This window comes from Dromiciops gliroides, chromosome 5 (genome assembly GCF_019393635.1).
Source record: "Dromiciops gliroides isolate mDroGli1 chromosome 5, mDroGli1.pri, whole genome shotgun sequence".
NCBI lineage: Eukaryota > Metazoa > Chordata > Mammalia > Microbiotheria > Microbiotheriidae > Dromiciops > Dromiciops gliroides.
Genome location: NC_057865.1, coordinates 38,152,599 through 38,262,060, shown reverse-complemented (window position 1 = coordinate 38,262,060; position 109,462 = coordinate 38,152,599). Strand labels below are relative to the sequence as shown.

General features: G+C 45.7%; 1 protein-coding gene and 1 long non-coding RNA gene across 4 annotated transcripts; one reads left to right on the top strand and one right to left on the bottom strand.

Moving 5' to 3' along the window:
- Positions 1 to 5,283: 5,283 nt before the first annotated feature.
- On the bottom strand, positions 5,284 to 94,843 carry SH3BP5 (SH3 domain binding protein 5). Of its 2 annotated transcripts, none has more exons than XM_043966836.1 (9): positions 94,461 to 94,843; positions 92,041 to 92,103; positions 60,755 to 60,883; positions 28,024 to 28,188; positions 12,413 to 12,543; positions 11,039 to 11,081; positions 10,047 to 10,266; positions 7,788 to 8,186; positions 5,284 to 6,915 (listed from the first exon to the last, which is right to left on the bottom strand). In XM_043966836.1, exons 1-9 carry the CDS (start codon positions 94,629 to 94,631, stop codon positions 6,713 to 6,715), a joined length of 1,524 nt encoding a protein of 507 aa, XP_043822771.1. In that variant the 5' UTR covers positions 94,632 to 94,843; the 3' UTR covers positions 5,284 to 6,712. The 2 variants fall into 2 exon arrangements, with proteins under 2 accessions (XP_043822771.1, XP_043822772.1); XM_043966837.1 differs by having other exon boundaries at positions 7,788 to 8,048.
- Positions 56,572 to 59,572, top strand: LOC122728334. Of its 2 annotated transcripts, none has more exons than XR_006353271.1 (4): positions 56,572 to 56,736; positions 58,146 to 58,253; positions 58,587 to 58,834; positions 59,269 to 59,572. It is a non-coding gene; the product is annotated as an uncharacterized LOC122728334 (long non-coding RNA). The 2 variants fall into 2 exon arrangements; XR_006353272.1 differs by lacking the exon at positions 56,572 to 56,736 and adding an exon at positions 57,626 to 57,673.
- Positions 94,844 to 109,462: the final 14,619 nt, after the last annotated feature.

Below are 109,462 nucleotides of genomic sequence, written 5' to 3'. Positions count from 1 at the left end.
ACCAGCTGCAGTCATTTTCTCATCTTTCTTTTAAGCTCTAATACCAAAAGGATGCTTCTTTTTTGTCATGAGACAGATCGTTCATTCTTTTCACTCATGCTGACTCTCAATGACCCCCAATGCACCATTGTACTCAAGGTGCTTCTGTCCTCCATAATCTCCTAAAGTCTGTCTGCACTCAGGTTTGCTGCTACATCACACCATCTGTCCATCTCATCGACGTCCCTTTTTCCTTTTGCTTTCAGTCTCTCCCAACATCAGGGTCTTTTCCAGTGAGTCCCGGTTTTTTATTATGTGGCCAAAGTATTTTACCTTTCAGTGAATGGCTAGATTAGTTTCTTTCCGAATTGACTGATTTGATTTCCTTGTCCAAGGGACTCTGAAAAGTCTTTTGCAGCACTCAGCTTTCCTCACAGTCCAACTGTCACAATCATACGTTGCTACTGGAAAAACCACTCGTTTGACTATACAGAGACAGATTACACCCACATAAGTAACTGTAGGCAGTGGTAGGCAGCTAGCACAAGATTATTTATTTAAACATTCCCCTTTGTATTTATTGTCCCGTCAAGGATGTTATATTTCTTAATAATTTTTGTAGCATAGTCAGATGCACTAAACTTGCTTTGTTTCTGTAATTCCAGCTTGGGATAGGAATTAAACTTACTTTGCCCATGAGTAAGAAGATAAGAAGAGGAGGTTAGTTGTGGACTGGGGATAGTGGACAGGGAGATTAAGATAATCACTCAACTGGTATGACTTCTTGTGACAGGCAAGAAACAAGTAAATGAAATAATTCCTTTTGGTGACAGTGTTACTGGATGTGTGACCTCCATAGCTAAGAGTTGGACTTTGTCTTTATTAGTAGCTCTAACAAGGAGAAACTTAGCACAATATGTCCTTAATTAGGACCAGCTTACATAGAAGAAAGAAATTGGACTGAAAGTTGATCCGAGTTCTAATTAACTTGTTTTGTGACCTTGGACAAGTCATTCGACTTCTGGCCTCATTTCCTTATCTATAAAATTGTAGGGTTGAGTGAGATGATTAAATATTGCCTCCCAACTCTGCTGTTCTGGGATTCTATGAAATTGCCATGAGAGAGCAGTGTCAGTCCGTGGTTCTCCCATGCAGGGTTATCTGCCTTCACAAGCTGTAGGCTTAAATTTACTCAATGGAGGGTGATCTGACTTTGTTCCCTGCTTGTAATGGTTCTTGGTCACTTACTTAACAAGCTGTTCCCTAATAGTTTATTCCCCAAGAAGTATTACATACTTGCAAACTAAGTACATTGATCTAATCCTGGCTGTATGATTTAACAAGTTGTTGGATTGCTTCCCTACCTATAAAATGAGGATACTCCCACAAAATCTGTATGTGTGCAGCAGTGGGGACCCGGAGAGTCTAGCCTAAGTCTGTCTGCACTTTTAGCTGGTGCCTCTCATCAGCTTACAGGAGCAAAGCTTTAGAGCTGGCAAAGACACAAAGTTTGTCCCTTCCCTGAACCTCAGTTTTCCCTTTTTAAAAACTGCAAGGGGGGGGGCAGCTAGGTGGCACAGTGGATAGAGCACTGGCCCTGGATTCAGGAAGACCTGAGTTCAAATCTGGCCTCAGACACTTCACTTAACTAGCTGTGTGACCTTGGGCAAGTCACTTAACCTCAGTTGCCTCATCCCCCCCAAAAAAAACTGCAGGGGGAAGAGGGAACATTGGACTTTGTGACTTAAAAAGGCTTTCCCAGCTTAAGTCTGTGACCTCATGAGCACTGACAGTCACAAGGCCTGGCTTGGAGCCCCTCCCTTCCCTGGGCCTCAGTTAACATATCTGTCAGATAAAGAGGTTGGACTGAGTGATGTGAGGAGCCCTCCGGATCTAGATCTTCGGTGCCTGTGTCACTATTCCAGTCTGACATTTCCAGTTCTTCTTTCGGGGGTGCAGAAAGGGAATTTATTTTTCTTTAAAGGTCCATTATTTCCACTAAGGCTCAGATCAGTCACAGCGAACAGTGACAAAGGGACCAAATAGAGCTTGGGTAGAGCAGAGGATAGTGGTGAATGGGGTAGGGTTTCATGAGTACCCCGAGGGCTTATGTGGCTGTGTCCCTCATCAGGCAGTTGACCACGGGATGCTTGGAGACAGGCTAACGAGAAATGAAGAAGAGATGCTTTAGGGTCAGAGAAGAGTGAAACAGCCCGAGCTACTTTCCAACCAAAGACTGTTTTTCATGTTTTCTTCTGAAAAAACACAGCCGCGGGGAGTCAGACAACTGGCCAGGGGCCTATTTCTTTGATCTCTGTTTTGACAATGATTCTGACCAATACCGTGGAATGGACTGCTGCCCACTGCTCCCCAGCCCTGCCCCCTCAATAAAGATAGCCCCAAGTCACACAGCTGGGTTTCAAAGCTAAGCTCCTCCAGCCATTTACAAAACATAGATGAAGCACCTAGTGTTGTTATTGAGTCGTTTTAGCTGTGTTTGACTCTTCATGACCCCCTTTGGGGGTTTTCTTGGCAGAGATACTGGAGTTTTTTCTAGTTTGGATGAAGGGTTGAGATATGGGATGAAAGCTTGAGGGACTGCCGGTTCTAGTGAAGGTTTTGAGGGGCAGGGAAGACTTGGGAATGTTTGAAGGAGGTAGCGAAGGAACAAGGAGGGAGAGACGAAACATCCATGATTGAGGGCAACATCTGGTGGAGGAGAAAGGAGGCACTGGAATCCTGGGCAGATGTACAGGGCTTGGAAGGGCCACCTTGTGAGAGATTGGAGGAAAGGAGGAGGGAAGAATGTGAGATGATGTCAGCGGATTCTGAGAGGGCGAGCCCATTTCTGGTGATGTCTGCTCAGTAAGGTGAGAGGCAAGACCCACAGCCGAGGAGGCAGACGCGCTCTAAAATGGGGAAGGGGAATGGCATCAGTAACCAAACAGGGCCAGAATAGAGCCCTCAAATCCCTAGCATTTTTGTGGTACTCAGAGGTTTGCAAAGAACTTTACAATATGTTCCCTTTGCTCCTCACAGTGATCCAGTGAGACAGGTGCTTTTGTTACCCCATTTTACAGATGATGAAACAGGCTGAGGGAGTCCCTTGTCCAGGATGACCAGCTAGGAAGTATCAGGCCAGTCTTCCTGATTCTCTCCTGCAGTACTACTTACTGTGGGGAGAACCTCCTGGAGGCTGGGTGACAGGAATTCATCCTGGGCCCAGTCAGCACAGTTAGGTTGTTTTCAGCTGATGGAGAAGAGAAGGATAATAGAACTATCCCAGGGCTGAAGTTGAGCAAGAGGTGAGCAGTGAGAGGACAGTGCAGAGGTGAGTTTACTAAGGGGAGAAAATGGGGTTTGAGCAAAGAAGAGCCTAAAACTTGGAGGGACTGGAGACAGTGGTGGGAGGGCTGAGGCAGGAGCAGTGATGGGAGGTTAATGCTGCCTCACTTGTGTTATCGGTTTATCCTGTGCATTCGACGGTAAATGGTTCTGAAGAGCGGGCTTCTTCTGTATTTCTTTGTAGCACCAGACTGGCTTTGAATCCCAGGTCTGACACTGAGGAGGGGAGGACCTTAAAGATGATGTCAGCCAGCCTTCCCACTTGGCCCATGAGAACATTCACTAACGTGCTTTCCTAGGATCTCATGACATGACATTCCAGCATGAAGAGGCTGTGAGGGCTTAGATTCAAGTGATCTTGGAAGGCATCTTAGTCTGACCTTGTCGTAGAGATAAAGAAGCTGAGGCTCAGTGAGATGAGGCGATTGCCCTTAGGTCACGGAGCTTTGAGGACTTTAAATCATGATCTAAATGTGAGCCCCGTGGCGCTTGGTGCCTGGCAGGAGCTGTTCAGACTTGAATTACCGCATGCTGGCTTTGAGCTAGAAAGGCCCTCACAGACGGCTCTCCTGTTAAGGGCGGGACGGGGAGGAGGGGCAGGTGTGGAGACCATCCCGCCCCGCGGCTCCTCACACACGGTGTGGACCAGATGACCGTTAGGTCACTTCCAGTTCTAAAGCTGCATCCTAACGGTGCTGCATCACGTGCATCTTGGAGGCGTCCGGCAGGTCCAACCTGAGCTTTATTCTTTTTCTTATTTGTCATTTTGTGATGAATTATACAAATGACTCAGCCCTACTTTGTTTCTAGCTGGGTGTTAAATGAACCAAGGGAGCCACGTGAGATTTGTGCGTGACCCCCTTGTCTTGATTGGCATGCAATTATAATGATTTTTAAAAAGAACATTTCACTAGACCAGGGGAGGAGCACATGGGAACAGTGCATTACTCTGGGATTCCAGTTTGAAGGAAGCAAATGTAGGATTTAAGATCTTAGCTGAAAGCAAGGATAAGGGGGAGTTGTGTTTACGCAGATTATAATGTTGCTTCTTTGGGCAAATGAATCCTCAAAGGGCATAGATAGCCCCAGGGACTTGAAGGTTGGACCCAAAGTCTTTCTCCTAGAGCTGACGGAGGCTGGCAGCACAGCCCTGTCTCATGACTTGGTTGCTTTTCTTTTTAATAAAAGAGGGATCAGAGTGGTGTGTGGAGGGCAGTAGATCATAGATCACTATCTGTTTGTTTTTGCTGGGCAATGGGGGGTTAAGTGACTTGCCCAGGGTCACACAGCTGGTAAGTGTCTGAGGATTTGAAGTCAGGTACTTCTGAATCCACTGTGCCACCCAGCTGCCCCACTATCTGTTTGTGATGTAAAAAGGGAGGAGGAGGGGCAGCTAGGTGGCGCAGTGGATAGAGTACTGGCCTTGGAGTCGAGTACCTGAGTTCAAATCCAGCCTCAGACACTTAACACTTACTAGCTGTGTGACCTTGGGCAAGTCACTTAACCCCAATTGCCTTGCTAAAAAAAAAGGGGGGGGGGCTCACATTTAGATCATGATTTAAAGTCCTCAAAGCTCCGTGACCTAAGGGCAATTGCCTCATCTCACTGAGCCTCAGCTTCTTTATCTGTACAACGAGAAGGTCAGACTTAAGATGCCTTCCAAGATCACTTGAATCTAAGCCCTCACAGCCTCTTCATGCTGGAACGTCATGTCGTGAGATCCTAGGAAAGCACGTTAGTGAATGTTCTCATGGGCCAAGTGGGAAGGCTGGCTGACATCATCTTTAAGGTCCTCCCCTCCTCAGTGTCAGACCTGGGATTCAAAGCCAGTCTGGTGCTACAAAGAAATACAGAAGAAGCCTGCTCTTCGGAACCATTTACCGTCAAAAAGGGGGGAGGAGGAAGAAGAAAGTGTGCCTCGTTAGGTAAGGCTGTGGTTATGGGACATACAAAGTCAGAGGCTTAGCCACTGTTGTCTTGAGATTTTGTTTTTATTACATTCAAGGTATTAAGACAAGTACAAAATAACTTTGAAATCAGGATACCGTATCAGTCCATAAAAATAGGAAAAATGGAAGGTTTACCAGTGTGAAGAAGTTTACAAACATGACTAGATATTCAAGCTAGGGCAGGAACAGCAACAACAAAAAAACGGAGACCTCATCACATGAAATAGAGACTTTCTGGGATCGCTGAGTGTGACGGGTTTCTCCCCTCTTCCCACCCCCCTGACAAACCAAAGAGGGACAGCTACGGTGTTTTATTAATTTGAAACCACCCAAACCTTAAAGAAAAATAATCCTACACTTACCACTATGAGCATAACTACTAGGCTTCACTGCTTCTATGGGTACTGCCTTTGCCAAGACATGCCTAACTCCCTTGTTCTAGCTTGGAAGGAACAGTGTCTGTAATGTATGCTAGAGCGGAATAACCCTTAAATAATGGCTTTTTTAAAAGAGAAGGAAAAAGTTACAACCCACAGATAAATGAACACTTTTGTCAGTCTAGATACCACGAAGGCCAACTGCTCGGGCACATGCATCTCAGGAAGAACAAACCATGGATCTCCCCCCTCCCCCCACCACCCCTTTGGCTGGAAACACAAGGTCTATGCTACACTGCCTGCTCCCAGCCAACACCCCTCTACAGTAAGTTATCGGGACTCAGGCATTGCCCTGAAGCCCAGTCTCCCCCAGCCCACAAAGTGCTGATCTCCAGGGATCTTGCAAAGAAGCCACTGAAAAAGCTTCTAGGTGGGTGCCCCAGGTTGAGCACCATTTACCTTTTCAGCAGGTCACCTTTCTGGCTAATAGGTGATTAATCAGTCTTAGGCTTGCCTCTGTGACCCAGAGATAACGGATTATCGGAAGGTCATTTTTTTAATGCCTTAAAAACTAAAAGTGATGTTTTAATTACTGTATTTTCAGTTTGTTCATTTAGGAGGCCACCAGCCCCAGATTACTAGATTGGATAAGCTTCATCTTTCAAAACACAAAAAAAGAGGTATAGGAAGAAAAAAAGAGCAAAATGCCCGAATCACCAAGGTTGGGCTTGGTTTCCCAGCTGTATTCTGGGAAGTTGTTATTGCTCCTAACAAGGATATTGGGGGGAGATGTATTTTACAAATGCTGGAGGAATGTGAGGACAGCCTGCCCAGCTCACGGCTTCTCCGCTCCCCCGTGCCTAGCCCCCCCAAGACGTTTGGCTGGGCAGAAAACCAAAGCGGAATGCAGCCCTCTGGGTCACAAATGTCCTTAGTGCAGTTCGGAGTAAATGCTTAAGATTTGGCATAGAGGAAAGAAATATTGGCACAACACTCTGTCCGTAGGTTTAGAGTTTCACATATAAATATTCAGATCTTTGGGCACCGGCCTCCTCGGATCCTTCAGCCAATCGGCACCACTTTTCTGTCGCCGACAATCCCGTCTTTTCCCTTTGGATACTGAAGGGAGAGCTGCTGGATGTCACGGTCCAGGCTTCGGTCTGCAGGGGAAGAGCTGCTGCTGTTGGCACTGCTGTTGGTGCTAACGTTTCTGTTGTTGTTGGCTTTGTCACTCATCTTGTTCTCAGCCCCTTCTGCCCTGTCTCCTGAAGGAATACAGTGAGAGAAAAAGGATTAAAATGCCTCGAAGGCAACATGACTGGTCGGCAGATACAGTGAGTCACTCAGGGGGCCGGTGTCTCCACATGTGTCTACCCTGCAGTACATGGGAAAACAGACTCAAAGTCTGAATGGGACCAGCACCTACCATCAACCCCAAGCAGAACTGAAGGTCAAGGAAGGCAAGGACACAGAAAACTCCCACTCCATATTGCCTAGGTCACAGGTGTGACCTGAATCCAAATCTTCCCGGCTTCAAGGCAGATTCTCCCTCTAAGGGAATGTAGGGTTAGAGGGAAAGGGAGTAATCATTTCTATAGCACCTACGATGTGCCAGGCACTGTGCAAAGCACTTTAAAAATACCTCATTGGGTTTTACGCAATCGCACATGGATAACCTCTATCTGATTGCTTACCATCTCAAGGAAAGGGGAGGGAGGGATAGAATTTGGAACTTAAAACTTTAAATGAAAAATATTTTAAAATGGCGGCGGGGGGGGGCGTGTTTTATAAATATTGTGTTAGATCTTCACAACAATTCTGTCAGTTGGGTGCTGTTATAATTCCCATTTTAAGGTTAAGTGACTTGCCCAAGGTCACAGCTCATAAATGTCCGAGGCTGGATTTCAACTTGGGTCTTCCTGACTCCAAATTTTGCACTCTTGGGGCTTGCTTAAAATAAATGCAGTTGTGTGGCACCCGGAAGCAAAAGGAAAAAAAATGATATTTGCAAAAAGTAGTCTCCCCCGCCCCGTTTGAGTCATGTGAACATGGGAAGGGACTTGATCCACCAATGGCTCTTCTAGGACTGCAGCCCACTCAGTGCAAGAGTGAGAAGAGAAAAGGTTTTGCCCCTTACCTCTTTCCACTTCACATTCTGGGGATGAAGCCCCACTGCATTCACTCCGAGGACCCAGCACAGGAAACATGATCCCAAACTCTGAGAGAGACATGGGGCTGGGCAGATCGAGGCTGCCGGGCCTCATGACGAGAGAGAATGGGCTCGGGAGCTCATAAGGACTCGTCGGCCCCGAACTGAAGCTGGACACAGACTGCGTTTCCGAATCCTCTTCCGACACAAAGCTGCTGCAGTTGTCATCCTCAAATGCCTCCGAGGCCACTGCAGCGTTGGAGAGAACACAAGTCTCGCTGGGTCTGCTGCACGACAAGCCGTCTCTTACAGTCCGCTTGGGGGGGCAGGCAGACAGGCTTACAGGAACTAATGCCCCTCGAGGCTGTACTTTCACCCCCTCGCCCCCCTGTGGGTGACAACAGAAGGAGAGGGGAAAGGAAACCCAGGGACAAGGCCCGCACCAGATGTGAACTACTTCTAACGAACAACCTTCTAACCACAAGATGAGAATCGCTGGGGCAGCTTAAATTGTAAGGGTGCAAAATGCCCTTGGTCATCTTTGAAACCCTTGCACAGAAACCAGTGAGCTAGAGTCTCTTTTCCATGTATTAGTGGAGAATGGCAGCTGCTTGAGCCAAATCTGGGCAGCGAGGAGAAGAAATCCAGCTACAAATCCCAAAACAGTCCAAACTCTGCTCTTTGCATGGGGGCCCTAACACAGTAAGTCAGAGCCTGCCCAGGGCCAGTGGCTTTAGATGGGCAAGGGGTTAGGCCTTTTCCTCCCTTCCATGCCTCTAGGTAACAAATCCAGGCCCAAAAACCCAGCATGAAGTCTCGAGGCCACCTCAAGCTTGGGGATACTCCCCTCCCGCCCTCTGGAAACAGCACAAATTAACCAGACTGCATGGGCTCATACAATCCCAGGCAGAGATGGGGGAGGAGGTCATTTCCAAAGCACTGCTGCTTCCCCTATCACAGCCCCTGGGGCCTAATGTCGTGTTGACCATCTCTGCAATGGCACAATGGGAAGAATGCTGACATTGGAGTCAGGGGCTCGAGGTTAGAGCCCACCTCTGTCACGGGCTCGGTCTCAATCTTTAAATAAGGGGGATCCTGAGAGCACAATCTGCAATACCCCTATTTCCCCCAGGAGGGGCCTTTCCCAAACGTTTATTATCTCTGATCAGCCTCAGTCTTTATCCTAAAGGTGGTTAAAGAACAAGCCTTGGAGGGGCAGCTAGGTGGCGCAGTGGATAGAGCACCGGCCCTGGAGTCAGGAGTACCTGAGTTCAAATCCGGCCTCAGACACATAACACTTACTAGCTGTGTGACCCTGGGCAAGTCACTTAACCCCAATTGCCTCACCAAAAAAAAAAAAAAAAAAGAACAAGCCTTGGCAAAAAGTTGACTGGATCTTTTCTTCCCTTCTACCACTCCACTTCTCCCCTTAATTTTAAGCATGAACAAATGAAAAATAACTTCATTTAACAGCTACCCTGAAAAAGAGGCACTGGTTGTCCCGAGCTGAGAAGGTAAAAGCCTAACCAAGAACAAGAAAAGAAATTTGGGAGGGAGACACTAAGATAACTAAGGGATCATGGAAGGAGTGCTGGACATGGAGTTGAGGAGATGGGTTCAGATCTGGTCTCTGACATCTAGTAGCTGTGGGACCAGGAGTAAGTCGCTCAACCATTCAGAGCCTCCATCTGTACTGTCCCTTGTCAGAGAGGTTCAAATCGAGAGGCATAAAATGTTAGCTATAGTTATTTTTTATAAAGCAGAGATTCTTAACCTGGAGTCTAAACTATTTTTTTTATTTAAGTTTTTATATGTTTTTGATAAAGATTTCAATACAATTAGTTTCCTCTGAGATCCAGTATATTTTATGCATTTAAAAATGTTAATCTGGGAAGGGGTCCATGACCCAAAAAAAGGTTGAGAACCCTTGCAGTACAAAGAACTCCTTAATAGGACTTCGCTTGTGTGCTCTATTACTTGGGGCAGGATGATAGAAGAGAGTGAAAAGGCAAGCCAGCTCAGGGACAGCTCCCAAAGGAAGGAGAGGAAAGACTGTCATGGAGCCAGACCCAAGAGCCCTTGTCTCCTAATGGGACAAGCAAGTTTTCCTTTCTTCCTTCCTTTGCCAGATGTTTATTTTGTTACTTCAGTACATGCTGCCCCCCCCCCAGCTGCCTGGGTTGGGATCTCCCCCTTTCTCCACAAAACATAACTTTCCCCCACTTACCCTCTGAGCTGCCCACTCACCTGAAGCTGAGTCAAACTCTGTCTTGTTCCTGGAGAGCTCCTCCGCAGACACACTGTTGCCTTCAGCCCCCACCCCACAGCCCCGGGGACCCATGGCACTGGACCGTCTCCTCTCATGGATCTCATCAGAAATCATCTCCAGGTTCTTGAGCGCTGTCTTGTACTCGCCTTTAGCCAGAGACAGTTTGGCCTGCAGATCATCCACAATCTTCTTCAGTTGCTGAGGAACGGAAGGAGGGAAGGATGCTCACTGAGACAAATGACCACCAACCCAACTCATTGAGAACAGATCGATAAAGCTACTCCTTTGTGCCGTTCTTAGTGCTGAAGACCCCAAAATAGAATCAAGACTAGCCCCTGCCCCATGGGAGCTTATGTTCCACTGGGCTGTGGCTTTCCTTAGGAAAAACTCAGAACACTTTCCTGTCCATCACCTACCTGGAGAGTTGTTTTATAGAGCTTTTCAAACGCAAATCGAGGACCTTGGCCCTGATCCCCAACTTTTCCAGTCTCCTGGCCCTGTGCTGGGAATATGCTCCTCTTCATCTCTGCCTCTTGGATCTCAAGTGCCAGACCCTATAAGACCCCTGTTCTATTTCCTCCCCACCCCAACGCCTCAGTATCTATCCTGTTCAATGTTTTGTATTTGTGTACTGTTTGCTGAATGTATTAGATGTGGAATAAACCATCATCCGACTCTTCATTAGATGACATCAGCCAGAACTCTCCCCCAATACCTACTGAGAGGCTGGCAAAGTACAGCCTTAAACACTAGAGAATTGTGAGGCATGGCAGAAAGGAAGCCCACCCTGGAGCCCCAAGGCACCAGCCTCTAGAGAGACACTAAATAGCATCTTCAGAGAGGTCTCAGAAATTGCCCAGGATCCCCAGAGACTCTCCTGAGCTGCTTTATCCCCCTCCCCTCCCCCAGGACAGCAGACACAACAGAAGCTTGTCACAGCAACAGAGAAAGGATGGCGAGCCACACGTACCTCGAGCTGTACATAGTACTTTGCCTTGAGTTCATAATAAGGTCTGCAGAAAACAGAAGGAAAGGGAGAGTCATTACCATGACCGTAGTAAGGGGCATCACAGGGAGTGATGGCTGAGGCTCGTCAGGCAGCCTTTGGTTCCAGGGCATGAGCCCAGAACCTCTCGATAATCTAGTGAAATCACCTCCCTCCCCTCCACACCCACCTTGGCCCCCCTGACCAAGAGCGAGGCCACACACCCTGTAACCTCAGGTTTACCTTCCTGGCCAGGGTCAGTATTTTTCAAGACACAACCCTGATCCATAGTCAAGAAAGACACCAGAACAAAGACAAACCCCTTTGGGGGGGGGGGGAATTGAACCAGGAGGGCAAACAAGGCCAAAGATGGGGCAGGATGGGGGGTTAAGGTGGTGCGGGATGCACCCCTTTCACATGCTTTCCGTTAGGAAACCAACTGAGTACTTTGGAGCAATGACTGCCAAACCTAGAGTGGGATCTTGGAAAGGAAGCTTCACGTAGAATTCACTGTGCTTCCTTCAGGGACAGACACCAGATACCTTGGCCAACAGCCCACCCAGTGTTGCAGATCTTTTGGGGGAATAGAGCATTTAGAGAAGCAAGCAAAAACCATCACCTGCCTCACCAGGGCTACCATAATGCTATGTGTGTCACCTGGATTCCTGATCAGGCACACAGGACTATCTACCTTAAGAGCTTCAGTCTCCAGCAGTCACCAAGACAAATGTTTTATTCAAGGGTTTTCCTTGTCTTAAAAACCAGGCATCCTTCATGTTCTTGCCTCATAGAAACTGAATGAGAGGTTACTGACTCTCGCTTTGTTTTGTTCTGAAAACTGCAGAACTCAAGGGGAGAGAGAGAAGTGCCTGAAGTGTGTAACAAAAGAGACAGTCCCATCTTGAGAGACGATAGCTTCCACACTGGAGTGATGTGTTTCCATCCCATCCCTGGTTCAAGAGGTTCATTCATGATTCAAACCCTATACATGAACCACCCAAAGGATACCCATGGGCTCACTGTAGATCTCATTAAATACTGATTGAATGAAAAATAAATTCTCCTTTGAGAAATCCATTGCTGCCAGAAAGGAAGTGACATCTGAGCAGCGTGACCTGGGATATGGCAAGGCAGATGACCTCCCAAAGGTATCTGTTCATAATGAAAATGAACTTCATGCCTCTCATGCACCAGAAGTCCTAGTACTGTGGAGAGCATTTGAACTTGGACCCAGAGGCTGCACACACACTGACTAGCAGTGCCTACCTCCCCAGCACTGCTTCCATTTCTGCCTGCTTCACCACACCCCACCTCGGGGGAGACCCCAGGCACTGGCCTCTGCTCCTGGGGCAGACTTACTTGGACTTGTTGATGGCCCTCTTGAGTTTCTTTTCCAGCTGCCTCATGCGACCCATGGCTGCATTGTACTTCGCTGCCGTCTCCTTGTGCACCAGCTCACTTCTTGTCTTGGTCTGCTCAGCCTCCATGACCTTCAGAGGACAGACAGGGTTTCAGTTCCCAAGGCCCTAAGGTTGTCTGCCCAGTTAGAATGCTCTTTTCCACAGCAGTCTAATTCCAGACCAGTGGGCAGATTTTTTTTTAATCTAGCTTCCCCAAAAAAGGGTTTGTTTTTTTTTCTCCTTTCCTCCTTATCAGCCTTTGAAAGTGCCTGGTCAAGATACACTGGAGCATGAAAAAACACCAATAAAGTAGGAACTCCCTTTTAGAGGTAGAGTTGGTTCCGAGGCAGGGACTAGAACAAGAACACATGGGAAACCCTCAGACCTCCTTGGAGCTAAATGTTTTAACCTCTTCTCTCCCCCCTGCCCCAGACATCCTTCTACACACTCAAGCAGGCACACTCTTTATCAGCTGCCTTGGATGGCTTGTCCACTGTCCAGGTAAAGTACTACTATGAACAGTCAAAAGTCCAGCAAGAGGAGAGAATACCTGCATGGTCCAAAACCAACTTCTTCTGAACTTCGTGGAGGGGATGCTGGAGTGGGAGTCAAGAAGACCTGGATTTGAATTACCAGGTTCTAGTTATTTATCCTCTCTCTAAGCCTCAGTTTCCTAATGTGTAAAATGTGTTTGACAACACCTATTGAACATCCACCACATGGGTCTCTTGTGTCATATGAGATAATGTATTTTTAAAGCTTTGAGAATATCAAAGTGTTATACATACCCATCTATTCATGACAGTATCATCACCACAATATAACTTTCCTGATGTCTCTAGCTACTAGTGGCCTCATTTATTTATTTAAAGTTTTGAGTTCCAAATTCTATCCCTCTCTCATTCCTTCCCTCCCACCCCCCAAGGTTGCAAGCAATCCATATAGGTTATACATGTGCAGTTATGTAAGACGTTACCATATTAGTCATTTCTTATTTATTTGTTTAAAATACTAGTGTTCTCAAAACTAAGGCAGCTAAGTGACTCAATGAACAGATCAATGGCCTTGGACTAAGGAAGACCCGAGTTGAAATCTGGCCTCAGACACTAGTTATGTGATCTTGGGAAAACCACTTAGTCTCTGTTTGCCTCCATTTCCTCATGTGTAAAATTCGGATATGTCCCTTGAAGGGTTGTTGTAAGGATACTATGAGATGATATTATTAAAACCCGGTATAAAAACTATTATTACTATGTGTTTGGCATTCTTTCTCTACCTAACATAATATATTCCAAAAGTCTCGGCGCAGTTTTAAGCTTCAATAACTTAAAACATTTGGGACACCCTCTAGATGTGAACCACCTCCCTCCACAAGCAGGTCAGCTCTTTGACAACCAAGGACTATTTCCCTTTTGTCTTTGCATTTCAGTGCCTTGACATTGGGATCTAAGTTGACAAGCCTGTTGATACAAGCTCATCAGCTCACAGTGCAGCCCGCATCGGTCAAGAACCAGGAGTTACAAGTCAGAAAACAGTGTAATTCGATGACCTCAAACTGACCCCTGTAGCTTATTCCTGTCTAGAAAAATATTCAAGGAAGTGTTTTCCCTTTAAAATGCATCCTAGCTTTCTCCTATCCCAATACAGAAAAACTCATCTTTTCCTTTAACCAGGGTCAAAATGTAATTTGTCTCAGACCCCACTGGCAGTGCCTGATGAGGCTTCTGGAGCCCTTCTCAGAATGTTTTCCTATGCACAAAATAAAATACGTAGGATTATAGAGGAATTCAGTTATGTTGAAATAGTTATCAAAAACTTTAAAACAACAATGATGTTAGCTAGCATTTATGTCTGAGGTTTACAAAGCATTTTTTAGATAGCTCATTTTATCCTCACAAGTACCCTTCTCAGAATAACGTTTTATTACTACTGTTATGTTGTTAACCTGAGAGGTGGGTGCTATTATAATGTCTGTTTTACAAATGAGGAAACTAAGGCAGAGGTCGAGTGTCTTGGCTAAAGTCACACGGCTATTAAATATGAGGCAGGATTTGAACTTGGGTCTTGACTGTAGGTCCAGCTAGCACTCTGTCCATTGTGCCGCTCCTATAACAAGGTCCACAGAACCTAGTGCAAGAACCCTTGTAATAAAGCAAGAAAAAACTAACAATTCAACACTTACTAATCTTTGCAAAACCACAGCTTTCCCCCATGTTCCAAAACACATCTCTACCCTCACAAATTGTACTTAAGCACAAAACTACTGAATTTTCCAATCCACAGGTATCCATTAACGTACTTGCAACTTTTTAGCTCTTGCTTATTAGGATGAGACACCTGGCAACAAGCACCATCTATTTGTTCAGAAAATCAGATGTATCCCCATTACCTAGTGCAACCACCAGCATCCCCAACTATGGGTCCTTCAGCATTCATTCCAAATAAAGGAACACTTAGGCTGCCCACCATGAATCCCTCCCCCTTCTCCAGGAAACACATTCCACATTAAGACAGCTCACACTTTTTGGAACGTTTGCCTTTACATAGAACTAAGATCTGCCTTCCCATACCATCCACCTGCTGTCCCTAGGTCTGCCCTCCAGGCCAGGAAAAACAATCCTAATCCCTCTTCCACCTGGCAGTGACCCTTCAGTTACCTGTGGCCAGTTCTCGTGTCCCCCACTCTTACGTCTCTTGTTCTCCAAGCTCAAAGTCACTAGTTCTTTCCAGTGACCCTCAGAAAGCATGTTGTCTCTTTCACGTGGCTGTCGGTTTTATTGAGGGAATTGTGTAGTATTCCAGCGCTCGGTGTGAACAGAAGCATCAATCTAATGCCATATGCTACTGTGTCATCATGGAGGAGTTGGAGCCTGCAGCTCTGATCTGCTGAAAAATCTGGCTGTGGTCTGTGTAAATGTGCTTATGGAAGTGCTCAGAAGAGGAAAAAATGGCCTTGTCCTCACCACATTTGAAATTAAGCTTTTCAGGCTGGTTCTCAAAGGCAAAGGACGCCATGACTGCAGGGTCTTGGCCCCGATCTTTCTGGCTCAGGATTTAGTTTTACCAATGGGGGAAAGGAAGGGAACAAGCTAACAATGAAAACATGGAATGGGCTGCCTCCAGCAGAGGCGAGATGGAATTTGTTTTTCTGTCTTTCTCTCTTGGATTTTGTTAGTAATATGCAGAAAAGCAGAACATTTTTGTAAACATTTAGTTTGCATCTGGTTCCTTTGAGAAAACCATTAATTTCCATTAGTGTTTTTCACTGACTCACTAGGGTTTTCTAGGTAAATCTTCACACATTTCAGTATTCCATGAGTCTGTTCTCAGTGTGGCCTCCCTCCAGCCATGCAAATCGAAACCCAGTCATGTCTGCCTATCCTGTCTCATTCTTGTCAATCAATTAAATGAACTGATTAAGTGCCTGAGCACTGAGTTATGACCATGTCCATTTTCCAATCCACCCAACATGCTGGGAGCCTTCTGGGTCTTTTAATATCATGGATGGACACTCAAGGAGCATGCCAGCTGTCCACCAAGTCATCCATTTTTGTATTGGACAGGCCCACAGCTCTTTTCCCTTTTCCACGTCTTTCACACTTCTCCATTATTTCCCTTCTGCAATGTGCAGCCCTTGTGGGTTTGCTGTTGACTACAGATCATAGTTTGGGCAATGGTCATTCTTCATCCCCTTGGTTTTTCTTGGATGGGGAAGGCGCTGAAATAGCTCCTTTAATCAGTACCATGTAATCTGCAAAGAGAAGCATTTACCACCATCTATATAAGCACTCCTCTTCCATTTTACAAATCCTGCATAACAGTGGTGAACACTGTTGTTGGATATGCAGCATCTCCCTGCATATTACTAATCAGAAGACTGGCATACAAGGGCACCTCTGATGTTACATCTTTCAGGGAATCTTGTATGATTTTGACATATGCAGAAGAAACACCTTGTTGGAAGAAAGTCTTTACAGCTGCATTTGGCTTTTCTTTTTTTAATCGAAGTCAGTAAAAGGCACAATGGGTTCTTGTAGTCTTATGTACCTGTCAATCAATTACGCGACTCCCAAGATGCGGCTGCCACAGGATATATTTATGAAAAACTGCCAGTCCCCTAATCCTAGTTTACTATGTGTCCCCTGTTCATCTGCAAATGGAAGTAATTTTGTCTCCTCTGGATAAAAGAATACTCTCTTCCTTCCTCATCTCAGCTTCTTGGTTCACAGCTCAAATCATACCTTCTTTCTGCAGAAGGCTTTTCCCAGTCTCTCCCCACTGCTGTTGTCTTCCAAAATCACCACCTGTCATTCACACCATATAGATCTTACATACACAAGGTTGTTGCATTATTTCTCCCCCAGTGAAAAGGGAGCTCCTTGAGGGCAGGGACCTGTCTTTACCTTTTTTTTTTTTTTTGGTGGGGCAGTGAGGATTAAATGACTTGCCCAGGGTCACACAAGTAAGTGTCAAGTGTCTGAGGTCAAATTTGAACTCAGGTCCTCCTGAATCCAGGGCCGGTGCTTTACCCACTGCACTGCCTAGCTGCCCCCTTTGCCTTTCTTTGTTTAGCACAGGGCCTGATCAATGTCTACTGCCCTGACTTGACTCCTTTAATTTTTGGTTCTTTTCTTGCCACAGGCACTTCCTGTACTGTGTCAAGTCATAGTAGAGAGAGGGTTCAAGCACTCAGTGTTCCCCCATTACAAATGCTCAAGTAGTGGCTGGCTAGACGACACCAGCAAATATCTATGGAGGGCCATGGGGTACTCTGCTGGGCTTAGAGGGACAAAACCAAATTAGTGCCTGCCCTCAAAGAACTAACATTCACCCAGTGGGAGGTGATGTACTCAGATAAGTGCTATTTGTTGGGGCTATTGCATAAGGGCAAAGTCGCTTCTAACTGAGATTCCGTAACTTAAAGTGAAGCCCATACCTGAAACTCCCTCCTGGTGGATAAACTGAGCTAGCTAGATGGTGTAGTGGATACAATGTCAGACTCAATCAGAAAGGAAAGAAAGGAATAAGCATTCTAAATAGTGCCTACTATTAGCCAGTCACTGCGATAAGGACTTTATAAATAATTATCTCTTAATCCTCACAACAGCCCTGGGAAGTAGGTGCTGTTATCCCCATTTTGCAGTTGAGGAAACTGAGGCAAAGAGGTGAAGTTGCTTGCCCTGGAAGGCCAGGGAGTCCTGAGTTCAAATCCAGCTTCAGACACTTACTAGCTGTGTGACCCTGGGCAAGTCACTTAACCCTCTTTGCCTCTTCTGTAAAACAGGGTACTTTATTAATAGTGTCTACTTCACAAGACTGTTGTTAAGTAATATATGTACAGCACTTCACAAACCTTACAGTACTAACCAAATGCCAGCTATTATTATAAACCAAGAACAGTCATTTATTAGCTCTTTTGTCCTTTCCCTAAAGAAAATGTTCAGAGCAGAAAAGTAAACATGAGTTTAAGACCCCCCAGTTTTTAGCTCTCATTTCTCACTAGACGGAATAAGAAAACATGGGTTCAGATTCAAGTCTGCCACTATTTGTTCTAGGCTATTGAACCTCTCTGGGCCTCCATCTCCTGCTCCGTGTGAGTGACCATGATAAGTGACGTTTACACAAACCCTGAAGTTTATGCTTTATGGAGATTATCTCATTTGGGCATCATAACACTGTGAGGCAGGTTCTGTTACTATTATTCATCCCATTAGTATGGGTGACTAAATCAAGGTTTGGAGCTGTGGAGCCAAAGCTAATAATAACGGAACTCTAAGGCTTAAGGTCAAATCTGGCCTTGACACCTACTGTGTTACCACAGGCAATTCACTTGACCCTGTTTGCCTCAGTTTCCTCATCTGTAAAGTGAACTGGAGAAGGAAATGGCAAAACACTCCAGTATTTCTGCCAAGAAAACACCACATGGGGTCATGGAGAGTTGGACATGACTGAACTATATCTTATTTGATCCTCACAATAACCATATGAGATAGGGGCTCACTTTATCCTATTTTTACAGAGGAGGAAACTGAGGCAGGGAGAGGTTAACCAATTTGCTCAGGGTAATGGCTAGTAACTGCCTGAGGCAGGAGTAGAACTCAGCTATTCCTCACTCCATCCAATTCACCACCTGGCTGCTTTGATAATAAGCATCTGAGACAAGATTTGAACCTAGGTCTTCCTAACTCCACATCTAACACTCTGCCTCTCACAGGAATCGTTGGAAAATTCATTAGATTGTAATGTAATCTAATCTAATCATTCGATTTGGGGCAGGCTATGCTCTGGTTTCACCAAAAGGGTTACACAAAACTTGGCCCATGGAGGAGAAGAAGGGGTTTGACAGATGAGCCAACTCAGAGATTTCTCTGGGGTAGCCAAGAGGAAGTTAGATCATTCTTTAGGAACTCCCTGGGGACAATTTCAGGAAGACACCATTGAAAACCTGTGGGGAAAGAAAGGCTCACTTCCCCCGCAGCTGAGCCGCTTCCCCCTGCTCATGGCTGTAGCTAACCACAGCCCTGCCCCTGCCCCTTCCAATGCAGAGCTATGTGGCCCAGGCCTCTACCAAGTCTCTGACTGGGCCAGTCACGCTGCGAAGGCCCCTGCTCCCGAGACAAGTGCACTTCCTTGCTTTGAGTTCTGTATTGTGCTTATGTGAGCACATCACCTCTCTCAGTCCCTGAGGGCAGCGACTGTTTCATATTTACTGCAGATTCATGTTTCAGTGTTTATTGACTCACTCTGTCTCTACTATCAAGCAATCAACAAACATTTATTAAGCACCTACTACATGCCGGGCACTGTGCTAAACAGGGGATACAAAAGGAGACAGAAGGCAGCCCTTGTCCTCAAGGAGCTTACTGTCCAGTGGAGGAGACACTGTAGACAGCAATGGACAGACAAGCTCCATACAGGATAAATAGGAAATGATGAAGAGCAGGGAGGCGCTAGAATTGAGGGCTTGGGAAAGGCTTCTCATAGAAGGTGGGGTTTTAGTTGGGACTTTAGCACCCAGAAGAGGACAGGCACACAGTAGGTATTTAATAAATGCTTGCTGATTAACTGATTATTCCAAAGTCCACTGAATGAAGTCTAAGGAAGTTGAGTTGGAGAGAGGTTAAGGGACTTGCTCCAGCGGTGTCACAGATGTCTGAGGTAGAACTGGAACAGTCCATGGAAGGTGCCCTGAGGGGAGGGTGTTGGCAGCTAGGGATGCGGGAAAGGTCTCCTGGCATAGATGAGATTCCAACTGAGTCTTGAAGAAAGTCAGAGAAACTAAAGCATGGAGGTGAAGGGGTAGAGGTGAGCACAGAGCTTGGGACAGAGAGACAAACAGTAAGAAAGAGACAGACAAAAACGTGAGGCACCTGGACAGTTACTGTGGTAGAGCACTGGGCCTTAAGTTCAAATCTTGACTCACTTAAGAGCTGTGTGACCTTGAGCAAGTCTTTTAACCGCTGCCTCAGTTTCCCCAAATGAAAAATGGGGATAATAATATCATCTACCTCCCAGGGCTATGAGCTCAAATGAAATAGTCTTTGTAAAGTGCTTAGCACAGTATCTGGCATTATACAAATGTTATTACGGAGAGAAAGAAAAACAGAGAGTCCCTTCCCTTAAGGCACTCAGAATGAGGGTATGCTATAACAAGAGTCTAAGTATGATGCAAAGTAGCCGGTAATGGGGACAGTAAAAGGAGATGTTCTGATAGAAGGCTGTAAGAAAGTGAGGAGGGAAAAATCATTTCCAGGAGGAGGGCCTCAGAGGAAGAAAAGGCTTTCAACAGGGAGAAGGGCATGTGTGTCTCACAGGGAAGGTGGGCTGCACCCATGCACTACGGCAGCACTGGGCAGGCTGAGACTGAGGAACAGCCAGCAGGGTCGCGGATTTAGAACTGGAATGGACCTTAAGAGGTCGTCTAGGTCACTCGCCCCATTCTCCAGAGAACTTGAGTGCTTCGCCTACAGTGACCCAGGGAGTAATGAAAGGGCCCGGTCTCTTGAGACCAAATCAAGCATGGTTTCTACTGTACCACATAGGGTGAAGGAGAAAAAAAAAAATGAAACACCTTAAATGCCAGGGTACAGGCTTCATACTATTTAGTTACATGCGGCAGGGAGGTTACTAACTCTTTTTGTGCTGTTGACCTCTTTGACAGTCAGTCCGGTGAAGCCTAGGGACCCCCCTCTAGAATAACGTTTGGTTTTTAATTATAGTATAAAATACATAGAATCAAAAGGAAACCAATGATGTTGAAATTTTCTTAGCAAAATTTTTTGTGTGTGTGTTTTTTTTTTAGTGAGGCAATTGGGGTTAAGTGACTTGCCCAGGGTCACACAGCTAGTAAGTGTTAAGTGTCTGATGCCGGATTTGAACTCAGGTACTCCTGACTCCAGGGCCGGTGCTCTATCCACTGCACCACCTAGCAAAATATTAAAAAAAAAAAATGTTCATGGGCTCTAAATTTAAAAACCCCTGAATCAGAGGGAGGGGCAAGGAAACTAGTTAGCTTATTACAATAGTTCAGCCCACTGAAGGTTTTAGATCACACCTGGAAAAAGATCTGGTCGTTCCCAATGGACCTTGAGCTAGATGCAATTCAACAGTGAGAAATGGCAGCCCAAAGGACTAATGCAAGGCCTTGCATGGCATCCAGAATAGGAGAGGGGATGGCACTGCTGGTCACTGCCACAGGCACCGACTAGAAGGGCCCTCAGGGCCCTCAAGATCATGCTGTCAGAGGACCCCAAGGAGGAGGAGGGATGCTTAGGCTGAAGAAGGAATGCTTGGGAAGGAGGGACGGGATGGCCAACTTCAAATATCTGAAAAGCTGTCATACGGAAGAGCTCTTGGCCTCAGAAGGTGGAATTAGGAGCCGTGGTTGGACTCAGCAGAGACCCAGAAGGATGCCCTAGCATATGTGCCTGGTACTGAACGGAGGGAAGCCCAGCTCAGGTATGGGATAGACTAAAGGGGATTCCGTAGGAGACAGGGAGGGTCTCACCAAAAAAGATGCAGCATTTGGTTCCAGGCCCTGTGGGGGAAGAGTCTGCTCTCCTTCGTTGCCTTGGTGACATTTCCTAGGCAGCCAAGGAAATCAGCCTGGTGTCAGGAGTGTGAGGTGGGTGGAGGGGTGGGGAGGAGGAGGAAGCCGTGAGCTTGTTCTCCAGAAGGGAAATGGCCAGACTGGGAAGTGGCTCGGGGTCAGGAACAGGGAGCGCTGGGAGGAAGGATGAAGCACAGCGGGCAGAGGAGTGGGTCAGACACAAGGATAATGATGGAGCCTATTAGATTAACCAGCAGGATGGGCAGAGTGGGGGCGGCCTTGTTTTTAGGTCCAGGGGTCAGAAAGGCCTGGGCTCTGAATCCTGCCTTTGGACACTGATTAGCCATGTGCCCCTACCTGTGCCCCTCAGCAACCCCTCTCTCATCTGCCAGCTCCCGGGCTGGCATTTGGAAGAAGATTCTTCCATTTCAGTGCTGGAGAGGACCCCGAAGGTCCTGGAACAATTAGAACAACACCCTCATCTTACGGATGAAGAGACTAAGGGTCAGAGAAAAACATAGGTCCCAAGGGGCAGGGGTGGGCCTCGTGCTCAGGTCTCCTGACCCTAAATCCAGCCATTCCCCACACTGGTAAAAACACAGCTCGTTCCTGCTCATGTCTCAGAAAAGGGATGAGATGGTCAATAGGAAACGAGTCTGGTATTGGTGCTCCAGAATCCCCAGACTTTCACCCCTGCTCCAATGCATCTCCAGAGCTCATGCCCTCCATCCCCCTGCCTCCAGAGGGATCAAGCTATAAACTGACAAGTATTAAGCTCCTACTATGTGCTCTGGCTTCTCAAAAGTCAGCAAGAAGAGGTACAAATGCACAAAAGTGAATGACCTCTGCTTGGAAGTATATGGAAGGGGGACAGTAGAGGGTGATGGAGTGCAAGAGAATAACCTGCCCCCTCTCTTTCCCTCCCCTCACCTCCTCCCCCCAACATCCACAGAAAGCTGAAGGGGGTCCATCCTTCCGGTTCCCTGCAGGCTTGCCGAAAGCCTCCAGCTGTTGTGGCACACAAGCAGGCCACTGGCCACATCTGGGTACCATCAAAGTAAGCAGTCTCCAGATGTCCCTTCCACAAGGTCTCTTCAAGATTCCAACGATATACAGCCAACAACGTCCATTTATGTCGCACCCTCAGGTTTGCAAAACGCTCTCCGCACCATCTTCCTGAGCTTCCCTGTGACACTGGCCAATACCAAGAAGTCCAGTGTGGCCTTCAAAGCCTGTCCCATCCTTTCCCATCCTCATACCAGGCCCCCCTGCCCACTTCACCACTGCTCCAGTCTTCAATCTGGAGGGATTCAGGGCCTCCAGCTCCTTCAACAAGCATTTATTAAGTGCCTGTTGTGGGCAAGGTATCATTCTGGGCACTGGAGACACGGCCAGAAGCCACAGTCTGGATGAGAGCAAGAGTTGGGGCCCCACAGGCCATGCCAGAACCTTTCTGCAGTGAGGGAGGAGACAGCAGCCCAGATCCTCCCTCCGCACTTCGAGGCCCTCGGCTCTTTTACAGGCTCTGCATCCCAGCATCTCTCCTTAAAGGTAACAGGCCATAGCTCCCAGTGAAGCGGGGCTGGCCAGGGCTCAGGGGTCCATCCTTGGATCAGTTCTCTGCATTCCCCCCTCTCCCACCCCTTCCTCCTCCAATAGGGCAGCCCTGTTCCCTCTGATCTCACAAAGGAAAAGGAGAAAAGGCCTTCTCTTTGGGGCCCCTTTTATCAGCTCAGTCAAGGTCTGTCTGAAGAAACCAGAGAATGCTCAGTCTCCCAGGAAACGGGACAGGCCCCACATAAAGGCCCAGAGTCCAAAGCAGCTTGTTCCTCGTTCCTCTGGGAAAACTGAAAACATTTGAGCTCTGATGGCCGGGAGTCCATCCTGGCTCAGCCTCACTGCCTGTGTGACTTCTGGTAAGGAGCCGAGTCTCTCTGGTCCTTGGTTTTCCTTCCCTGCAAATGAGGTGAGCCCAGATGCCTGAGGCCTCTAACTATGAGAAGCAGCAGGAGACGATACACAGCGCTGGACTCAGGGTTCAATTCCCAGCTCTGCTCTTTGGGCCTCAGATTCCCCTACTGTAAAACGAGGGTTCTGGACTAATGACCTCTGAGGACCCTCTTGGTTCTGTATCAGTGACCCTGTGCAGCTCTCTGTCCTGGGGCCTGGCACATAGTAGGTACTTGATAAATGCTTGTTGACCAAGTGACTGGATCACTATGTCAGAGAAGGCTTTCGCTGGGCAAGCAATGCCTGGCTCATCCATGCCGATCTAGGGATGACTTGGCTAATTTCCTCGGTCCCCAGCTAGCTCCCCACACAAGGGGAGGAGAGCCCTTCTCTCCAGCCATTCCCTTCATTTGGGTGTCTCCCGTTGGCTCTCACACCTCCCATTTCCCAATCACCTTTTCCCTTCTGGCCTACATCTTTCAGCAAATGTTGAGAAAGAAGATTGTTTTATCCAAAGAACCCAACCCTGCAGTCTGTAGGGACAGGAAGGAGGGGGAGGAAGGAAGGAAGGAAGGAAGGAAGGACATTTCTAGGCCAATTAAAAACAATTGGAACCAGAACTCATTTCTGAAATCTGGCTCCAAAAAAACTGAGAAGACAACTGTGTTACGGGGCTACACCACTCACAGGTGTCTCCGGTGGGTCAACAAGTGGTAGGGCTGCTAACCGGATGTTCAGTAGCAACTCAGCATCTGGATGCAAGCCACGAATGAATGAATGAATGAATGAATTAGTGAGTGAACGAATGAAGTACCTACTGTGTGCTGAGCACTGTGCTACACATTAGGAAGACAAATGGAAAACAGAGGCAGCCCTAGAGAATCCTTACTTTGTTCTCCTGTTACCCCATCTTACCCCAAGCACTTTGCCTTTCTTTGTATCCTCAGTAATCAGCATAGGGTCTGCTACTTATTATGTTTAATGTTTGTTGACTGACTGACTGATAAGATTCTCTGTCTTCTCAAAGTATCTTACAAATCAGTCCTTTGACTTCTTTGGTCCTCAGGGATCATTGGCCTAACATTAACCATGGAAAATCCAAAGTGCCTGGAAGAAAGAACTTGAATAATGTGGGTGAGAACAGCTAGCATTGTGAAAAGGATGCTGCATTTTGGAGTTGGAGGACCTGGGTTCAGATCCCAACTCTGCCCCTTATTAGCTTTGGAAGCAGCTGGTGGTATGATGGAATACTGGGCCTAGAATCAGGAAGACCTGAATTCAAATCCAGCCTCACACACTTACTAGTTGTGTGACCCTGAGCAAATCACTTAATCTGTGTGCCTCAGTTTCCTCAACTGTAAAATGCACTGGAGAAGGAAATGGCCAGAGAAAACCCTAAATGGGGTCACAAAGAGTCAGACACAACTGAAATGACTGAACACCACCACCACAGTCACAAAAAGTGGGGGGTATTAATGCCAGGTACCTCACAGAGCTGCTGTGAGGATCAAATGAGATATTTGTAAAGCCCTTTGTAAAACCTTTAAGTCCTGTATAAATGCTGGCTATCATTACTACTACTTTACCTCCCTAAGTCTCCATCTCCTCACCTGTAAAGTGAGGCTGGATGATCTCTGGGAGGTCCCTGTCACAGCCTGGTGCTCTCCAGCCAACCTGGCCTTCTTGCTGTTCTTCGAACCCAGCACTCCCACCTCCAAGCCTTTGCACTGGCTGTGCCCCCACCTGGAATGCCCTCCCTCCTCCCCTCTGCTTCTCAGATGCTCTACAGCCTCCCCTTCTAATACTCTGCCCTACCCGACTCCCCCCACTTATGCATGTACTTGTAGACATAGCAGTCAGCAGGCAGAGTGAAAGCTCCTTGCGGGCAGCTTTCATTTTTTGTCTTTGTATGTCCAGCCATTAGTGGCTGTTGTTGGTTGGCTGACTGACCAATCCTATGATAAATAAGCTCCACTTCTGAAAAATAAAATAAAATAAAATCTAATAGCATAAAAAAAAGAACAGATTATAGAACATATCAAAAATAAATAAGCTCCACTTCTGCAGCTGCCCAGTAACCACAACGTGATGATGACCTGTGGGAGGTTGTGGGCCTGGGATGGAGCGGTGCCACCTGCAATGCCAGAGGGAGTACATAGGTGCGCTGCAGGACTGAACATTTGTGGACGGACTTCGAGTTGGCAAAGCCAAGTGTCTCAACTGAGCCTCACACCACCCCCAGGAGACAGGCATGACAGGTGCTATACCTACTTTACAGATGAGGGAGCAGGAGCGGTCACACAACTAGCTGGGAAATGTCTGAGGATTAGAATCCAGGGGACCTTCACTGCTGGTGTAGCCCTGTCTCCAGTCACAATGCCTCCCTATGACCAAGATCCCTTTCCCCCATGGAAAAAAAGCCACTGCCCACCACCGATCCCCAAGAGATGCAGATTTCCTGGAGTTAAAAGACTCCCATCCAGCAGCACTTATCACAGCAAAGCGGGGAGGGGGGCAGGCCGGCCCAGGAGGGCTCCCCTGCCTTTGAAGGACACACAGTCTGGAAGTCTGCTGTCACAGGGACGTCACTGCACAATCCCCACCAGCTGGCAGCCGACACCCACCCATCCCTTTGTCAGACCCTTCCACACACCATGACCCGAGCAAGGTCCATGGCAAAGATCTACAACAGAGACGTGCCTCGCATGGAATCACAGATTTGGGGATGACTAATGGACTGGCTTCCACCACTGGACTCTGCTCAGGTCTAAGCAGGGCATCAGCTGGGAAACAGATGGCACGTGGGGGTGGAGGGAGCAGTTTGGAATCATTTGGAAGCAAATGGACCCAGTGCCCATCAAGCCCCCTTGATGGCTGTTGGATCCCTAGCTTTGCTTGTTCTATACTTCCCAGATGCTCGGGAAACCTCCCCTTTGGGAATCGGCTAAACCAGAAGGGAGAACAGGGCTCCTCCTGGCCTGGGGTTAGCCATGGTGTCACTGGCCAGATATGTCCCTGGCAGCTGTGGGAGCTACCACCAAGGATACCATTCCTGGGGTGGGGGAAGCTGAAGACTGGGGTCATGCCCACCCATCACCCCCATGCAAATAGTAACAGCTAGCACACATACCGCACCTTAAGGTTGGCAAAGCCTCCTCCTTACAGGATGCCTCATTTGGTCCTGTGAGGGAGGCGGCAATCGAGATGCCCATTTTACAGACAACTGACGGCCCAGCACTCTATGTAATGAGCCACCAACGAAGCCTACATTTAACAAAAATGGATGGGCTCATATTGAGGGCAATAAATAAAATCCACATGAGTCTGATTCCTAAACTTATATAGAGATGTCTATTTCTTACACATGCTTATGGCAGCCTCCTTTCCAGGGGCCTACCAGAGCAGCTCACGAGGAAACGGGACAACTGTGGAGATTTGTCTCTGATGATCTTGTCCTTGCTTCTCCATTCACATTGGTCCCACAGTAGCATCCAAGGCAGCTGGCCGGGGGTGGGGGGTGGGGGGGGTGGGTCTGGAGTGAGGAAGACCTGGGTTCAAATCCTGCCTCGGAAACTTACTAGCTATATGACCCTGAGCAAGTCACTTAACCTCTGTCTGCCTCAGTTTCCTCATATGTAAAAGAGGAGTAATACTCCCAGGGTGGTTGTGAGGATCAAATGAGATAATAATTGTGAAGCCCTTAGTACAAATCCGTAGTAAATGCTAAATACATATTAGCTGCTGCTGCTGTTACTACTATTATTTTATAGGATAGACATTGTAGTTGGCCAATGGGACAGAGTGATATGGAAGAACAGATAGAGTCAGGAGGAGCTGGGTTCAAATCTTGATCTGCCACTTACTACCACTTGTGTGACTTTAGATAAGTCAACTGAACTCTCGAGCCCTCTGTTCCTCATCTTTAACTCTGATCTTATGAGCTGTAAACGTGTGCTCCTATGCCACAGATGTTGGGGAAGAGTTTGACTCAACTAAATGTGGAGGAGGAATAGACCAAATAAACAGCACCTGCTGCCCTCCTCCCGGGCTGTATTCTATCTAAGCACCGCCCCCTCCAAAAAAAGATCTATAAAAAGCAAGAGCAGTTCCAGCTCAACCCTGGGAATGCCAGTTCTGAGGGGCCACTCCTGGCTGGCCTTGGGCCCATCCTGGGAATCCACACATGCTCTACCAAGTCTCCATCTAACAAACCCCCTGTAACAAGGCAGGGTGACCTCTCTTGAGTACAGATGAGACCTCCCATCACCACACCCCCCTCCACCACCAGGGTCTGGCAGTGAATCAGATGGGCGTCAGGCAAGGGAGGGGAGGAAGGGAAAATGTCTTTCCCCAAGCCCTTTGAGCATGAATTTAGTTGCTACAGAGACGACAGATGCTTGGTACAAACTAGAGATGCTGCCCCTGTGACAACATTCCCTTGAGGGAATGTGGATCAAGCCAGCAGCAACCTCTGAGCCCCCATCAGAGGCACTCAGGCGAGGTCAGTGAGACAAAAGGAAAGGAGGAAAGGGAGAGAAAGCATGAAAGAAGCAAAGCCTCACGGCTCCTACCCGCTGGGTGGCGTGATTGAGCATTTCTTGCCAGGCAGAGTCAAACTGCCGCTTGTCGTCCTCCAGCAGCCTCTGTTCAGCCAGGGAGATGGTCTCCTTGGCGGCTCGGAGAACCTCGGTCGCCCTCTGGAAGTCTTGAGTTGCCTTCTGAGCTTCGAGCTGGGCCTGGAAGAGAGAGACACCACCAGACTGAGGCAAAGGCAGACACAGGGAGGGCCCCACGTTCGTGATCTAGGGGGGATGGTGGGCTCATCACCTGAAGCACACTCCAGTTAATTCAAAATGAGTGATGAACGTCTAGATAAGCACACAGGACCCCTGAGGAGCAAGTCAGCAACAGACACTTACTGGGTGCAAGGTTACTGGGGGAGAGACAAAGTTCAGGTAAGAACTCAGTCCCTGCCCTCACAGAGCTTACAGTCTAAAAGGGGGTGGAACACATGATATGTGATAGGCTCATAGGATCATGACTGTGAAGCCAGAAGAGACCTGGGAGGTATCTAAGTCCAACCCCTTTGTTTTACAGTCGAGAGAAACAAGGAATAGGAAAGAGCCCCAAGGTCACAGAGATGATGAACATCGGAGGCGATATCTGAACCCAGGGCCTCTCACTGACCAGAGACACCGCACTGACCACTGGGCACATTACTGTGCCTATTTCTGCTTCATGTGACTCCTGGAAAACCTTGTATTTCTTCAGCCACAATGTGACTAATACCACCCTCACCCTTTGTAACACTGGCCAAAAGACTGCCATCAGTTAGGAAATCCCTGATCTAGCTGGGTCAGTGACCCGAGGCCGAACACGGCGGCAAGTCTAAGGGCAACACAAATAATCCGAACACAGCAAAAAGAGACATGGAACAGCTGACTATGTGCGGCCGATTCCTTGGGGTCTAAAGGTCAGTAAGGCCTGAGGGCTCATGCTGCTGCTGGGCCTCTACATCGAGGGTGTGGGGCTTTAGAGGCTCACAGGAAAACAGAATTAAGAGACAGAAGAAGCCTGGGAGGTCATCTGACCCAACCTCTCACTTATGAGGAAAGCGAAGCCCCAAAAGTGAATCGTCCAAGGTCGCCTGTGCAGTGAGACGAAGAACAGGGAGGTGAGCTCATGTCCAGTGATTCCAAATGCAGGGCGCCACAGGCTCATTCCACTGGCTACTCCCTCCAGGGCCAACACTCTGCTGGACTGAAGTGAGGACTTCTGGGCAGCAGGTGCAGCACTCCTAGCTAAGCCACATTATAGCTTAAGGCAACCCCGGGGAGGAGCAGGGCGTTGACACTTCCCAGAAGAGCAGTTATAGACCTCTATATGGTGTGACACGAGGGAGTGTTTACACCCCGCTATTTACTTGTTGAGTTCCAATAGGAGCCAGAAGCCAGAATGGGCCTTAAGGCACCATCATTTTACAGAAGAGGAAACTGAGGCCCAGTGAAACTAAGTGACTTACCCAAGGTCACACAGATGAATCCAGGTCCCAGGACCAACAGTTCTCAAAGTGTGGTCCAGAGATTCCCACCAGTCTCCAAGACCCTTTTCAGGGATTCCTGGGGTCAAAACTATTTTCCCAACAATACTAATGTATTTTAATTTCTCATGAATTAAATATCAATCATTAAAGCCCACATGAACAAAAATTCTCGGGGGAAGAGGACCCTCAATAATTGTTTAGTGTGTAAAAGGGTCCCAAGACCAAAGATGTTGAGAGCCACTACATTATACGATGCTGCCTCCTCAGATAGTTAACTGGGATTGTCAAACATCTACAGAGGACTTCATTTCTCAGCCTCAGGGAATGTGACAGGGTAGTATTTTAGTTGGGGGTGGGGAGGGGTAGGCAGGAGCCTATGACTCAGAGAAGAGATGAAGAAACATCCTACAGGACACACCCATTCTCATATGACTTGGGGGAAGTCCTAGAAACTACTCTGAAGGAGACTGCAGGGATTTCAAGAGGAAAGAAAAATGGACAAATCGGCTCTCTCGCTCTGGTCCTCCAGCTTCCTCAATTTCGGGAGAGAGAGAGAGAGAGAGAGAGAGTGTGAGTGTGTGTGTGTGTGTGTGTGTGTGTGTGTGTGTGTGTGTGTGTGTGTGTGTGTGTGTGTGTGTGTGAGAGAGAGAGAGAGAGAGAGAGAGAGAGAGAGAGAGAGAGAGAGAGGTCAGTAAAGGTTTTGTGGGTGAAAGAATCAAGGAAGGAGAGGGAAAAGCTGGGAACCAGGTCCAGCAACAAGGGAACTGCCCATTGCAGAACCCTGGTCTGCCCACACAACCACATCCAAGAAACTTCAGCCCAAGGGGCACTGACTCACTGTGGTCAAATGGGCCTCCATGAATGCTACATCCTGCACTCAGTTGAGGCCATTCACTACGTGACCTTGAGAAAGCAGGGCAGGGACTGACTCTGACCACGTCCAATTCCACAGCAGTCAAGAGCGGGGTTCACTGGTCCCTTTGGTGCATTTCCAAGCCACAGGAGGTCCTTGAGGACCTTGATGGATGGCCCTCCCCCTCAGTGCCACATTAACGGAGAACTCTTATGAACAGTTCTTTCTGTACCAGATAGCGACAAACTGGCCCACAGATGCTATCCTGGAAAGAGAGAGGCACATTTGTGTCTGCTCCTTCCAAACTTGGACACACATTTTTTAATCACATTAGCGTTTGTTTCAAACCATCTCCAGAAGGTAACATAAATGTTAACAGTTGGATCTGTGACTCTTGACATTTTCCAGGAAGAAAGGGTTATTTTGGGGTGGGTTTTTTTTGGGGGGGGCTTGTAACAGTGTGTATGTGTGAGACTGTATTTGTGTGTGTGTGTGTGTGTGTGTGTGTGTGTGTGTGTGAGAGAGAGAAAGAGAGAGAGAATGAAAATGTTTTTAACTTCTGAAACACCTGAGTGTTTGCTTTTTTCCACCTCGCTCCAGGCCCCTCTGCTTCTAACATGACACCCCCCCCAGGAAGAGGATGATTCTCCAGGCCACAACGACACCCTCCCAAAGGCTGCTGTACAAAGTCTCCACTGTACCCCACACCTTAAAAAAAAGAATAGGGTGTCCCTCGTGAGCTCAAGAGACGAGAATAAGAGAGGAAAGAAAAAAAAAGGAAGTCCTCCCCACCTTGAAACCCCCTCCTCCTTCCCCACCTCAATCCATGCTCTCTGTTGCTACTGGATCCCCCTTTCTTTTACAAGGACCCAGCTCTAATCCTTCACTGAAGTCCACGTTTTAAAACTTGGAATTCAGGTCCCCCTGCCTTCCCTACCCCTCTGCTGCTCAATCATCGATAAGCCCCCAAGAGGTGCCAGGCACCGGACTGTGCACTGGGCCAGCAGAGACCACTCTCCCCCATGTTTTCCCCCATTCTGGCCTTTGGTTTTTGCTTCTTCCTATGCCTAGAGAGTCCCTTCCCACCTGCAAAGATTTTATCTGTTCTTTAAAGGTCAAAGTCATTCCACAAACATTCAGGAAGTGTGTGTGTGGGGGGGGGGACAGGAACTGTGCTAGGCAAAGAAAAAACCAAAAAGCAGCCCAGCCCTTAAGAAGCCCATGACTGCTTCCTCCCCATCTCTAGACCTCTGATCTTGTGGGTCTAGAACCAGAATTCAAACCCCAGGCCTGCCACTTACTCCCTATGTGGCCACAGACTAGGCACTTGAACCCTTCTGGGCCTCGGTTTTTCTTCATCTGTAGACTAAGGGAGCCAAGGCTAGGGCATAAAGATCATAGATTTAGAGCTGGACAGGACCTTTGAGGTCACCAAATCCAACCCCCTCATTTTACATATGAAGAAACTGAGGGAGAGGGAGGTTCCGGTGACTTTCCCATGGTCACATAGCTAGTGGGCATCAGAATCAGGATTTGAACCCAAGACCAGCATGCTTGACAATATGGCAAGCTGTCTATCCAAGGTCCAGCTTGATACCGATCGGTTTGATGTGACCCTGTGGCTTTCAGCTCATTCTCAGCCTCGGGGCAGCTTCTCCTCCAGATCCTTAGCACTCCCAACTTCCAAGGCAGAGTCTGTGGCAAGGCCCCTTGGGAGAAGTACCCTGCACAGGTGAAAGCCACGGGCAAGTTCACCACTGAAACAGCAAGATAAACAATCTCCTACTATTGTCGTCATTCAGTAGTTTCTGACTCTTTCTGACCCCGTTTGGGGTTTTCTTGGCAAAGATACCAGACTGGTTTTGCTATCTCCTCCAGTTCATTTTACAAATGAGAAAACAGAGGCAAACAGGGTGAAGTGACTTGCCCAGGGTCACCTAGCAGGTAAGTGTCTAAGGATGGGTTTGGATTCAGGAAGACGAGTCCCCCTGATTCCAAGCCCAGTGCTCCTTCCTACAATCTCCTGGGGGGTTCCTTTAAACAGCCTTGCAGTCCATTGCTTCTCTGTAGAAAATAGTTCATTAAAATTATGTATGGAGAGAAACAGGGAAGAAGATGGGGTACAGGGTAGGAGTTTCCCCACCAAGTTGGATGGTATCACCCACAAACACAAGAGAACATGAGTGAAGCACCATGCTAGAAATTAGCGGTGATGTGAAAAGACGCCGTCTCTGGCCTCATGGAGCTTAAAGTCTAGTTGGAGGGCTTAGCTGTATTTCTGTTGACTATAGCAAATGTTTAATAAATATTTATGGACAACGCAGTGTCAGGTGCCAGAGACATAAAGGACAGAAACATGATCCTTGCCCTCGCCAGCAAGAAGCCAGTCAGACAACGTCCCATGGCCAGGGGAGAGAGGAGGGGGAGCAGCTGGAAGGGGGAAGGAGACACACCCCTCCCCCAGGTACCGAGGTTTGTACTGTAGCCAAGGCAGGTAGGCCTCGTATAGAAGGTCACAGGCTGTAGGGATCCTGCAGGGGGAGGCTTGGGATGGGGAACACAGGCCAAGGACGCGTCTTCATGCAGGAGAACAGGAACAGCGAGCTAAGCTGGACTCGAGAGCATGTGAGGGGGAATCCCTGGAATAAATCCAGAAAAGTTAGCTGGGGTCTCAAACCCAAGATGGCGACTCCAAAGGCAGCAACGTTCCCACCGCACCGGGCGGTGCTCTTCATATACAGGTATTACCACCCTCCCTCTCGGTCGTCAGCTCCCAGAGCACAGGAACTTTATCGTCTCATGTTGTTGTTTGGCCTTCTTTCTCTAAGAGAACCATGACTTTGAGGTGATGTCATGACTTGCACTGAATTGTATTTAAGTGAGGGACGGCTTTCTTGTTCTCTCCTCCAGAGCCATCTGGGTCCAGTGGCAAGATATACATCAGGATGACTGGAGATGACCCCGGATGTTTAAGGCAATTGGGGTTAAGGGACTTGCCCAGGGTCACACAGTTATTAAGTGTTTGAGGTGAGATTTGAACTCCTCCCAACTTCAGGGCCAATGCTCTACCCACTGCACCACCTGCCTGCCCCATAATCTAAGGACAGAGCCCTGGACATATCTGCCGGCTCTAAGATGGTCGCCAATTTATCTGTATCTTGTTTGTACACCGTTGTTTGTATGTAGTCTTCCCCCTTAGACTGTCAGCCCTTTGAGGGCAAGGGACCATTTTTGCCGTTCTTTGACTCTCCAGCACTTAGCCTGGTTTCTGGCACACAGTAAGTGACTAATAAATGCTCGCACTCCACCCTCCTCTGAGCTCCTTGCTATATCAGTCCTGCTGCTTCACAAGGCAGAATCTGGGCCCTGGTACCAGTAAGTGTAACCAGCTCCCCATCACCAGACCTCCCTCTCACCAAACAGCATGAGACTGGCTCTTCCTTTGGCTCCTACGACATCCAGAAAGGTTAGCACCCCGCCGCCTCCTCCTTCCTTTGCTTCACTGGGACCAGAACAGCAACAGAATTCCAAACAGATGGCTGATTCAGCAGAGCCAGGACAATCCCTCAAGGTTAATTCACAGCTAACATGTCTTGACAGCTAATTCAGGAGCCCCTTGACCCCACTCCCTGGTGGGCATGAAGGACCCATGGGACAATGGGTAGGGAAAATGCATTCAATAATAGCACACCTGAGGAAAACATGCGGCCACCCCACCGCCCTCCTACTCAATCAATTTCCTTCTCTTGTTCATGACAAAATTGCGGCTTGGTGGAAGGACAGAGTGCTGGACTTGGAGCTCAAAGCCCCTTCCTGGCACTGGGGGTAGGAACCTCTTATAAAATCAGAGGGTTGGACCAGGTGACGGGACAGAGCACTGGCTCTCACTACACTTGTCACCTGACATCCCCGGGCCTTAGTTCCCTCATCTGCAAAATGAGGAGGCACTAGAGAGCTTTCTAAGGCTAACTCGGATCTTATGGGGGGGAAAGAAATGTATAGCAGCATTCTCTCATTCAGCAGTGACCACTATAAAATGGCACCCCACAAGTCAGTTGGGGGGGAAAGCGTTTTGTTCTGGCAAAACCTTCCTCCCGGCCGGTTTCTCTTGTACCCCAATAAACCTGTTCTCTTATTCCTGATTAGGTCTTGTGCGAGAGTGTAATTCTTTACAGAGGAATCCTAAGGACCCACGTGCTTTCTCCTATCGGTTTCCCCTTATCAGTTTCCCTCCCCGACACCCTCCCCTTCCCCTGCTCCTAAATAAACTATCACCTTATTCTAACTAAGTTTTGTGTGCAAGAGGGTGTAATTCTTTAAAGAGGAATTCCCAAGAACCCCATCCCCTAACCCAACCCCTACCCCATTTCCCCCCATTACACCAGGTTTTCTAATCCCAATTTCTTATCCCACTACACCAAACTGTACCGTGGGGCTTGTATTTTATTAAATAAAACTTGTCTGTCAAGCTGCTGCTCTTCTAGAGAAAGAGAAAAATATTTGCCTTCCTATTAAAAAAACCCAACAAGAACCCAAGGAGAATTATTGATAACAAGGACAGGTCTCCAGGCTAAAAAGCTTCCCTAGGGCAGGACTTTGGAACTGTTTACATATGCAAAGAATCACAAGATCTAAAGCAGAAAGGAACCTCAAAGGTCACTGAGTTGACCTCCTGGTTTTATGTATGAAAAAAAGAGGTCCCGAGGGGGAAGAACCAATGGCACAAAGGTGGGACCTGAACCAAGGGCCTCCACCTCCGAATCCACCTCTCTTGGGGCAGCTAGGTGGCACAGTGGAAAGAGCACCGGCCCTGGATTCAGGAGTACTTGAGTTCAAATCCGGTCTCAGACACTTAACACTTACTAGCTGTGTGACCCTGGGCAAGTCACTTAACCCCAATTGCCTCACTAAAAAACACACACAAATCCACCTCTTTCTACCGCACTGGACAACAGAGTGATGCTGCAGCACATGTGAATCACTAAATATGTGACCCAGGTGAAAAAAAAAAAATCAAACCAACTGTCCCTTGACCCTAACAGAGACAAAGAAGAAAGAGTGATTTTCCAAAGAGAATCAGATTTAATATTCCATCATACGTTAGGAACAGTGGAGTGGATAAAACACTGGATTTGCCAAGAGAAGACCCAATTTCAAGGCACAATTTGCCCATTTACATGGATGACGAGCCATTTCTCCCAAGGGGTCTCAATCTCCTCCTTAACTGGATGCCATGATCTCCTCTGTCCCTTCCAACTCGAGATTCTATGACCCATTCAGACAACAAGTAACATTTTAAAAATAAGACAATTGGTAATTTAGTAGTAGAAATTCACTAAGTGCCAACTATGGGAGCTGTACTCCAAATAGACACTGGGGGAAAGCCAAACATAAGAGTACAGCATGGCCTGTCTTTGCTAGATTTTTCCTTTTTCCCTTTTTTTTTTTTGGTGAGGCAATTGGGGTTAAGTGACTTGCCTAGGGTCACACAGCTAGTAAGTGATAAGTGTCTGAGGCCAGATATGAACTCAGGTCCTCCTGAATCCAGGGCTGGTGCTCTATCTACTGTGCCACCTAGCTGCCCCTGAACACATTTTAAAGTTTATTCTGCATTAATTAATATTTAATCAATGTTATTTAATTAATATTAATGATATTTTCTTCACTGCTTTCTCAAGTCTAAACAGTTAAAACAACAAACCAAGTCCTCATTTATAGCATTTGCCAATTTCTGAGCATGCTCACTCTGAAAATTTAACCATCATCTCTCTCAACCATGGTGAGCAGGCTCTAGCACACCCTTGGAAGAGACAGAAGCCACCTCACTTGGGTTTGGAAAAGATGGAAGAATTGGCTAGATTTTTCTGAATGTGCTGGAGATGAGGACAGATCCACTCTGGTTTGCAAAATCTCAGCTTCCTGGGTCTTTCACACAGGACTTCCCTTTCTTGCCACAAAGCCTCCAAATTAGTGCCTCTTCCTCCTCCTACAAGCTCATCCTCTTCCTTGGTGGCCCCACTAGACCCTTCTCTTTTGCCTGATGTGGGAATCTGCCTTGAAATCTTCTCCTTTTTACCACCAAGGCCTCTCTATCCTCCCTCAGGAGATACTTTCTGGCCACAAATCAATCCATCAACAAGCAGTTATTAACCACCTAGTTTGTGTTGACCATGGTGTTAGGACTGGAGAGACAAAGTCAAAATCAATTTAGTCTTTGCCTTCAACAAGCCTTCAAGGGAGACATGTACATTAAAAAGTATGGGGGGCGGGGGAGCAGCTAGGTGGCACAGTGGATAGAGCACCAGTCCTGGAGTCAGGAGGACCTGAATTCAAATCCAGCCTCAGACACTTAACACTTACTAGCTGTGTGACCCTGGGCAAGTCACTTAACCCTAATTGCCTCACCCCCCAAAAAAAGTATGGGGACTATAATTCAATAGGATAAGGAGTTCCCAGATGAGAGAACTACCTCTGCTGATGCCTTCCATGACTTAGAGGTTACCCAGTAGACCAAGAAATGGCTTGTTGAAGAGGCAGGATTTAAACCTCGGTCCTCCTGGCTCCGAGGCTGGTGTTCCATCTAATACGCTACACAGACTCTCAGGTACATAGATCTACAGGTAAAAGACAATCAAGGAACACATGTACTCCCAAACCTCCATCGTCCTCATTGTTCAGGGAAAGCTTCTCTTGTGGCAACATTTCCCTGAATCTTAGTCATTTATGGTTTTCTTCTACACTAACCCGAACCAGTCAGTGTTCATCTGCTGCCTCCGTGCCAACCTCCTACTCTTTCTCCTGGGAAACACCAGCTCCCCAGGTCTTGCAGGCATGGTGGTATCAGAGAATGTGGGAGCTGAAAGGGACCTTTCCAGTCATTTCCTTCCTCGGGAGGGGAAATCAAGGTTCAGAGCAGGAAATGATTTGTGCTTCCCAGTGGTGCCCCATTACCTCTAGGTTATAAAGCACAATGTCCTTGGGAACCAGGCAAACTGGTTTTAACCTGCCCTTGCAGCCTTATTTCACATGACTCCCTTCAATACAGGCTACAGTGCAGCCTGGCTTCCCTTTCCAAATATTTACAAGCCATTCCCTTAGCAATTTGTTCTAGAATTTTCACCTAAATTCAACATCAAGTCCTCATGAGCAAATACCTCCCCCTTCTTCCATGTTTATGCAAATCAAGACATTTTCCTGACACTCGTCCCCCAAGAGTTTTGCGTGACTCCTAATAAATTGGAATCAACAGGACCCGAGTTCAAATCTTGACTCAGATCCTTTGTGATCCTAGGCAAGTCTCACAACTTCTAAGCGCTCCCTGTGTCCATTTCCTCACCTGTAAAAGAGGGTAATAGCACCTACTTCAGGGGCAGCTAGGTGGTACAGTGGATAAAGCACCAGCCCTGTATTCAGGAGGATCTGAGCTCAAATCTGACCTCAGATACTTGACACTAGCTGTGTGAGCCTGGGCAAGTCACTTAACCCTCATTGCCCCGCAAAAAACAAACAAACAAATAGCACCTACATTCAGTTTGAGGGAGTTCATGATTGAAGCAGGCTCATGGCAGAGGACTTGAGGAAGAACCTGACAAGGCTGGAAGTCTAGGCTAGATAGGCCTTTTCTTAACTTTCTGAACTCCATGTGAATACATGGTATGCTTTAATAAATACTTAATGCCCAAAGACTGGTGCTAAAGCTTCTAATTTAAGGCGACCACACAATTTAGATTTTAAACATCACAGGTTTGTTATGATCAAAAGATATTATGGGGGCAGCTAGGTGGCGCAGTGGATAGAGCACCGGCCCTGGAGTCAGGAGTACCTGAGTTCAAATCCGGCCTCAGACACTTAACACTGACTAGCTGTGTGACCCTGGGCAAGTCACTTAACCCCAATTGCCTCAGTAAAAAAAAAAAAAAGATATTATGATATGTGTGAAGGACTCTGCAAACCCCAATGCACTATATGAATGTTTGTTGTTATTATTATTAATCATTCCCACAAAATCTCATTAATAAAACAGGCATCTGGGTTTTTCGCCTTCTTCGTACCTTTGTCCCAGTTTCTCCATACGTCTTCTAAAAGGCAAAGCCTACATCTTAGCACTACCCTCCTGCCACTGATGAATGACTAGTCAGCATTCTGTAAATTGATCAATTCACAAAACTACTCAACTATTTCCTGAGGGAGAGCCACATACACACAACATTCCTTCAAAGCCAATTTAGGCTGTTAAGAAATTAAACAAGTGTTCTACAAGGGCACCCAATGTCGTTCAGAAATGAATGCATCAAGTCGGGCATGCCAAACCCTAGTGAAGTTCTCTGCCATCAAGACGGCATCAAGGAAGCCAACAGAGACGGCAGGTGGTGACTCTACAACACACACGTCAAGTTCGACCCTCCCTGGTCTGGGACGTATCGTCCTTCCAGTGTGCCAACTCACCTTGGCCTCTCTCATTTCCATTTAGGGATTGCTTTGTAACAGGATGAAGTAAATTGGTTTAAAGCCATTAACCGTCCTTCCATCTCAGTGACAGGGCAGTCATAAAATACAGCAGAGAAGGGCACTTTGTCAGTCCTTAGCTCCCCAGCCTGGTGTGTGGGGGGGTGTGGTGAGGGGGAGTAGTACACCAGGAAGTTCCTCACACACTTTGTTGTATAGGCTTGGACACTTGCCTGCTATCCCACTCATACATCTGCTTGGCTTTACTTGGGAGAAAAAGAGACAGAGACAGAGGAAGTAAGGAGGAGGCACAGAGACAGAAAGACGGAGGATCTGAAGGAGGGGGTGAGAGAGGGATGACTTAGGAGACAGTGGACCTTAATGGGGTCAACCCAAATAACTCAGTTGAACTACATATAGATATGACAAGAGGAAGGAGGAAGGGACAAGCTGAAATACCCCAAATGACAACTGGCTATTTTTTATTCCTTTTTCATTTCATCTTCTGCTCTTCCACCATCACCTCCGCTCCCAGATGAGGAAGCAGTTCACAAGGGGCAGTCCTTGGTGTCAATGGGACACTATGGAACTTTTGATGACTGCTAAAAGGGAAGCCTGAGGCCAGGTGACCGGCATATGCCTGGGATCCAGGCACCACAACATTTCAGAGTGGGAAGGGAGGGCCTGATCTAACCTATACCTGGGCAAGAAAGAGTTTCCTCTGGGGGACCCCCGCCAAGCGGTCCTCAGGCCTATGTTGAAGAAATTGAGTGGGAGGAAGCTCACCACTTCCCAAGGCGGTCCATTCCCCCTTTTGAAGAGCTCTAATTATTAGGAAAGGTTTCCCTGTCTTGGACCTACCTACATATGCCTCAGTGTCACTTCTACCCACTACTCCTGGTTCTGCTCTCTGAGGCCAAACCAAACATCAGATTCATTTCTTTGTGATAATTATGTCCCCCAAGTCTTCACAGCCCCAGTTCCTCCAACTGACCCTCCTACAGCATAGACTCAGGGCCCTTCAGTGACCAGGTTGTCCTGCTCTGGAAGGTCCCCAAGCATATTAATGACCTTCCTAAGATGGCAGCAAACACCATTCTCTAGATGGTAAAAGACAGATGAGGAGAACATTACCTCCTTATTCCTCATGCCTCTCTTAACGCTGTGTTTTTTGGCTACCAAATCCCGCTGCTGACTCGCTGAGCTGGTCCTCCACTAAAGCCACTGGCTTATTTACAATCCATTTGCTGTCTAACCATACTTCCCCCACCTTAAACTTGTTTTTTGGTTTTGGTTTTGGCTTTGCGGGGCAATGAGGGTTAAGTGACTTGCCCAGGGTCACACAGCTAGTGTCAAGTGTCTGAGGCAGGATTTGAACTCAGGTCCTCCTGAATCCAGGGCTGGTGCTTTATCCACTGCGTCACCTAGCTGTCCCTGACCTTATACTTGTGAAGTCAGTACTAAGTGTGAGGCTTTGCATCTTTCTCTCAATTTCATCTCACTGGATCCAGCCCAATGTCCCAGCCTGCCAACTACTTACCAAACCCCAACTCTGTCATCCACTGTGATGGGGATAACTACTCCCTAGACTTTGTATGTCAAGTCAGTGAGCAAGCAGCTACCATGTGCCAGTCCCTGGTCATCCGAATATCTACTATGTTCACCAAATCACCAAACACGTTCACAAAAATGTCAGCATGGGACCAAGCGTGAATCCTTGGGGCACTCCAGTGCTGACCTCCTCCTGAGCTGACTTAGAATCATTAATGACTTGTCTTTCAACCTGCTCCAATCCGTCTGACTGTACTACCATCCAGCCCACACCTCCCCACCTTTTCTGTAAAGCAGAGCATGAATGCCGTACTGAAATCTGAGTTAAACCATCTCAACAGCATTTCTCTAACCTCCCAGTTGAGTAAACCATGTCAAAAAAGGAAATAAAGCCGGTCTGATCTGACCTGTTCCTGATGAAGCCTTACTGGCTCTTTGTAATGACGGCCTTCTTTTCCAGATCAATCAACAAGGATTCATTAAGTGCCTGTGTGCCAGACACTGTGCTAGGGCTGAATGGTAACAAATCCATCTCTTTAATAATACCTTCTAAAACGCCCTGTAATTATCAGAACCAAGCTCAGCCTTGAAGAAGAAAGGAGGAAATGCACCTTCCTCCTTCCACTGTCAGACTCATTTGACGCACTCCTTAGTTGATTCCTAAGATCTTTGAGGGCAAGAGCTGGCTTTTGTCTCTTTCTGTATCCCAGGCACTTAGCATAGTGTCTGACACATAGTAGGTGCTTAATAAATGTTTACTGAATTGAGCCTCTTTACCCCCATCTCTTTTTCATAAAGGAAAGGCTCTCTGGTATGGGGTTGGTAGTGGGGGGGAGTATTTGGAAATGCAGGTGATATAAGAACAAATTACATTGGGGGCAGCTAGGTGGCACAGTGGATAAAGCACTGGGGCCCTGGATTCAGGAGGACCTGAGTTCAAATCTGGACCTCAGACACTTGACACTTACTAGCTGTGTGACCTTGGGCAAGTCACTTAACACTCACTACCCCTCAAAAAAAAAAGGAACAAATGATATCAATAAAACATTTTTAAGATGCATATATTATAAAAAAGATATATGCATGGATTTTCCTGGTGATAAAGGTCAGGTTCACTGCCCTATCGATAGTTTTCAGGTTCTATCCTCTTCTCTATTTTGAAAATGGGAACAACATTTGCCCTTCCCCTGCTCTCTCCCTAGAGCCAAAATCTGCTGAATATCCCCAACAGCGGCTTAGGAATCACAAGCATTAATTACTCCTCTGAGCACCCCATCTGTGTCAGGTGACTAACCTCATCAAGGTCAACTAGGCGTGCCCTCGCTTCTCTCCTAACTTATCCTGGGCATCAGCTCCCAGTTAGTCATTTCTGTCCTGTCATTTCCAGACAGTGTCATTCTCCTCAGCCAAGAAAACAGAAGCAAAAATGCAGATCCGGCAGCCACACCTTCTCCCAGGCATCAGCGACCCTTGTCTCCTTCACCCCGAGCAGTGTGTGAGCCTTCTCTTTCCCCCAACAGAGCAAAAATCAGAAGGTTTGTCCTTAGCTTTCCTCACTAACCTCAGGTCATCCTGAGTTCTGGTCATCCTGGTGCTGTTCTTACAGTACTTAGGGCTACTCTTTCATACTTGTCTCCTATTAGACTGGAAGCTCCCTGAGATCAGGAGCATTTCATTCTTTGTATTTGTATCCCCAGTGTCTGGAACACAGTAGGTACTTGATATATGCTTGCTGATTGATTGATCCTCTGGAACCTGCCCTTGTTTCCATCACCTTCTGTACATTTTTTTAAAATTACAGTAACTGATTGATAATAATGATGATGATTGATCAATAAACATTTATTAAGTTCCTACTATGTGCCAGGCACTCTGCTAAGTACTAGTGATACCTAGCATTTATATAGCCCTTTAAGCTTTGTGAAACATTTTATATAGATGATCTCATTTGAGCCTTGCAACAAACTTGCGAAAGGTAGGTGCTGTTCTTAGCCTCATTTTCCCCTCTTTTGTAAAACGGGATAAGAGAGTGACTTTGCCCAGGGCCATACAGCTAATGAGTGTATGAAGTAGGATTAGAATTCAGGTCTTCCTGTTCCAAGTCCAGGAATCTACACCACCTGAGTGTCTTGGGTACCCATATACGTCTCTTCAAACAATAGCCCTTTTTTCCTTCTCATTGGAATTCTTTGTGAGTTCAGAATTCCATTCCTGGGAGCTTCCACTTCCTCCTGGAGAATTTTAGCTCGAGAGAGTCTCTCATTCCTCTGAATATGTCACATTCTGCCCACTTTTACCCTCCTTCTCTATGACAAACTCTAAGAGGGAGCAACCACTGCCCCCCTCAAAATATTCATCATTCCCACCCCCAGCAACCAATTCCTCCCTATTGGAGAGAATCAGATCCAGAATAGAATCCTACACCCTGACCCATCCTTTGGATCCTCAACATTTTTCAAGATAAAATTATCATTTAGGCTAGTTCAGAAATTACTAGCTGCCTTACTTTTTAGCAAAGGGAGAATTTATAATGAATAAACATATTAATTTAATTAAGATTAAATGAGTTAAACATATCCATATAGTCAGTCTCCCATCACTAATTGTATGTGGCCTCTCTGCCAGCTTTACAATCTAATTCCCAAATTTCCACCTTATTTCCTCTTTCTGACCAAGGGTCTGTAATATGCTCCCATGACAAAATAATTTCTCATTCAGCCTCCACTGATCTTCACCTAAATAACTTCCACCATGTTTCTTTTTCTTTTTTTTTTTTTAAGTGAGGCAATTAGGGTTAAGTGACTTGCCCAGGGTCACACAGCTAGTAAGTGTTAAGTGTCTGAGGCCAGATTTGAACTCAGGTACTCCTGACTCCAGGGCCAGTGCTCTATCCACTGTGCCACCTAGCTGCCCCCCACCATGTTTCTTTTCTTCTATAATACCTGTTCCGGGATTTCCACAAATGAATGTATATTCATAATATATAGCACTAGCTCTTTTTTCCCAACCCCTAGTCCCCCAATTTTATACCCATCCAGAGCCATATAGGTCAGGAACTGTCTTTTGCCTCTCTTTGTACCCCACCCACCCAGTACCTGACATATAGTAGATGCTTTAAAAAGTTTCATTGGGGCAGCTAGATGGCGAAGTGGATAGAGCACCGGCCCTGGAGTCGGGAAGACCTGAGTTCAAATCCAGCCTCAGACACTTAACACTTACTGGCTGTGTGACCCTGGACAAGTCACTTAACCCCAATTGCCTCACCAAAAAAAAAGTTTCATTGATTAATTCCACTGAGTCTCACTCATAACTCTAAGGTTGAATTTGCCTCCTTGATTATTGCCCATAGTCTGTGCATTTATCCATAGCCATTTGAGGTTGTGGGCTTTACTAAGCACTTTTAAGATTTTCTCTCTTGAGAACTTCTGGGTTTGTCAATTGGTACTGTTCATGCGATGGAACTATTCTCTATAGTATATAACTGATGGATACAGGAAGCAGTTTTCTCCCTTCTTCCTCCTTTGTGTCTGTAGTTCTTTTGATTAGATTTGCAAGACTCCAGACAAATACATCCTCACTAGCCCTCATTGAGTACCCTCCATCACTGGCAAAGAGCTAATTTTATTAGTTTATTTTAGGCCGCCGACAGATCTCCAAATCCCATTCTTGGACACCAAGTAAATATGGATGGAGTATAACCAGTTCCTGCCCAAAACGGATGGCCTATAATACAGATACTTCTAGATCACTCCTCCTCCCAACTCAAGCATTTACTGTTGTAATGAGGGGCTGACCAATGAGATCCCAGTTCTTTTTTTTTTTTTTTTTAGTGAGGCAATTGGGGTTAAGTGACTTGCCCAGGATCACACAGCTAGTAAGTGTTAAGTGTCTGAGGTCAAATTTGAACTCAGGTACTCCTGACTCCAGGGCCGGTACTCTATCCACTGCGCCACCTAGCTGCCCCAAGATCCCAGTTCTTAGAGCATATGAGACAGTCTCTACCTGCTTCCAACTTGTGCTAGACAAGTCTGCCCCTGGAAGCAGATCATGACATCTAATGGAGGGGGGTCCTGTCCTCATTTCAGAGGATTTTCAGGTATTCTCTGTTTCCTGTTCACTAACTATAAAGTGAGAAAAGCCTCTGAATTGGGGGCTGTATGTGCCCGGAAAAGTCTACAAGGGACAGACTTGATCCCTCTCTTTCCTGGTTGTGCCCGAGGCAAGAACTTCTATAAGCCTCAGGGTGGGGAGAAGAGTAGCACCAGCAACCTCTTCATGGAACCCTGACTGAGCACGGCACCCTTGCTTCTTCTCCCCATCTCTTGGCTAAATGAATACTGAGATAGAAACAACCGACTTTAAGTTTGCACTCACTCTTCCCAAGGACTAAGGTGGTTCAGAGGAATGTGTTTATACTTCTGTTCTTGCTCTATCTTCTCAGTAAGTATCCCTTTTACAAAAGGTAATTGATATCAATTAATCATTGGTATTGAGGATATATCAGCTAGATGACACTAAAGAGATAACTAGTTCATTGATAATGTGAAGAATTCGCTGGCTGGGGGCTTGAGATGATAGTGTCAGAATATTCACTGCTCCTCATAGGAACCCTAGAATTCTGAGGGGAGATGGTATAGCAGTTTTGCTCTAGGAACCTGACCAACCAGGAAACGTGGGCTAAGGAAGGTGATCTCAGAGCCCCTATGTGCTACAGAATCCATACTCCTCACTGGGAATAGACAGCCAACCCCTTAATGAGATGTTTATGTGAAATATAAAATATAAAACTATAAATACAAGATAATCTAACCATCATTGCTTATTGCTGTGGATTGTCTTATGTTTCATATGCATACGTGTACACACACACACACACACACACACACACACACATATATATATATTCATTTTTTGTTTTTCCTGTCATTCAGTTTGCATATGGCCATTTAAATTTTCATGTGCATTTGTCTAGTCTTTGTCATCATGTCAAAAAGTGTCATGTAGACCAGGACTGAAACTTAACCATCTTAGATTATCTCACTATCTTCATGCCACACCTCCTCAGTCACCCTGTCCTTCTATCTCTTTCCCTGGGACACAATAACAAAATTAATATTACCATTGTTTACTATATACCAATCAGCTGTCCTGTAAATCAACTTGCCATCTCTGAAACTCACATGATCAAAACTCCCTTCCCTGGTAAAGGTCCTCACCCGCAAATATATGTGCCTTCCCCCATTAGATTCTAAACTCTTTGAGCACAGAGACTGTCTCTCTCTCCCTCTCCTTCTCTGTCTCTCTGTCTATCTCTCTTTCTCCTCTGTATCTACCTCTCTCCCCCTCCCCCTCTCGCCCTCACCCCCTTTCCCTCTCTCCCCGCCTCTCTCTCTATATATACACACATATCTATATGATTGTGTGTGAATATCATATATAGATGGGTAGGTATAACCAGCACTTGCCTTAGTGCCAGTACATGGCAAAAGCTTAATAAAAGTTTCTTCATTCATTCATCTGTATTTTCCACATTGCCCTGCACATAGTAGAGATTATAGTATGTCAAAGTAGAAACTGGACTTAAAGTCAAGAAAATCTGAGTTCAGATCCCACCTCTGACACTTATTAGATAGGTGATTATCAGCAAGTCGCTTCAGTTCTGAGCCTCAGTTTCCTCATGCATAAAATGGGGGTAACACTATAGCACACTTCCCTCAATCAAAGGAGAGAAAATCTGTAATGTGAAGATTAAAGGAAGCAACACAGGTTAAGCGCTTCACAAACCTAAAAATGCCATATAAATGTCGGCTGTTATTTTTAGCAGGCATCATTCAATATATATTTGTTGATTTATTAACTTTCACTTGGAAAGAGGAGCTATTCCAGGCACCAGTCAGAAATAGTTCTTGCTTCCCCCTTCTATCACTTACTCTGATTCCCTGTCCCCAACTTCATTTTCCCAAGCCCGGCCTTCTGTGACATTTGACGCCTTCTGTTCACAGTGAAATGGGGACCTACTTCATTGGACAGCCAAATCTTCCCCCCCAAAGCTGTCTCCTGTCACTGCCACAATGACCTACAGTAACCTAACATATTTATAAAGGTCATCTTTCATTCTCTCTCTCCCTCCTGCTCATACTCACATATACACACACACAATTCAGTGCCAAGCAGCATTAATGGAAATGAGTCCTCAGTAAAAAAGAAAGCTTGCAGAACAAAATATGTCCCCAGTCAGTACTGCATGTTCAAAAGCCTGGGCTTCTGTTGCAATCCGGGGCACAGGCTGCTGTCAGCAGAGATGACTGATTCTGATGGGCTCTGGCCAAGGATGGCTGCCTATGAGGGCAAAAGTACATGGAAAAAATCAACCCAAGGAGGCCATTCTGACCCACCAGAGTCCATCCCACTTTCTACCTGCTCAGGGTAATAAGCGAAGGAGGTCATTCCTACCCTTCTTCACCATTAAGGAAGACACAGAGGCCCCAGAGAGCTGGGAAGGACTTTTTGGCATGAGCAAAACCAATGCAACTAAAATTAAGAGAAGCAGGTAGTGGGGAGGGGGCGATCTTTGCAGTATTTCTCTGATAAAGGTCTCATGACCAAGATTTGTAAGGAACTGATTCAAATTCATGAGAATAGAGCCATTCCTTCAGTTGATAAAAGGATATAAACAAGGGCAAAGGGTACGAACACGCAGTTTTCTAAGAAAGAAAACCAAGCTAGCAACAGCCCTACACAAAAATGCTCCAGACCCCCAGTAATTAGTGAGATTCAAATGAAAGCAAATCTGAGACTCCACCTCACACCTATCATGTTGTCAAAGTGAAGTGAGGGAAAAGGAAAATGACAAATGTTGGGAGGGGCTGTGGGAAAAATACTGCTGGAGATGCTGTGAATTTGGTCCAGCCATTCTGGAAAACAATTTGAAGCCATACCCAAAAAGTCATTAAACTGTGCGTGTCTTTTGACCCAATAATACAAATACTAGGTCTGCAAGAATTTTCGCTGCCAGTCAAGATTTCTAAGACGCTTTTCCTCTCCTTATACCATACCTAGAACAAACTGGGTTTCTCAGGCAATTTCCAAAGCACCTGCTACTCCAGGCTCAGAGAAGAGTACTAGCTAGTGGCAGCAAACACTGGATTATATTACATCCCCACAAGAGAGGTTACAAACTCTGTGAGTGTGGGAGGAATGGAGTGGAGGGGAGCTATGTCTTATAAATTTCTGGATCTCCTACTGGGCCTACCATAGTGAGGGATACATTCAGATCACACATACACACAGACTAGGTATTCAACATTTGCTAAATGAGTGATTAGCATGTCACAGACAAAGTATGCATTCACATTTTCTCTTGCTCCCAGGAGGTAAAAAAAAAAAATAGGAAAACGAAAAGGACAAAGTTTCTCCTTTACATCTCAGGCACCAAAGGTCACCACTTATGCACAGCAGACCTAAGTTCCAATCTAGACGCCAAGTGAGAGGTGAGAAATGCAACAAACACCTCTGGGGACTTTGGGGCTTGGTTTTGAGGCCACATGTCCACCCTAATTATAATGTGCTCATTACTCAAGTTTCCCAACCCACACTCTATTCAATAAACAGCAAGGCCACAATAGATGAAATAACCATTTTATTGCTTATGGCAGCCTTAGGATCACAGAATCATAAATTTGGAGAAAGAAGGGAAGTCAGAAGTCATCTGCTCTAATCTCCTTATTTTAGAGATGAGGAAACTGAGGCTCAGGAAGGAAAAGTCATTTGCCCAAGGTCACAAGGTCAAGTGATCATAGGATCATAGTGTTAGAAGAGATCTTAGATTTCATCTAGAGGTTAAACGGCTCTGGGGCCAGTACTCCGTTCATGACACCATGATAGGATTCGGAGTAGGGCAGTGTTCTCTGTCTCTGTTCTGACAATGACAGACCACAAAGAAGCATGCCTCCATCATCACCCAAGCATTCTCTTTCCAAAAATACAGCCCTAGAGGCATTCCCAAGGGGGGGGGGCGGGGACAGAATTTGAAAAAACCCTTTTCCTGAAACATAAACTAACCTGGCCCTAAAAGAACACCAGGAGATCCAGTGGTGAAAAAGGGGTTTCTTAGTATTTCAAATTTTCTCCTTTTTTAAAGGGAAGAGGTAAAAAGTCTTTGATGTATTCCTGGAAAGGGGGCTTTATAGAATGCATATAGAGCTAGTAGAATAGGTGTAAGAAAACAGGAACACATGAATTCAAATCCAGTCTCAGACACTTACTAGCTGTATGACCCTGGGCAAGATGTATAATCTCTCTCAGCCTCAGTTTCTCCCTCTTCAAATGAAAATAATAGGACCTACCTCTTCCCAGGGTTTTCGTGAGGATTTAATGAGATGTAAAACTCTTTGTAAATCATAAAGCACTACAGAAATACTAGTAGTGTCTCTTTTGAAAGATATTTAAACCCAGATCTTTTCCTAAGTGAACAGTAGAAAATAAATACTCATAACAACTTCAGGAGTGTTCAGTGCTGGATTCCACAATGTAAAAAAGGCAAAGTAAAGAATTGGGCGGTGGTTCATAGAGGAATTTCTCCCAAAGAGAATCACAATACTGAGATTAAAACCAAGGAACTAAGTCCAAGGGAACTAGGCTCATTTAGCCTGATAAAGAGAAGGCTCAGGGGGCAGCTAGGTGGCGCAGTGAATAAAGCACCAGCCCTGGATTCAGGAGTACCCGAGTTCAAATCCGGCCTCAGACACTTAACACTCACTAGCTGTGTGACCCTGGGCAAGTCACTTAACCCCCATTGCCCCGCAAAAAAAAAAAGAGAAGGCTCAGTTTCTTCATCTGTAAAATACAGATAATAGATTTTGAGTCTTACTTTAGGGTTCACTTAATTATAGACTTCAAAGGAATATTGTGGGCTCTCTTACATTTATTGTGATGAAATGGGAAAAGACGCAAGCTTAAGTCCTAGATTAGTCACTTACTAGTTAGCTATGTATCTTCAAACAGGTCTCTCTAGGTCTCTGTATTTCCTCACCCCAAAATGAGAGGTTGAATTAAACTATCTGTAGAGTCTCTTTTAGTTGAAAAAAGTATGAGAATGGACAAGTTGGGGAAAGATTTCTGCATATCAAAGATCGTTCTAGGAATATTAGAACATCTGGATTTCTCTAAAGAAGCTATGGAATGGGGCAGCTAGGTGGCGCAGTGAATAGATCACCATCCCTGGAGTCAGGAGGACATGAGTTCAAATCCAGCCTCAGACACTTAACACTAGCTGTGTGACCCTGGGCAAGTCACTTAACCCCAATTGCCTCACCAAAAAACAAAAAACAAACAAACAAAAAAGAAGATATGGAATGTCATAGCATCAAATACCCAGGATTGGAAGAAGGTTCAGAGGCCATAGAATCCCAATAACCCTCATTTTACAAAGGAGGAAACTGAAGCCCAAGGAATTTCAGCGACTTGCTTAAGGTCACACAGTCAGTGTCAGAGGGAGGACTTTACCCCAGGTTCTTGGACTCCAGACCCAGTGACCTTGTTACTATGCCACATTTTTCTCAAGGATTTTGAGCACAAAATTGAGTCTCATTTGTAGGTGCTGGCTCTGAAGACAGAGGAAGGGCTAGAACATCTCTAATTACCAAGCACTGCTAGAGCACCTGGCTTATACTCTGCAGAATGCCTACCTGCCCTAACCACACCTTACAGCCTTCAACCCTAAAACCCTGGAAAAAGCCAGAGAAAGGAAGAGTCCTGATCAAAGACCTCTAACTCCTTGGTTTTCATGGTCTGACCCCCACCTCGAAATGTCACAGCCGCACCACCTGGTTTAATATTCACCTACTCATTGTTTCCTTGTCTAATAAGACTGAGATTTCATCGTGTAAGGAATTCCCAAGAAAACTTAATTTGTTGTTGGTGTTGTTTTTGTTGAGTCATGTCCAACTCTTTGGGATCCCATTTAGGATTTTCTTGGCAAGGATGCCAAAGTGGTTTGCCATTTCCTTCTCCAGCTCATTTTACACATGAGGAAACTGAGGCAAGCAGGATTCAGTGACTTGCCCAGGGTCACACAGCTAGTAAGTCCCTGAGGTCAGATTTGAACTCGGGTCTTTCTGACATCCCATGAGCACCCACTTTTGAAACTCACTGTCATAGAGTTGCCTACCACCCTCGGAACATACATGACTTGTCCCTAGTCACACAGCCTGTGTCAGAGGGCCCTGAACCTAGCTCTCTAGGCATTAGATCAGACTGACTCTCATTCTATCCATTCATTCTTCAAAATCAAGCCAGGTACTTGAGGACACCCCCAAGGGTGAAACAGTCAGGGAAAGAAAAGGTTATGGGTGCTAAAGGCAAACTCTATTTCAAAATTCTCCCGTGGGCCAGTTCTATTCCAGGATATTTATAACCTGGAAAGAAATTTCTAGGTATTATTTATTTATTATAGATATTTATTACGTGGAACGCCTGGCAAAGAGAGAGGCTGCTAAGATATATAACCTCAACTCTCAATGTTTCCTCACTAAGAAATTAAACGATCCAATCAATTGTATTGGGAGGGGGGAAGAAGGAAAAATCCATTTCGTATTCAATCCTTTAACTGAAAATCAATAGTATTTTTAAAACAGGACAAAAGAGTTGAATCGCTTCATTTGAGAACCGGAATAAAAGCTCACATCCTGTCTGTCCTCCTAATAACTATGATGGGGGAGGGGCGGGCGTGGAGAGATGTCACATCAATCAGTGAACCTGAATCAAACACCTACTCTGAGCCAGGTGCTGGGGATACAGATACAGACAAAAAAGAAAAAGAGAGCAGCTAGGTGGCGCAGTGGATAAAGCACCAGCCCTGGATTCAGGAGGATCTGAGTTCAAATCCGGCCTCAGACACTGGACACTTACTAGCTGTGTGACCCTGGGCAAGTCACTTAACCCTCACTGCCCTGAAAGAGAGAAAGGAGAGGGAGGGAGGAAGGAAGGAAGGGAGGGAGAATCCATGCCCTCAGAAAACTTAATCAAAGGAGATAATGTAGGGGCTAGGTGGCATAGCAGCTAGAACTCAGTGAGGAAGACTTACTAGCTTGTGATCCTGGACAAATCACTTAACCATTGTCTGCCTCATCTGTAAAATGGGGCTAATAATAGCACCCACCTCCCAGAGTGGTTGTGAGGATCGAATGAGATCTTTAGTACATAGTAGGTGCTATAGAAATGTTAGCTATTGTTATTATAACAGCCAAATACATCTGTGAGCTTCACTATTAACTAGACCAGACCCCACCTCACCCCTTGACAGGCAGAGAGAACATATTCAGCCTCACACACACACACATACTCCTGCACAAAGAGCCAACAAGCCTGGACAGACAGCCAATGGGAGACACCGCATCTACAAAATGCTGTCCCTTCACTGCTATCTCCCACCTCCAGAGCAGAAGGTAGTCTTAGGACACCCAGCCAAGAGCCCTGTCCCCTTTCTTAGGTCTTGTCTCTGACAAGCCCAAGCCCCAGGGCATCCCAGAGCAGTGCCACATAAGGGCCCAGAGGGACATCACTCACCTCAAATAATCTCAGAAGGAGGAAGACGGGAAGAAAAACCACTGCAATGGGAGGCCTTCGGTGGCATCAACGAAAAGGATGCTGTACAGAGGGGATCAGTGATGAAGGGAGGACTAAACCTCCAGGAGAGTAAGGAAACACCAAACCTGAGGGGATTCCAAGAGAACCATGGGAAAACTGATCCAGGGGAAGTAAGCAGAATCAGGAAAACAGTCTATACAGTAACATCAACGGAGACCGTGAGAGTATGAAGCAAGAGGCCATATAGCTCTGGGGACTAATGTTGGCCCTGGAGAAACAATGAAGAAATACGCTGCCTTCTTTTCACTGGAGAGGTGGGGGGCTATGGGTGCAAAACTCTGTATATATTGATAAGACATAATCACTAGGCTCATCTGGTATGGGCTAGCTGTCCTTATTTGTGAAAGAGAAGACATACTACATGGTTTGAAGATGGGAGGAGGGTGTCTAAAAACAACACCAATAAAACTTTTTAAAATAATTAGAACATTAAAAATAAATCCCAGAAGATCCGGAACAAAGGCAGCTGTGAAGAAGGAGGATTATTAAGTACTCAGAGTTCTCGGTTCAAAGAAGCCTGTTTTCTATGCTCCAGGGAAACAGGTTGCCCCGACTTCTTCCCGGAGTGCCCACCTCCTCTGTCATGCCATTGCTGGTGCCTCCCATGGTTGGCATTCTCTCTCCACCCCTCAAGTCTCTTTATACAGGATGTCCCAAAAGATTTAATGCTTCATTTGGGGACACCCTGTCTTTTTTACTGTGGATATATTTTTCAGTCAGTTGGTAAGCATTTATTAGGCACCTACTACATACCAGGCACTGTGCTAAGTGCTAGGGATACAAAAAGAAACAAGAGATAGTCTCCTGCCCTCAAGGAGCCCGCACCATTGTATCCTCCCAGCAGAATGTCCACTCCTTGAGGGCTGGGACTGCTTCACTTCCATCTTTGTATGACCCCCCACCCTTACCTGTGCCTATTATATTAGGCAGCTGGGTGTTACAGCTGGGCCCGGGTCAGGAAGACTCTGCCTCAGGCAGTTACTTGCTGTGTGATCTGGGTAAATCAATTCACCTGTCTGCCTCAGTTCTTCAACTGTAACAACAGGTTCTTGTGAGGCTCAAATGAGATATCTGTAAAATGCTTACAACAGTGAGAGGCACACAGTTGGTGCTTAATAAATGTCTGTTCCCTTCCCAAACTCCACCCCCATCATATTAGTCACTTCTTGTTGTCCTTTGTTCTTGAAGAGGACCATGACATTGGGGTGATGTCATGACTTGTTACCAGCCTCACTCCCTCCTCCAGAGCCATCTGTGTCCAGTGGCAAGATATACACTAGGACAACTGGAGATAGCCCTGGATGTTTAAGATAAATGGGGTTGGGGCAGCTAGGTGGCACAGTGGATAGAGCACTGGCCCTGGAGTCAGGAGTACCTGAGTTCAAATCCGGCCTCAGACACTTAACACTTACTAGCTGTGTGACCCTGGGCAAGTCACTTAACCCCAATTGCCTCACTAAAAACAAACAAACAAAAAAGATAAATGGGGTTACATGACTTGCCCAGGGTCACACAGCTAGTGTCTGAAGTGAAATTTGAACTCAGGTCCTCCCAACTTCAGGCCCAGAGCTCTCTCCACAGGGGCACCTAGCTGCTCCATTAGGCACTTAAACAAATGCTTAATTGTCCTTGTCTCTCCAGCCCTTTCAAAGGGAGTGCAAGCCCTGATTCTAGACACTGAAGGCAGGTGTTCCTGTCCAGGGAAGAGACACTTAGGCATGTGGGTGGATAAAGAGCCTGAATCACAGTCAGGAAAGTTGTCTATATTCAAGTGATCCTTGGGCCTCTCACTTAGGCTTGTAGCACCCCAGAAAACTCTCTAAGACTAGAAGAAATAGAAGAGGAATTGATCTGATTCACAGGGGACACAGTGACTGGCATACAGCAGGTGCTTCATAAATGCTGGTTCTCTTCCCCAACTCCACCCCATCATGCATGCCACATCCCCCTATCTCATAGTCCAATCAAAAATTAAAATTCCTAGAACAAAATAAGGGCAAGTCATTAAAGCACCCGAGCTGGATAAAAATAGCCCTAATGAACAGACAGGGAGGGAGAAAAAGGAAGGAAGGAGGAAAGAAAATAAATGTTTCTTAACTGAAAAAAAAAATGGAAATAAATAACAGCCCAAAAAAGCCCATTTTCAAATCAGAAGAGAGATGCCTGATCAAATTGGGAAAAATGTACTTCAGTGCATCAGTCAGTCGTGGTACATCTTCCAGCAGTATAGGCTACACAGCCCACCTGCCACACCTTCTCACCCTCCAGCCCAGTGTTCTAAGAGCCTTCTTGACACTTGACATGGTCCCACTGCCGTCTCTTTGGTTTTGCTATGTGAGCAACCCACCTTCTTTTCTGGTCATCCCTCTCACTAATATCCTCCGCCATTTTGGGGCCCACCACACATCTCTCCATTGGCCTTTGAGTGACCTCAAGTCAACCCAGAATGTAAAGTATGCAAATAAATATGGAAAAATTTATACATAGTGATGGCCAGTGAGAGCAGCAGAAATTAAACAGGCATAGTGACCATAATTGTGTGTGTGTGTGTGTGTGTGTGTGTGTATACACACATTATTGTTCAACGGTTTTCAGTCGTGTCTGACTCCATGACCCCATTTGGGGTTTTCTTGGCAGACATACTGGAGTGTTTTGCCATTTCCTTCTCCAGCTCATTTTAGAGATGAGGAAACTGAGGCAGACAGGGTTCAGTGACTTACCCAGAGTCACCCAGCTAGTTAAGTGTCTGAGGCAAGATTTGACCTCATGCAGAGGAGTCTCTCTGACTCCAGGCTGGCCATTATGACACATAGTAAATACTCACTAAAAGCTTTTTGGCTGATTTGTCAACTGCAGAGCACATGAGACCAAAGCCTGGCAGTAATAAGACCTATGGTGGGGGCAGCCTTGGCTCCGGGGCAGGAGACGAGGGAATTCAGCCAAGAATCAGTCCCCTTACATCTTAGAGGGATCGGCAAAGGCCATTTGGTCTAGGATCCTAGACCTGGAGCTGAAATACCTGGGCTCAAGGTTCATCCCTATGAACTGTGTGTGTGACCTTGGGTCCATCACATCATCTCTCCTAGCCTCAGTTTCCTCATCTATAAAATTAGGATCATTTTAGGATCATATTATTAGGATAATAACTGTATTACTTCCTAGGATTCTTGTGAGGAAAGCATTCTCTAAACTGACAAATTCTACATCAGGGTGAACTGCTATTATTATCATGCACAAAATAGAAGGCATTTTATCCTTGAAGGATAGGGAAGACCTGGAGATGGAGAGAGAGTATTCTGGATAGAGGAAACAGCAGGAGCAAAAGCATAAAGGCAAGAAAGGGGGATGGCCAGGTGGCACAGTGGACAAGAGTACCAACCCTGGAGCAGGGAGGATGCAAGTTCAGATCCAACCTCAGACAACTCACTCTGTGACCCTAGCCAAGTCACTTAACCCTGACTGCTTCCAAAAAATAAAAAAGGCAAGAAAGTGCAGGATATATTTGGGGAAGAACTACAGCAACAAGAGCATCTTAAGCATGATTTTCTAACAGACAAAGAACTATGGGAAAATGTATACCTGGTGATGGCCAATGAGAATAGCAGAAAATGAACAGGCGCAGCACCTTTCATACCAGACTTTCCTGACCCCGCCTCTACTAGCACCCCACATCCCAAATTACTTTGTGTTTCCTTCTGGGGGGGTTTCACCCGATAGACCATCGGGTCCATGTGGGCTGGGACCACTTTTTGTCTCTGGATGCAGGGTGGCTACTGACTGATTCGATGAGTAACCCCAAGCAAAGCGCCTCATCATCACAGGAAGAAGTGAGAGATGTGACCCTCCCAATGGAGCCTGGGAGTATGTGCCCGGCAATGTGGAAAGTGCATCAATCCAATCTCTATGCACACGTGTGTGCACATGCACCAACACACACACACACACACAGAATTCTCACAACAACCATTGAATAGGAGACTGAAGATTATTTTTTATTTCTATTTTACATATGAGGAAACTGAGGCTTAGAGAGAGAACTCGCCATAGTCAAAGTGCTAGGAAGTGGGAAAGCCAGGATCTGAACCCAGATCTTCTGCCTCTTCATTCAATGCCCTTTCTACTTCATTGAGAGTATGGAATCACAGACTCGGTCAGCAAACAGTAAGCACCTCCTAGGCATCGGGCACCGTGCTCTGAGCTGGAGGAGCACAGCAGTAAGAGGGCTGGCTAAGGAAGGTCCTCAGTGGGCCCGGATTTGGAGTCTGTCTCCAGGACACTTACGGCAGCACCACAAAGGGGAAGGCTGGTGTGGAAAGGAACCAGAAGCCCCGTGGGCACCAGCCCAGGACAGAGGGGGATGGGGTGAAGCGTACACCCCATCTGCCAGGAGACAGAAGGGAGATGCATCCCCCTGGGAGCCTGCCAAGAAGGCTGCCCCCCAAGCCCTCGAAAGATCAGTCGGGGCATTCATGCTCCCCCCCTCCCCTGACACAAGCCGCCTCCTATTTCCTCGGCCACCCTCCCACGGCAGGAAATGGAGACAATGCGGCCCCGGCACCAAGGGCCGGGAGGTCACTGGGATCCATCTCCGCCCTGGACATCGCTCACTCTCTTCCTGGGCTGTCAAGGAGACAGAAGGGCATGGGGCTCATCTGTCTCCCTTCTCTGAGAGCTGCTCCTAGCAAGAGGAGGAGGAGGGCAGGGCAGGGCAGGATTTCCCTCCATCATGCTTGCTGCCAGTTAAAGGTGAGTCATTCTTGGCCCCCTGAAATCCATCTCATTAAGCCAGATGGCTCATTTGCTTTCCAATTACATTTAGTAATCATCAAATCATTGCTGCCAGCAGAGAACAAGGGGTCGAGGGGGGAGAGGGAGGAAGGAGAGGACCCGCCACTGTCTCTGTTCATTGTCTCCGGCTTGGCAGGCACCGCCTCCTTTCCAGCTCCCTCTGCCTCGGCCACGTTCAGAGGTAATCTGGAGGGTCGGGGGAGAGGGACGTCACACTTCACAGAAGGCGACAGCCAGTCTGGCCAGCTCCGAGACAGGTGGATTTATGGGCACTCACAGGAAAAGAAAATGAAAACAGGGCCTGTCCAGCCTGTTCCCTGCCCTGTCCTGCCACAAGGCCCCAAACGGGAGATGATCCCTGGATACATTAGCAAAGGGGGCAAACGCTGGAGTTGTCCTAGGACGGTGGATGGCCACAAAACTGGGGAAGAAGGTATCTTAGCACCACAGCAGGGCCCATGGATGGGATGAAATAAAATCACATCTTTATTTTCACCAACCTCTAACTGAAATATAGCGTTTCCTCCAAGCATGTAAAAAACCATATTCTACAATGGGGACTAAGGCTCCCCAGAAGGGCACATGAATAACTCCCACCCAATGGGGAGGAACAGGAGGATCACCAGAAGCCCTGGGTTCTAGTATCACATCCATCCTGTACTGGCTTCATGGCCCTGGACAAGCCACTCAGCCTTGTTGGGCCTTGATTTCTCTATCTGGGAAATGGGGGTGACACTTACCCAATCTACAAGAGAACATGAGTATGAACTGGAATGCATTTATTCACTGGTGTCATTGTCCCCCAAAGCATCGATTTGGATCAAGAAGGGACCTTGGAGGTCATCTAGTATAATTCCCTCATTTTAACAGAGGAAGAAACTGAGGCCCACGGAAGGTGAGTGATTTACCCAAGGTCACACAAATCAGAAAGGACAGAGGCAGGATTTAAACCCAGGACGTCTGACTCCAAATTCAGAGTCCTGTCCCCTACACAGCAGGGCCTTGGCTGAGATCTCAGTATAGTGGCCAGATACTATCAAAACTATGAACTGCCACGTCAGGCCAGGGGATGGATTAGAGCATTCATGGAGGTGAACACAAGGATTTAATAAGTTTATTGGCAGGGCCCTGTTTATGTCATCCCAGGCTGGCAACCGTCTATTCCCTTCTTAAAGACCTTCAGAAAACCAGAACTGCACAGTTCAATCTCTTGGCCCAGGTCCGATCTCCTCCTGCTTTTATTTTCTTGGGGTGTCATGGAGAATAGCTGGGAGGGTCAAGGCTCGATGGCTCTGAGATCTCAAGCTAGATGCCCCCCTCCCCATCCATGTGGACCCTCCGAGGCACCTCTTGCCCATGTCTTCTAGGTAATTCCTTCCTGAAGGAGTCCATCCAACAGGCTGGTCCCAACACTATGGTGATAACAATGAGACCTACACATAGTCTCACCAGCCACGCCTCACTCTTCCCTTTCCGTGAGTCTTCTGGCCACAGGGCTCTCCAGTGACGTCCTTTATCCACGATAGAGCCCATTATCACCACTAAATCATTCCTTGGTTTTTCCCTTTTCCACCTTAACCAATCCCAGTTCCTTCAACTTTTCCCCAGAGTGCTCCCAACCCAAGCTTGCAAATATTTCAGTGGCTCAATCCACTTCCCCTTCTGCCCTCAAACTTCCTCTGTGGACATTTCAGTGGCTCACTACACCCCTTCCCCATTTCTGTCCTTAAAACATCACTTTGAGTACACAGAGGGTCTACACTCAGGGAAAGCCCTAAGATGCTTCTGGTTTTACACGGCTTTCCCAGAGGTCACCAGACATAATGGAGCTTCCTTTGGTCAGCGACTCGGCAGCAAACAGTTGACGTACTCGTCTGAGAAGCCGGTCTTTTGGGTGCCTGGCATCTCTTCCCTCCACCCCACCCCTCCTTCAATTAAGGCAAGGGACTTAAGAAACAGAATGGACTCCATTCAAGTCACCTCAAGGTCTTTTGCCAAAAGTCAACAGAAACTTTCACTGCGTGGAAATCTACAGCTGTAAAGAGACCCAAAGAAGGTGAGCTGGAAGAAAGACATTTGGGAGAGAAGAGAGCATCACGGGATGCTGATGTACAGCCCCCCTCATTCTACAGATAAGGGACTTTATTGACCATCATGTTCAACCCTTTAATTGTACAAATGAGAAAACTGTTCAAACGTAAGTCTTCTAGCACTCAATCTACTCTGCTGTCTAGGAGCCACAGGGTAGAATCTAGGCGAGTGGGTCTAGCGTTCTAGCCTACAATTTCAAATTAGCACAACTTGGACAAGGTGAACTTTCCAAGGGTTCCCAACACCTATTGGTTTGGGTCTTAATGGAACATTCTGAAAATGCAAAATGTACCTGGGGGGTGGGGGGGGAAACAGAGAAGAAAAGAAGTCAGAAAGCCCCGGGTAGCCTTATTCCAAAGCAAACACCACTATTCACCCGTGTTCATCTTCTCTCCCTAGGTAGAATTCTTGGATGTTCCGTAGGGGTGGGGACCTCTTCATCGAGCTGGAAGCTGCCATTTTCCCCTACTCTCTGGGAGAGGCAAGCATGGTATGGCAGACTCTGAAATCGGAGGTCCTGGAATTCACCTCCTGACTCTGGTGCCCACTAGCTGTATGACCCTGAGGAAGTGACTGACTCTCCCTGGGCCTGTTTCTTTGGCCTCATTCCCCTGGCCCAGCGGGTCTCTCAGCTCCCTTCTAATCCTAGATCAATGATTATTTGCTTAAGAGTTGTTGATCATGGTAAGACTGGCATGAACTGATATGGAGGAAATAAAGCAGAGATGGAAAGGGGTGGGTCACATTTTCCTTCTGACCCCTATTAATTTCATAAAGCATGATTTTTTCCCCAAGAAAACAGGGAGAGGAAATTAACAAACAGGTGCAGACTCACACCCCCGGCCCCCACTGCTCATTCTCCTGGTTTTTTTCCACTACCTCCTCCACTTGGGGCCAGAGCTCTTTGAGTGCTTCCTTGTGATGGGAGAACATGCCGCTGGGTGTCAAGGGAGTCAAGTGACTAATTACTCCAAACCCAATTAAGAGGACAGGAGATATGCAAGAAGCAGCACTCCTCTTTCTGCCTGACAGGCAGTTATTAAGAAAAAAAGGAAAAAAACCCAAGCCTTATAGCTTGGGGTAGGTTTATCTGCCTGCGTGAGCGGATCCAGCTGTAAAGGAAGCCTAGGCCATCAGCTCGGATGACAGAAATGTACCCACTACAGGGTCATCCAAATGCCAATGCCTCCAGCTCTATTAATAGCAGCAAGGGATGGACACGGACACACACACACATACACACACACACACACACACACACACACACACACACGGAGAAGTGATGAAGGCTGGGGCAGGGGGTGGCAGGACTGCCTGCAAGGCTGCCCACGTTACAGTTCTTTCTTGTATTACACATGTCAAGGGCTCATGCTCTTTAGAGGAAAATAAATAAATAAATGAAGTCCAAAGTGAAAAAGCCCTATCGCATTTTAGTCAGAGAGCCAGTTTTAAAATCTGGAAGACCTATCTCTGACACATACTGGATGCATGATCCTGGCCAAATCATTTAACCTCAGTGGGCCTAAGTTTCCTCAAAAAGAAGGGAGTGGATTCCAAAGCAAATAAAAACCCTCCCAGCTTTAAAAAGATGATCCCGTGGCCCTGGGCAAGTCCCTTAACTTCTCAAGCCCCAGAACACTAAGACTGTAAGTCCCAGATTCGTTCAGGGTATTCCCTATACCAAGGACATCATGGATCCTGACCAAAACCACAAGAACCCTTCTGATAACTCTCCCTGAGAGGAATAGGAACACCAGTATCTTTGATATACAGTTATCAGTATGGGTCCAGTCAAAACCAAATGCCAACAAACCATGTACCAAGGGTGGCTCCTAGGGCAACAGAGAGAAAAACATCTGAAGCCTAGGTAAGCATGCCTCCTTACCTGCCTGGCTACCCTCCGGGCCTCCCAGTAGGGCTTCGAGTCCTCCACTGCCTTGCCAATTTTCTTGACCAGTTCATCCAGTTTCACCGTCGCTTCTACCAGAACAGAGCGGAATTTCTGGCGGGCATCCTGTGGCCAAGGAGACAGGAGATTCATCAAATACCATTTAGATTCAAGAGGAGAGGGAAAAGGACAGATGGTATGGCCTGCTTTAGGGACAGATTTGGGATTTACAAGAGGAAAACTGAAAGGCTGTCATAGGGAAGAGGGGCTTCCTTGTATGCTGATGGGCCCCAGTGGACAGAACAAGGAGTGGAAAAGGTGTGACAGGGATGCAGCCCTAGGCTTGGTGTTAGGGAAAACTTCCTTGCAATTAGAGGTGTCCCTGAATAGACTGGGCTGCCTCATCCTTCCCCTCCCCAGGGTCTTTAAACAAAGGCAAGATGCCCATTTCTCAGCTACATCGTAGATATGGATTGTGCTCCCATCATGGAACAGACCCTTCCCTCGGGTTTGTTTTGGTTTGGTTTTTTGTTTTTTTTTCCTTTGGTGACTCATTTCTTTATCAAAACCACTCCCACCATCACCAAGCAAACCGAAAACCCCACAGAACTTTTATTGGAGCAAAGGATTGACTGAGAACTTCCTTTAAATAAAAAGCTCCCTCTTCCTCCCTCCTGTTCATTCGAAAGTAATAACAATCAACCAATGGCTGAGCCTTTATTAAGCCATTTCTTCTGTGTTCATCTTATTTCCCCAGATAGAGAAATAGGAAGTTCCTTACAGGTAGCCACTACTTGATTGAGCTGGGATCTGCAATTGTTCACTGCTCTTTGGGGAGGCGGCAACGGTCCCGTCACACCATGCTCATTTTGTACAGTGCCTATGCTTTCTATGCCAGGCGCTAGGGAGACAACAAACATGCAAGCCCCTGCCCTCAGGGGGCATACAGTCTATCAGCAGCAAAAACATACACTTGTGTCATAATTATGTAGAGAAGAAATACAAGGTATGAAATACAAGGAGGTGGGAGGGGTTAATACCATTCATATTTCCACAGTCTATTCGAGGAACATGGCTATTCTATGTAACAATTGGAATGACGCCACCCTTACTGTAGGAAGGCTCCAACATGAGGAGAGGGCCTCTGAGGGCAGGGCCATGTGGTTTTTCTTTGGCGTCAGGAAGTGACGTTGGCTTGTGGGAGGAAGAAGGGGGAGGCTGGTGCGCTGGCTCGCTCTCTTTCCTGAGGACTCTAGTGGAAAAGGGAGCTACCAATGCACTCTCCCTTTAAGAGATAGATGAATCTAGGCCTCTCTCTCTTTTTTCCAAATTCTTATTCTCCTTAATAAATGCTTAAAAGTCTAACTCTTGCTAAAGCTTATAATTTATTGGTGACCACTCATTAGATATTTTAGACAGTATAGCTAGAATTTTAGCCCTTACAGTAATAAGGTACATCTATGGACCCAAGTGACCAAAAAGGTTCACATGCCTTCTGGGCAGTAGCAAGATACAAATACATCCCTTGTTTGCTGATTATCCTTTGCTTGGCATTCAAGGGCCTCGGTGTAATTGCCCAACTACCCAGTTCCACATCCCATTATCCCTCTCTTTATTCATTGCTCCCAGAACACACCCTAAACTTTCCTACCTCCACCCCCTTGTTCACTTCCCTGCCTCCTTCCCTCCTCTTCATCTCCACTTGTCAAAGCCCTACCCTTCCTGGGCCTAGTTTGAATGCTGGTCCTTTTGTTGTGGAACTGTCTCCAATTCTCCCCCTGCCCCCCAACTGGAGGTGATCCCCCCTCCTCTGAACCTCCATTCTTGCTCTTCTCCTTTAGTCCTAATTCCATTCTTTCTTGCTTTGTAGTTATCTATGATGTAATTATCCCATCCTTCCTACTACGTTGCAGCTCCCATGAGAGCAGGGACGCTCTTGTTCATCTTTCTGTAGCCCACAGTACTTCAGCGCCTCATACATATGTAGCTGTTGTCATTCGGTCATTCAGTCACGTCCAACTCTGTGATCCCATAAACTTGTCCGTGAGGTTTTCTTGGCAAAGACACTACAGTGCTTTGCCATTTCCTTCTCAAACTTATATTACAGATGAGGAAAGTGAGGCAAATCAGGGTTAAGTGACTTGCTCAAGGTCACACAGCTAATAAGTGGCTGAAGCCAGATTTGAACTCAGATCTTCCTGACTCCACGCCTGGTGCTCTATCCATTTGGCTGCCCACACAGATAGTAGTAGCCGGCATTATCAATTTCATTCAGTGAATGAAGCGAGCAGAAAAGTACAAGCAAACAACTTGGTCCTTGGAAGGGCCCAACATGCTCTCCCCACACAGGGTCCCATAGGCCTAGAGAAGTAAGCAACTTTCTTGACTTAATTCTCCACTTTTTCAAGCCCTGCCCCCGTGGGCACAGGGGTTTCCAGAGCTTGAAGGGTCATGCTATCATTTCACTCCAACAGATTTGGGATCTCGAGGGTATCAGTGACACAGTTCACAACACAGGCTCATCACTCCTGACCTCTGTCTGTGTCTGTTCCATAAATCCACCCCAATGGCTCCACCCAACAAACTAGGATTTCAATTTTGGAGGCCCCACTGTCTCCCAGTGTCAACTCATAAAATAAACTTTTATTAAGTACCTATGTGCCAGGTGGGGAAGCTAAGTGGCATGGTGGATAGAGCCTGGGCTTAGAAGCAGGAAGACTCATATTCCTGAATTCAAATCCAGCCTCAGACACTTACTAGCTGTGTGACCCTGGGCAAGTCATCTCACCCTGTTTTCCTCAGTTTCTTCAAATGTAAAATGAGCTGGAGAAAGAAATGGCAAACACTCCAGTATGTCTGCCAAGAAAACCCCAAATGGGGTCATGGAGACTCAGATACAACTTAAAAACGACTAAACAACAACAACAAATGTTCCAGGCACTATGCCACATGCTAAGTGTGGGAAAAAAGACAAAACCCAGCCTTTGCCCTGGAGGAGCTAAGGTTTTTTTGTTTGTGTTTGTTTTTTGTTTTTATGGGGTTTGGGGGGGCAGGGCAATGAGGGTTAAATGACTTGCCTAGGGTCACACAGCTAGTAAGTATCAAGTGTCTGAGGTAGGATTTGAACTCAGGTCCTCCTGAATCCAGGGCTGGTGTTTTATCCACTTCAACACCTAGCTGCCCCCAGGAGCAGATGACATGCAGACAACTATATACAAATAGATAGAAAGGAGATAAATCAGAGATAATAAATAGAGGGAAGTGCTATGTTACAAGAGGTGGGATTTTATTTGGGACTTATGTCTCTACGCTGACATTCTCAAGGCTACTTTGGGAGCAGCTAGAACCTTCTTACAGATTCTCCATCTCCAACCAACATCCAGCCCAGGGCTAAACACTTAGCTTGTTTCACTGAGTCTGACTTAGAAGGTTTATTCAAGCTTAATCAGGGGCGTCCAAATTAATTCCAAAGTCAAATAAGGCTGAGGGGGGGGGGAAGAGGTAGGGAGGAGGGCTAAAAATGTCATCAGAAAGAGAAAAGAATCTGGTCCAAGAGGTCTCTAGACAAGGGTTGGGGGGTCGGGGAGGGGAGACAGGGTGGGAATTGGGGCCAAGAAGGGAGAGAATCCAGCAGGGCCTGAAGAATTCCTGAAAATCAAGAAACAGCAGCCACAAAGCCCAAAGAGGCAGAAGAAAAACTGCAAGGGGGAAATTTAGACCCACATCCAGAAGGAAACATTTGGGATTACGTGTTCTCTTGTGTCTGTCCCCACCCTTCAGAAGCTGTCTCTTGTCTGAGCTTTGGGGGAGGAGGACTGGGGGAGAGAAAAAGAGGCACATGACTCATAGAGCTGTCCCAAGGGCAGAGGTGTCACCACCACCACCCCACTCCCAGCAACACAAGGTCTACAAGACTGTGGCCCGAACTAGATTAAAATGTAATTGGGAAATGCTTAACAAAATAAATAAAAATATAACACAACATAGATAATGTTAACTTGTAATTTTCCAAGTCAGCATGGGAAACAGAGACTTGTTTCTAATTTTTGTGTGTGTGTGAGAGAGACAATTGGGGTTAAGTGACTTGGCCAGGGTCACACAGCTAATAGGTGTGAAGTGTCTGAGGCCATATTTGAACTCAGGTCCTCCTGACTCCAGGGCCAGTGCTCTATCCACTGTGACGGTTTCTATTTGCATTTGACACTGCTAGTCTAGGTACCAATTATGTCTGCCCATTGTGACTTACATGCTTTTAGTCACAGTCAAACTCACCTCATTTCAGAGGCTAAAAAGATACCTGCACTTCATGAACACTCAACCTTTAAATTCTAAAATGAGGCTTCCTGATCTAATGGGATCACAAATTGAAGCAGGCAGAGGAAATTTCTTATAAATTCATGTCATTTGAGGATCCGTTCAAAGAACAAGGAATGTTTTGCCTGGAGGAAAGAACCTTAAGAGGCAGGCAGGACATGAGAGCCATCCTCAAGTATCTGAGGGCCTGTCACATGGCAAATGGATTAGCCTTCTTCTGCTTGGCCCCAGAGGACATAACAAGGAGGACGCAGCAGCAAAGAGGGGAATTTAAGCTTGATTCCTGGACAAACTTTCAGACAATCAGAGAAGGAAAATGGGCCGTCTCTGGGGATCCGGGGGGGCCCCCTGCAGCAGAGGTCTTAAAACCAGGCTGGAGGCCACTCGTTGGGTGTGATGCATCCAGGTACGGCTTGGACTCGATTAGTTCTGAGGCCCCTTTGGGCTCGGATGCTGTGACTTCTTATAGGCTAGTTCTCTCTGACAGGAAACTGCAATATACGTAAGATGTGACAACATGTGGTCATGCTCCTTCCATTCCTTACCTCTCCCATCTGCTATTCACTCCACACTAACCGCTGGCCCAACCAAGCATGGCTCCCATTTCCTTCCCACCCACCCCCCATTCTCCTCTCACTGCAGCTCCCCTCAAAGTGCTTTCTGGTCAGGGCCAGCCCAGAGATGCTGACCACTCAGCGTTCCTGTGGTCACCCAGACAGTACCATGACGGTTCTTCCCACTCACAGTAACACACGGTAGGTGTCTTCACTTCCCACACCGTTGGTTTGCCAGGTGTCCTTCCCCTTACCCCACCCCCACCCCCCAAGTGGAATCACTCTTGGGATCAGTCACCTTTTTAAGAAGGCCACATTTTAGGACTCAGGCAGAACAAGTAACAGTCAGGCCAACTCAGGCCACCAGGGTCCGTGGCTATGACTATCATTGTTAGTCTAAGCAAAAGTCAAACACGCAGATATTTCTCTTGCTAAATAGAGGAATTACGGCACCTAAGTAACTTCTTTTTTGTTTTTTGTGGGGCAATTGGGGTTAAGTGACTTGCCCAGGGTCACACAGCTAGTAAGTATTAAGTGTCTGAGGCTGGATTTGAACTCAGGTACTCCTGAATCCAGGGCCAGTGCTCTATCCACTGCGCCATCTAGCTGCCCCCTAAGTAACTTTTTGAATGATCCCACAAGCTCCCTGCACTGGAGGCCAGGGGTCACTATTACTCTTTCCTTACAATTATACAGAGTAGAGGGGGCAGCTAGGTGGTGCAGTGGATAAAGCACTGGCCATGGATTCAGGAGGCCCCAAGTTCAAATCCGGCCTCAGATACTTGCTACTTACTAGCTGTGTGACCCTGGGAAAGTCACTTAACCCTCATAGCCCGGCAAAATATAAATAAATAAACAATTATACAGAGTAAATGTTTCCAAGCACTTGCATATCTCTTATCCCATTTTCTCTTCCCAAAAAACCTTCTGAAGGGGATATAAATAGGCATTGTATTTAGAAAACAAATAAGTGAGCATTTATTAAGTGCCTGCTGTAAGCACTGGACACCCTGGGAATATAAATGCCAAAGTGAAATAGTCCCTGCCCTCAAGAAGTTTACATTCTACTAGGAAGATGCAAGATGTTCCCCCCAAAAACACACACAAACCCACATATGTATAAATATCTATGGTGATGGACTGAAGTAGGAGATGCTGTTGTATGCAGCCATTGAGGAGAAGAGAGAGGGAGAGAACTGGGGGAATCAGGAAATGGATGGACCAAGGCATCAGAAGAGCCTGGTTGGGACGTTTATTGTCTAAATGACCTTGGGCAAGTCACTAAAATTTATCTAGGCTTCCATTTCCTCTCTATAAAATGAGACAGCTGGACTTTCAGGACACCAAAAACTATAGCCTACAGGTCATAGCTTGAAGACACCTGGACTAGATGAAGAGAATCTTGACCCAAGATTCAGAAATTTTTTTTTTAATTTTATAACTATATTTTAATGTAATTAGTTTCCTTTATAATCCCCCATATTTTATGTTATGCATTTAAAACATGACTCTGAGAATAGATCTCTAGGCTTCCACACACACTGCCCAAGGGGTCTGTGACGCGAAAAAAGCCTAAGAACCCTAGGACTGGCTGATCTCTAAGGCCCCCTCCAGCCGCAGCTCAATGGGTGGGATTCTTCCAAAGGCAAGTGGGCAGAGCAAGAGGGCGATGCTAGAATCACTAGAGTCCCAAAGTCGGCAGTAACAGCAGTCTGCCCTGACCATGCGACCTTTCCTCCCCAGATTCATTCTGTTTCTTATTTCCTAACTGGTTCTGTGTTTTATCATGTAATTAACTAGTTAATTTGACAGGATGGGCCTATTGCTTCACACTGGCCATGGGTACAACAGTCCCAAGCAGAAACCAGACTAAAAAGCAATAAGGAAGTATTTCACAAAAGAAAAAATACACTAGAACATAGATAATGTTACTATGTGGTATTCTAAGTCAATATGTGGCCTGTGGGGATCCTTATGTACAGTTTAGTGGCTCCATTTCTGTTTGAATTTGATATCAATGCTTTATAGGAAAGGTACCCTAGAGAATTAATTCTAATCCTGACATTTTTTAATTGCTCTACAATTAACAAATCAGTCAAAAACCTTTTAGTCAGTATTAACCACGTGTCACAATGGGCAACTTGGAGTCAGGAAGACTCCTCTTCATAAGTTCAAATCCTGCCTCAGATACTTATTAGCTGTGTGACCCTGGGCAAGTCACTTAACCCTGTTTGCTTCAATTTCTTCATCTGTCAAATGAGCTGGAGAAGGAAATTTCAAACCCCTCCAGTATCTTTGTCAAGAGAATCCCAAATGGGGTAACAAAAAGTTGGACACAACTAAAAATGACTAAACAACAACATGAGAGACTGTGTAAAGTCCTAGGGATACAGAGAAAGACACCCCCCCACCCCGCCAAAAAAAGGCCCTCACCTCAAGGAACTTAAATTCTAATGGAAGAAAGTATCTCACAAATGTTATCCACAACTAAACGCCACAGTACAGATCACCTAACCTGAAGTCAAAGAAGACCTGAGTTCAAATCCAGTCTCAGACATTTACTAGCTGTATGACCCTAGTTAAGTCACTTAACCCTGTTTGCCTCAGTTTCCTCAACTGTAAAATGTGAATAATGAAAGCACCTACTTATTGGGGTTATCATTAGGATCAATGGAGATGATATTTGTAAAGCACTTAGGTCAGGCCCTGGCACACAGTGAGCACTATATAAATACTGGCTATTACTACCTCACCTGACCTTTAATATGTCTCCGAGGGGTAAATATTTTCAAAATACTTGCTTCACATATGTCTCAGGGATCTGCAATTTCACAGCAGTATGAATTCCCTTTACTGACTTAACAGCCTAATTCTTATAACTCAGTAGATAAATCTTTGAGAGTGGCATGCCCATGTCTACGCAGCTAACAAAAGTCAAAGGTTGCAGTTGAACCCCTGTCATAAATTTGGAGGTGGCAGAGACCTTAGGAGTCGTCTAATACAACCCCCCTCATTTTTTATTTTTTTTTTTTGTTTTGGTTTTAGTTTTTTTGATGGGGCAATGAGGGTTAAGTGACTTGCCCAAGGTCACACAGCTAGTTAAGTGTCAAGCGTCTGAGGCCAGATTTGAACTCAGGTCCTCCTGAATACAAGGCCAGTGCTTTATCCACTGCACCACCTAGCTGCCCCCAACCCCCCTTATTTTTACAGATGAGGAAACTGAGGACTAGGAGAAATGAAATGATTTGCCTAGTCACACAGGTCAGGGTCAGAATAGAGATTTGAACCCAGGTCCTCCAAACTCCAAGTCCAGCACAATCCACTAGGACACACTACTTCTCCAGAAATGTCTCTCAGTCATTTTTCTCAATTATTTCCTCTTCCTGTATATAGTTTGCTTTGTATGTATTTGTTTGCACGTTGTCTCTCCTGTTAAGATTGTAAGCCCAGGGGACAGCTAGGTGGCACAGTGGATAAAGCACTGGCCCTGGATTCAGGAGGTCCTAAATTCAAATCCAACCTCAGACACTTGACACTAGCTGTGTGAACTTAGGCAAGTCACTTAACCCTCACTGCCCTGCAAAACAAAAACAAATAAACAAGCAAAAAAGATTGTAAGCCTTGTCAAAGCAGGGACTATCTTTCACCTCTTTTTGTACCCCCAGTGCATAGTGCCTGGCACACCATAGACACTTTAATTTTTTTTTTATTAGTTGATTTTAAACAGAGGAGAAAGGTCAGGCTCAGAAAGTGCCTTACCCAAGTTTACACAGTCATTAAGTTCAATGCACTGGCTGGAATACCCCCGATTCATTATGTTTTTGTTGCTGTTGTTGAGTTGTTTCAGTCGTATCTGACTCTTCGTGACCCCAATTGGGGTTTTCTTGGCAAAGATACTGGAGTGGTTTGCCATTTCCTTCTCCATCACGAAGATGTAGACACCTATTATAAGCCTCTAGATGTCAAAGCTCACTTCTCCAGTTTTTATCAGATTCTTTTCCTTCTTTTGTTACAAAAGCAGGAATATAAGACATCCAGCCAACGGAGGGCTCCCAGTTGAGGTTCACTAATAGCTGTTTTCATAAACAAAAATCCACTTAGTTACTATTGGTTTCCTCCTGAAGTAAGCACATTGAGAACATTCCCAGGAAGTAGACTTCTCAGTTGGCCAGTGGACAAAACTGGGCTCTCCAAGTCCATCTGCCTGAGCCCCAGACTCAGAGGGCTCAGGAGTCGAGTTTGGGGGATGGGGGAAGGGGAAAGGGCTCAGGAGATGGTTAGCTGAGACCTCTTGGAAATCATAAGAGATAGACAAAGTGAGACCAAGAACAGCTTTTGTGTTTCTCCAGTAACAGCCCTAAAATAGCCAGCTCTGAGTTTATAATTAAAATTTATAGAGAGAGAGCAGATGACAAAATTTGAGAGACAAAGCCTACCACCGCCCCCATTCCCCTGAAGCTGGATCTCTGACAGTTATGTAACCCGAGAGAGCTTTGTACTGCTCGGAGAAGCATCCCGATTGAAGATTCTTTTCAGACGAAATCATAAAACAGGAGAATCCGGAGGTGGGGGTGGGGAGAGTCTAAGATAAAGGATGAGAGAGGAAGGAAAACTTCAATTGCCTGCACCAGCAAGTCTAGAAACAATAACAGTAACTCAGAAGGGCTCCCTGGGCCCTCTGACTCTTCTGTCGTTCTAACCAAAGCAAGTTTTTTGTTAGTAAATATGGACAGAGACAAAGAGTACTACCACATCCCCTTGTGTCCGACCACCGAAGAGATCTAAGCAGTTTCCACAAGGCTTAACTCAACATCAGCAGCACCTTCCCCCTTAAGTGTAGACGGCAAATTGCCCACAGTAATGCATAAAACTGATGCTGTCCAAATTCTCACGATAGCTACCCAAAGGGGCTAACAGTTAAGTCCACTCCTAACCACCTTCCTGATTAAACTAACTGGGCAATCAAGTCTTTTCCTTTTTTTCTTTCTATTAAAAAGAGGGAGAGTAACTCAGTCTGAGAGTCAACCTAAGTCTGTTGAGAGAGAGAACATAGAGCAGCAGAAAAACCAAGGGGTTGTCAAGTTCAAGATCCCGAATCGGGGATCCCAGTTCTACATCTGAAAGGGACCTTAAAGGCCAACTGGCCCGACTCCCTCATCTTACGGACGGGGAAACTGAGGCCAAGAGAAGGTGAGGGGCTTGTTGTGGGTCACACAGTTCATGCCAAAGAGCCCAGGTCTTTGTGGCTCCAATTCAGTGAGTCTTACAAGGGACACCAGCCTCCGTGCTGCTCCTCGCCCAAGACCCCACCACCCCCAACTCGAGACATTTTTTCTGGTGTCACCAATGCTTCGAATGCTCTCCTTCCTAGAGCATCTCTGACCCCCAGTTTCCTCTGAGTCCCAGCCCAAAACCCACCTTCCCCAATCTCCCACAATGTTCCTTCTTCCCCTCTATTGAGGATCTCCGATTTTTCCTGTCTGTATCTCATTCTTACCTAGTTGTTTTCATGTTCTCTCCCACTAGACTGTGAGCTCCTTGAGGGCAGGGACTGTTTTTGTTTTGTTTCGGGCAGGGCAAGGAGAGTTAAGTGACTTGCCCAGGGTCACACAACTAGTAAGTGTCATGTGTCTGAGGCCGGATTTGAACTCAGGTCCTCCTGAATCCAGGGCCGGTGCTCTATCCACTGTGCCACCTAGCTACCCCCGAAGGGACTATCTTTTGCTTTTGTTTGTATCCCTAGCACTTAGCAATGATGCCTGGCACATAGTAGGTGCTTATTAAATGCTTGTTGACTGGACTATAAGCATTCATTAGGTGCTTACTGCATGTGAGGAGCTGTGCTAAGCCCTAGGGATACAAAGAGAAGCAGAAACAGTTTTTACCCTCAAGGAGCACCTTTTAATAAGGGAGACAACATAAAAGCTACTATGTACATACAAGATACATACATTGGAGAGAAATCAACCTTCCCATCCAGTATACTATCCAATACTGTCTTGGGCAGCTAGGTGGTGCCACAATGCACAGGGCGCTAGACCTGGAATAAGGAAGACCTGAGTTCAAATCCAGCCTCACACATTTAATAGCTGTGGGACCCTGAGTTAGTCACTTAACCTCTCTCTGCCTCAGTTTCCTCAACTGTAAAATGGGGCTCATAACAGCACTTACCTCCCAAGGTTGTTGTGAGGATCAAATCAGATAACTGTAAAGTGTTAAGCACAGCGCCTGGTTGCTTAATAAAGCTTGTTGCCTTCTTGCTCCCTACATCCCACTGCCCTTCACCTGCATGATCTTGGGAAAGTCACTCTGAGGCTTGATTTGAACATTTATAAAATAAGGGGACTTCCTTGTTCCTTCAGACTAAAACACCAGGATCCTACCACCTCCCATCCTTTAAGAATGGAAACTTAAAAAAAAAAAATACACGCACTTCTCAGCAATTCACATGAAGAGAACCCTGAAAGTGCCCTCTTGGCTCCCAAACACTGAAGATGGGAAATCTGAAAATAGAGAAGGTGCTTGATCACACCAAAAACAAAAAGTACAGTGCCTACAAATAAGGGAACCTAAGCAATCAAAAAGTACTTATCATGGGCCTACTGTGTGCCAGGGATGGGGTCACAAAGACAAAAGCTAAAGAGTTGGGTTTTTTGTTTGTTTGTTTTTAGTGAGGCAATTGGGGTTAAAAGTGACTTGCCCAGGGTCGCATAGCTAGTAAGTGTCAAGTGTCTGAGGCCAGATTTGAACTCAGGTCCTACTGAATCCAGAGACAGTGCTTTATCCACTGTGCTACCTAGCTGCCCCCTAAACAGGTTTTTATGAGAGAAGTCTCACATACATCTATAGATTTGTCCAAAAAATATAATGGACCCAGAGTCAGGAAAATTTGGGTTCAAATCTCACTTCCTGGTTGTGAACACAGCTCTCACTTTCCTTATCTGTAAAATGAGGGGATTGGATTTAGTCACCCCTACCCCCACCCCCCCAGAGTCCTTTTCAGCTCTTAATCAATGCTCTAACTACAAGGCAATTTCAGGGAGATAGGGGAGGAGGGGAGAAGAAGAGGAAACAAGAAAAGGTCCATCCAGGAGGGTGCTGGTAAATGTTTAACCACCAGCTTTCAAAAAAAAAAATACCCATAAACCATTTTAAAGTTTAACCTGCATTATTAACAATTACTCCACCACCATCTTAAGCCCAGACAATTAAGAAAACAGTAACTCAAGCCCTGATTTGTAGAATTTTCCTTTTTCTGAGGTATAAAAGCTCCCACTGAAAATTTAACAATCAGCTGGGACAAGCTAGAATGTGGAGTCTAAACCAAGCTTTGAAGGAAGCTAGCAATTCTAAGAGGTGAAGAGGTGGAGGGAGGGGAGCCTTCAAGCTATAGGGAACAACTCTAGGGAAATTTCCGTCCCTGGAAATAAAGCCCTGTTTGTTGGCACCAGAGGCAGCTGGGTGGCACGGTGGATAGAGGGCCATGAAGACCTAAGTTCAAATCTGCCTTAGACTCTCACTAGCTGTGTGACCCTGGGCAAGTCACTTAACCCTGTTTACCTCAGTTTCCTCATCTGTAAAACAAGCTGGAGAAGGAAACGGTAAACCATCCCAGCATCTCTGCCAAGAAAACCCCAAAAGGGGTCACAAAAAGTCAGACACAACTGAAAATGACCAAACAATAGAAATTACAGACACCAATGATTTAGAGGTTTGGGGTTTTGGGGGGGGGCGGGTTTTGCATGTAATAAAAGTTTGCTTCAACCTAAGTAGTAAAAAATGTCTTTGAATCTTTCTTTATGGGCCTAGGAAGCCAGCATTTGTCACTAACCCATCTGCAATTTACAGCCTCCTTCCCAGTACAAGGGAGCAGCCATGGGCTGCCGTCATTGCAGGTTCATTTGTGCACAGGGATTAGGACACGGGCATGGCTTCAGTCTGCATTCGGCTGCAGCTGGTCTCCATATGGCACATGGAGGGAGTGGTTGGGCCCAGGCCTGCTCAGGAGAACAGACAGATCTCTTATCCACCAAGAAAAAAAAAAAAAAGAATTCAGCTATAGCAACTAACTAATCGGCACCCAGGGGATCCCATCTGCCCAGATAAAGTTTCAAATTTTGAAATTTGAGAAGTATGTCACATCCGTGAGGTGAATCAGGCTACGGGAGCAATTCATTCAGCCTAAGCGTTTCAGAGAGATCCCACACCCTACCTGTTCCAGTATTTCTGGCCTTGGGATGCTGGAGGGAGGGTGTTTTGTGAAAGCACCCCTATTGTTCAGCTACGGGAAAACCAGCTGTATAAAATGAGGCAAATTCAGGCAGCCTCAAAAGAGGAACAAAACGAAAGGAAGACAGACCAGGAGGGAAAGGGCTTGGCTCCTGCACACCACACTTCACCCAGACAGCACTGTACCTTTGGACAGATTGTTTAACTGTGCCTTGGTTTGCTCATTGGAGAAATGGGGGTAGAGGAACATCTCTCCCAAGTGTTGTGGGGACCAGTCATTTATTAAGCACCTACTATGTGCCAAGCACTATCCTGAGTGCCAGGGAAACAAAAATAAGTCCCTACCCTCAAGGAGCTTAACATCTAATGGAAGAGAAACAAGGAAACAACTATGTAAAAACAAACTCAAAACTGGAACTATAAATCAATAATTAATACATAATATCATAACCAACATATTAATATAATCCATTTGTATTGTGTTTATATATTAAGGTTATATTTATTATAGTAATCGTTCATTATGATTATTAATTAAATCATTAACAGGAATGGATGAGTTAACCAACAGAAAAGCACAAAACAGGTTATTATTTCAAGAGATTGTTACAGTCATTGGGTTTGGCCTAGAAAGGCCTGGCTTCATGCAGCATAACTTCTCAACCAGGCACTCAAAGTCCTCTCCCATCTGGCCCCCCAACGACCTTTCGACCAGCCTCTGACCAGCTCCTACCATCTCCCGCCTCCACACCATCATCAAGAGGTTCCTCATGCCTAGACTTTCCAAATATCCCTCCAGTGATACTTCTCTCCCAGGCAAGCCCTCTCCTGACCCTCCCAGGGCTCTTTTCCTCTTGAAACAATCTTCTTTCTTCCTTCCTTTCTTCCTTCCTTTCTTCCTTCCTTTCTTCCTTCCTTTCTTCCTTCCTTTCTTCCTTCCTTCCTTCCTTCCTTCCTTCCTTCCTTCCTTCCTTCCTTCCTTCCTTCCTTCCTTCCTTCCTTTCTTCCTTTCTTCCTTCCTTCCTTCCTTTCTTTCTTTCTTTCTTTCTTGTCGAGGCAACATGGGTTAAGTGACTTGCCCAGGGTCACACAGCTAGTAAGTGTCAAGTATCTGAGGCTGCATTTGAACTCAGGTCCTCCTAAATCCAGGGCTGGTTCTCTATCCACTGCACCACCTAGCTGCTCCCAATCTTGTATCTTCTTAACTGTAAATATGATCTAACCCCACCAATGGAATGTAAGCTCCCTGAGGACAGGGAATATTTCCTTTTTTCCTGTATCCACAATACCTAGCAGAGTACCTGGCCACACAGCAGGTGCTTAATAATTATTTGTTGAATTAGAATTCAGACCAGGTGAATTTCAGCATCCACTGCCAAGTTTTACTTAGTTCAACCAGATAGACACAAGCTTACAGGGAAGAGCCAGGTTATTTTCTAAAAGGCCAAGTTTGCATAAAACCCTGAAGGGGCAAACCAAAGGTAACAGTACAAAAAAGCCCCACCACAGCCAGGCAGGCCCTGCAGGCCCAGGTCACCAAGGTGTAGCTTGTCCACTGAGATTTCTCTCTCACACATACAATTTAATTGGGATGAGGTTGAAACTCAGCTCCTACAAATCCTTTCTTTGGCACCCATCCCTGAGGCCCAGGGTAGACCTCTTAATAGACACAGCCCAGATTTTTCTAGGCCAACCCCCATCCTAAGAAAAGGAGGTACACTTTTACTAAGGTCCTGCAAAAGAAGTGTCCTTTTGTGGGAGCATGAATCTCCAGTCTATAGTCTCCTGTTCCTATTCCTTGGGCTTGTGTGTCTAACTATAATTCTCCCTTGAGAGAGAGTGTGGAATAGAGCATTGAATTGGGAGTCAGGAAGACCCAAATTCAAATTCTGCCTTAGTAGCTATGTGACCCTGGACAAGTCACTTAACCTCAATGGGCTTCAATATTCTCCTCTGTGATATGAGGAGCTGGAATGGGGAAATTTTCAGATCCCTTCCCACTCCAAATCTATGATCCTATGGAAGAAAAGGGGGAATGGAGAAAAGGGCTCCTCTTTGGAAGCTGCCACATCCCCCAAAATGGCTGGAGGTCATGGCTGGTTAGCAGGATCTTGGTAAGGCAGAACAATTACCAACATCTACTAAGAACACTATGCCAGGCACCAGGGGAGGTGGCACAGGCCTTTCCCTAAAATGGTTTATGGTCTTCTTCCAGATCATTCCTGCATACCTGTTTTCCTCGTACAAATGTTCAATTCAGGTCTCATCATTGCGAACACTCCCAGAGTGCTCCCCTTCACTGCAAATACTGCCAGGTAGAGGTGATGTATTGATTCATTTTACAAAACTGCTTTCTTTCCCACTTTCTTTCTTTTGAGATAACTCTTTTTTTGTTTGTTTGTTTGTTTTTTGGTGAGGCAATTGGGGTTAAGTGACTTGCCCAGGGTCACACACCTAGCCTCCCCCACTTTCTTTCTTTTTAAAAATTCCTTCTTACTTGGGCTGTCTTTAGGGAGGCAAGAGGGGGCAGTCATAGTTTGGAAATGATGGTAAGATTTTTTTTTTTTTTTTTTGCAGGGCCATGGGGGTTAAGTGACTTGCCCAGGGTCACACAGTTAGTAAGTGTCAAGTGTCTGAGGCTGTACTTGAACTCAGGTACTCCTGAATCCAGGACCAGTGCTTTATCCACTGCGCCACCTAGCTGCCCCCTAAGATTTTTTTTAAAAATAATGTGGGATGCAAGGGTTTTAAGGGCTCCCTGGACAAGGAAGCCATCGGATAGATGAACTCCAACGCAAAGACACTAGAATTTCCCCCAATGTAATCAGTCTATTTTAAATCCAACGAGCTTGATGAATAGCCAGCTATACAAGATGATTGGGAGGGGGTTGATCTGTTATGATTGTGCCTTTTGCTGGGAACAACCTCCCCAGACAATTTTTCAAGTTAGAACAAAGTACCCAAAAGGATGGCAGCCTACTCCTAGAAGAGGAAAGATAAGATGTTGTCTTAGTATCCGTTCTGCTGGAGGACGGTAGACGAAACAGACAAGTACTCTCCACAATTCTAGTGGGAGCCATGAGCAAGAGGAAGTCTTGGGATGCTCTGGCTACAGAAGGCCGCACACAGGAAGGGCTGTCTGCAGGTGAGCGTCAGGCTCAGTGACAAGATCAGCCATCGCTTTTTCTTCAGTTTCCAGCTTTTAAAAAAATCACACCTTCCTGGCCAATTTTTGCTTTCAAAGTATTGTTTTATTCTCTCCTCAAAGTGCACAAAACTCCCCAACATTTTAAATAGTGCTCAAGATGAAGGATGGGGAGGGGCAGCTAGGTGGCGCAGTGGATAGAGCACCGGCCCTGGAGTCAGGAGTACCTGAGTTCCAATCCGGCCTCAGACACTTAACACTTACTAGCTGTGTGACCCTGGGCAAGTCACCTAACCCCAATTGCCTCACTAAAAAAAAAAAAAAAAAAAAAGATGAAGGACAGTGGTATGGTCATTCCACTGGCTTCAAATACTCTCCTTCCCCTTCCTCTTTCCTCACCCCCACAGCAAAAAGTGGAAGAGGAAAAGGGTAGAGGGAGTGGTGTAGGGGGTAGATGCCTGTAAGGCTTCATGCAGAAGGGAGCAGCTGGGTTGTGCTTTGAGGAAAACCAGGGCTTCTGGGTTCAAGTCCCTCACCTCTGGCAAAGCCTGGGTGTGTGACCCTGGGTAAGTCCCTAACCTCTCTCTCAATACCCCAGGCACTTTCTAAGCCTCTAAGTTTAGAGAATTGCTGAGCTGCATTAGTAGAATGAGTCCCTTTCACCAATCCTCATGAAATCACAGACCTAACCTTCATTCCTTTCCATTTCAAGGAAGCCAGGGATGCTAAGGGGCAGCAGGGGGAGGGAAGGCACCCCAGGCCTGGTGAAGGGAGCAAGGTGGCCCCTGTGACATGGTCCAAGAGGGATGGAAAGTCCCCTTGTGACTCGTACATTTCTAGTCTTGGTCTCTGACTTTCTACTTTCCTCAAAGGTAGCCCCAGAGCAAAGACTGTACAGGTGGAAGGACTCTTAGAGATTATCCAGTCTAACCCCCTTCATTCAAAAAAAGGAGAAAACTCAAGTCCAGAGAGGTTTATTAACTTACCTAAGGTCACACAGCAGACTATCAACAGTATCGGGATTAGAACCCATGTCCCCTCACTTGACCATGACATGGGGGTGATGACGCGACTTTCAGTGAGGGCGGGCTGTGCAAGGTCACTAAGCTCACTCCCTCCTCCAGAGCCATCTGGGTCCAGGGGCAAGATATACATCAGGATGACTAGAGATGACCCCGGATGTTTAAGGCAATTGGGGTTAAGTGACTTGCCCAGGGGCACACAGCTAGCAAGTGTCCGAGGTGAGATTTGAATTCAGGTCCTCCTGACTCCAGGGCCAATGCTTTATCTGGTGCACCACCTACCTACCCCTAAGGGTTCTGGAGACTAAGAACCATCTTGACCTCAATCATCCTGTTGCCTAACATATGGTACTTAGAACTTTACTTGTTTCTCCCCAGGTACACAGGGTGACTTGACCCTACAATCATTCGTTCATTTATTTAACAAACATTTGTTAAGTGCCTACTATGTGCTAAGCACTGGAGATACAAAGAGAGGCCAAAAACAGACCCTGCCCTCAAGAAGCTTATGGTCTAACATGCTTATCAATATATACAAAGCAAGCTATATGAAGGATAAAATAGAAATTCATTAACAGAGGGAAGGCTCTGAATTGAAGAGGAGTTAGGGAAGGCTTGATGTAGAAGGTTGGGACTGATTTTCATCACTCTACCCTGTTCAACAAAGCACATCACAGGCCAAACGAGGAGTTGCAAGGGATGGTGAGCCTTACGAATGAGTGACCCAGCAGGGACCTGGCAAAGAGTTATTGGATATTAGTATATTGAATGAAGGAAGGAAAAAGGGTTTTTTAAGTGCTTACTAGGTGCAAAGCACTGTGTTAAATGCTGGATGTACAAAGAGAGAAGGAAGACAACAATCCCCGTTTTCAAGGAGTTCACATTCTTCTAGGGGGAGTCTATTGGAGGTTTTCCATTTTAGAAAAGAATATTTTTGGTTCCAGGAAAGATAGGAGGGAGGAGAGGGAGGCAGGAACTCGCTTTCAGTTACTTTGTTTTTACTGCACGGGCCAGAAACTACATGGAATTTAACCACAATGTGAAAATCTGTTTTAAGCAGAGCTATAAATCAAGGAAAGGAAACCAGACTCCTGAAATCAGACACTTGAAAATACGTTAGGGACGTCTCCATTTTGGATGAATAATTAAGCCCCTTGAGGAAGGTAATAAAGAGATCATTATTCCCATTTGGCGACCAGTGAGGAATCAGAGGCCCCAGAGGGATGAAGTGATTGATTTGCCCAAGGTCCCAAACCCAGATCCTCCTACTGCACCCTACTATCTCCCTTCCTGGAACTAAGTGTTTTGGTTTTGGTTTTGGTTTTGTTTTGGGTTTTTTTGTTTGTTTTTTGGTGAGGCAATTGGGGTTAAGTGACTTGCCCAGGGTCACACAGCTAGTAAGTGTCAAGTGTCTGAGGCCGGATTTGAACTCATGACCTTCTGAATCCAGGGCTGGTGCTCTATCCACTGTGCCACTGAGCTGCCCCTGGAACTCAGTGTTTTAAAAGGCCCCGGACAAGTGACTAAAATGACCAACTGGAGCAGCCACCATAGAGGCTCAACTTTACCCTATAGGAATTCCAACTTACCCATTAAAGAAGCTTGGTTTTTGTTTTCTTTTTTTTTTTACCATAAAGCCAAAATATGGAAGAAGCCATCTAGTTCGTTCAACCACCCCATTTTACAGACCAAGAAACTGAGGCCCAAGGAAGTTAAACCACTTGCCCAAGGTCAGACTCTGCTTCCACTGTCAAGGCTCTTATTAAAACTTCAGGTGACCCTGGGCAAGTCACTTAACTCCAATTGCCTCACCCAAAAAAAAGAAAAAGAAAAAAAGAAAACTTCAGGATTCTATGCTTAAGGATGGAGACAAGCAAAATTAACCAGTCCACAGGCTATACTCTGAGCTCACCTTTAAGTGGAATATTGTCTTTTAAAAAATGTTAAATTTATGTCCAGGAGACTTAGGACTTCTATACTCTCTAAACTTTAAAAAAATGGAAACAGAAGAAGGAATAAAGAGAAAAGTGAGTTGAAGGGACTAAGGTCAGACCCTGAAATAGGTCAATTTAGGAAAAGGGTGGGGTGGTCTTGGCCTTTTTTTTTTTTTTTTTGGCAGGGCAATGAGGGTTAACTGACTTGCCCAGGGTCACACATCTAGTAAGTTTCAAGTGTCTGAGGCCAGATTTGAACTCAGGTCCTCCTGAATCCAGGGTCAGTGTTTTATCCACTGAGCCACCTAGCTGTCCTCTGGAGAGCACCTTCTGATCCCTCATGTTCATGCCTGGGCTTGGACCTTGACAAACCACCTTACATTTTGTCAGATGTTTAAGTTCCTGAATAACATTCCACCTTTTCACCAGCTTGCAAAGAAAGCAGTGTCAAGAGCACAATCCATGAGCCTTCCTTGTGGTGAATTTTGCTGTCTCCATTCACACTACTCACTCGTGCTGTGGCTTTTTCAGACTTGGCTTTTTCAGAGTCACTGTCTTAGCTAATCAGAAATTCCTTCTTTCTGTCTGATGAGTTAATTCTTAACCTGCCTGGTGAACACAAGTGCGGCTACTTAGAAGGTCACTCCAGCGGGGGAGAAGGAAGAGGTCACGCGATCTCAGAAGCTCAGAGGGACCTGGGTTTGTAGGTAATGTAGGCCAAGGTGTGTCTATTTCTTTGTTTTTTTGTTTGGTTTTGTTTTTGGGGGGTTTTGGGGTTTTTTGCAGGGCAATGGGGGTTAAGTGACTTGCCCAGGGTCACACAGCTAGTAAGTGTCAAGTGTCTGAGGCCAGATTTGGACTCAGGTACTCCTGAATCCAGGGCCGGTTCTCTATCCACTGCGCCACCTAGCTGCCCCTCAAGGTGTGTCTAAATCAATATCCCTGCTATAATACTGGACAAGCAGAGGTGGAACATGGAACTCTTTGAACACTTAGTGCAGTATCTAGCACACAGTGAGCACTTAAGAAGTATTTGTTGATTGACTGAATTCTTCTAGGGCAAAAACAGTTGGGGAGGGGAGCACTTGAAAAAAGATAGTCCAAAGATATGGTTACAGTCAGATGGGGAGAGGGGGTGTCCCATTCCCCCAACCTCTGTCTTCTGCCTGTCCACTATCTCATTCCTTTGTCTTCTCCCCCATAACCTACTTTCTCTCCCACTCAATCCCACCTGACAACTTTTGCCACTGTGAGCTTGGGCATGTCACAGTCTCTGTGGGCCTCTGTTTCGTCATCTGTAGATCAAGAGCCCCTAAGGATCCTTTCTGCTCTAATCTATGATCCTATAATTCTAGGGCCATAGATGGCATCACAAAGAAAAAGCTCCCTCCCTCCTAAACACCTTAGGTCAAAGCCCCAGCTGAAAGACCCTAGTTTTAATGCTGCTGACAAGCCTTGAAAGAGAAAGTCTAAGACAAGAGTGGCCTAGCCCCTCGAACCAACCACATCGTTATCTCAATATCTGCTGGTAAACTTCAAAAGGGGAAAATGAGAAGACATTCTTGTGCTCCAACATCCAGCCAAATGAGGAAGGACCCATCTTGCCTTTTTCAGTTCTGCCACAAAATACATTGTGGGAACAGAGTGAGAAGAGGGACAAATGAACACGTCCAGGGTTCATCCATCATATGTAAGTTTGGTTCGATTCACAGTCATCTGAAGCAAGAATCCACAGGGAGGGGGCAGCTAGGTGGTGCAGTGGATAAAGCACTGGCCCTGGATTCAGGAGGACCTGAGATCAAATCCAGCCTCAGACACTTGACACTTAGTAGCTGTGTGACCCTGAGCAAGTCACTTGACCCTCATTGCCCTGCCTCCCCCCCCCCAAAAAAAAAGAATCCATAGGGAGTCTATTTGGCCAGGGCTAGGATACAAACCATGGATGTTCTCCTTATTGTCTCTCCTGGGGCCATGTCTGTTTGTCTCCCCCTCCCCCTCTCTCCCTCTGTCTCTCTGTCAGAACAAACATTAATACCTTAGATAAGCCAAATATAGCCACAAAAACTGGGCAAGAATGTAAAAAAATCCATTTTCCTTTAAGGAAATGAAAGTGACTCTTTCCTGCAGGTCCTGCAGATTTGCCTTTACAAATTACACAAAGGCTCCTGCGTTAAGAACACATGCATCACACAAAGCAATGTTGCCTTTACAGTCGGAAGCATTTATCTGGCCATGGGTATATTAGGGAAGTTCTCGCCAAGGAGGGCTTCAGCTAAAGAGAGCCGGGATCCAGGCCAAAGGGATGAGTGGGTTCGATAACATTTAATTCATTAAACCCAAGCATACAAACCACAACATTAAAGTGTCTAAGATAAATGTTCATTGAGAAATTTAAACCACTCAATATTCAGAGGGAGCTAGCCAGGGACTGGTCTTCAGAGATCCTTCCCCCTCTCAACTTGGAAGAAAGAATGGTGGAAAGGAGGGAGAGAAGAGTTGGAAGAACATGCTCATGCACTTTGGTAGGTCGACAGGGAGTTGGGTGAGCCCAGCCTCTTTGCTCTAGACATTGTCAATTCAAGATTTATGAGTTCTTTGAGAAACGTTCTTCCCACATCCAAATAAAATCCTTTGATTATCTGAGACTCAGCCTTCCTCATTTGTAAAATGGGAATAATGAAAATGACGGCAAAGTACTTTGCCTACTTTAAAATACTCTATAAAAAGACAGAAGGTAGAGAGGAAAGGGATTGGATATGGAGACCTAAGATGTAGGTTTGATGTGGGCAGGATGCCTCTGACAAGTATATTACCTGTGTGACATTGGGCAACTCAGCTTCCACGTCAGTAAAATAAGGCGGGGGTAGAAGGGAAGGACTAGACAACCTCCTAGATCCTTCCGATTCGGAATCCACGGGAAAGGGAAGGGAATAAGCCATTTCTACAGCACCTACTATGCGCCAAGCACTTTAAAAATAAATATGGAAAAAGAGACAAAATAAATATGATTTTATCTGATCCTTACAACAACCCTGGAAGGCAGGTTCTGTTATTACTCCCATTTTGCAGCTAAGGAAACTCAGGCAAACAGAGCTTAAGTGACCTGGAGTTGCACAGCTAGTGAAGTGTCCGAGGCTGGATTTGAACTCAGTTCTTCCTGACTCCAGCCTATCCACTATGCCACCTGGCTACCCCTATGTCCCATGGGTGCTAGATTCGGGGTCATAGGACTTAGGTTCAAATCCCAGGAGTCATTTAAGCTCTCTGAGCTTTAGTACCTGCATCTGGAAAACAAGAGGATTGGACAAAATGCCCTCTAAAGTTCCTTCCAGGTGTAAATGTACAATTGAAGACTCTGTGAGCTGTCTTTTCCCCCATTTATTATGAAGTTAATCAAACACAGACATTTTATATAAAGTTTAACAAGGTAGTAACCAAACTGCCCTGTTTGTTTGCATCCCCTTCTATCTTTTTTTTTTTGTGTGTGTGTGGGGCAATGGGGGTTAAGTGACTTGCCCATTGTCACACAGCTAGTAAGTGTCAAGTGTCTGAGGCTGGATTTGAACTCAGGTCCTCCTGAATCCAGGGCTGGTGCTTTATCCACTGCGCCACCTAGCTGCCCCCCATCCCCTTCTATCTTGACTCTATTACTATTTGTACAACTTACCCCAGAGGAGCCTCAAGGATCACATGTGATAAGGGAAACCTCCCTCCTTGGAGCAGAGAGGAAATGTAAGCTAACTGCTATTTCCCTGCTCTAGAGGAAGGGAGGAAGGAAGGAAGGAGGGAAGGAAGGAAGGAAGGAGGGAAGGAAGGAAGGAAAGAGGGAAGGAAGGAAGGAAAGAGGGAAGGAAGGAAGGAAAGAGGGAAGGAAGGAAGGAAAGAGGGAAGGAAGGAAGGAAAGAGGGAAGGAAGGAGGGAAAGAGGGAAGGAAGGAGGGAAGGAGGGAAGGAAGGAGGGAAGGAAGGAAGGAGGGAAGGAAGGAGGGAAGGAAGGAGGGAAGGAAGGAAGGAAGGAAGGAAGGAAGGAAGGAAGGAAGGAAGGAAGGAAGGAAGGAAGGAAGGAAGGAAGGAAGGAAGGAAGGAAGGAAGTTAGCTTCCTGTAGACAAATAACCAAATTACTAACCCAGCATGTTGTCAAGAACTCACGCACTTCACAGTTTGTATACAACAATGGGCCATCTTCCCAGTGGTCCAGAGACCTGGCTACAGGTGGAAGAGCCTAAAGGTCAATCAGAAAGCAGACCTTTTTTTTTTTTTTTAAGTGAGGCAATTGGGGTTAAGTGACTTGCCCAGGGTCACACAGCTAGTAAGTGTCAAGTGTCTGAGGCCAAATTTGAACTCAGGACTTCCTGAATCCACTGCGCCACCTAGCTGCCCCTCAGACCTTATTTTTTCAAACAACTTATAAAACTCCACCTTTTGGAAAACATTTTCAATTTTATTAACAACAATTCATAATGCCAACAGAATAACAAGCATATGGCAGGTTTTAATTCCCTTCAGCGTCTAGGGTCGGACTCAGAGTTTTAGAACCAATTCTGTACTTTCTCTGCCCCCCAAAATTCCTGCAACTAAATAGTTGTCTTCAATGTCGTACTTATTTTCGTTCTACCGCGTTCTAGTCTTCATCCCTCCTGAATCTGTCCTTTGCCCCCACCAAACCTTCAATTCCTCCAACCCTCAGGGTTTCCTCAGACCACATTCTTCCTCTGACTTCACTTTCCTTCCTCAGCCCAAGAGTTGGCCATTTCAACCTGCACCATCCTCTGCTTTCAAATGCCTTGCTCCCTTTTCCTATCCTCTTGCCAAAGTTCAGTCGATAGTTTTCCCCAGTCCTACTCATTAGCTGCTGAGGTCTCCAAACTATGCTGACTGGGTATATGTTCATGCTTTCCAACCTCAGTTGTGTCTCACTGCAACAAGGCAGGCCCCACAGACGATATTCTAAACTTTTTCCTTCCTAAAAACTTCCAGTACCTCCCCCTCGATTCTCTTTCTCCCTGTCTCTCCCTGCGTATGTCTCTGCCTCTCTCTGTTCCTGTCTGTCTCTGTCTCTCCCATCTCTCCCCTATCTTCCTCTCTCCCCTCTCTCTGCCTCTGCCTTCAAAAATTGAGACCACTCTTTATAAATTCCTTCTTCTCTCATTTCCTTCATGGAAAAATCCCTTGACATGATCTCCCATTCTCTCCTTCACCTTGTCAAGGCTGATCCCATTACATATGCGCTCAATCCCAATCTCTCCCATCCCCCCCAGCAGATAAATTGCCATGGACTGTGAAAGGTTTTAAATGCCAACCAGAGTCGTTTGTATTTAATACCAGAGAGTGTAAGGAGTCACTGTAGGGAAACTACAACCTGCCCTTCCCCCAGGATGCACAGTCAGCTATTGATTACTCAGGACCAAACAATCCAGTTTGTAGCTGACACTGGCCCTTCCCCTCCTCTTCCTCCTCCTCCCTTGGTCTGACTGACTTCTAGCTGTGCATCTGGCCTGGGATAACTTCACAAAGTGCACAAAAGAGGCCAAACTCAATCCAACCTGCCTGGCTGCATACTGTGGTTAAATTTGTTTTTTTCATAAAGACGTTGAAGAAAGTTGCAGTTACTGATTACATTACATTACTGTTTGGAAATCATTGTGGATTTTAGTTTGCAATGTAGTTTTTGTTCCCCTTTAAGACAAATATATGAAAACCTGCTTTCAGAGGGATTAAGAAATTAAATGTTGGGGGCAGCAAGGTGGCACAGTGGATAGAGCACTGGCCCTGGATTCAGGAGTACCAGAGTTCAAATCAGGCCTCAGACACTTGACACTTACTAGCTGTGTGACCTTGGGCAAGTCACTTAACCCCCATTGCTCCACAAAAAAAAGAAAGAAATTAAATGTTTAAATTAAAATTTAAAGTTAAATTTTTAAAAATTAAAGTTAATAAGTCATTTTACTTTATGCCATATGTCTATGACTCATTCTTGTTAAGTGACTGTAAGCTAATCACACATAAATATTTTGGCTTTTTCTAAATCTGGACTTTTAGTTTCTTCATTACAGGAACTGCCTGTGTAAGTAACTCCCCCAACTGATACAGATTGTCAACTCATCTATACCTTGTAGGAAAAAAAAACTTACTTGGGGCACCGATTGGTTAAATGATTTAGGATTATAGGAACATAGATTTAAAGCTGAAGGGGACCCTTTCTCTTTACAGATAAGGGAGCAGAGATGCAAAAATAGGAAGTGGTTTGCCCATAGTAAGGTAACCTGTGCTTCAAGCCCAAGGCCCTCTGATCCCAAGGCCAACTACCCCTCCTCTTACGTCACTCTGTCAGTAGATGGAGGGCTGACCTCAAAGCCAGAAAAACCTGAGTTCAAGTCACACCCATGACACACTGGCTGTAAAAATTTGGGGCAAGTCACAACTGCTCAACACTGGAAGCATTTCTCCAAGAGTACAAATTGCAAAGGTGCCAACCTACACTGGAGGAGGGAGTTTTCTCACTAGGGGAGTTCCCTCCACTAGTGAAAGCACAGGCCAGGCCTTATCTTTCTCTATACCAGTATGTCCTTCTGCCCTACCAAAAAAAAATCCACTGTACCGGGGACGACCAACGTCCTTCACATTCAAAGATGGAAGAGATGTGGTCCTCAGGGGCCCCCTCAGGTTTAATCTGGATGGGTTGACAAAGTCAAAAAGAGACAGCAGAGTTCAGAGGGGTCAAAAGGAACTGGAAGCTATCCATCATTTGGATATTTTATATTCTGTAAAAAAGGGTTTGGAGAAGGAGTTGCTCAGTACATGCTCGGACACTAGGCCAGAGTCATCACGATAAAAACCTAGGCCACCGGGGCAGCTAGGTGGCGCAGTGGATAGAGCACCGGCCCTGGAGTCAGGAGGACCTGAGTTCAAATCCAGCCTCAGACACTTAACACTTAACTAGCTGTGTGACCCTGGGCAAGTCACTTAACCGCAATTGCCTCAAAAATAAAATAAAATCCAACCCCAGACACCCAACACCCACCAGCCTCATAAAATAAAAACATAAAAAAAAAAAAACCTAGGCCACCACCCCAAGGCAGAAACAGAAGACATCTCCCCGCCCCAGTTTATCACTTAGCAATCTCCAAGGTTCATTTACATAATATATTATCTAATTTATTTTCACAATTGTCTTATAAAGAAGGGTAGATGTGACCTCAGACAAGTCATTTCACTTTCTCTGAGCCTTAGTTTCCTTATCTGTTAAATTAGAGGGTCAGACAAGATGGCCTCTGTGCTCTAAATCTGTGCCTCTAGGACCCAGTGTTATCCTCAATTTTCAGATGAGGAAACCGCGACCAAGGTCACAGGACAAACTGTGGTAGAACTTGAACTCAGGGCTTCCAATGCCTGACTCCATCTTGCTACTTTCTTAGTATGATAACAGGTAGTTTGTTATCCAAGAACAAAGTAATTTGGTGGTTGCCTGACTGTTGTAGGATTTAGAGCTGAAAGGAACCTTAAAGAATATTCAACCCAAAAAGTTGTGGTAAGTTATTGTGATGGAATACTCTTGTGCTGTAAGAAAAGACAGAGCAGGCTAGATTCAAAAAATCCTGGGAAGATTCATATGAACTAATGCAAAGTGAAGGGAGCAGAACCAGATCATTGTACACAATAACAGCAATCCTGATGATCAGCTATAAATGACTGTGAACAATACAATGACCCAAGACAATTCTGAAGAACTCATGAAGAAAAATGCTATCCACCTCCAGAGAGAGAACTAATGAATTCTGAGTGCAAATCAAAGCAGAATTTTTCCATTTTCTTTATTCTTCTTGGTTTTTATTTTGCAACGTGGATAATATGGAAATGTTTTATATTAATTCACAGGAATAACTGAGATCATATTACCTGCCTTCTCAATGGGTGGGGGAGGGACTGAAGGGAGAGAGAGAATTTGGAACTCAAAATGTTGAAAATAAATAAATAACTGGTGGATTTTTTTGGTTTTGGTTTTGTTTTTTTTAAGTGAGGCAATTGGGGTTAAGTGACTTGGCCATGGTCACACAGCTAATAAGTGTTAAGTATCTGAAGCCAGATTTGAACTCAGGTCCTCCTGACTCCAGGACTGGTGCTCTATCCACTGCACCACCCAGCTGCCCCTGGTGGATTTTTTTAAAAGAATATTCAGGAGATTGGTATCTTAGAGCCACTCTCAAGTCCAAGAACTTCTTTCATGGTTTCCCTTCCCTTCCTCAGCCCCCTCCCAAAAAGAATATTCAGTCCAACTCTTTATTTTATACATGAGGAAATGGAGGCCCAGAGAGATAAAGAAACTTGACCAATGGCACACAGCTTTAAGCAAGTTGAGATTTCAATCTGGGTCTTCTGACCCTTAATGTAAATAAGTTTAATGGTTCTTTGAGGAAAGCAGTTTGTAGACAGCTAAACACTATGTAATTGAGTTATTATAAATAGTATTATAAATGTAATGTTACAAATATTAATAATATTACAAATATAAATATTCCTCTGTATACCTTGACTTTCTACCTGTTGGCACCAGAACACTAGTAATAGATGGTACAAAAAATGGCACCAAAGACTCTAGTGGGTATCAATAGACATAAAATCCAAGGCAGGAGGTAAGAAGATAGAAAAAGTAATAAAAAAATTTCTCTTTCATTGTCCCACTTTCCTCCTGCAGAAGTGGAGGACTATGGATACAGAATGAAGCATATGCTATCAGACAGTCACTGTATCAATTAGTTTTGTTCCACTGATTTTCTTTTTCTTTGTGGTTGGCCTCAGAGTCAGAAAAAAACCTGGGTTCAAGTTTTGTCTCTGACACCTGCTGGCTGTGACCCTGGACAAGTCACTTATCCACTCAATGCCCCAGCAACTCTGTAAAGGGTGTCAGCTGCAGAACATTACCAATCTGTATAAGTAGAGGCTTTCTCACCTGGCAATTCCCTAGACTAATGAATTCACAAGTCCAGGCTCCCCTCTCTCAAAAAAAGGTGGAGAGGATTAAGGGGGAAAGACTATAGTGTAAAAAATCAATGACATCAGTAAAACTTTTAAATAGTAACATAAATTCAATAAAAAGTGTCCAAGGACACCAACATAGCTAAACCCTATATGACAGAATATATCACTTCCACATCCCAGTTCCCACAATGCCTTCCCCTATCCCTTGGCATGACAAAGACCAGCTGCTCTATTTTGAGGGTATATGGGCAAGTTGGCTGACCTCTAGAAGCCCCAGTTTCCCTATCTGCAAAATAAAGGTGTCAGACTAGATCATTCTGAATGTCCCTTGCATCTCTGAATCCATGAACCCATGATCTCACACTGCCCCGAGTGTGCTTACGAAGCCTATTAGTCACTCTTGGCCACAACACCCATTAAATCAGCCAGACAGCAACAGCCCCACCCTCCACAGCAGCCCTGGACCACAACATGATCATTACTGGCATTCCTCACTTCTCACTCTCCCATACCTGGTGGATACAAGAGCGGGATGACACCTGCCCAAGGAGGTCCAGGGAGGCAGGAAGCACAGACCCCAATAGCTGCCCCTGGTCTAGGAATAGCAAAGTGCATCCAAAATAAGGTTGGAAAGAAAGCTTATACCTGATCATTAATAGGTTAAACAGTCTATAACCCTCACACATCAAGAAAAGATTCACAGTCACCAAGAACTCTCTCTGGGGGAAGTTTTTCACCATGGCCACCTGCACCCACCAGAGTATAGCCTGATCCACTCCACTTCTCAGAACCCTCCTCTTACTCATACACAAGGTTTGAGTTTTCATTCCTGAGCTTGTACTGAGATTTATGGAACATCCTGCATACTCAGTGTGTCCACAAATTTCTATAAATGCCGCCCCCTCCCCAGCCCCCTGCAAAAAGGGCACAAAATTTAGCAGTGGTGCGAGCCACCTGAAAAAAAGTTCACATTGCACCTTGGCCCCTTAATACCCTGGATGACTTCTCTGAACCTCAGTCTCCTCATCTGTAAAATTAAAGGGTTGGCCCAAATTACCTGCAAGCCTCCTTCCTGATAGGTCATAGATCTAGAGCTGAAAGGGATGGAGACTGTGTAGTTCAACCTTCTCATTTTATAGATGAGGAAACTGGTGCTAGATATGGTTAAAAAAAAACTGGTCGGGCAGCTAGATGGCGCAGTGGATAAAGCACCGGCCTTGGATTCAGGAGGACCTGAGTTCAAATCCAGCCTCAGACACTTGACACTTAACTAGCTGTGTGACCCTGGGCAAGTCACTTAACCCTCATTGCCGCTCCCCCCCCCAAAAAAAAAAAACTAAATTAAAAAAACTTGTCCAAGGTCACAGAGTTGTCGGGGGCAGAATTTGAACCCAGGACTAGCCAATACTCTTTCTAAATCAGAGGTTCTTAACCTGGATCCTTAGATAGATTTTAGGAGGTCCATTTTCTTGAGAGATAAGAGGAATTCCATCCTTAGGTCAATATAATTGGTTTCTTTTGTAATCTTGTGTATTTTATGTACTTAAAACCAAGATTCTGAGGACTCCATAGATTATACCAGACCCACCCAGAAAGAGGTCCATAACACCAAGACAGTGAAGAGACCCTGCTCCAGACTTATGATCCTCCATTTCTTTCATTATTCACTCTTTTTTTGTTTGTTTTGTTTTTTGGGGTTTTTTTGCAGGCAATGGGGGTTAAGTGACTTGCCCAGGGTCACACAGCTAGTAAGTGTCAAGTGTCTGAGGCCGGATTTGAACTCAGGTACTCCTGAATCCAGGGCCAGTGCTTTAACCACTGTGCCATCTAGCTGCCCCTCATTATTCACTCTTAACGTGCATAGCTAGAATGACATTACCCCATCGGAGCCCAAAGCAACACAGGCCCAATTTGGATTGCTACATCTGTATTGGCTCATTCCAAGCTTAGATTTGTTGTTCAGTCATATCTGACTCTTCATTGTTTGTTTTTTGTTTGTTTGGTGGTGGTTGTTGTTATCGTTGTTGTTTTTTGCTGGGCAATGAGGATTAAGTGACTTGCCCAGGGTCACACAGTTAGTAAGCGTCAAGTGTCTGAGGCTGGATTTGAACTCAGGTCCTCCTGAATCCAGGGCTGGTGCTTTATCCACTGCACCACCTAGCTGCCTCTTTTTTGTTGTTTGTTTGTTTTGTGTGTCCGACTCTTTATGATCCCATTTGCAGTTTTATTGGCAGAGATACTGGACTGGTTTGCCATTTCCTTCTCCAGATCATTTGACAAGTGAGAAAACTGAGGCAAACAGGGTGAAGTGACTTGCCCAGGGTTACAGAGCTAGTAAGTGTTTAAGGCTGGATTTGAACTCAGATCTTCCTGACACCAGGTCCATTGATCTATCTACTGGACCTACTACTAGCTGCCTAGATCTGAGACTCAGAAACTGAAGCTAGCAGGGTATTCCATGAAATTATTCTTTTCACACTCACATCCTATTTACGAATGTCCTAATCAGGGACAAATGAGGAGCCCAGAGATTTTCTTCTCTTTTAGTTTACATTTCACTTATAGGTCAGACTGAAAGTTAGAAGTGGCTTGGAAATCGTCTACTCTCTTCTCTCTCAATTTTACAGAGGAGAAAACTGAGGTGCACAGAGAGGAAGTGATTTGCCCACAGCCACAAAAGCTAGTCAGTCTGTTTTCTCTCTCAAAGGCTTGGTCGTCTTTGCTGAGAGACACTGGATCAATTTAGGGGATTCAGATGGTTCCCCTCAAGATCATCATTTAAATGCTGCCACAAACAGATTGTTCAGATTTTCCAATAGATGAAAAAGCCCACCTACTACCTAAAAAAAGCACAGGGGACGGATGGGTAGCCATGAAGAAAATGAACCGGTTTACCGTCTAATTCTAAAACTCTTGTGGGATTTAAGCCCAGCGCTTGACCCACAGTAGGGGAACTCAATTATTTCAGGAAGCTACTTGCCAAGCTCCCAAGGACAGGACCCCAACAATCATCTCACAACCATTCAAATCAAACAACAGGCCCCCCAAAACAAGACCCTGGTGGAAAGCCTTTCACAGAAGGGGGAAAGGGGACCCAGAAAACACCGACCTCAAGCTCAGTTTCCCGTCTGTTGATGTCATCTGTGGACTGATTTAGTTTTTCCAGTTCTCCCTGGGGAAAGAAGAAAACAGTTTAAACCAGGGGCTCCTAACAGAAGGGTCTTCAAACCTGGATGGGTAAAAATTGTGCATTTTTATTTTCACTCATCTCTAACTGAAATGTAGCATTTTCTTCAATAGTTTAAAAACATTCTTGTGAGAAAGAGCTCATAGGCGTCATCACATGACACAAAGAAGGTTAACAACATTCCATTTTAAGATGGATAGTTTTCTGGTTTTTTGTTGTTGTTTTTTAACATAAAGATAGTCTCTTACCTGGAAGCAGACACAATAAGAACAAAATAGAAGAGAAGGGGAGGATTATTAATCCTGACAGTCAACCCCCCCAAAATAGCTCAGGCTCTCGCTGGAATGTTAACTAGAAACAGAAACAGGGATGAACTTCCTCATGTTTTAAAAACCTTTCCATGAAAGAAGTCTCTAGTTAAGGGGAAAGAGGGAGATGATGAAATCACTATTTTAATGTGTGTGTCTGCAAATACATGTAAGATTTTAAGACCTTAAGTCTTTTTTCCCTGATAATACCACCCAGGGTTATTTCTCTTTGCATGCCAAGCACAAAGATTTATTCCAGGAATCTGACTTCAGAGTAACAGAATCGGCTACCCTGGCGCTGGTGATCACCCAACACTAAGGGCTGACTGTCTGTCTTTTTAACAAGGTAAGAAAGGAAGCCCAGAAGTCCAAAAATAAATCGAGGTCAAGAATCTACCCAGCTCACAAAACTGGTAAGTCTTTAAATCAAAGGCCTGACATCTGATGATTGCTCAGAAAGAGCTGAGGGTTTTTATTTTCCTTCTTTGTTAATGAATGGATTAAAACAAAACAAAACTCAATCCTGCCAGCTAAGTGATCTTACTGGCTGTTTTTAAAATGGCTAACTTTTATTATGCCCCTGCCCTCTCCACTGAAAACTGGGGTTTGTAAAAGGGAGAGTTAAAGTTGTATGGTCTCTATACTCTGGAAACAAAGAACCTAGCCTCCAAGAAGGGGAGGAGGGGAGCCCTGGATTCAAAGGGTCTAAAATGGAATATTTTCATTCAAAAGCATCATTCTGACCTTTATCTTGCTAATCGGTTCCAACAATTCATTCAAACCCCATCCACGGACTTAAATGATCTTTTAATTGATTTGTGAACTGAAAAACCAATTAGGGCTCAGAACAATTGCATAAGAGCTTTTAAGCAATAGAAAAATGACCCTGGGGTGGAGGGAGAGGCAAGATGCTGGCCAAATAATTTATTGTACCGTGTGTATGTGTTTAGGAGGGAGAGGGAAGAAGGTGAGTTCTCCAACCTGGAGCCCTGCCTGGATTCTGACCTTCCAGTCTTTTTTAACTTGTTTTTAAGACGCAGAAGCCAGAATGCCCCCATGCCTCCTTATTTCGGTAGGACGGCTTTCAATCCGTCCGGTCCCTGCTACCTATTCGCTGACCACTACCCCAACAATGAGGATAAAGCAGGGTTTGCCCGAAGGACTCGGGCCAAGGGGCTGGCCTGCAGCCGCAGCCCCACCGAAGTGACAATGAAAGCACGTTGGCTAACAATGAATTAGGGGAGAGGGAAGACAGTTCTATGGGGATGACCCGGTGGCTCACTCCACCTGGGGCCAGGGGGCACCTGCAGACTCAGCTATGGAGAGCCGAGGTCCTGGGCAGACTATGCCCCTGGGGGAGATCTGCTCCCACCGTGACCGATGCCCACGAGGGTGGGGGAATACCCTGGTCACGGGACAAGTCCTCCCTCCGTGCACGAGAAAGGGAAAGAGCTGGGAGGTTTTGCAATTTCGTAGCCAGACCTTGAAATGAAGAGCTACTACTACTTGTCATGGACCCAAAGGGTAGAGGGGGCAATTAAATCTCCCACCGCCAAGCCGGTGCTGGGCCGGGAGCCTCCCACTCGCCCCCTCCCCCTTTTTGTCCTTTGTTGTCCGTCTCCCTCGGAACCGCTAGTCATTCCCACCCCCAGATGCTGCTGGAGGAGGCTGCAAACAGCGGGAGCCCACGAGCAGCGCGCGTGGGTGCGGCAGGCAAAGTGAGGGGGGGGCGCGCACCCAGGAAGGGGTGTCCGGACCCCTCCCACCCCACTTCAATCATCCTGGTCTCCCCAAACCCCAGCCCCGCCCCAAATTAAGCAGCCCCCTTCCCTGCCTGCAGTCCACGCGGGCGTACCGCACCCACTCACGGGAGGGAGTGGTTCTGGATAGGGGAGGGTGGGGGTGTCAGTTAGGTCTGGATGGGGGTGTCCGAACCTAGACAGCTTGGAAATGGGGGTGGGGCGCTGCAACCCCAGTCCCGCAGCCCGCATAGACACTGCCCTAGAAGGTTCCGCGCCGTCCCCCACCCCGTACCTGGATACGGGGGTCCACCTCCTCCTCCCCCTCTTCCTCTTCCTCTTCCTCCTGTTCCATCATCTCCGGCTCCATCTCTTCCTCGTCCCCGTTCCCCGTGGGTGGCGGAGGAGGCTGGGGAACCTCACCCAGCCGCTCCTCCGGCCGGCCCCGCTTCAGCGCCGCGTCCATGCGGGCAGCTCGGGGAGCAGCGCGGCCCCCCGCAGAAAGCCCTCGGGAGCTCTGAGCGCTTCTGGAGCGGCGGCAGCTGGAGCGGCAGCGGTGCGGAGCCTGCCCGCCTGGCCGCGGCCCCGCGCCCTTAACCGCGGCGGAGACCCGAGACCCTCGGCGGCGGCGAGGAACGAAGGCGGCGGGATGTCCAGCCTGCCCCGGGCGGACTCGTCTTCCCCTCCGCCCGGCTGCTGGAGGAGGGAGGAGGAAACGCGGGCGCCCGCCCCTTCTGCCGATGCTGTCAGCGCAGCATCCCTGCCTCCTCCCTCCTGCCTCCCTCCTCCCGGGCAGCCCTGCCTCCTCCCACTCGCCTTCCCTTCTCTCCGGACACCCCCCCTCCCAGACCCCCCAGCCCAGCCCAGCCCAGGCCAGCTCGGCCTGGCCGGACTCACGGACCGGACCGTCTGCCCGCCCGGGGAACGCAGGCCCTCCGGGGCGGGGCTCCCAGCGGCTAATGAGGGAGCTGGGGGCTGTAATTGAGCTTTAATTGTTAATTCTGTATTGACAATTCAGCTGGCAGTCACCGCCAAGTGAAGAGGCCATTAGCAAAGCCTCTCGTGGTTGAGGCCAGATTCTCTGGTTATATTATGGGGAACTATAGCGCTAGTTATTTATTTATCTATTTATACTTATAAATATATGGTTATACATGCTGTATACAACTACCTGCAGAGTTATATATACTGTATAAATAACAATAGTCATAAATATAGAATCTTATTTAATGATATTTATAACTATAGTTATATATGCTATATCATTATAAATGTTATGTATAGTATATAAATAAATGTAATTATGTACTGTACATAAATAACTTTATATTTTACACATAACTTTATAACTATGCGTAGTTATAAATACATACTACAAATATATCGTTATATACTATATATAACTATGCATATGTTATAACTATATATACTATATAGTTATAAATCATTGTATATGCTATATAGAACGAGTATATATACATATATTCACATTTATCTATAATTATATGTTCACATGCATACATATGTATATGCAAGCCCCAATATCTTCTAAAACACATTCTTAGGGAGGGGAGGATCTGATCTGCTCACTATTTCACATTGGTTAATGAGGCAGCAGAGATGCACTAAAAGACTAGGAGTCCAAACATCTGGTTTCTAATCCTGTTCCTGCCACTGGAGGCTCATAAAATTTAGAAACGGGAAGGAGCCTTAAGGTTCATGCAGTCTAAGGGGTGAGGGTTGGGGTGGGGGTGTCTAGGAACTTGGATATTATTTTCACTAGTCTCTAACTAAAATTCAGCATTTCCTTCAACTACTTAAAGACATGATTCTTGTTGGGGGTTTTTTGTTTGTTTGGGGTTTTTGCGGGGCAATGAGGGTTAAGTGACTTGCCCAGGGTCACACAGCTAGTTAAAGAATTTGAACTCAGGTCCTCCTGAATCCAAGGCTTTATCCACTGCACCACCTAGCTGCCCCCTTAAAGACACGATTCTAAGCAGGGGTCCATAGACTACTGAATTGCCAAAGTGGCATGTGATCAATGAATCAATGGACATTTACAAAGTGCCTACTATGTTTCAGGCACTCATAACAAAAGGATACCAAAAGATATGGCACCAAAATAGATAGGAAGCCTGATACAGTCCAACACACACCAAGCCTCTGAGAGCCGAGTGCTGGAGACTAGAAACCATGAGCTCCTGGATCCAGACTGGGAAGGGCCCTCAGAGAGCTGAGCCCCTCCTTTTACAGAGAAGAAAACCAAACCCCAGATTGAGATAATACATTTGTTTTGTTTTGTTTTGGGTTTTTTGCGGCCCAGCGAGGGTTAAGTGACTTGCCCAGGGTCACACAGCTAGTAAGTGCCAAGTGTCTGAGACTGGATTTTAACTCAAGTCCGTCTGAATACAGGGCCAGTGCTTTATCCACAGCACTACCTAACTGCCCCCGGAGATAATACATTTAAATACTTTGCAAACCTCATTTAAATGCAACCTGTTAGTTATTGTGGGGTCTCTTGCCCAAAGTCACAGGAGTGAACTGAAGCTCTCAGGAGGGATCTGAAGTCTCAGTGACATAATGACTAGTCTTTCCATGCTGCCCCCTCCCCTCCCAACCCCCACTTCCTTAGCCCCCTCAACAAAAACACCCCAGTCTCTGCCTCAGGGATCTCCTGTTCTGCACTGGAGGTCCACTGGGTCCCTATAAGCTCAAGCCTCATTTAACCCTCCTGAGTGGTTTGGACTAAGAGGTCTGAAAGGCTCCTTCTCACTCTGAATCTCTGAGCCTGGGATGGAGCAGGCCCCTACCATCCTCCGCTCTCCTTCACTTACAGTCTCCAATCAGTATCCAGTCAACCTTCAGTCACACTGATCGGGAATACCTCAGGATTGCCAGGGCAGCTTCCTGATGCAAAGGGGGTGAAAGCAAGGATGGGCTGGTAAATATTTAACAACCAGCTTGGGGGGGGGGAATGTAGATACACTTTTAAGTTTAATCTGTATCATTAACATGTTTTCCATCATTTTTTCAAGTCTAGACAATCAGCAAATCAGTGTATTTAGCTCTAACTTGTAGTTTGCTGATTTCCAAGGTGTAAAGGCTCCCATCAAAAATTTAACAACCGGTTCTTGCCAGCTGGTACCAGCTGGCTCTGGGTAGGTGAAAGCTCTTTAGAGGCCGAGGGCATGGTCTCAGGTTTTAAAACCAAGAATCAAAATCTGTTTTTCCTTTTAGGTGAGCCATGCTGGCTTTATATGTTCTCTGGGATTTCCCCAGAAATGAGAAGTGAAAGGGACAGGGGGAGGGGAGAACACCTCTGACCCAGGTCACCTTGAAAAGAAGGGTAAAAAAAAAGTGAACCCTTGCAATCCTGTCTTGATTTCTTTCGTCTTTTGTAAACCTCACTCTGTGAAGGACAGTCTGATAACTACATCTTGAGCTATCAATCAACAAGCATTTATTAAAGTGCCTACTATGTATTGTACACTGTGCCAGCCTGGGGGATACAAGTACAAAGAATTAAACAATCCCTATTCCCAAAAATCGCCCAAAGCTGTCTGTGTGAGGAAAATGTGCCAACCTGGCAGACAGAGGCAGAGAGAAGAGGTATCAGCTTGCTCCAAGAGCCTAAAATTCTAAATTCTTACTCTTTGCACTGGACCCAGGGGGAGCCAGGGATGCTATCTTGGCATCACTAAGAGAGTCCTACCTGAGCATGAGAATTACCATCAGAGTAAAAACGATGATTAGATTGGTGCAATATTTTAAGGTGTGCAAAGCACTTTCTGTGATCTCATCTGATCCTCAGAACAACCTTGTGGGGTAGGTGCAATTACTAAAGCCATTTTATAGATGAAGAAACTGAGGCTCCAAGAAATTAGTCTACTTGGACAGGGTCACACAGCTAGTAAATGCCAGAGGCTAGATCCTAATTCAGGTCTTCCTAACTTTAGTTCCCAAACTCTAACCACTCTGCTACCTAGCCTAGGAATGACCATCCATCCATCCATCCATCCATCCACCCACCCAACCACCCATCCATCCATCATCTATCTATCAATCTATCTACCCATCCATCCATCATCTATCAATCTATCTACCCATCCATCCATCTATCCATCCACTCACCCACCTATCTATCCATATTCTATCTGTCTGTGTATCTATTTATCTACCTATGAATCTATATGTATCTGTCTATCTTATCTATCTGCCTATCTATATTTACCTAATCTATCTTTCTATCCATCTATCTATATCTGTCTATCTATTTGTCTGTCTTTATTCACTGGTTTATCTATCCCTATAGAACCATCTCTCTCTCTCTCTCTCTCTCTCCCCCCCTCTCCCTATCAATCTATCTATATCTGTCTATCTATCTTGTCTATCTACTTATCTATCACCATCATGATGGAGAATTCATGAGAGCTAACATGGAGCAGAGGAGCCCACCATCACCCCTGCTGGTGGGAGATTCTATGCTCAGGGTTTTTGTGTTGGGGGGGAGGTACTCTCCCAATGGCTTGGTTGCCATCCTGGGCTCTCTGCTGCCTTTGTGGCCAGCTCTCCGTAGAGACTGACCCGTTCCTTAGAGATGTTCTGTATGTACCTCCTCATTGTACTCCAGAAAAATGTTCCTGAAAATCCAGGGACAAATTAAGTACTATTTTAAATGTTCTCCAAGAGCTTACAATTTACTCCTACAGTGAATCCTTTTTGAAGCAAATAATTAGCCCCCTTATGTGTGTATGTGTGTGGTTTTTTAATATTAGCATTTTCACATACAACCAGTCTCCAGTTTTCATCATTTTCTCTTTTTATTCCACACCGCCTAATTATGATCTCTGAGAGGTGGAAAGGACCCTGGGCTTGAAGTCAGGAGGACCCGAGTTCAAATCTGACCTCAGACACTTAATAGCTGTGTGACCCTAGGCAAGTTGCTTCATTGTGTTTGCCTCATTTTCCTCATCTGTAAAATGAGCTGGAGAAAGAAATGGGAAAACACTCCAGTATCCCTGCCAAGAAAACCCCAAATGGGGTCACAAAGAGCCTGACACAACTGAACAACAACAAAGAGTAGGATGGTGGAAAGGCCCTGGGCTTGGAGTCAGGAGAGTCCTCACTTTGAACCTTGTCACTGTCACTTACCATCTAGATGAGTGGGATCAAGTCCTTTCTCTCTCAGACTCTTTCTCATTTGTAGACTTCAGGTGAAAGGCCACTTGGCATCATGGACAGAGGCCTTGGAGTCTGGTCCTGTGTCTCAGGCCAACAGTGTCTGTAGGGAGGGAGAGAAGTCCAGAAAGACACAGGCAGACTTGTAATCAATGTGTATAATCTCTGCGTGCTTTACGGGACTTGAAGCAGAATTCGACTTTAAATCATCTTAAAGGACTGAGGCTCACTGTTGTTTCAGCTTTGCTTTTATGAAATATAGTTGTTCCTTAGGTCAATACTTCATGGACCCTCGATTTCATCAGTGTGGTCACACACACACTCCATGGACGCAACCTCCCGCTCCTTAATATATTGTCTTTGAGGACAGCAGTGGCAGAAAAACTCATTCTCTTACAACCAATCTAGTAAGTAAAATCTAGTAGGTAAACACTACAAACTTAGCTAAACTGGTCCTCAGGCAAGGGCTGAACCCACGTCTGAAGCCATTTGAGCTTGGTGGAACCTGCCAGGGTGCACATTCCCCCCCTGCAAAGCCTTTAAGAAACCAAGATAAATGAATGAAGAAAGCATTCAGAGGTTACTGTGTGCTAGGTACTAAGTACTGTACTAAGTGCTGGGGATAGAGATGCAAAAGTAAAGCAGGAGCTGCCCGCGATAAGCTTACACTCTAATTATAGGAGGGAACATGTATAGAAGAATAGTGACCAGGGAAGGGTGTTTTGGCCTGGGGAATCACAAGAATGGGACCCATTTTTGTTGTGGTGGTGGTCTTGTCCCACTCTTCATGACCCCATTTGAGATTTTCTCAGCAGACACTGGAGTGGTTTGCCATTTCCTTCTCCACCTCATTTTACAGATGAGGGAACTGAGGCAAACAGGGTAAAGTGACTTGCCCAGGATCACACAGCTAGTAAGTGTCTGAGATTGGATTTGAACTTGGGTCTTCCTGACTCCAGAGCCAGTGCTCTATCCACTGGGCCACATTGCTGTCCCAAGTTGACACATAAACCAGTCTATTGATATGACCTTCCCAGAAGCAATTAATCAATCAATTAGCAAGTAGGCCTACTATGTGTCAGGCTCTTTGCAAGACTCTAGGGATAAGAGTACAATGAATGAAATAATCAATTACAATTTACTTAACTTGCATTCTAATGGGGGAGATAACAAGAACATTAAAAAATATATACAACAGAAGTGTAAAATTCATAAATACATGTATATGTGTAGACAAAATATCTAAATACAAGGTAGTTTGGGATGGAGGCCCCTAGCAGTTGGGGTGATCAAGAACAGCCTTAAGTAGAAGATGGCACCTGAACATCATCTGAGAAGAGTGGGATTTTTCGATATATAGGGAAAGGGGATGAATTCCATGCCTGGCGGACAGCCAGTGCAAGGAGATGGGAGCAGTGGTCGATGTTGATTTGATTACTGTACCCAAAGCAAGAGATGGAAAGGCGAGGTGGCAAGACCAACACAAGATGGCTGGAGGGGATGGGGAGTGTATATATATATATATATATATATATATATATATATATATATATATATATATATATATAGTCTGCTCTGGGGCCTACAGCCAGCACCAGTGACTTCTCTCACCAAGCCCAGCTTGAGAGTTCCAAAGCTGAGTAGATTCACTCCCCGGGGACTTGGCTCAAGGTTTCTGGGAGTACCAGAGAACCACTTCTATTCCTTGATGAGATGTCCCTCAATGGAGGTCAGTTGGCCATATCCATGATTCATTTGATGCCAAGTCCTCAGTCGTGGGCATAATCCTAAGCATAACGTAACCGCTGCCAGAAAATATAAACCTGCTATATTAAAACCGGGGGACCTTCTGCACCTGGTTTTACTGATGGTGAGGTAGGCTTGCTTTGGAATAACAAACAAACCTTGCCCCTGGGTGTGGGACCAGTCACATCAGTGCCCCAGAGGCAGCAAATTGATGAATAGTTGAGGCCTTGTGAAAAATCATGGAAAATGTTTGGATAGGGCATTTCTGACACCTTACTGATATCCCGTTTATTTTTGTAACTCCATTTCTGTTTGTCTCCATCCTGAGGATGCTGGCACAGAAATAAGGAATGCGTTTGCTCCTTGGCCATTCCCTCCCTGAAGTCACAATTCATACTTGGCACCCCAGAGCATCCAATGGCCACTTAAAATGAGGAATGAAATTTGGCAGGAAGGAGACAGATGAAATCTGGCAGGATGTGACTGTGTTTATGTTTTTATTTGTCTGTCATGGGTTCTTATCAGTTTCGAGGTCCTTGTGCTGTGGCCACGATAATGCCACAGCACCCTGAGGCCTTGTGGGATGGGTTAGGAAGGCCAAAGCAAAGATTTCAGGAACAGCCATTTTCCCCTTTGATAACTGAAAACTGAACTGTCCTTCTGCTGTCTTTTCCTCATTTTGGTTGCTATCCTTTGGCCTTTCTCCAAAGGGTGCTAGAAATTATGATTATGATTATGATTATGATTATGATTAATAACCTTTCCTCCCTCACCCAGACCCAAGGGACTCACTGTGTTGGGGCCAAACTGAGTGTGTTCATCCAACCGGCATAGGCCACTGTGACTCTCCAGTTCAAGAGATCCACCAGCCTCAGCCTCCCCTTCAGCAACACATGCCACCATGGGGACAGAACAGGTTGCTTGCCCTTGAATTACTGCAAACTGTACAGCTCCTCAAAGGAGAAGACTATTAGGAGGATGAGGGTCTGGAGTCCTTGACGTATGACAACTGGTCAAAGGAAGGGGGATGCTTAGCTTGGAAAAGAGAAGGCCCAGGGGGACATGATAGCTAACTCCAAGTAACTGGGGGGGCCACCTTGTGGAGGAGGGGTGAGCTTGGTTCTGTTTGGCCCCGGAGGCTCAGACCAGAAACAAAAGGTGGGATTTACCTAGAAGCAGATATGAGAAATAAGTCAGGAAAACTTCCTAAGAATTAGAGTTATGCAAAAAATGCAAGGGGCAATCTCTGGAGGTTCCTCCTCATTGGCACAGACCTTCAGTCAAATTGTTTATCATGTTAAAACAGAGATTCCTTTAGAGGGTTGGACTAGATGGTTGCTGGCTCCTTTGGACCTAAAAGTCTGTGAGTATGAAGTACCTAAGACATCGTCTGGGCAGTTAGGTGGTATACTAGATAGGGTACCTGGCCTGGAGTCAGGAAGACCTGAGTTCAAATCTGGCTTCAGACACTTACTTACTAGTTGTGTGACCCTGGGCAAGTCACTTAACCTGTTGGTCTGTTTCCTCATCTGAAAAATGAACTTGAGAAGAAAATGGCAAACTATTCCAGTATCTCTGCCAAGAAAATCACAAATGGGGTCTCAAAGAGTCAGATAAGACTGAAACAACTGGGGCCAGCTAAGTGGTGCAGCGGGGGATGGAGCACCGGCCCTGGATTCAGGAGGACCTGAATTCAAATATGGCCTCAGACACTTGACATTTACTAGCTGTATGACCTTAACCCCAATTGCCTCACAAACAATTGAACAACACAACAAGAGTCCCCCTCCAAAGGTAAGTCAGTGTTTTGAAGTGGGTAGAAAGCAGGTCTTGGAATCAGGAAGACTCAGATTTGAATCTCATGGAAGATATCTACTAGCTGTGTCGTGAGGTGAGTCCCTTAACCTCTCTGAGCCCTCGGTTTCCTTATCTGTAAAATGGAAAGAATCTTGGCACCCAACTCACAAGGGTGTTGCGAGGATCAAATGAGATCATGGATATAAATCAATTAATGACCAACCATTTACTAGATGCTTACCATGTGCCATGCATTGTGCTAGACTCCAGGGACATAGAGACAAAAGTCTAACAGTTCTTGCCTCCAAGGAGTGTATATTCTATAAGGGGAGATAATATGGACAATTTAAGTGTATATAAAATAGACATGGTATTTATTACATTTGTTAATAAATGCATTGTTACATGTATTAACACATGTGGCATTTATTACATGTATTTAAAATATTACTGCATTTATTAATACATACATGGTATTCATTACGTTTATTAATATATTACTATATTTATCTATAAATATTGCTACATTTGTTAACAAATATATTGTGATTATATTTGCTAATAAATATGTTATATTTATCAATATGCACATGCATTTAGTACATTCATTAATAAATATATCACTATACTTAATAATAAAACAGTATTGCATTTAATAATAAATATATGAGTTATTGCATTTATTAATAAAAACATTATTATATTAACACACAATTAACATACATATATGCATTATATTTATTAATAAATATGCTACTGTGTTTATTAATAAAACTACATTTTAAATAAATATATTGCATTATTATAAGGTAATAAATATATTGTTACAATTATTAATGCATATATGGTATATATTCAATTTATTAATAAATATAGTACTGCATTTATTAATAAAATATTATTATATTTATAATAGATACCTGATATTTATTAAATTTTATTAATAAATACATTACTATATTTATTAACAAATATATTACTACATTTATTAACAAATATATGGTATTTATTACATAGGGCTATTAAGGAGGGAGTTCATTCCAGGCAAGGAGAACAGTTCCAAGATGGACCATGGTGCCCTGTGGATAATATCAAAACCAGTTTGGTAGATTGTAGAGCTGATGAATGCATAATATAAAATAAATCTGGAAAAACAGGCTGGATCCAGGCTGTGAAGGGCTTCCATGACAAATGGAGACATTCGTGTTTGTTCCTAGTGATAAGAGGAAGCCACTGGGGGTTATAGAGCAAGGAAAGTGACAAAGTCTCTCTCTGCTCCATCCTCTGTGAGGGTAAGAGCCAAGAAATCATGGAGATATCACCACAGGGTCACTGTGGTGGGGGACAGATGTGAGATGGGGAAAGCCTTGAGGCAAAGAGACCAGTTAACAGGTGATTGACTTCAAGAGTCCACATAAGAGGTGACCGGGCCTGGACTAGAGTGCTGGCCACCTGAATGGAGAAGAAAGCTGTAATAGAAGATAACTTTGTAGGCCTTAAAAACCTGTTATTCGTTGGCAGACTGCTGTGTGTCTGGGCAGGGGGGAGAGGAAAGCCAGCAGGTGTTTTTTGTTTCTCTCTCTCTCTCTCTCTCTCTCTCTCTCTCTCTCTCTCTCTCTCTCTCTCTCTCTCTCTCTCTCTCTCTCTCTCTTTCTCTCTCTGGTGGGGCAACGAGGGTTAAGTGACTTGCCCAGGGTCACACAGCTAGTAAGTGTCAAGTGTCTGAGGTCGGATTTGAACTCAGGTCCTCCTGACTCCAACAGGTCTAACCACCAAGGCACTTATGAATTCCTAAACACCACACCAACTATTTTTCCACAAAGTTTTGTTGTCATATCAGGGAGTTGAGCTTTGCTGTCTCTAAGTGAGAAGAGCTGCACATCTGGTTGTCTGTTGCACATCTGTTTATATTACAAGACAGAAACAAAGATCCCACAGCTCCCAGCAAGCTGTGGCCCAGAAGGGAAGTGTGACTGCTGCTCTCTGCCAAGGAAGGGTAAGTTCGTTAGGCCTGGCATGTCCTGCCAGAAGCCCTGTGCTCTTTCCACTATGATTCCTTAAGAGATGAAGATACTTCTTACTTCTGGGCACTCCCTTCCTCCCCACAAAAATATGATGAACAGATAAATAGTCAGATTGCCAAGAAGGAATTTGCCACTTGGGTTATAGGGAGTGGGAAGAGCCCTGGACCTGGAAGACCTGAGTTCAAAACCTGACTCTCCTATCTGCTGACTACAAGTCCTTTCTTTCTGTGCCTCAGTTTCTGTAAAAAGAGGAGAGGGCTCTTCTGATTCCTGTGGGAGGGACCTTCTCCCAGTCAGGAAATAGTTCTCTACAGTTAGGTATCCAGTTTCATCTTTCCCAGGAGACTTGCAAAGAATCATCATTTTTAAAGATGGAAAGCACCTAAGGCTCATCTGGCTCAACCCCCCCCTTTTTTTTCCCCAAGTCTATCCTATCACACATGTGCAAGTGGCACTGTGCTCTCAGAGGGCCAGCTAGGTGGCACCATAGTGCACAGAGCAACGGGCCTGGAATCGGGAAGACTCATCTTCCATAGTTCAAATCCAGCCTCAGACACTTACTAGCTATGTGACCCTGGACAAGTCATTTAACCTTCTTTGCCTCAGTTTCCTTGTCTGTAAAATAAGCTGGATAAGGAAATCTCAAACCACTCCAGTATCTTTGCCAGGAAAACCCCAAATGGGGTCATGAAGAGTCGGACACAGCTGAAAAAGACTGAACAACAAGTATACTCTCAGACAGATGACTTCTCAAAAATATGTATCAGTGATAACGCAATTTGCCCTGCCAGCTGTCTTCCCCACTCTCTTCCTTTCCCATCACTTCAGTTTCCTCAGTTGTAAAATGGAGATAAGAACAGCACCTAATTCCCAGAGTTGTTGTAAAGATCAGAGAAGATGCACTGTGTCTGGCACACACAAAATGTTTGTACCTGTGGTGCCCAGAAAGAAGGAAGAAAAATTAAAGGCAATCACAACACAGCCATCAGGCACTTTTCCATACCCTGCTGGGAAAAAAAATGTGTTTGATGCAAAAAGCAGAAAGTGGGCCTTGGAATCAGGAAGACCTGGATTCTAGTCCCAAAACACGCTGGCTGTGTGATTCTAGGCAAGTTACTAGACCTCTCCATGCCCGGGTAACTTTCTAATACTAGAAATCATAAATGAGTTTCCTGTCTGATTGACGAAGGGAGTTTCCAGTCTATAGCATTCCCCAGACCAACATAATCCTAAATTCCAACTAAAACAAAACAACAAAAATCCAAGAAATTTAAAAAGGACAAAGTTTATTTTTCAGAAGACTTCAAGGAAAAACAGAAGCCAACCCTTAAAAAAAATGGGGCCAAATGAGAGGTTTTCTTCCATAACATCTCACCTCACCAAACTTCCTGTTGTTGGGAGCGGTCAGTCCAAAGTGGGCCTTGAGCTAGGCTTTGGGCTGCACCAGCTCTCCCATGGGTCCAGTTTTATGCTCTTTGACCGTCCATCTGCTGATTAATTTCATCTGAGCAGCTCATCAGTATGTGGGAAGCAGCAGAGCAGAAATCTATAAACAGAGCCTCCATAACGATGGGGAGCAAAACCAGAAAAGGGAGCTCGCAGCTGCTGAGAAGTGAGAGGTTTGCAAATTGGTTTTTCCCATCTGCAGGGAGACTGACCAACACATTGCCCAGTGGGTTCATTTCTGATAGAGGTGATTCTATGCACACTGACCTGCCAGGCTTAAAAAATGGGGCCCAGTAAGAAAGAAGCAAGATGGTTTGCACAACTGAAACACTGATGTCTTTTGTTGGAGAATCCAAAGAGACATTTCTGTCTCAACATTTTGTTATTTTCTCTGGAAACACTTGGGTTTCTGTGACATTTGTCCAGGACAACACACACACACACACACACACACACACACACACAGAGTGACAGGCAAACAGTAATTGACTATAATCGTGTTCAAGCATAGACTCTGAGTGTAGATGATAGTCAAGTTGTATCTCCAATTCAGATCATGGGCCAAGTAGGAAAATTGTATGTTGGGCCATTACCAAGAGTTTGTCTGGAATGAACAGGTCACAGTGATTTTCTTCCATGGCCAGAAACCAAAGAAAACATACAATGGAAGTATTCCTAGTTAGATTTATCACCAGGTCTCGTAAACGTGAAAGACAAGAAGCCGAGAACACTCAGACATCTACCTCCCATACCGCAGGCTGGTCTTTCTCCCCCAACAAACCCCAGGGCCCCAGGTAAATCTGCCCATATGTCTGTAAGCTGTCAAACAACTGCCTGCTAGGCTTAGGTCATTCCCAAACTCGTGCAGCCTGGGAGTGGTCCCGGACCCTCTGGGCTACCCATGAGGAGAGCAGGGTGAAGGAATGAGGTCACCATCACACAATGTTTCTGAGTGTTTCTCCCTCGAACTCTAACTAGAGTGATCTCCCAAGGGGCAGCTAGGTGGTACAGTGGATAAAGCACTGGACCTGGATTCAGGAGGACCTGAGTTCAAATCTGAGCTCAGACGCTTGACACTAGCTGTGTGACCCTGGGCAAGTCACTTAACCCTCATTGCCCCACTGGGGGGAAAAAAATAAAAACATGTGCTTTAGAAAGATTAATCTAGAGTGGTCTCCCCTCACCACAATAGCTCCCTCAAGTCATCCTGAATCCTGTGCTTGATGGGAGGGGGCCCTAACACTTTCAGAGGCAGCTGTTAGGACATTTTTCCTGACTTTATGTCCTCTATGCAACTTCCATTTGTCTTCTCTGGAGTCAAGCAGACAAGACCAACACCCCCTCCACGTGACTGATGGTTAAATTCTTGAAGGCAACAAGCACATCCTGACTAAATCTCCTTTTCTTCAGGTTCAACAGCCCCTGTTTCTTCAACCTGTCCTCCATGCCCTTCTCTGGATTCTTGCTGGCTCATGAACACCTTTCCTAAAAATGGGGCACCCAGAGACCGAAACAAGTCTCCCCTGGGTCGTCAGAATCTCAGACCTGGGAGGTGGCCTCAGATACCATCTCCTGGCTACAAGAATTCCCAAAGAACAAATGGCCATCTAGCCTTTGCTCCAGTCCTTTCAAAGAGGAGGAACACCCCCCCCTCCCAATGATTGGGATTTTTTCCCAATGCATCTGCCCCTTCCTCTGCCTCCAACTTCCCGCCACTCTCTTCCCTGGGACAGTCTCCCCTAGCAGAGATGACCCAGATGTGTGGACCTTTTTCTCGGGTAATCAACCTCACCTCAGTCACCTGAGAGACCACTGCTATGCTTGATTCCATCCCTGCAGGAGCCTTACAGGGCAATGTAGTGAAAAGCACTCGAGACTGAAAGTCAGGAAACTTGCGTCTAGTCCCAACCCTGTCACTGCCTGGGCACTTAACCTCCAAGTGTTTCCTTTTCTGAAAAATGAAGGTGGCTAAGGTCCCCTCCTGCTGGAACATTCCATGATTCCTTAAGTGACCACTAGCTCTGAAGGTGTCACAGGAAGAGGGTTCATTATCCCATGGATATTACTTTAGCTTTGTCACTTTCATCCAACCATGATGGCCTTGTGTTGGCTTCCATTCATAATTGAAATGTATGATTTCCCTCAGAAAAACCCTGTGGTGCCTTAAAAATTGGCTGCCAAGTGATGTCCAGAGGCACAGATATCCAACCTGGAAAACTGATTTGCAAATGACGTCCAAGGGTATCGGTGAAGCTGACTTGCTTTTCATCTCTGCTTTCAGACAGAACTAGACATGAGATGAGGAGACTGTGCAGAAAATAGGGAGCACATACTCAAAGATTTATAGCTGAAAAGGAGACTTAAAGATCATCTAAATCTAAGGGTTTTTATCCTCTAGAATCCATGAATTGATTTTTCAAAATATGATAATTACATTTCAATGTAAACATAATCCTATATATTTTATTTTGTGTGTTAAAAAACATTCTTCTGAGAAAGGTCCATAAACTTCCAGACACCATCATAGGGGGCCCAGGACACCAAAAAAAAAAAAAAAAAAAGCTCAAGAAATCCGGACTTGGTCACCCCACCTCCCATTTTACAGATTATGAAACTGAGGCCCAGAGAGTTTGAGTTTCTTGCCAATGTCATAATCAAAACGAGATAATATTTGTAAAGTGCTTAGCGCAGTGCCAGGTGTTTAATAAATGCTTTTTCCTTTCCCTCCCCCACTTCCCCTGCTAGACTTAATCTAACATTTGGTAAACTTATGGTCCACTGAGCAGGCACCATATCATGGGAAGCAAGTTGAATTCAGAGTCTGGGAAGCCGTGTATATTGAAATCTCTGCTAACTCTTTACTAACTCTTTGACCAGGGGCTTTTCACTGTACCACCCTCAGTCTAGGTAACAGGGAGGAGCTGAACAATTCAATTCAAATTAATTTCACTAGCACTTATTAAGAACTAAGTAATGCTGTCAGCACTAAACGACATCAATCAAGCAATCAACAAACATTTATCGACTGTTGCCCTGGGCCCTCTCTGCTAGGTGCTAGGGATACAGACAAAAATGAAATAGTGCCTGCCCTGAGGGAGCTTACAAT

Coding starts and splice junctions, on each gene's coding strand:
- SH3BP5 (XM_043966836.1), bottom strand. CDS start 94,631: ATGGACGCGGCGCTGAAGCGGGGCCGGCCGGAGGAGCGGCTGGGTGAG. Junction 12,544..28,023: donor TCAATCACGCCACCCAGCGG/GTAGGAGCCGTG, acceptor TGTCCTCTGAAG/GTCATGGAGGCTGAGCAGAC. Junction 11,082..12,412: donor AGGGCCATCAACAAGTCCAA/GTAAGTCTGCCC, acceptor TGTTTTCTGCAG/ACCTTATTATGAACTCAAGG.